At 46.3% G+C, this 128,389-nt stretch overlaps 1 protein-coding gene and 1 long non-coding RNA gene across 2 annotated transcripts; one reads left to right on the top strand and one right to left on the bottom strand.

Annotated features, from left to right (window-relative positions):
• Positions 1–16,299: 16,299 nt before the first annotated feature.
• LOC142250493 (uncharacterized) lies at positions 16,300–19,304 on the top strand. The gene is made up of 2 exons (XR_012725199.1): positions 16,300–16,369; positions 18,835–19,304. It is a non-coding gene; the product is annotated as an uncharacterized LOC142250493 (long non-coding RNA).
• A 37,987-nt stretch (positions 19,305–57,291) lies between these two features.
• LONRF3 (LON peptidase N-terminal domain and ring finger 3) lies at positions 57,292–109,864 on the bottom strand. Its single transcript, XM_075323822.1, has 12 exons — positions 109,187–109,864; positions 85,443–85,561; positions 83,762–83,884; positions 81,597–81,746; positions 77,994–78,240; positions 77,522–77,606; positions 73,567–73,681; positions 70,674–70,795; positions 70,213–70,371; positions 65,236–65,398; positions 60,134–60,283; positions 57,292–57,873 (listed from the first exon to the last, which is right to left on the bottom strand). The coding sequence occupies exons 1-12, from the start codon at positions 109,788–109,790 to the stop codon at positions 57,715–57,717; spliced, it is 2,196 nt and encodes a 731-aa protein (XP_075179937.1). The 5' UTR covers positions 109,791–109,864; the 3' UTR covers positions 57,292–57,714.
• Positions 109,865–128,389: the final 18,525 nt, after the last annotated feature.

Here is a 128,389-nt window from a genome sequence, read left to right as displayed (position 1 = left end):
TCGGTCTGTGACTCACTGGATCTTAATAGGACCTCTGGTCATTACACGGCGACGAGTATTTCACCCCTGGCGCAGTGGGTGCTACAACTGCGCTGCTCATTTGTGTGATAGATGAAGTAGAGTGGAGCAGGAGTACCAGTCACAACAGAAACACTGGCTTTTCTCATTAACCCCTTCACCCCATGGCGATTTTTTTTTCATTGTCATTCATTTTTTCCTCCCCTTCTTCCAAGAGCCATAACTTTTCTTTTATTGTTCTGTCAAGCCATATGGAGCTTGATTTTTGCCGGACGAGTTGTACTTTTGAATGAAACCATTAGTGTTACCATACAGTGTACTGGAAAACTGAAAAGAAATTTCAAGTGCGGTGAAATTGCAAAAAAAAGTGCAATTTCACAATTTATATTTTTTTGTTTTTTCTTATTTACAATGTTCCCTATATGGTAAAACTGACCTGGTATTATGATTCCCCAGGTCGGTACAAGTTCATCGATATCAAACATGTATAGTTTTACTTTTATCTAAGTGATGAAAATTACCTCAGAAGTTTGTCCCCCCCAAAAAAATTGTGCTTTTGTTGCCAATTTCCATGACCCATAGTGTTCTAATTTTTCGGGATCTGGGGCTCAGTGACTGCTTATTTTTTTGTCTTGACATGACATTTTTAATGATACCATTTTTGCATAGATGTGATGTTTTGATCTCCTGTTATTGCATTTTAATGCAATGTTGCGGCGACCAAAAAAACACCGAAATATTGGCGTTTGAAATTTATTACTACGCTGTGTACTGGTCAGATTAATTGATTTTATATTTTGATAGATTGGGCATTTCTAAGCAAAGCGATACCAAATGTGTTTTGTTTTTTTTTATTGTTTTATTTTCAATGGGACAAAATTGGGGTGATTTGAACGTTAAGGTTTTTTTTTTTTTTATTTTTGTTAAATATATTTTTGAAAATATTTTTTTTTCCTCATTTTACTAGATCCCTTAGGTGACTTTATGCCTGTTGTGAACGTTGCTTACCGCAACCCGGGGGTTTTACTCGCTTGCAGCGGTGCAGGGTAGCTTAGGCATACACAGGCAACACAGTCTCTCTCAAAAATGCAGCAGTTTATTAGTAACCAACATAAACTGCCCTTCCAAAACACAATGAAGCCTCTCCTGGCTTAAAGGAAAATATAACATCTACATACCGTGGGCTTCCAGTCCAATTAAGTGTCCATAGTGGATTCTCCACACTCTGGCTCCAGCCAGCGAACACAAGTCACTGTGGTTGCTTCCTGCAGCCTCCAGCCCTCTCCAGCCAGGCTGCAGTATTTTCCCCAGTCATCACCGGGACTGATTTCCAGGAGTCTCTCTTCAGTCTTGACACAGACTGAGATCTCCAGCACACATCCTCCATGTGCAGCACTCTCAGGCTTCCCCCTGTTTCTAAAACTAACAGTCTCTTAAAACCCAACCGGATACACCCACAGGTGGAGGTATGTGATTCTCCAGCTCTGTCCATCACACTGGTCACAGTTTAAAGGGAACCTAACCCTTAATTACAACCCAAGTTCTGTGGAACTACAAGTCCCACAGTCACACCTTCAGTTCAGTATCACAGGGGGATCCTTCTCCACTGCGACCATCCACAACATTGGTGGTCGCTACCTCACATATCCCCCCCCTCTGTTCAAACTTGTAGGGTTGAACATTTGATAACCCACAGGGGCCCTGAGACAGGGCATTAGTGTTACCTTGCCCTACAAGTTGAGAGGGCCCTCTCTGATAAATTTGAGCTTTAGCTCCTGACAGAAAGTCGGTCATTGTCACCAGACTCGTCTCAGTCAACCTCCTTGTCAGGTACGCCCCCCGGTCAGACCTATCTCTCTATGACTGTCTCCAACGGCTAGTGTAGTAGCGAAAGTCTCTTCCAGTCGAAACTTCTGTCTGGTCTGACTCTGAGCTATCTAATCCACTAGAAGGGCTACTGTCTGGGCACCTCAGCACTGAGCGGATAGACGATCTGCTATATCTAGACCGTCTGCATTCTCTTTTTGCAGATATACTATGGCTTGTTCTGCCATGGCGTCTTCGGTTGTCATCGCTCTGTTGGTGTGTTCTTTCAAGACCATCCTTCGCTGTAGATACATCACTCCCTTCATCCATTCCTTTGGCGTTTAGAGTAGAGGACTTGGACCATTCAGAGTCTATGCTATAGCCCAAAGTGTAGTTAGGTCTTCTATGACCTTGGTTCCTTTCATTATAGGACCTACTTTCTGTGCCAACTGAAGCAACACCTTTATCAGGTGGGCAACCCTTCTCCTGGCCCCAGCCTGAAAGCGGTCTCCACCTCATACCCACTTGATGGAGTTGTTCTGCAATATTCTGCCTTTTTAGGTTCAACTGCCTTAGTTCTTCCAGGTAACCCAGGCGGTACTCTAGGAGGACTCGTACATTTTCAACACACTCCTTTGTTCCCACAATGACACATGGAACCATACCGACTTCACAGAGTATCTTGGCTTCATTATGAATATTAATTCTTACTCTCGTCACACCGGACTTGTCAACCATCTCCTGCATGACTCTTCCATTTCTTCCAATCAGCTTCTTAACCAGTTCTCTGGGCACTTGTGTGACCTCCTCCACAAACTCCAACAACTTCCGAGCTGTCTTGACTGCTCCTGCAATTTTCCCATAGATTCGGAATGTTCCACTGGTTTTTTCCAATTCAATAGCTGTAATACCTGGAACCTTCCTGGCCTGCTGAATGTTACTTCTCAGCGCTCTTATTGCAAGCCCAATTAATGGTTTCTTCACAACCACCACTTCCTGAAACGCTGCGGTGAGCCGCTTCATATGCTCCAATCGTCTGGTGTCTTCTTCCATCTTTGTAGAGATGAGCCACTTCGTGCGAAGACACTGTTCGTGCATGCCACTCAGGATAGCCACCCGCTTCTTTGTGACATGACTTACAGAGCACACCAGCAACCGACAAGACTCTGGGGCAAAGTACACTTTATAGGCTCCTACGGCCGTCTTGAATTTTTCATGTACCGCCTCACTGGCACAGGCTTTTCTCAAGTCTGCAGGGACTTCTACCATGCACGTAAAGACTGGCCGAATTTCTTTACCTGTAAGGCCATCGGACCGTTCCTTGGGTCTTCCATATCCATCCTCTTTTCTTATCACAGGCTCCACCTTTGGAGTTGCATTCTCCTCAGGTTTTTCCATAGCCTCAGAGCCTTTGAATTTTTCCTCATCTTTGGCCTCAAGATTCTCAATCTTCTGTACCAAGTCCATCTTTATGGCCTCCATCTTGGTCTTACCAGTAAGTTCAGTTAAGCTCTCAGCTGCTGATGGGACTTCTGGGCTAGATTTCCCTACTTTAAGGGTTCTCTCAATTTCTGCAGCTTCAGCCATCTCTTGGGACTCTGCAGCATCTCCCTCAATTTCCTCTTGATTCTCTGTAACTTCAGAGGCTTTCTTGCACTCCATACCTTCAACCTCAGATTCTCTGGGGTCTACAACAGCTTTTGTGCCGTTTGCACTATTATTCACCCCAGCATTGGGTGGATCACTGGTCTGCTCACCATGACCTTTGTGGATTTTTCCTCCACCAACAGCCTCCAGGATTTCTTCTCCTATAGTGTTTTCACTCAACAGACCATCAGCTTCACACCAGGAAATCATAGGGGACATCACCAATACTGTTTTGGTCGGCTCCTTTTTTGCACTTTCACCCTGCTGATTTCTGTCGTTACAGTGTGTCTGTTCAGTTTCTGACTCTTTCTTTTTCAGGATTTCACTGTCTGACTCTACATTAGCGGTTGCTACTGTCAACGTGCCTTCCTCAACCTTCTCTCCCCACTCAGACGATATACATTGCACTACCCCTCGGCGCTTATTACGTCTTCGGCGTCGAGAGGAGATTTTATTAGTGATGAGCGAGCATGCTTGTAACTACTCGGTACTCGCACGAGTATCGCTGTACTCGGGCTGCTCGGCGGGGACCGAGTAATCTCGCGATACTCGTGCTGTACTCGTGGTCTTCATTTCTGCATGTTGGCGCTCTTTTGAGAGCCAGCCCTCATGCAGGGATTGGCTGGCAGACCACTGCAATGCCACAGCCCTGTTAGTTGTGGAATTGCAGTGATTGGCCGGCCTGCACAGCGTGGCCGAGCCTTTATATCGGCCGGCGCGCTGTGCTCTGCTCACAGCTATCCAGACAGTGAGTGCAGGGAGAGTGTCGCTGATTCAGGGAAAGCTTTGCGGCCCTTTATAGCTTTTTCAGTTGCAGGGCTGCAAACAGTGTGACCAAAAGTCCTTCTCAGGACTATTCTAGTTGTATACAGGCAGGCAGGGTATAGCCAGGTCGGAGTACAGTAGCAGAGTCCTTCTCAGGACTATTGTTGCTATATACAGGCAGGGTATAGCCAGGTCTGAATACAGGCTAGTGACCAAAAGAGTCCTTGTCAGGACTATTGTACCAGTATACAGGCAGGCAGGCAGGCAGGGTAGTGGTGACCGTATACCAGCCTTCATCATATCTGGGGCTGGTGTACACAGTGTAAAACAGTCCAGATAGTGTCTGACTTGTCTGTAATTGTCGCTCCCCAAAAAAACCTGTTAGGTTCTTATTGCGTCCGTGCTTGGTTTTTAAAACCGCACGTGTGTGCCTGTTGGTGGCAGCGTACAGGTGCACTTGTGTGCAATTTCCAGAAACTTTGATATAACGCACAAGTAGTGAATATACACGTCAGCAGTGCACAGCATTGCAAAATGCGCAAGGGCATTGGCAAGGAACAAGGAAGTGGACGTGATGGTGGTGCAGGCAGAGGCCGAGGTCGTGGGCAAGCTCTAATTTCGCCACAACAAAGGGCCACATCTAGTCGCTCGCACGTCCTGTCCCAAATTCTTGGGGACCGCAGCAGTACACCGCTCTTGAACCAAGACCAGTGTCAACAGGTTGTTAGTTGGATAGCAGATAATGCTTCCAGTCAGATTGGCACCACCACAAACACTCTGTCTTCCACACGGTCAAGTGTCAGTAGCCGTGATACTGCACCGCACATTTCTGAACCTGATCCTCCTTCCTACCACCAGGCTGAGTACACGTCCTCCTCGGACATTAATGATCCCACACTTGGACACTCGGAAGAGCTGTTCACGTTTCCATTCACACATTCTGGCCTCTCGCCAGCTCATATTGAAGTGGGTCATGAGGAGATCGTCTGTACAGATGGCCAAATATTTGAGCAGCCACGTTCTCACGAAGTTGGCAACGTGTCTGTGGTGGACGATGATGAGACACAATTGTCAGGAAGTCAGGAGGAGGAGCAGGGTGCGGAAGAGGAAGACGACGTGGTGGATGATCCAGTAACTGACCCAACCTGGCAGGAGGATATGCAGAGCGAGGACAGCAGTGCACAGGGGGAGGGAGGCGTAGCATCACAACAGGCAGTAAGAAGCAGGGTGGTGGCCCCAGGCAGAAGTCAGGCAACCGTTCCCCGGAACAACACGACGACACAAGGTGCCTGTACAAATGTTAGGTCTTCCCGAGTCTGGCAGTTTTTTAAGTTGGATCCAGATGATTCAAAAAAGGCCATTTGCAACACCTGCCGTGCCAGCATCAGCAGGGGTACCAAAACTAGCAGCCTGACCACCACCAGCATGATCAGGCACATGTCAGCCAAGCACCCGACTTTGTGGGAAGTACAACAGAGTCGAGGAGCAGTGCTTGCTGATGTCACTGCTACGTCTTCGCTGGTTGTGCATGCGAGCCAATCCCCTGTCCATGCTGCCTGCGAACAAGCCTCCTCCACTCCTGCACCTGCAGTTGCCTACGCAGAAAGAACACCATCATCAAGCACGTCCTTGTCCCAGCGCAGCGTTCAGTTATCCATTCAGCAAACCTTTGAACGCAGGCGCAAATACACTGCCAACACCCCACATGCCACAGTTCTAAATGCTAACATTTCGTGACTGCTTGCGCTGGAAATGTTGCCTTTTAGGCTGGTGGAGACAGAAGCATTCCGTGACCTGATGGCGGCAGCTGTCCCACGTTACTCGGTCCCCAGCCGCCACTATTTCTCCCGGTGTGCCGTCCCCGCGTTGCATAACCACGTGTCACAAAACATCACACGTGCCCTGAACAACGCTGTTTCACCCAAGGTCCACCTAACCACAGACACGTGGACAAGTGCTTGTGGGCAAGGCCGCTACATCTCGTTGACGGCACACTGGGTTAATATTGTGGAAGCTGGGACCCAGTCTGAGCGAGGGACGGAACACGTCCTTCCCACACCAAGGTTTGCAGGCCCTACCTCAGTCAGTGTTTCACCCACACTCTACAGCTCCAGAATGTCATGCTCTTCAGCCTCCTCCTCCTCCTGCGCATCCTCATCCACTGTACCCTCCACACCAGTCACAAGCTGGAAGCACTGCAGCACTGCCTCGGCGAAGCGGCAACAGGCTGTGCTGAAGCTAATCTGCATAGGTGACAAACCCCACAATGCAGAAGAGCTGTGGACAGCTCTGAAACAGCAGGCAGATCACTGGCTCACACCTCTGAACCTAAAGCCAGGAAAGGTCATGTGTGACAATGGCCGTAACCTGGTGGCGGCTTTGAGGCGAGGCCAGCTGACACATGTTCCATGCGTGGCCCATGTGCTCAACCTCGTGGTTCAGCGGTTTCTAAAGTCATACCCAGAGCTGTCTGATCTGCTGGTAAAAGTTCGCCGCCTGTCTGCACATTTTCGAAAGTCACCTACTGCTTCAGCCGGCCTTGCCGGCTTTCAGCGCCGTTTGCATCTTCCGGCTCACAGACTGGTGTGTGATGTCCCCACGCGTTGGAATTCAACTCTGCACATGTTGGTCAGGATATGTGAGCAGAAGAGGGCAGTTGTTGAGTACCTGCATCACCTAAGCCGTCGGGAAATGGGTCAAACTCCACACATAACACCTGAGGAGTGGAGATGGATGTCAGACCTATGTACCATCCTCCAAAACTTTGAGGACTCCACCAAGATGGTGAGTGGTGATGACGCCATTATTAGCGTCACCATACCGCTACTCTGCCTTCTAAAACGGTCTCTGCTGAAAAACAAACATGATGCATTGCAGGCGGAGCGCGATGAGTTGCAGCAAGAAACAGTAGTGGGTGTGGGTGATAACACACAGCCCAGCCTCGTCTCATCACAACGTGCAGTGGAGGACTATGACGAGGAGGAGGATGAAGACATGGAGCAACTCTCCGGCCAAATTGAGGATATGACATGCACACCAGTCATATCCTCGGTTCAGCGTGGCTGGCCAGAGGATAGGGTAGATGAGGAGGAGGAGGAGGAGGAGGAGGAGGAGGAGGACAGCATGTTCAGTCATCTTGTTGGTCAGGCTACTGAAGTCCTGGCTGTTAAGAGTCTGGCGCACATGGCTGACTTTATGGTAAGCTGCCTGTCTCGTGACCCTCGCGTTAAGAACATCTTGGCCGACAATCATTACTGGTTGGTAACACTGTTAGACCCACGCTACAAGGAGAACTTTTTGTCTCTTATTCCCGTGGAGGAGAGGTCAACCAAAATGCAGCAGTTCCGGAAGGCCATAGTCACGGAAGTAGGCAAAGCATTCCCCTCACAAAACGCTAGCGGCATAGGTCAGGAATCAGTGGACAACCGAGGCGTACAGCCGAGAGAGGCACAAGTCCAATCCGCCAGAGGTAGGGGAACAGTCTTTAAGATGTGGGACAGTTTTCTCAGCCCCTCACGTACCACAGCCCCTGAGGTGCGGGGTAGTGCCACAAGAAATCCTAAGTTTGCCCAGATGCTGAAGGAGTACCTTGCAGATCGAACAACTGTACTCCGACATTCCTCTGTGCCTTACAATTATTGGGTATCCAAGCTGGACACGTGGCATGAATTGGCTCTCTACGCCTTGGAAGTCCTGGCCTGCCCTGCTGCTAGGGTTTTGTCAGAGCGTGTTTTTAGTGCCGCAGGTGGAATCATTACAGATAAACGCACCCGCCTGTCAACTGAAAATGCTGACAGGCTGACTCTGATCAAGATGAACAAGGGTTGGATTGGGCCAGACTTCACCACACCACCAGCAAATGAGAGCGGAATTTAAAGTTTGCCATGTACCTCCAGTCACCCATGGGTACACACTTCTGGACTTTGGATAATCGCTGGACTGCTCCTCCTTCTCCTCATGCGCCACCATGATGATGACCGTTACAAATTGCAATACTTAGGCCTTTGTTTCAGGTATACCCCCAGTGGTAAATTTTTTCGCCCATTCTTTGCAGAATGGACATTACAACGACAGGAGACCCGCTCCTTTGCAATGGGAACAATGTTTTGAGGCCCTCATGCACGTCTCTACCCAGGGACAACGTGGAGCCTCCCAATTTTTGGCTGCCCTGCCTAAGGGCTATACTATAATACACCCACTTCCTGACAATGGACACTTAATGTTTTGAGGCCATCATGCACGTCTCTATCCAGGGACAACGTGGAGCCTCCCAATTTTTGGCTGCCCTGCCTAAGGGCTATACTATAATACACCCACTTCCTGACAATGGACACTTAATGTTTTGAGGCCATCATGCACGTCTCTATCCAGGGACAACGTGGAGCCTCCCAATTTTTGGCTGCCCTGCCTAAGGGCTATACTATAATACACCCACTTCCTTACAATGGGCACTTCAGGTTTACAGGCCCTCATGCACGTCTGTATGCAGGGGCATTGGTGAACCTCACAATTTTGGACTGCCCTGGCAAAGGAAAATACTACAAAGACTCAGTCACTTCCTCAAAATGGGCACATTAGACTCAAGAGGCCTTCATGTACGTCTCTTCTCAGGGACATCGGAGTGCCACACAATGTTTTCACGTAAAATCTTTCATGTATTAATCTCAAAAAGTAACATACACCAGCTCTATCTCACTATTGGGTATGTGCCCTTAACATTTCTGCCATGAAAAATCATTTTGGGGTCATTTTGGAAGGTTTTCTGGTGAGTCCGTAAAAATGGCGTGAAACGCGGACAAAATTGTTCACAGCTGTGACTTTTGAGTGATAAATGCTTCAAGGGGTCTTCCCCATGCTGTTGCCATGTCATTTGAGCACTCTTCTGAGACTTTTGTGACATTTTTAGGGTTTCTACATGCTGCCGGGGGGTCATTTCACAAAAATACTCGGGTCTCCCATAGGATAACATTGGGCTCGTTGCTCGGCCCGAGTACACGAGTATCTTGGGAGGCTCGGCCCGAGCTTCGAGCACCCGAGCTTTTTAGTACTCGCTCATCACTAGATTTTATCTTTCTCAACTGTCTGTACCTCACTGTACTCAGTCGTCAGGTTACTAGAGTCAGTGTCACTCCCCCTGGTGTCCTGGACTAACAAGCCCCCACTTAACCAAGTGTTGAACCCCCTGTCTGGAGCTCTCCCATTTTTAACGGTCTTCCCCTTATTACACAATATCATACTACTAGGAACACTTTCAGCCTCCCGCTGTGATAGGGCTTCCTTTGAGCCTTTCCGGCTTTTACACAAGCAGCTGGCCATTTCTCCATTTCTGCCATCGACCACAAGTCCTCAAAAAAATTAAAGTCCCGGCCTATTATAATGGGATGCGGTAAGTCAGGCACTACCCCAACATTAACGGATCCAAACACCCCATCCGTCTCAACGACCACTCGGGACCGTGGATACTCTCCAATGTTCCCATGTCTGCAGCGGGCTTCCATCCTTCCAAGAATCGGGTAGGTATCGAGCGTGGCCCTCACCAGGGACACCAAGCTCACCGAGTCTACCAGCCCAGTCACACATTTGCCATCAACTTCCACAGAACACAGACGTGACTTCTTGTCAGCCGGGCAGTCTGTACCGCAGACCGGACACGAATAGCATGAACACCATTGTCCTTGGCTACTGTCCATTGGTGCCACTACACCTTCGGATTTGGGATGCTCCGCCCCTTTTCGTGTCACCACCGTTTTCTGGGACCCCGCCCCCTTTTGGGTAACCACCCCTTTCCGGGCCTCTGTCCCCGTTTGGGTAACCGCCCTTTTCCGGGACTCCGCCCCCTTTTGAGCGACTACCCCTTTCTGGGCCTCTGTCCCCTTTTGGCTAACCACCCCTTTCTGGGATTCCGCCTCCTTTTGGGGTTTCTGTGGCTTCCTTGCAGTGTCTTTAGACCCAAATTCACACAGTTCCCCTTTATCTCGCTGGGCACCCTGTGTTCGTATTGGCCCCAGAAGGGAGTTCATCAACTGGTCTACTGCTGCCACATCAGTGCGCACTGACGGCTCCTGCTGTCCACACACAAGGAACTGGTACAGCTCCTCCATAGCATCCATTTGTGCGCCCTCCATGCTGAAACAAGAAAACAAACAGGAGGGGCGCTCCAATGGGTAATACCCGGTGGTCTAAAGAGGGAGGGGGGGGTTAGAGAACCACTAACCTTTCCAGGTTGTACCGCCCGTACAACCAGGATCTCCAGCCTGTGGTGTATCACTGCTCACCAAACAGGGCCCCGCAATTCTGGGTTGGCCTGGAACCTCCAGTCACTGGTCTCTCGCCACTGCAGCACGGAACCCCGCAGACCCGCAGATTCACCGCCAGCAGCTGGAGTACGCTGTCCCTGTTCGTGGACCCACCGATCCACCGCCAGCTGCTTGAGTGCGCCAACACGATTTTCGTGGACCCGCCGATCCACTGCAGACGGCTTCGAAAATTGTTTTCGTGGACCCGCCAATCCACAGGCAACACTTCTGCAGTTGCTAGACGTGCTGCCTGGATTGCTGCCCGCATTCTCCACCATATGTGAACGTTGCTTACCGCAACCCGGGGGTTTTACTCGCTTGCAGCGGTGCAGGGTAGCTTAGGCATACACAGGCAACACAGTCTCTCTCAAAAATGCAGCAGTTTATTAGTAACCAACATAAACTGCCCTTCCAAAACACAATGAAGCCTCTCCTGACTTAAAGGAAAATATAACATCCACATACCGTGGGCTTCCAGTCCAATTAAGTGTCCATAGTGGATTCTCCACACTCTGGCTCCAGCCAGCAAACACAAGTCACTGTGGTTGCTTCCTGCAGCCTCCAGCCCTCTCCAGCCAGGCTGCAGTATTTTTCCCCAGTCATCACCGGGACTGATTTCCAGGAGTCTCTCTTCAGTCTTCACACAGACTGAGATCTCCAGCACACATCCTCCATGTGCAGCACTCTCAGGCTTCCCCCTGTTCCTAAAACTAACAGTCTCTTAAAACCCAACCGGATACACCCACAGGTGGAGGTATGTGATTCTCCAGCTCTGTCCATCACACTGGTCACAGTTTAAAGGGAACCTAACCCTTAATTACAACCCAAGTTCTGTGGAACTACAAGTCCCACAGTCACACCTTCAGTATCACAGGGGGATCCTTCTCCACTGCGACCATCCACAACATTGGTGGTCGCTACCTCACACTGTACAGTCTGATTGCTTGTGCTGATCAGAGTGGTGCTTCAGCATTGCTCTCTGTTCAGCAGAAATGCTGATCTCCTGTGAGTGCCAGCACTCTGTTGACATTCACAGGACGTGAGTCATGATCATCTGACCCCCGCGCTATCATGGCAACACATTGGCACCCTGTTACTATGTCATGAGGCTGTTGATCGCGGCGGGGAACGGGCTGTTTTTAGTCAATGAAACTAATGTTATTGTGGCGCCCTGGACAAGCCAGGATGTCACAGGTACTGCAACAACACACCCCACACCCCGGTTAGGCACATCAGTCACACACACAAATCCTTGTTGCCTCCCTCCAGGGGCTGATGTCCACACCAGGTGGGGTGGAGCCAAGCGGTTGGCTCCACCCACCGAGGAGTTCACAGTCCTGGAGGCGGGAAAGGACAGTGGTTGAGTTAGGGAGAGTGAAGTGGAAGGAGTGAAGTGGTAGTGGAGGAGCAGACTGACCGTGTCCGGGTACGTGGCCCAGGCACATACAGCAAGGTTGGCAGACGGTGGTGACCGTCTGCAGGAGAGGCCGATTGACGCATAACCGTAAGGACCGGGGACGGGCAGTGGCCCGCCGGTACCGAACCGGAGAGCGAAGAGAAGCCAGCACCATTCGGCAGGGCCTACGGACCCCGACCAGGCTAGGAGTCTCTGTTAAACCGGTCAAATCCGTCAGCGACTGGAACCTCCGGGGTTTCCCAGCAGCAAAGACCCGACTGAAGGCAACCGCTCAACCGTGAAGGGAAATACAGCTACGCCACAGCTAGAGTTCCCAGGGCCAGAGCCTGCAGGCAAAAAGGGGCTCCTCTGGCAAATACACCGCTGGGGAGCGGGCTACCGGTGGGAAGCCATCTGAGCCGAAAACACATCACAGGTGCAGGGAGAGACAGTCACCGCCAACCTACCGGGAGTGACAACCGCAGCTGGCTGCGGGACCCGTCCATCCAGCCGTTTATTTTACCAGAGACTCCGTCTACGTCATTGGCTGAGTGAGTACCACCGTGCCGTCGGGCACAGCGCTGCCGCCGCGACCCTGCACCTCACCAAACCCTGCCATCCACCTTCCAGTCCCCATCACCGGGCCCCGGGACCACCAAATTCCCCTACCCACGGAGGGGAGAGAAACATCTCGGCTGCTCCCTGTCATCAGTCCCGGGATTCCCTGTCCAGAGCAGCGGTGGTGTCCCAACCTCACCACAAACCGTGGGTGGCGTCACGGACTAAATTCCCCAATCCAACCACCCCTTTTCACTCATGGGCGAGGAGCGCCGCTCGAGTCCCCGGATCCGGCCCACCGCTCGAGCCACCGAGCAGCAGCATCAGCGTCAGACTCGAGCGTGAGGAGCGCAGCGTCCCCTCCCCGCCCGCGACAACTTGGCATCACGAACAGGATCTTACCGTTCTACCGCCTGGTAGAAGTGCGCCTTGTGTCCCGCCGAAGGTGTCCGGCCGAAAATTTTCAGAAGCCGCCATCTTGGGCACGAAAAGTTCCCCGCTCGAGCGTCTTCCTGAGCAGTGGAGGCGCGAAAGCCGAAGCTCCGCCCCTGAAGAGGAGGTGCCGGAAAGAAACCAAGGGGGTACGGATGGCATCCGGCCGCATGTAGACCGCGGCTATAAAAGCAGGGACGCCAGGACTCTGCGGCCATCTTTGGTTCCTGGAAGAGGCCGCTGCAACGATGCACCGTCCGACCAGCAACACCGTAGCCCCCGCGCCCGGCACCGCGGCGTGGGTGGAGGCATGGCGGATGTGATGGCGGCCATACGGAGACGCGAAGTTTTGAAAAAGCGGTTAAGCGACCCACGCCCCTGTATCCCTATCGGGTCGGTCGTCGCGGCTGAGGGGCCCGGTCCTCGCCCGCTCGTCCTGCTGCCTCCCCCGCTGCCCGTGTTGGCTGCTGCTGCCACGCCACAAGGCCCGCTACCACCGCAACCGGTAGCGGTACCCTGCCAATCCGCCCAAGCGGACTGACCTGCAGCCGAGGCCCGTGACCGTCCTGAACCGCTCCCATGGAAGATACCAAAGGCCGAGCCCGTCGGCGGAGATATACCGGAGGCACATGTGACCGTGCCTAGTCCCGTACCGACTCCGGCCACCCGTCTCGTGCAGGAGGAGGCGGAGGTCAAGCGGGAGAGGACCCCTGTACCCGTCCCCCACGCTTCGGCTGAGGCTGCGCCGGGTTGTTGCTGTGAGGCAGCACCCCAGGCCATGACACCGCGGGACCTTCCACCCAGAATGCCAGTAATGTGCAGCGTAAAGGAAGTCTCGCGGGGCCCGACCCGCGCGCAGGGGCTTGCAGCAGCCCCTTACTGGGACAGGGAGCCGACCCCGCTGGGCCAGGAGATTGCGGAGAGGGAGAAGAGGAAGGCAGAGCTGGTAGCCCGCACTATTAGAGAAAAAGAGAGCCTCCGCAGAGCCACCTTCCGAGTACGGGGCCCGAGATATGAGGGGCAAGTGAGGAGATTCGACGTCCGTAGAGGATACGGCTTCATCTTTGAACCGGGCCTGGAGGCCGAAGTTTTTGTGGCCCGAAGGGACGTGAATGACCACCTGCCGGAGGACCACCCGGGCCGCAACCTGCTCCCCGGTGACCTCGTCACCTATACCCGGCACTGCGGGGAGAGGGGCTGGTTTGCCCTGGACGCTAGGCTGAGAGAAGGCCAGGGGCCCCAAGCACCAGCCCAGCCCCCTCCCCCGGTCGGTGGGGTGGACCTGAAGTGATGGCAGCGGTCCTCCGCCGCAAGTTGTCCCTGTTGGGACCACCAGTATCGTTAACTGTTGAATGTGAATATGTAATCGAATGATAAGATTAAATCAACCGAAGATGTTACCTGATTTACCTCCGTGATTGAACCGGCCGTTGCCGGCAACTAGTCCCCGTAGGGACTTTCTGCAACCGTTGCGTAAGAAACTGCTTACGGACACGCCCGAGAACTTGCAGGGCAACCACAAACTTGTGGCATGTAAATATTTTGTTTTATTCCGTTACCGCCTCCGGAGAGGCAGATTGGAGGAAGGGCCCGCAGCGGAGTAGGCTGGAGCCCGGCCACCACCAGGACCGGTGGCCATCCTCCGGGGGTCAGGGGTCCCCCATGGACGTGGGTCCCCTGAAAGGGACCGTACCCGCTCGGGCAGCCTGGTGATGGACTGGGGCAAGGGGTGCTGCCCACTTCTTAGGGGCAGCATCAGGGCCAGGTTGTTTGGGCGGGGGGGAGAGCGGAAGCAGTTACCGTTAATAAAACTTACTACCGTTTAGTAAAGTTTAAGAAGGTGCCCTCCCGTTAAGGGAAGTTCTATAAAGAAATGTGTATGTTGATGTTTTATGTGTTTTTCTACTTTTTTTACAGTTAAAAATAAAACCGGTGATGGACGGGCAGCCCGCGGACGGTCTGCGTTTAACCAAGGGGGAATGTGGCGCCCTGGACAAGCCAGGACGTCACAGGTACTGCAACAACACACCTCACACCCCGCTTAGGCACATCAGTCACACACACAAATCCTTGTTGCCTCCCTCCAGGGGCTGATGTCCACACCAGGTGGGGTGGAGCCAGGCGGTTGGCTCCACCCACCGAGGAGTTCACAGTCCTGGAGGCGGGAAAGGACAGTGGTTGAGTTAGGGAGAGTGAAGTGGAAGGAGTGAAGTGGTAGTGGAGGAGCAGACTGACCGTGTCCGGGTACGTGTCGCAGGCACATACAGCAAGGTTGGCAGACGGTGGTGACCGTCTGCAGGAGAGGCCGATTGACGCATAACCGTAAGGACCGGGGACGGGCAGTGGCCCGCCGGTACCGAACCGGAGAGCGAAGAGAAGCCAGCACCATTCGGCAGGGCCTACGGACCCCGACCAGGCTAGGAGTCTCTGTTAAACCGGTCAAATCCGTCAGCGACGGGAACCTCCGGGGTTTCCCAGCAGCAAAGACCCGACTGAAGGCAACCGCTCAACCGTGAAGGGAAATACAGCTACCGCCACAGCTAGAGTTCCCAGGGCCAGAGCCTGCGGGCAAAAAGGGGCTCCTCTTGCAAATACACCGCTGGGGAGTGGGCTACCGGTGGGAAGCCATCTGAGCCGAAAACACATCACAGGTGCAGGGAGAGACAGTCACCGCCAACCTACTGGGAGTGACAACCGCGGCCGGCTGCGGGACCCGTCCATCCAGCCGTTTGTTTTACCAGAGACTCCGTCTACGTCATTGGCTGAGTGAGTACCACCGTGCCGTCGGGCACAGCGCTGCGGAAATTCCGCGGGTAAATCCGCATGTATAAAAAAACGCAGTGTGCGCACAGCATTTTTTTATACTCATAGGTTTTGCTGGGGAATGACTGCAGAAATGTTAGAAACATTTTCTGCAGCAAATCCGCAGTAAAATCCGCGGTAAATCCGCAGCATGCGCACATGGACTAAAGCATTTTTATTTGGGATATTTTTGTCCGAAAAATTCACATGAAAACTCAGTGTGTGAAAATAACTTTGCAGTTATTGCAGAGCAATTTATTTTTATTTTCTCTAGCAGGATACGTACACAACATTTTACATACAACCTCCCATACACACAGCAATGTGCAGTATTTCCAAGAATGTGTCCTTGTAATGTATTTCATCTACCACAAGAGGTCCCTGCAACCCCAGAGAATGTATATAACACGTCTGTGACACGCATGCAGCAGATTCGTTATTGTTTGTAGTTCATTGTAAGGGTTAATTAATTATTAATTTACAGAACAAAAAAGAAAAAAAAAACACTAATAATTTTTTTGAGTGATTATTTATTGGAAAATACACCCGAGCCTGCGGGATGATTATGCAGAATCGTTGGTTTGTGTTGTAGAGATAGTCGCTGTGTGGTCGGTGCAGGAAGCGTGTGCTGGACGAGACCGCTCTGCTGGTCAGTGACTGCAAGATTCATGTATAGTGGTGGAGGCTGAACACAAGCAGATGTTTGTTGTGGATAATTATTATTATTATTATTATTATTATTATTATTATTAGTCTTTATGCTTATGGTAAATCTGAAAATAGGTGCAAACACGTCCTACTGCTTGTTATGTCTCTCATGTTATCTACCAGCTTTGATATGACACTGCCAAGTTAGTACAGTCAGCCATAATTAGTGATTGACTGGGCTGAAATGAAAAGTTTGCACACTGTCATGATTCCCCTGTATTCCCCCTGCAGGCGGGCAGTCATGTGACCATATATATGCAAATTCCACACTTGCAGTTATGTCCTGATTAAAGTCACTGGCTGCGGTCAATAAAAGAGAATTAAAAGAAATGCAGGCATCTAGTCAACATATGACCGCAAGTATGAAATTTGTATTTGTATAACCGCCCAATCTAATGGAGCATATAGGAGAATCGTGACAGTGTGCACATCACTCACTGTCATGATTGAGCAGTGTGCAGTCATATAGAGTGACAGCAGACTTTTTATTTCAGCCCAAACAACCCTTTTAAAGTTTTTTTTCCCCTTCTCTGCTCTTCATGGTCAAGACCGAGGTAACTGTTTCAGGGGTTTTTCCTATGAACAAAGGACATTTTAATTAGTAGATCTAAGATTAAAAATAATTTCCACAAACTGGATGTGTTAAAAAAATATGCTCCTAGCCATGGGAGCAAGGAAAGAGTATAAAACAGAGATTGACAGCGGCATTTAACAGGTTAACAGCTGCGCACACAGCACTGTCCCACCCACGGCTCTAAAGCCCGCTTTACACGCTTCAATATATCTCACAATCCGTCGTTGGGGTCAAGTTGTAAGTGACGCACATCCGGCATCGTTTGTGAGGTATCTGCGTGTGACACCTACGTGCGATCAGGATTGAACGCAAAACCGTTGATCGCAAACACATCGTATCTTTGTCTAGAATTGAGCGTTTTGTTGCACGAACCTAGTCAATTGTAACATGTGACATCCCTCATACGATTTTGGTGTCTGAGGCTATGTGCGCAGGTGTGCGCTCTGCACCGCAGCTTAAAAAAGGTCCGCTTCAGAGCGCAGCTGAAAAGCTGCGTTCTGAAGCGCCTCACAATGTCTGTCATTCACTAATCTCTGTCAGTCGATCACTATCTGTCCCTCTCTGTCCATGTCAGACTATCCCTCTTACCCCCTCTCTCATACTCACCGATCCCCGATTCCCGGCGCGGCGCTGCACGGCGTTCACACTGCTCCGGCGGCTTTTACTATATTGAACAAGCCGGCTGCCCATTAAACAATCTCGTATTCCCTGCTTTCCCCGCCCACCGACGCCTATGATTGGTTGCAGTGAGACACGCCCCCCACGCTGAGTGACAGGTGTCTCACTGCACCCAATCACAGCAGCCGGTGGGCGTGTCTATACTGTGCAGTGAAATAAATAATTAATTAAAAAAAACGGCGTTCGGTCCCCCCCAATTTTAAAACCAGCCAGATAAAGCCATACGGCTGAAGGCTGGTATTCTCACGATGGGGAGCTCCACGTTATGGGGAGCCCCCCAGCCTAACAATATCAGTCAGCAGCCGCCCAGAATTGCCGCATACATTATATGCGACAGTTCTGGGACTGTACCCGGCTCTTCCCGATTTGCCCTGGTGCGTTGGCAAATCGGGGTAATAAGGAGTTATTGGCAGCCCATAGCTGCCAATAAGTCCTAGATTAATCATGTCAGGCGTCTCCCCGAGATACCTTCCATGATTAATCTGTAAGTGACAGTAAATAAACACACACACCCGAAAAAATCCTTTATTAGAAATAAAAAACACAAACATATACCCTCATTCACCACTTTAATAAGCCCGAAAAAGCCCTCCATGTCCGGCGTAATCCAGGATGGTCCAGCGTCGCTTCCAGCTCTGCTGCATGAAGGTGACCGGAGCTGCAGAATAACCAGCTGGTTAGAATTGGAGTCATGAGCAGTAGGAGAAAGTAAGTATCGCTTTTTATATATATTTTTTTCCAAACCACTCTTAACCCTTTGCAAAAAGTGTTGAACAAGTCATTAGGCTGAATTCAAACATCTGTGTATCAGGATCTGAGCACAGACCGCAATGTATAGAATTACCATGGGTCTCCTGACCTGAACTTGTGAACTGTAAAGTTGGGGTCAGAAGACCCCTGGCCAGTCCATGTATCGCGATGGGTGCTCAGACCATGATAGACAGCCCATATGAATTCGACCTTAAACATTTCTATGTTTTTCTTCTTATTTTATATTTTGCCAGGAGAGTCTTGTGGTCCAAGTCTCCAAGTACAAAGTAGATATCAAACTCTTATGAATTAATCAGTAAATTATTGTTCTTCAAATACTAATTTAATATTTCCAGTCCTGAATTAATTCTTCTGTCACTGACCATTTCTGTTTAAAACACTAGCTGGATCATAAATTCATCTCTACAATGGAAGGAGCAGATCTTCAGAAGGAACAGTCAGAATGTTACTTTAAAATAAAAGTAAAAAAACAACTTACACGATTGGATGTCGAAGTGCCGAAAAGTGGAAGTGGGGAGGAAACCTTCTTATTCCTGTGCTGCCACCTAAGAATTCCCCCAGAGAAGATAAGACTTGTCTGTAAAGGAAAGGTAGTGACGAAGGACAATATATCTTCATTTATGGCCAATGGAGCAGTGTTTCAGGCATTTGGGGAAGTAGCAGGAGATGAGACTGGTTTGGATGCCAGAGACATTGAGGTGCTGATGGATCAATTATCGGTGGAGAGGAACGTTGCTGTAAAAGCTTTAAGGAAGAATGAAGATCTTATTGATGCCATCCTATATATTTCTGATAATTTGTAGAAACCTTTCTCATGTAACAGCTTGTAAATAAACAATTCTTATATTGGTAACACAGTTCTGGCACTATTGCTGTTGTTAATATTCATAGTCATATGGTTCATTGGTTTAGACGTTTCTACATGCAGTTCTTTAGCATTGGACACTGTAGATATTATTGGGATCAAGCGTGTACACAACCGGTGATGGTCTGCAACCAGTGATATATGAACCTGAACTTCACTGTCCTTGAAGGGAATCTGTCAGTAGGATCAACCTTCCTAGGTAGTGATGGGCAGACCTGGACTGTAAAAAGTCTGGATCCACACGGGTTCAAAGGAACCCGAGCACAGACCCCGAGCCTGCAGTTACCAGGGAACTCCGGGTAAGAATGCAAGACTGGCAACTTGGATAATTGAAAAAAAAAAAGGATAAATACAGAAACATAAGGGAAAGAAGGTGCGTTATACTTAGTTTCTTGTGCAGCTGTACACTGCTCCCGCAGCTGCTCATACTTCTGAGGCAGCTCATTAACCTCATGCATATGCACTGTTTCCCCCTCCCGTCTCCGTGTCTCTGATTGGTCGCAGTCAGATGCGCCCCAGCCTGTGTGACGGCGTGTCTGACTACTTTCTATCAGAGGCGCTGTGTGGTCGTCTATATTGCTGTAAAGATAAATAAGTTAAAAAAAAATTGGGGCATAGGTTCACCCATATTATGATACCTAGCACAGATAAAGCATACAGCTACAGGCTGCAGCCCCCAGCTGTGAGCTTATCTTGGCTGTGTATTAAAACAAGAGGGACCGCATGCCTTTTTTTTTTTTTACAATTATTTTAATAAATAAAAAAAAAAAAACTGCGTGCGGTCCTCCCCAATTTTGATACCCGGCCATGCTAAAGCCAACATCTGGGGGCTGGTATTCTCAAGCTGGGGAGACACATGCTTATTGAGCCCCCCAGCCTGAAAATAGCAGCCTGTAGCCGCCCAGGATTGTTGCATCCATCAGATGCGACAATCCCAGAACTTTATGGGGGTCATTCTGATTGCCCTGACAATCTGAGTAATAAGGGGGTAATGACAGCTCACAGCTGCCACTAAACCTTAATCAATTAGAAGGGGATCAATTTCACTACCTCTAATAGGTAATGCGATTCTCCGACGCATAGTCTGGAACAACTCATTTAGACAAGCTGACGTGGATTTCTTTGTAATAAAATATTATATCGCAGAGGTATCATTTTATTCAGCTTTCTATGACCTGCATGCCCATATAGACAGCATAGGAGGGTTGATCCTACTGACAGATCCCTTTAAGTAGTAGCAGTGGTGAAAGGAACTCTCTGCTACCACATCCCCAGTAATCACAAAAGCCCCCATCAGACTAGTCAAGTTACAAGAGGCCCTGCTTCTTCTAGTGGCCATCCTACTTTTACATGGTTGTCATAGCTGTACCAACCTCTACAGTCCCATAAGTAATAGCACCAAGACCACTTCCAGCACAAACAACATGCCCTGCCTAACACTCTTCCTCATGTACTAAAAGTCATCATGGGTCATTTGTGACTAATCTATCTCAAAGAGGCAGCTGCCTTCTGTGTAGGATGGGAGCCGATATCCCAGTGAGAGCCACTTACAGTTTCTGAATGGCTCTCGTAGGGGGTAAAATGACCTTGTTCAACCTGCCGATTTGACTGCACTGGACTGCAATATGTGTTAAGAATATTTAATAAGGATTCCTTGGGGATCCAGAAGAGCTGGGCAGTCCATCACTAGTCCTTAGAACCCACCCTTTCTGGTGTGACATTATAGAGAGCAGCCTATTTCTGGCTGCCATATGTATACGCGCTCTCCCCGGACAGATGATGATTGACTCAGCTGCCTAATGTATAAAAGGCACACAGCCAGCTCTGGTCACCAGGACTGAATTGATGGCTCTTGAGATGACAGAATTGGCACAGCTATGCCCTTCAGTAATTACATAACTGCCAGCGCTGCAACTTTTCCTCTGGGACAGGGTCATTTCGCTTGTACTTGGCACTAGACTATCAAGAAGAGCCAAACTTTGAATCAATATGGTATCACTGGTACTTGGCATTAGGGAAATTTCCTGCTTTAGTTTTTGGCTGTAGATTGGTAACATTATTATCTATGTACGGGAACTGAGTGAGGAACGTTTAAGAATTTGTTCTTTTTGATAGAAAAAAAGAATCTGATCACGAATGGCTAAATTTTGCTTTTCAATTTATTTGCTACAGTACAAAATATTCAGGTTGTGCATGGAGCAGAATACTGGCCCTGTGCACAGACGCTGCGTAATTTTGCTTCCATGGATGTGCATGATCCGGATACTGTGTATGTGCTGTGCTGCGTATAAAAGGTATTATATCGCTTGACAATGAACATTTATCTGAATGTATACAACTGTGTATGTGTGTGAAGAATCATTGTCAGTTTTATGGAAGAAACCGAACATTTCTTTGTGTAACGTCGGTGTTAAAATTGTTATTCACTGATCCTGTAACCTAATTATGAATCATTTTCTCTAGCTATTTTCTGGAACATCTGTGACCTACTTCCCATTATAGCATAATGTTTATTACAAAGAATTACCAAGTGTCGCCACGTGTTGATATATTTGTTCACCATTGCTAGGTAACAAAACAGAATTTCAGAAGGGTGTCCAGTTCAACCATAGTTGTCTGTATAATGTCTCCACAATAAGGTCCTGTGCCCACGCTACGTATTTTGACGCCTATTTTGACGCATATTTTCAAAAATCTGCAGCAAAATCTGCATATCCATTGTGAAGCCAGTGTCGCGGGCGGAGGAGGGGACGCCGCGCTCTCCCACTGCTGCTCGGGTCTGGCTGCCGCGGCTGCTGCGGCCTGCTGCTGCTCGGTGGCTCGAGCGATGAGCCGGATCCCGGGGACTCTAGCGGCACTCCTCGCCCGTGAGTGAAAGGGGATTGGGATTTGGGATAGTTTATTGTCCGTGACGCCACCCACGGTGGTGGTGATTTGTTGGCACCACCACTGCTCTGTATGGGGATCCCGGGAGTGATGGTATGGAGCAGCCAGTTGTTGTGTTGCCCCTCCGTGGGTAGGGGTTGGTGATCCCGTGGCCCAGTGATGAGGTGGGAGATGCAGGGCTTGGTGGGCGCAGGGACGCGGGGGCAGCGCTGTGCCTTGCGGCACTGTGGTACTCACTCAGCCTGAGACGATGACACAGTTCTCGGTAAAACTCACGGCTGGAAAGACGGTTCCCACGGACGGCTGCACTTGCTTTCCCCAGTAGGTGACGGTGACGGTCCCTCTGTCCTGCACCTATGTTGATGATGGTTGCGATGGGTTCCCACCGGTAACCCGCTCCCCGGCTTGGATATGGGCCGGAGGAGCCCTACTTTGCCCGCAGGCGCTGGCCCTGAGAAACTGGTGCCCTGGCGGTGGCGGTGTCTCTCCGTAACGGTCGGACTGTTGCCTTCAATCGGGACTTGGTTGTTTGGAGACAGACGTCCCCTTCACTGACGGATTTGGCAAATTATGGCGACTCCTAGCCTTGCCGGGATCCGAAAGGCCCCTGCCCTGGTGCTGACTGTTCTTTGTATACTGCTCCAGACCGCCGGGCCACTACCCGTCCGCGGTCCTTCCAGCAACCTCCGAGCAGTCACCCCTGCGGACAATCACCGCCGTCTGCTGACCTTGCTGTCACTGTCCGGGCACACAGCCGGACCAACTTCAGGCTTTTCTACTCTCACTTTTACTCCTTTTCTTCACTTCACTGTTTACTCAACTCACTCAAGCCCTGCCTGGGCTAAACTTCAACTCCTCTCACTTCCTCCTCCAAACTCTATCTTAGCTTCACACTCTAGCTCTTCCCTGAGCTTACTGCCTGGTTCCTCTCGCCTCCAGGGCTGTGAACTCCTCGGTGGGCGGAGCCAACCGCCTGGCCCACCCCCTGGTATGGACACCAGCTCCTGGAGGAAGGCAACAAGGATTTTGGTAGCTTTGATGTTCCTAACTGGGGTGTAGGGTGTGGTGGTGTGATGACCTGTGACCCCTGGCTTGCCCAGGGCGTCACATTCCCCCTTAGCAAAATGCAGACCGTCCGCGGGCTGCCCGTCCAACACCAGTTTTATTTTCTGTAAAATATATAAAAGTGTAAAACGGTAACATATGTACATTTAATAACATCGTCCCATAACGGGAGGCACTTTTATTAAACGTTGCAAAACGGTTTACGGTTACGGTTTCCGCTTTCTCCCACCCAAGCAACCTGGCCCTGATGCTGCCCCTAAAACCCAGGCAGCACCCCTTGACCCAAGTCCAGCACAAGTCACCCGAGCGGGATCTGTCCTTCCCCTCCAGAGGGTAGCCACCGGTCCCTGTGGTGGCTGGGCCCCAGCCGGCTCTACTGCGGGCCCTCCCTCCAACCTGCCTCTCCGGAGGCGGCACTGCGGAAAACGGTAACGGTAAACAACTTATTTACATACCACTTAACGTTTGTGGTTGCCCTGCAAGTTCACGGGCTTGTCCATGAGCAGTTCCTCATGCAAACTTTTTAAACGGTCCCCACGGGGACAACTGTGCCGGCAACGGCCGGTTTTCTCAATCACGGTGAATCAGGTTACTTTTCGGTAATCATCTTTGCTTATCCTTTTTCAAATTTTCAAACAAACAACTCACACAGACTTCCTGACCCCCCTCTTTAAAGGACGGTCTCCCTGTACCTAAGTGGGGGTCTACCTAGGTTGGGACGGGTGGACCTCCGGGGTCCGGTGTCAGTGGGGCTATGCAGTGGGGCAGAGGGAACAACCGGTTCCTCCTCCCGGCTATCGTGTGGGGCAGGCGGAGGCATAGGGGAGCTGGGCACAGGTTCATCCCTGGGCACTGGCACTGGTTCTGGCTCATGGTCGACCGCTTCCACCACTTCTTCATCCACAGGTTGTGGGAACAGTATCACTGGAAGAATCACCGCGCCGTTCTGTGTAGGCCAGTCTGCTGGGAAGTCACCCATCACAGTGTGGATCACCTCTTTTGCCTTCTCTGCTGGTGGAGGAACCGGTACTTCAGCCGTCGCCCTCAATGCGGGTGGGCACCTTTTCAGATGGTCTCGGGAAACCGTGGCCAAAGTGCCCCCTTGGTCACGACTGATCTGGGAGGCCTTTCCATCTTCCCATCCTGTGGGTTGTATGACGTATGGGATTGGTTCCCATTGATCATCCAGCTTGTGGGTCTTCCTCTTCCGCTTTAACACCACATCTCCAGGCTGGAAAGGGCCCGCAGACGCTTTCTGATTGAATCGCTGCTCCTGCTGTTCTCGACTTCGACTTAGGTTCTTCTCTACATACTCCTGAATCTGCCGGTATTGTGCTCTCCGCCGAGTTTCCCATTCAGCTGTCGAAGGGAGTGCTTCTGGGGCCTCCAACCCCATTTCCAGGTCCACCGGCAGGCGGCCGGGCCGAGCCCTCATCAGATATGCTGGGGTGCACTTTGTCGAGCTGGACGGGATATTGTTGTACATATCGACCAAGTCGGGTAGCTTTTCCGGCCACAGGTTCCGCTCTTCCAGCGGTAACGTCTTGAGGAGTCCCAGGACCAAGTGGTTCATCTTTTCACACATGCCGTTGGTCTGGGCATGGTAAGGGGTGGTCCGGATCTTCTTACAGCCGTACAACTGGCAGAACTCGTGGAACACCTCCGCTTCAAAAGCCGGGCCTTGGTCAGTAAGCACCTTTTCTGGATATCCATGTGGTCGGCAGAAATAAGCCTGGAACGCTCGAGCGGCAGTTCGACCAGCTAGGTCCTTGACGGGGACAACCACCATGAATCTTGAATAGTGGTCTACGATGGTCAACGCGTAGGCGTACCCACTTCTGCTGGGGGTGAGCTTGACATGGTCTAGGGCGACCAGTTCCAGCGGCTGATGTGTGATGAATGGGTGTAGGGGCGCGCTCTGGCTGGTCTCGTCCTTCCTCCTCAGCGTGCAACGACCACACTCTCGGCACCAGGCTTCTACCGACTCCCGCATCCCACTCCAGTAGAACCGCTCTCTCAACAGCATCTCCAGCTTCTTCCACCCGAAGTGTCCGGCACCATCATGGTATGCCCGCAAAACAATAGCCACATCAGCTTGGGGAATAACCAACTGGCAGATTTTCTCATGAGTCTTCGGGTTGATCAGCTCACGGTACAGCTTCCCTTGATGTAGATACAGCCGTTTCCGTTCCTTCCACAAGCGCTGGGCTTCAGCTGGGGTGGCAGGGTCCATTCCAACAGCACCTTGTTCCACCAGGGTCTTGACAAGGCAGACAGCCGGCGCCTGGTTTTGAGCCTCCTGCCACTCTTGACTGGGCCGTGGATCCAGGTCCACCCGTTGTTGGTGTACCTGTACCGTCTCTGTTGGTGGCTGGTGAAATGCAGGCAACTCAATCTCCTCGAGGTCGTCATCCTCGCACCCTTCTTCTGACAAATGGGGCATTCGGGAGAGTGCATCAGCATTAATGTTGACACGACCAGCTCGGTACTTGATGGTGAAGTCATAGTTGGCTAGCCGGGCCACCCACCGCTGCTCCAACGCGCCCAACATGGCCGTGTCCAGGTGAGTCAACGGGTTGTTGTCCGTGAAAGCGGTGAATTTTGCTGCAGCCAGGTAGTGGCGGAACCGCTCGGTGATAGCCCATACCAATGCCAGGAGCTCGAGCTTGAAGGAGCTGTAGTTCTCAGGGTTCCTTTCAGTTGGCCGAAGCTTCCGGCTAGCATAAGCAATCACTTTCTCCTTCCCATCCTGGACCTGGGACAGGACTGCTCCTAGTCCCACATTGCTGGCGTCTGTGTAGAGGATGAACGGGCGGTCATAGTCAGGATACGCTAGGACCTCTTCTCCGGTCAAGGCCGCTTTCAGCTGGCAGAAGGATTCCTCATGCTTGTCTTCCCACACCAGTGGGGCTCCGATGGGTCTACCACCTTTAGTCTGTCCCACGAGGAGATCTTGCATGGGGGCAGCCATCTTCGTGTATCCCTTGATAAAGCGCCGGTAGTACCCCACCAGGCCCAGAAACTGCCTTACTTCCCTCACTGTGGTTGGTCTCGGCCAGCCCTGGATGGGAGTGATCTTCTCAGGGTCGGGGGCGACACCTTCTGCACTTACCACGTGCCCCAGGTACTGCACTCTGGGTTTCAGCAGGTGACACTTGGAGGGCTTCAATTTCATCCCATATTTGGCAAGGGACGCAAACACCTCGGCCAGGTGCTCCAGATGGGCTTCATACGTCTGGCAGTAAACAATCACATCATCCAAGTACAATAGGACGGTCTCGAGGTTTAGGTGTCCCAGACAGCACTCCATCAGCCGTTGGAAGGTTCCTGGGGCATTGCACAGCCCGAACGGCATACTATTGAATTCACAGAGCCCCATCGGGGTGGTGAAGGCGGTTTTCTCCCGGTCTTCCGGGGCCACGGCCACTTGCCAGTACCCACTGGTGAGGTCAAGGGTAGAGAAGTAATTTTCAGTTCTCAGTGCGGCCAAAGACTCTTCAATACGGGGCAGTGGGTAGGCATCTTTATGGGTTATCTGATTAATCTTCCGGTAGTCCACACACATCCGCATGGTACCATCCTTATTCTTTACCAGTACCAACGGAGCGGCCCAGGGACTACAGCTGTCCCGAATAACCCCTGCCTCCTTCATATTCCTCAACATATCTTTGGCACACTGGTAATGTGCAGGGGGAATAGGCCTGTACCTCTCTTTGATAGGGGGGTGTTCACCGGTGGGGATATGGTGTTGGACCCCTTTGATCTGCCCAAAGTCTAGTGGATGTTTGCTGAAAACCTGTTTGTACTCCCGCACCACCCTGTATACCCCTGCTTTGTGATGTGTAGGGGTATCATCAGTGCCCACGTGTAGCTGTTGGTGCCACTCATTTACCTCCCCTTGAGGCGGGGAAGTGTTGGTAGTATGTGGGGAGACTGAGGGACTGGCTTCGTGGATGGTGTGGGGGTCCAGGGTGAGCAGCTTGGCAATGGTGGCATACCGGGGAAGCCTGACTTCTTCCTCCCCACAGTTCAGCACCCTTACGGGCACTCTCCCCTTCTTCACGTCTACTACCCCTCGGGCGGCCATTACAGTGGGCCAGTGCTCGGAGGGTATGGGCTCCATCATGGCAGGGTAGTCACGCCCCTGAGGCTCTACTGCTGCCCTACACCAAATCATCATCTCACTCCTAGGGGGCACAATCAACGGAGCAACATCCATCACTCTCACTCCACCAATCTCTCCTCCTGTTGAGTTTACATGCTGGCGGTACATCAAGGCTCGGATCTCACGCTGCACAGCTCTCTGTCGGCTCCCCGCCGCCGTGGCGGCCAGCTGTTGCAGTAGGGCCAACACATCACCCATACAGTGCTCCATCACATTGGTTCCTAGCACTATCTTCGGGTTATGATCACTGGGTTCATTCATGATCACAATCATACCCTGGTGTTGCAGTTCAGCTTGCCCTACTGTCATAGCCACCTGTTTATACCCCACTTGGGTCAATGGGAGTCCATTGGCAGCAATTAGCGTTATACTAGTATCTGGGGGTGCCAGCTCGTCTATCCCCCAATACCGCTGGTACAATGTGTATGGTATGGTGGTTACCTGTGATCCAGTGTCCAAGAGAGCCATCACCGGTATGCCGTCCACAGCCACAGGGATGATGGGCCGGGCCCCGATATACCGGTCCCGCCAGTCCGGGGGGCCACGGGGTTCTACTCCTGAGGATTGGCCCGGGGCCCCAGGGGTTGCTCGTTTAACGGGCACTGTCGGATGTAATGCCTAGGCTTACGGCACTTGTAGCAGGTTGGAGTTCTGCTCCGCGGGTTGCTATTACCTCTCCGCTGCATCCAGGGGACATCCTCAGGGCTGTCGGCAAGCTCTGGTCAAAGGTTGGAGTGCAGCAAGAATCTTGGCGAGGTCTCCGTCCATGCGACGGACCTGGGCTGCCAGTTCCTCCATAGTCCTGCTTGGGGCTGCAGGTGTTGGAGAGGTTGGTAGGACAGGGGCCACCACAACGGGGGCCGTCTCGATGGGCCACGGGGCTGGCTCCAGGACTTCTGAAGCTGGGGGCTGTAGTGCTTTAATGGCCCGTTCCTTTAACACAGCAAAGTCCACATCAGGGTGTTCCAGGGCCCACAGCCGGAGTTGTTTGCGATCCTCAGGGGATCTCATCCCCTGCACAAATTGCTCTACTATCTATCTACTACTATCTTGTTGCTGTCCGCCTCATTGATAGGATTCACCCGCTTTAGCATGCGGAGGGCAGTTTGCAGACGTAAAGCATAGTCCCGAATGCTATCCACAGCCCGTTGCCGGCACTGATAAAACTGCATCCTCAGCTCAGCTTCAGTCCGGGTCTCAAAGGAAGTCTGTAGCTTCTCAAAGATGGTGGCTACAGAGAGCCGGTCCCCCTCGGCCCAGGTCTCCGCCTCCTGCTCAGCCGCATCGGTTAACTGGCCCAGCACTACCGCCGCACGTTGCTTATCGGTCAGTGGGTACAGCTCCAGCAACGGGTTAAGCTTTTTCCGGAAGACCTGTAAAGCATCAGGTTTCCCGTCATACTGCGGTAGCCAGGTAGCTCCGGGCACATAGGGCAAGGAGAGCGGCATCACCTGAGCGAGCGCGGGGGCCGCGGCACCTCCCGCCAGCGCGGCCGGGACCTGGGCAGGCCCATTCCCATCCGCGGGTGCCACTGCGGCTGCGACCACCGCTCCTCCAGCGGCTCCGTCGGGCGCAGACATCTTGTTTCCGTCCCCCTTAGCTTCTTTCCGGCCCCTCCTCTATTGGGGCGGGGTTTTGGCCTTCGCGCCTCTGCTACTCGAGAAACGCTTGAGCGGGAACTTTTCGCGCCAAAGATGGCGACTTCTGAAATCTTTCAGCCGGACACCTCCGGCGGTCACAAGGCGCACCTCTACCCAACGGCAGAGTGGTAAGATCCTGTTCGTGACGCCAAGTTGTCGCGGGCGGAGGAGGGGACGCCGCGCTCTCCCACTGCTGCTCGGGTCCGGCTGCCGCGGCTGCTGCAGCCTGCTGCTGCTCGGTGGCTCGAGCGATGAGCCGGATCCCGGGGACTCTAGCGGCGCTCCTCGCCCGTGAGTGAAAGGGGATTGGGATTTGGGATAGTTTATTGTCCGTGACGCCACCCACGGTGGTGGTGATTTGTTGGCACCACCACTGCTCTGTATGGGGATCCCGGGAGTGATGGTATGGAGCAGCCAGTTGTTGTGTTGCCCCTCCGTGGGTAGGGGTTGGTGATCCCGGGGCCCAGTGATGAGGTGGGAGATGCAGGGCTTGGTGGGCGCAGGGACGCGGGGGCAGCGCTGTGCCTTGCGGCACTGTGGTACTCACTCAGCCTGAGACGATGACATAGTTCTCGGTAATTCCCACGGACGGCTGCACTTGCTTTCCCCAGTAGGTGACGGTGACGGTCCCTCTGGTCCCTCTGTCCTGCACCTATGTTGATGATGGTTGCGATGGGTTCCCACCGGTAACCCGCTCCCCGGCTTGGATATGGGCTGGAGGAGCCCTACTTTGCCCGCAGGCGCTGGCCCTGAGAAACTGGTGCCCTGGCGGTGGCGGTGTCTCTCCGTAACGGTCGGACTGTTGCCTTCAATCGGGACTTGGTTGTTTGGAGACAGACGTCCCCTTCACTGACGGATTTGGCAAATTATGGCGACTCCTAGCCTTGCCGGGATCCGAAAGGCCCCTGCCCTGGTGCTGACTGTTCTTTGTATACTGCTCCAGACCGCCGGGCCACTACCCGTCCGCGGTCCTTCCAGCAACCTCCGAGCAGTCACCCCTGCGGACAATCACCGCCGTCTGCTGACCTTGCTGTCACTGTCCGGGCACACAGCCGGACCAACTTCAGGCTTTTCTACTCTCACTTTTACTCCTTTTCTTCACTTCACTGTTTACTCAACTCACTCAAGCCCTGCCTGGGCTAAACTTCAACTCCTCTCACTTCCTCCTCCAAACTCTATCTTAGCTTCACACTCTAGCTCTTCCCTGAGCTTACTGCCTGGTTCCTCCCGCCTCCAGGGCTGTGAACTCCTCGGTGGGTGGAGCCAACCGCCTGGCCCACCCCCTGGTGTGGACACCAGCTCCTGGAGGAAGGCAACAAGGATTTTGGTAGCTTTGATGTTCCTAACTTGGGTGTAGGGTGTGGTGGTGTGATGACCTGTGACCCCTGGCTTGCCCAGGTCGTCACACCAGCAAAGTCTATGAGAATTCAGAAGTGCTGTGCCTACGTTGAGTATTTTTCCCTTGCGTATTTGGTGCAGATTTCTTTTTTTCTGCACCAAATCTGCACCAAATACGTAAGGGAAAAATAAGCAATGTAAGCACAGCATTTCTGATTTCTCATACACTTTAATGACTTCACAATGGACATGCAAATTTCTGAAAATACGCGTCAACTACACAGTGTGGGCACTGGGCCTAAAGGCCCCATCACACGCAACGACGTATCTAACGATATATCGCCGGGGTCACGGATTCCGTGACGCATATCTGGCATCATTAGCGACGTCATTACATGTGACACCAACGAGCGACTGTTAACGATGGAAAATACTCACCAAATCGCCCATCGTTGACACGTCGTTCATTTTCAAAAAATCGTTGATTGTTGAGGATGCAGGTTGTTCGTCGTTCCCGAGGCAGCACACATCGCTACATGTGACACCCCGGGAACGACGAACAACAGCTTACCTGCGGCCGCCGGCAATGAGGAAGGAAGGAGGTGGGCGGGATGTTACGGCCGCTCATCTCCGCCCCTCCACTTCTATTGGGCGGCCGCTTAGTGACGCTGCTGTGACGCCGCACGAACCGCCCCCTTAGGAGGCGGTTCGCCGGGCCACAGCAACGTCGCTAGGCAGGTAAGTCCTTGTGACGTGTCCAAACGATAGTGTACGCCACAGGCAGCAATTTTCCCATGATGCACAAACGACGAGGGCGGGCACGCTCGCTAGCAATATCGCTAGCGATATCGCTGCGTGTGACAGGGCCTTAAGAGTTTGGTGTTGTATAGAGTGCAGTAATGTCATTAATTTTGCTGTGGCTGGTTTTTAGAAAGAGTTGAACAATATAAATGTGAATACAGACTGGATTTTTAGACTTGGATAAAGTAATCGTCTTAAAATCATAATGTGGTCTCCGTTTTATATACATACAGAGTTAATCATGTACACCAAATACAACAGTTTTTAGAAATTTGGACTAATGTGAAGCTATCATCTTGTAATGATGACCTCTATGGCTTTAACGGCCAATGCCTCTGGATCCATTCTCCGGTAGTTCTATTGCTGTCAGTCAAGCATTCTCAGATGCCCCTAATGACCCTGACTAGTAAAGCATCTGACAGCCAGGTGGTAGAACAGCTCAGCTATGCTGATTCTAAGATACCAATTGCATTTGCACCTAATGACCCTCTGGGGTGATTACATTTTTATTTTTAAAAACTTTTTTCTTTTCACTTTTTTTAGTCCTTATAGGGGACTTTAATTTGCAATTGTTTGTGCACTCAGGCAGTATTAGCAGTGTACCACATACAGTGCCTTGAAAAAGTATTCATACCCTGTGAACATTTAACATTTACACATTTTTTTTACATTACACCCACAAACATAAAGGTATTTTATTGGTATGTTATGTTACATACCAACATTAAGTAGCAAGTATTTGTGAAGTATAAAGGAATTGATACATGGTTTTCTAAATATTTGAAAAATATAAAAATTGTGATGTGCATTTGCATTCTATCCCCCTGAGTCAATACTTTTGTACCACCGTTCGCAGCAACTACTACTGTAAAGCGGGCTTTACACGCAACGACATTGCTAACGAGATGTCATTGGGGTCACGGAATTTGTGACGCACATCCGGCCTCGTTAGCGACGTTGTTGCGTGTGAAACGCACGAACGACCGTTAACGATCAAAATTACTTACCTAATCGTTGATCGTTGTCCGGTCGTTCTAATCCCAATTATCGTTGCTGTTGCAGGACGCAGATTGTTCGTTGTTCCTGCGGCAACACACAACGCTATGTGTGACACCGTAGGAATGAGGAACATCATTGTCCCTGCAGCCGCCCGCAATGAGGAAGGAAGGGGGTGGGCGGGATATTCGGCCCGCTCATCTCCGCCCCTCCGCTTCTATTGGGCGGCCGCTGTGACACCGAACGAACCGCCAACTTAGAAAGGAGGCGGTTCGCTGGCCACAGCGACGTCGCTAGGCAGGTAAGTATGTGTGACGGGTGTAAGCGATGTTGTGCGCCACGGGCAGCGATTTGCCCACAACGCACAACCGACGGGGGCGGGTGCTTTCACCAGCGACATCGCTAGTGATGTCGCTGTGTGTAAAGCCCGCTGAAGTCTCTTGGGGGATGTCTCTTCGAGCTTTGCACATCTAGAGGCCAATATTTGTGCCCATTTTTCCTTGTAGAAAAGCTCTAGTTCAGTAAGATTGGATGGAGGAGTCTGTGAACAGCAATTTTAAAGTGTTGCCCCAAATTCGGAATGGGATTTAGGTCTGGACTTTGACTGGGCCATTCACACACATGACTATGCTTTGATCTCCACCATTCATATCTCTAGCAGTATGTTTAGAGTAGTTGTCCTGCTGGAAGGTGAACGTACGTCATAGTCGTCTTTTGCAGTCTCTGGGTTTTCCTCCAGGATTGTCCTGTATTTAGCTTCATCCATTTTCCCATCAACTATGACCAACTTCCCTGCCCCTGCTGAAGAAAAGCCTCTCCACAGCATGGTGCCGCCACCACCAAGTTTGACAGTGGGGTTGGTGTTTTCAGGGTTATGTGCATTTTTACTTTTCCACCACACATAACCCTTTTTTAATTTAGCCCAAAGAGTTCTATTTTGGTCTAATTTAACCAGAGCACCTTCTTCCACGTGCTCACTATGTCCCCTATGTGGCTTTTGAAAACTGCAAACAGAACTTCTTATGGCTTGACTTTCAAAAATGGCTTTCTTCTTGCCACTCTTTCCAACAGGCTCTATTTGTGGAGTAGACCTGTTCTCCAACATGAACTGTGGATCTCTGCAGCTCCTTCAGTGACCATGGGCTTTTTGACTGCTTCTCTAATTTGGGCTTTCCTTGATGGATGATGGATTGAACAGTGCTCCGTGAGATGTTCAGAGTTGGGACTATTTTTTTTTCATAACTTAACCCTGCTTTACTCTTCTCCACAGCTTTATCCCTGACCTCACTGGTTTCTTCCTTGGTTTTCATGATGCTATTTGATCCCTAATGTTCTCAAACAAACCTCTGAGGCCTTCACAGAACAGCTGTAGTTATACTGGGAAAAAATTACACAGGTGGATTCAACTTACTAATTAGGTGACTTCTGGAAGCAAATTTTCACTCAAGATTTTATTTAGTGGTATAAGACTACAGGGAGCTGAATACAAATGCACGTCACAATTTCAAGATTGATATTTTTAAAATATTTAGAAAACCACGGATCATTTCCTTTACACTGCACAAATACTTCCTACTCTTTGTTGGTGTGTCGTAAAAAATCCCAACAAAATAAATTTGTGGGTGTAACACGAAAAAATTGTGGAAACGTTCAGAGTGTGGTTACTTCTTCATGGCACTGTAAAGAGGGGAATTGGATCTGCATCACCTTCAATCATATATGCGTGTCTTTAGGTGAAAAACCGTGGCAGAGCAGGGAGCCATCAGATCCCTGCTCCATCATTCACTCTGATAAGGCTAGTTTCACACTTGCGTTGAACGGTATCCGTTGCATTGCGTTGTGTGACGGATGCAACGGATGTGTTGCACATAGTGGCCCAACGGATGCTGCAAAACAATGCAATTCGTTTTGTTTTGTTTTTTTTACAGTTTTACTGTCGGCAGACTACTGTGAACGATCAGCTGATCGCTAACAATAGCCGGCCGCCGGGTGATCAGCCGAGCACTCACAGTAGCCGGCCGCCGGGTGATCAGCCGATCACTCACAGTAGCCGGCTGCCGGGTGATCATCCGATCACTCACAGTAGCCGGTCGCTGGGTGATCAGCTGATCGTTAGGTCGCCGACAATGTGTGCGGGGGGCGGGGGCGGAGTGCGAAGTGGGTGGAGCCGAGCGGGGCCATGGCTGAGGACGTCAGTGCCACGGGGACTGCATCGCTGGGGGACAGGTGAGAGTGTGTGTGTGTGTTTTGTGTGTGTTGTGTGTGAGGGAGGGAGGGAGTGGAGCCGAGCGAGGAAGTGTCGGGCTCCCGGCACACGTAACCAGGGTTCCTTGGTTACCCGATGTGTACCCTGGTTACGGGTGGAGGGAGCCAGAGAGAGCATGCACAGTGAAATCCAAAGGATTCCGCTGCTCAAAAAAACATTACATGCTGCGTTCCTTCCGCCCGACGCAGCGTCAAAATAACGACGCTGCGTCGTCCGGCAAATGCAACGCTGACACTTGCGTTACAGTGCGTCAGCCATATAAGTCTATGGAGAATAGCGCAGTGCGTTAACGGACTGCGCTATTCTCCATAGTGACGGACTCCACTGAACGCAAGTGTGAAACTAGCCTAAGCCACAGACTGTGTTTATGAGGTTGGGATCACACATGGGATGTCAGGTGAGGCGTTAACACAATTATATTGTGCCATCTGCACCAGGCCTCAAACTGCTATGAGGAGGAAGAGGGCACCACCATTTTACTTAGGAGCACGGTAAGAAAAGGTGTTTTTTTTTTGCTTTTTTATTATAAGGGAGGAATAAAGAGGGGGGGTCACTGTTGTATGAGGCAATAGAAGGGACATATTTAGTTTGTGGATGCAAAACTGGGGCACTGTTACTACGTGAAACAATAATGGGCTCATTATAATCTGGATGGACACTGGGGGCATTATTGCTATATTGACCTTGAGGCATAATGAGGGCACTGTTACTATACAGAGTCACAAAGGGGCAATATTACTAAGGGTACCTTCACACTTAGCAATGCAGCAGCGATCCGACCAGCGATCTGACCTGGTCAGGATCGCTGCTGCATCGCTACATGGTCGCTGGTGAGCTGTCAAACAGGCAGATCTCACCAGCGACCAGTGAACAGCCCCCAGCCAGCAGCGACGTGCAAGTGACGCTGCGCTTGCACAGAGCCGCCGTCTGGAAGCTGCGGAGACTGGTAACTAAGGTAAACATCGGGTATGGTTACCCGATGTTTACATTAGTTACCAGCGCACACCGCTTAGCTGTGTGTGCAGGGAGCAGGGAGCCGCGCACACTGCTTAGCGCTGGCTCCTTGCTCTCCTAGCTGCTGTACACATCGGGTTAATTAACCCGATGTGTACAGCAGCTACATGTGCAGAGAGCCGGAGCCGGCAGCACAGGCAGCGTGAGAGCTGCAGAGGCTGGTAACTAAGGTAAATATCAGGTAACCACCTTGGTTACCCGATGTTTATCTTGGTTACAAGCTTACCTCAGCTGTCAGACGCCGACTCCTGCTCCCTGCTCGCTTCATTTGTCGCTCTCTCGCTGTCACACACAGTGATCTGTGTGTCACAGTGGGAGAGCGCCTTTGAAGAAAACGAACCAGGGCTGTGTGTAACGAGCAGCGATCTCGCAGCAGGGGCCAGATCGCTGCTCATTGTCACACACAGCGAGATCGCTAATGAGGTCACTGCTGCGTCACAAAAAGCGTGACTCAGCAGCGATCTCGGCAGTGAGCTCGCTGTGTGTGAAGCACCCCTAAATGCAGACACAATGGGGCAATCATCATTATGTTAATAGAAAGTTGAACATTATTGCTATATGGAACTTGAGGCACAGTGGGGGCACTGTTACTAGAAAGAAGCACAAGAGGGCATTATTAATTTGTAATGGCACATTCAAAGCATTATTATGTGGAACCATGATGGCTACACTTTCTATGTAAATGAACAATGGGTGCATTATTATTATTATTAATAATAATATTATTAATAAGCAGTGGCACATTATTACTATGTGAAGGCACAGAAGGAACACTGTTACAATTACAGTACACAATGGGGACATTATTACTATGTGAGCACAAAAAATGGGTACTAAAACTCAGGGCTGCCACTAGGAATTTCAGGGCTCCATACTGTCAAATTTTTTTGAGACCACCTGAGACTCCATCCAGGCCACACCCCAGCTCTGCCTCCAGGCCACACCCCAGCTCTGCCTCCACTCCTCAAACCTTCCACACTCTTACTGCCATTCTTGGAAAAACGCGCGTGTGTGTGTGTGTATATATATAGATAGATAGATATATATCTATCTATCTATGTGTGTGTGTGTGTGTGTGTATATATATATATATATATATATATATATATATATATATCAATATATATAATATCCCCACACAAACCGCTTCTCTGTATAATATCCCCCCACACATACTGTTCCTCTGTATGATATCCCTTCACACACACACTGCTCCTCTGTATAATATCCCTCCCACACACTGCTCTTCTGTATAAAATCCCCACACACATACTGCTCCTCTGTATAATATCCGTCAAGTATGCTGCCCCTTTGTATACTGTCCCACCACACAAGCTGCCCCTCTTTATATGTATATCCTCACACACACTGCCCCTCTGTATACTATCCCCACACACACACACATTGCCGCTCTGTATAATATCCTCCTGGTATATAACTCCCCATCCTGGACTCTTCCCGGTTTGAGTGTCCCCATCCTGGGCACTTCCTTTTTTGTATGTCCTCCTCCTGGTTAATATGTCCCCATCCTGGGACCTTCTTGGTATATATATCCAAACCCTAGTTTATTTGTCAGCATCCTGGTGTGTATATATATCCCCCACCTGGACACATTCTGGTATATATGACCTCATCCTGGAATTTGTCCTCTTCCTGGTTTATATGTCCTCTTTCTTGTATATGTCCCCTTCCAGGGCCCCTCCCAGTATGTGTATATATATCCCAGTCTTGGGCACATTTTGGTATAATGTACCCATCCTGGTTTTTGTCCCCTTCCTGGTATATATGTCGTCCTTCTTGTATATGTCCCCTCTCTGGGCCCCTCCGGGTGTATATATATCCCCCTCCTGGGCACATTCTGGTAGATATGTCTCCATCCTGTTTTTTTTCCCTCTTCCTGGTATATATGTTCCCGTTCTTGTATAGATGTCCCCTTCCAGAGCCCCTCCTGGTGTATATATATCCCCCTACTGGGCACATTCTGGTATAATGCCCCCATCCTGTTTTTTGTCCCCTTCCTTGTATATATGTCCTCCTTATTGTATATGTCCCCTTCCTGGGCCTCTACTCTATTTGCCGAAAAAAGAAAAAAAAATTACTCCCCCTCCTTGGCTCCCACGTTACACGTCGTCCTCTCTGAGCCGCAATGCATTTCAGCTTGATGTGCGCCCTCCAACACGCATCCAGCTGAAGCAAGGCAGGGACTGGGAATTGCAAACCCCCACCACCCCCGTCGATCTTCAGCTCTTTGAGCGCCTACCTTTCCCTGCCAGATGCTGTGCCACCTCTGCGTTGCCTGCAGCAGTGTAATGAGGTCGCAGAGTGATGACCTAATCATGCTGGGCTGCGAGATGACGTGCCGGTGCTTTTCTCTACTCCACTCACCTTGCTTCAGGCCACATGGCTAATTTGCATGTGATGCACTAAAAGGGCTTTCCATGCAATTTAGTTGAGTGTGCAGTTGCTAAAGGGAAAAAGCTCAATAGGGTCTTACCCAGCGGACATATAAGAGTAATAAGGGAATGTGCTCACCTTATGGGGTTGTGTGTCACATAACCAGAATTAAAACATACAAAAAACACCAAAAACCTGAGCTGAAACAATGTTCAGTAAACATGCAACATTAAGCATGTGAATTGCAGCCTTAAGACTAGAAAAAAACCTGGGTTTTTTTCCAAAATTAAAACATGTAGTCAGCTGCTGCAAAATCCACGTACTAAAAAAGCTGAAGCAGATCAGGAACAAAGTAGATGTGGAACTGTAAGGCTATGTGTCCACGCTGCGGAAAATGAGCGGATTTTGCCGCGGATTTCTCGCGGAAAAGCCACGGATTTCCCAAAAATCTGCAGCTCAGGCACTTCCCAGCCATTTCTATGGCATTTTGGAAATGCTGTGCCCATGCTGCGGATTTTTCCGCAGCGGATTTCGTGCGGATTTTGATCCGGAAAAATCTGCAACATGTCAATTATTGTTGCGGATTTTCATCCGGATTTTGGCTTTAAAATTGGGAAAAAAAAAATCCGCACGAAAATCCGCATCAAATCCGCGGCAATTCCGCGGCAAATCCGCACCTTTGAAAAGATGCGGATTTTGCGGGAAAGCCGCGGATTTTGATGCAGAAAAATCCGCAGCTACATTCTCCCGTGGACACAGCCTAAGGGCTCATGCGCACGTACCTGCTGAATATTCTGCAGTGATTTGACAGCACATGTGCGGTTCAAATCGCTGCAGAAACACTGCATAATGGATGCAGTGTTTCAGCAGAATAAATCCCGATTTCATGTGCTCGGGATGCTGCCCCCACCATAGACAGAGTGGGAGCTGCATCCAAAGCGCACAGAATAATTGACATGTTGCTTTTATGAACGTATGGATTTGGGTTACATTTTAGCACCCAAGTCGCTGCGTTCAAAAAAGCAACGTGTGCAGGTATCATGCACAATATACATAATTGTGCAGGGGACGCAGGACACATGCATTTACGCTGCAGTGCAATACGCAGCGTAAATGCATGTAAGTACGCAACGTGCGCATGAGCCCTTACTGCTGAAGATATAACATAAATCCAGGAAAGTTGAATGAAGGTGGTTCTATTCTGCGCGTTTCAAAGTGTCACCCCACTTCTTCATCTGGAAATCAACAGCTTTGCATGCAATTTAGCCGTGTGCAGTGGCTGAGGCGACACTGCCGCCCATCTGCTGCGGCTGTGACTGGGTCTGATGAAGAGGAGGGCCCGGCCCAGGGCTTAATAAAGCTAAGTAATTAACCCGGGCCCCCCTTTTCACCGGGCCCCATACACCAGTGATGGTTGTTATGCCCTGGCATCAGGGGGACATTATTACTGTCCATGGGACTGGATGGTTATAGCACTACAATTTTGCTTTAAGGGAGAGGAGGAAAATTGTGTTCAGTAATGGTTATTTCCATCATACTTATACTGTTTTTCTATTTTCTTAATCTTCTTTCTTGGAGGCATTTCTGTTTTTGTTTTTATTTTTCCCCAGAAAAGAAAGAACAAAAAAACAAACAAAAAAGAGCCTCGTTGGCATTGAATAGCACGTAGCACTTATTCACACAGATGAACTGGCTTGCCCTTCCTTACATTTATACAACCTCAATGTTCTGTACTTGCTGCTGTGTTACTTTGCATAATGCCTCTGTGTTATGTCAGGGCCGCACTCGACTAACCAATGTCAAAGGTTTCCAATTTCTTATTTTTTTCACAAAAGCTTTCTAGTTTTCTTATTTGCCTGACATACCTTGTATCATTTTCTTGTAATTTAGACCCTGCAGTGAATTGACGATTGTGTAAAAGGTACATTCTGTAATCAGGCGCGGCATGTTGTGAAACACTTTTTGGCAGCAGCTCTGGTTTTTATAAAAGATGTCACTATTGTTGACTTCTAAGATGTTTTATTCTTATGTTGCTTATATGGCCTTTGCTTCTCAGACTGCTTTAAAGGGAACCTGTCAGCAGAAATTTTGCAATAAACCTAAAAGATTCCCCTTCTGCAGATCCTGGGCTGCATTCTAGAAAGGTTCCTGTTGCTATTGTGCCCCCTTTGAGACCTAAATAAATAATTTATAAAGTCTTCCCTTTTTGTATGCAAATATTTTTTTATGGTCATGGGGGCGGGCTGTCTTGCGTGCGTTATTCGCCTCCTGACGCTGTACGCCGTCCCCCATTGCTCATTTCCATACATGAGGACGCCGCCCAGTGCTCCCGAGGTCTCGCGCATGCCCAGTGGAACTATCGCGGGACAGCACTGTAAAGCGTGACCGCTGGTGAGGTGATTGCGCAGGCGCGAGATTATGGGCGGCGCTGTGATTGTTATCAGCAGCGTCATCCAAGTACCCGCCCATAATCTCGTGCCCGCGCTTTTCCCACTGCTTCCACCATTATGCGCAAGCGCTGGCCATATGAACCCACGTCACCTATTACCGCAGGCGCGAGATTATGGGCGGGTATTTGGATGACGCTGCTGATAACAATCACAGCGCCGCCCATAATCTCGCGCCTGCGGTAATAGGTGACGTGGGTGCATATGGCCAGCGCTTGCGCATAACGGTGGAGGCAGAGGGAAAAGCGCAGGTACGAGATTATGGGCGGGTACTTGGATGACGCTGCTGATAACAATCACAGCGCCGCCCATAATCTCGCGCCTGCGCAATCACCTCACCAGCGGTCACGCTTTACACAGTGCTGTCCTGCGATAGTGCCACTGGGCATGCGTGAGACCTTGGGAGCACTGAGCGGCGTCCTGATGTATGGAAATGAGCAATGGGGGACGGCGTACAGCGTCAGGAGGCGAATAACGGATGCAAGAGAGCCTGCCCCCGTGACCATAAAAAAACATTTGCATACAAAAAGGGAAGACTTTATAAATTATTTATTTAGGTCTCAAAGGGGGCACAATAGCAACAGGAACCTTTCTAGAATGCAGCCCAGGAGCTGCAGAGGGGGAATCTTTTAGGTTTATTGCGAAATTTATGCTGACAGGTTCCCTTTAAGTATTCCACACACTTTGGGGACCAAGTCATCATTTGTGGGGGGTGTTGTCACTTTTCTTTTTTCATCTTGTGGTATTTGCTTAGATTTTTGTGCCACGTTCTTGACAAAAGTGGGTTTATGCTTCATGGTTTAGCGCAAAAAGTCACATATTCTGCAAAATGTTACAAAAGTTGCACTAAAATTTCAGGCATACATAAATTAACCCCGGGAAAGACTGGAGTACATTTGCACAAACATTTTACAACTTTTTTTGCAATTGATGAATTGGCCAAAAACATCTGGAAACCCGAAGCTCTGCCTAGAATGACCGGTGCACCTAGAAACTAGACGAGAACGGTTCTAGCAGCAAATAAACAGCTAATTCCTAGCTGGCTTTCCGCTGTAATACTGTAAGTCACTCTGTGACTCACACTATTATGAAATTTCAGTGTATAGTGTGCGTGAACAGCACCTTCAGATCACTGCTGTATGGATAATGGCGATCGCCATTTTTTTTTTTTTTCCTGTCTTCCTTCCCTAAGCGCGCGCGTCTTGTGGGGCGGGCCAGCATGTCAGCCAATCCCAGACACACACACAGCTAAGTGGACTTTTAGCCAGAGAAGCAACGGCATGTGTGATAGGATGTCCATGTCACATGTCCCTGCATTATAAAACCGGACATTTTCCTCCAGGACGCCATTATCTCTTCTGCGTCCTTGGTGTCAGACATCACTGGCGCAGCTCCGTCCTGAGTCCTATCGCTGATACAGCTGTATGCGCTCCATACACAGCGCTGGACAGCATAGGGATAGCACTTTCCATCAGTCCTTTTAAGGGCTCGTACCGGCAGGGTCAGAGCCATAGGTGACAGGTCCTGAAAACAGCGACAGCGTCTGTGTAGCAAAGGTCAGGGATTTCGTCGCTGCATTTCCCCATTAGGAGGGAATAGAAAGGCAGGCTTCCTTTCCTCTACCCAGAGCCCCACAATCCTGGCACTGTACCCTCCTGTCCTCTGCACACTCCAACTCATTATAACTAAGCCATTATACTAGCAAACACTCAGTGTACCTAGTGGCATCCTAAACGTGGCTATTGGACTGTTGTCTAGTCACACTAGTGCAAAGACATTTGCAGCACCTCTACCTGCATTGCACACTCCAACTCATTATAACTAAGCCATTATACTAGCAAACACTCAGTGTACCTAGTGGCATCCTAAACGTGGCTATTGGACTTTGCTATAGTCCCACTAGTGCAAAGACATTTGCAGCACCTCTGCCTGCATTGCACACTCCAACTCATTATAACTAAGCCATTATACTAGCAATTTTTGCTGCCAGTTTAAGGGCCGTAGTTGCATTGTCAGGGATATTTATTCTTTATTATTCTGCTGTTAATAAAGCTAGACCACCACTGCAATCTACACCACCTCTCAATTTTTACTACCACATTTTCAGTGCACAATCTTGTCGCAATCAACATGAGTGGCAAAATGACAGATGCTGGTGGAAAGGGGAAGAGGCGTGGTGGAAAAGGCAAAAAAGGTTTTGTCCGTGGGGAAGGTGGCAAAGCTCCATTATCATCTGCTGAAGATAGACCATCTACCAGCAAAAGTAAGATGTCTACTACTTACCGTGGACAATCCGATGTGCTCCCTTTTTTACGGACACGAACAACAGGAACAAAGGTAGATGATGGCCAAAAAAGGAAAATTCTTGAATGGATCTCAAGTGGTCCAACAAGTGCCCTCTCAGCCACTTCAAGTACCGCATCCAAAAAACACCAGACCTCTGAGTTGTCATCCCAATCAAACTTGCTTTCTCCCAGCTCTGAAGTCTCCATCAGCCCTGCACAGTATGGTGGAACTGAGATGGCTGAGTCTGCAGAGCTGTTCAGTCACACTATAGCCTGGAAATCAGAGATCTGCTCCCAAGCTACAGTGAGTACAGAACAGGAAATGGTCTGCAGTGATGCCCAGAACCTTTGTGACTCTGATTCAGGCCGTGAGGACCACGTTTCTGAGCATAATGTTGACCCTTTGTCACAAACTGTAACACCTGTGGTTATAGACAATGAGGAACATACTGATGAAGATGAGACGCAGATACCCGATTGGGATGACAACTTAAATATTCGGTCAGGGCAAGAAGAGGCTCGGTCTGAGGGGGAGGAGAGTGCAAACACAACAATTGATGATGAAGTTCTAGACCCCACCTACTGTCAACCCACAGTCAGGCACTCGAGGAGGTCAACAGAGGTGGTGGAGGAGGATGCAACTGATGACGAAGTTACCTTGCGCCTTCCTGGACACAGTCGGAGTACTGGTAGCACGTCTACAACTGCATCCTCAGCCACCACTCTGCCTCTGAGCATTATTCGGGGTGGATCAACAGGTCGCATGGCCTCTAAGCCTTGCCTAGCCTGGTCCTTTTTTGACATAGAAAAAGATCGCCCAAATTATGTGATCTGTAAAATTTGTCATGGTTCTCTTAGTAGAGGTCAAAACCTCAGCAGTTTGACAACTTCTTCCATGAATCGTCACATGAATAAATATCATATGGCCCGGTGGGAAGCTCACCGTGCTGCAATGCGGCCTAGCGGAGCGAACCATCCACCGCCTGCCCCTTCCAGTGCATCCGCGCGCTCGTCATCTTCTAGGACTGTGGGGACAGCTGTCACACCTGTTTTTCCACCCACAACTTCCACCACTGTAACCGCAACAGGCAGTTTGCTTGGTAGGTCGTCAGTTGGTTTGGAAGGGGAAACAATTGAGTGTGTACAGCTCTCTCAGACATCGATAGCACCAACGTTGGATGAAGGCAACATCATGTCTTCGCCTGCACTTTCCTCACTAACCTGCATTTTTCCAGGGACACCCTACTCAACACCGTCTACACACAGCAGCCAGATCTCTGTCCCTCAGATGTGGTCAAATAAAAGGCCACTTCCTGCGACCCATGACAAAGCTAAGAGGTTGACTCTATCCCTCTGTAAGCTGTTGGCTACCGAAATGCTGCCTTTCCGCCTAGTGGACACACAGGATTTTAGAGACCTTATGTCTGTCACTGTGCCCCAGTACCAGATGCCTAGTCGCCACTACTTCTCTAAGAAAGGTGTGCCCGCGCTACACCAGCATGTCGCACACAACATCACCGCTTCCTTGAGAAACTCTGTGTGTGAACGGGTGCATTTCACCACTGATACTTGGACCAGTAAGCATGGACAGGGACGTTACATGTCGCTGACTGGGCACTGGGTAACTATGGTGATAGATGGTGAAGGGTCTGCTGCACAAGTCTTGCCGTCCCCACGACTTGTGTGTCAATCCTCTGTCTGTCCAAGTTCCGCCACTGCTTCTGCATCCTCCACCTCATCTGGCTCCTCCACCTCCGCCCCAAGCCTGCCTGGTCAGGCCACCAGCGTTCTCACTGCGTAGAAGGAATCACGCACCCCTCATTACTATGCTGGCAGCAGAGCGCAACGGCATCAGGCAGTCTTTAGCTTGACATGTCTTGGGAATAAGAGTCACACAGCTGAGGAGTTGTGGTCAGCTCTGCAATCCGAGTTTAATAAATGGTTGTCTCCACTCAACCTGCAGCCTGGTAAGGCCGTGTGCGACAATGCTGCAAACCTGGGTGCGGCCCTTCGCCTGGGCAAGGTGACACACGTACCTTGTATGGCTCACGTGTTGAACCTTGTCGTCCAGCAATTTTTAGCACACTATCCCGGCCTAGATGGCCTTCTGAACAGGGCACGAAAACTGTCTGCTCACTTCCGCCGTTCAAGCGCCGCAGCTGAGCGACTTGCATCGCTCCAGAAGTCTTTCGGCCTGCCGGTTCATCGCCTGAAATGCGATGTGGCGACACGCTGGAATTCAACTCTCCACATGTTACAGCGACTGTGGCAGCACCGCCGAGCCCTGGTGCAATACGTCATGACGTATAGCCTGGGCCAACGAGATGCAGAGGTGGGGCAGATCACCCTGATGGAGTGGTCTCAGATCAAGGACCTATGCACCCTTCTGCACAGTTTCGACATGGCAACGAATATGTTTAGCGCTGACAATGCCATTATCAGCATGACGATTCCAGTCATTTACATGCTGGAGCACATGCTAAACACTATTCGGAGTCAGGGGGTGGGACAACAGGAAGGGGATGAACTACAGGAGGATTCATATGCGCAAGACACAACAACATCACCAAGGTCCAGACGTTCATCATCACCAAGGCGCCAGGCATGGGACCATGGGGGACAGGGATCAACAAGGGCGCATGGTAGCAGGCGAGATGTTGAGGAAGGTGCAGGAGAACATGAAGAAATGGAGGACGAACTGTCCACGGACATGGAAGACTCAGCAGATGAGGGAGACCTTGGTAAAATTTCAGTTGAAAGAGGTTGGGGGGAGATGTCAGAGGAAGAAAGAACGGTTAGCACCTCTATGCCACAAACACAGCGTGGACTTGGTCCGCATGGCTGCGCAAGACACATGAGTGCCTTCTTGTTGCACTACCTCCAACATGACCCTCGTATTGTCAAAATTAGAAGTGATGATGACTACTGGCTTGCCACACTATTAGATCCCCGGTACAAGTCCAAATTTTGTGACATAATTCCAGCCATAGAAAGGGACGCACGTATGCAGGAGTATCAGCAGAAGCTGTTACTCGATCTTAGCTCGGCTTTTCCACCAAACAACCGTGCAGGTGCAGGGAGTGAATCTCCCAGTTGTAACTTGACAAACATGGGACGGTCTCGTCATCTCCAACAGTCTACCCGTACCAGTAGGACCGTATCTGGTGCTGGTAACAGCAATTTTATGGAATCTTTTCATAATTTTTTTAGACCCTCCTTTGCAAGGCCACCAGAGACAACAAGTCTGACACATAGTCAACGGCTGGAGAGGATGATACAGGAGTATCTCCAAATGAACATCGATGCCATGACTTTGCAAATGGAGCCTTGCTCATTTTGGGCTTCAAATCTAGAAAAATGGCCAGAGCTCTCCAGTTACGCCTTGGAGATTTTGTCGTGTCCAGCTGCCAGCGTTGTCTCTGAACGTGTCTTCAGTGCTGCTGGGTGTGTGCTGACAGATAAGCGCACGCGTCTGTCCAGTGACAATGTGGACAGACTGACGTTCATCAAAATGAACAAGTCATGGATCCAGAAGGAATTTACTACCCCTGTGTCATCCTGGGGAGAGTAAATGCTTGTGGATTTGGAATGTGCTTGATGCAAATCTAGCTGTGAAGTGTACAACTAGGGCACAACTGCTGCCACTGAATGGGTTGGTGTGTGTGGGGCCCAATTTTTGGAAAAAAGGGAGACTCCGCTTGGAGTAACCCTTGCTTACATTGTTTTTAAAAGAAGCCAAGATGAACAGAGCTGGGATCAGGAAAGACTTTGCTACCTACCCCGGTGTCATCCTGGGGACGGTTAATTATGGCGTATTTTTGAATGTGCTTGATGCAAATCTAGCTGTGAAGTGTACAACTGGGGCACAACTGCTGCCACTGAAGGGGTGGGTGTGTGTGTGGCCCAATTTTTGGAAAAAAGGGAGACTCCGCTTGGAGTAACCCTTGCTTGCTGTGTTTTTAAAAGAAGCCAAGATGAACAGAGCTGGGATCAGGAAAGACTTTGCTACCTACCCCGGTGTCATCCTGGGGACGGATAAGAATAGCGTATTTTTGAATGTGCTTGATGCAAATCTAGCTGTGAAGTGTACAACTAGGGCACAAGTGCTGCCACTGAATGGGTGGGTGTGTGTGGGGCCCAATTTTTGGAAAAAAGGAAAAAAGGGAGACTCCGCTTGGAGTAACCCTTGCTTGCTGTGTTTTTTAAAAATGATCCATGATGAACAGAGCTGGGATCAGGAAAGACTTTGCTACCTACCCCGGTGTCATCCTGGGGACGGATAAGAATGGCGTATTTTTGAATGTGCTTGATGCAAATCTAGCTGTGAAGTGTACAACTGGGGCACAACTGCTGCCACTGAAGGGGTGGGTGTGTGTGGGGCCCAATTTTTGGAAAAAAGGGAGACTCCGCTTGGAGTAACCCTTGCTTGCTGTGTTTTTTAAAAATGATCCAAGATGAACAGAGCTGGGATCAGGAAAGACTTTGCTACCTACCCCGGTGTCATCCTGGGGACGGTTAATTAGGCCGTATTTTTGAATGTGCTTGATGCAAATCTAGCTGTGAAGTGCACAACTAGGGCACAAGTGCTGCCACTGAAGGGGTGGGTGTGTGTGGGGCACAATTTTTGGAAAAAAAGGGAGACTCTGCTTGGAGTAACCCTTGCTTGCTGTGTTTTTTAAAAGGAGCCAAGATGAACAAGTCATGGTTCAGCAAAGACTTTGCTACCTACCCCGGGGTCATCCTGGGGACGGTTAATTATGGCGTATTTTTGAATGTGCTTGATGCAAATCTAGCTGTGAAGTGTACAACTAGGGCACAAGTGCTGCCACTGAATGGGTGGGTGTGTGTGGGGCACAATTTTTGGAAAAAAAGGGAGACTACGCTTAGAGTCACCTTGCGGTGTTTTACATGATTTTAGAAGGGCGTGCCATGCCTATATCTGTGTGTCTCCTCTTTTTCCTTGTCCAGCTCTTTTGTTTTCGCATGAGTATATGTCCTTGTCACTTTCCCATGTGTTTGTGTTGTGTTGTGAGTTGTTTGTCACCTTTTGGACACCTTTGAGGGTGTTTTCTAGGTGTTTTTATGTGTTTGTGATTGCCTGCCATTGTTTCCTATGCAGTTCGAGTTCGGTTCGTCGAACGTTCGACGAGCCGAACTCGAACGGGACCTCCGTTCGGCGAACCGATCTCGAGCCGAACCGGGACCGGTTCGCTCATCTCTAGTGCCGACACGGCCGCGTCACTGCTAGCAAACACGGCCTTGTGCATGGCCGTGTCTGCTAAAGGATGTGCGTCTCCCAGCACGCCCTGCCACTTCTGCTTCTCTCATTGTTTCAGTTGAGAAAAGCAGAAAATTGGCAGGTTATTGTAAGTAGGCAAACTGCATAGGGAGCGATGCTGTGGTGAGTGCAGAGAGTGTGAAAACAGATGAATCGTAACAGTATCCTAAAATCAAAGCAAAATATATGTTGTAAGGGTCAAAAAAAGTTTACAAAAGTTTTTTTTGTTTTTTTTTTTTTTAAAGCAAAGGTGGTATGCAAAATGGCCTCACTACTATATAACTTTTGTAGTGTTCAGTTGTTGCTGTTTGATGAAACCACAACTTGCTGTTTGATGAAATAGACAAAACTATGAGAATAATTAGCACATTATAATCCACAGACTTTTTATTCTGACAGGTTTTGTTCTCATTTCTCTTTAGTAACTGATTTTGGTACTGTATCTATGTAGTAAGCTCAGTTCTGGTACTGTATCTATGTAGTAAGCTCAGTCCTGTTCCCACATCTATTTTGCCGCAGGACCGGATCTGTTGCAGATGTGCTCCAGCTCAATTCACCTCCAATGGAATCACGGCAAGACGCGGCCATATGCGGACGCGTGTGACGCATGCAACCGCATGTGCCCGCATCTTGCTGCGATCCCATTGGAAATTAATTGAACTGAAACGCATTTGTGACAGATCCGGTTTTGAGGCAAAATACCGCTGATGTGAAGCCTGCCTAAGCTCAGTTTTGTTCTAGTATCTATGCCGTAAGCTTGGTTCTAGTACTGTATCTATGTAGTAAGCTCAGTTCTGTTCCCGTATCTATGCAGTAAGCTCGATTCTGTTCCCGTATCAATGCAGTAAATTGGTTTCTGTGTCTTTAATGCAGTGGCCAGAGATAAGCAGGCTAAAGCCTACAGGGCTCTTATGGCACATGTGTAATATGAGCCTGGGGGACCCAGCAGAGATATTGCTGGAACAGTGACCATGCGGTAGGTGAATATATGGATTTTATTTTATAAATGACACTTTATTTAAAGGGAATCTGTCACCAGGTTTTTGCCACCTAATCTGAGAGCAGCGTAATGTAGGGGCAGAGATCTTGATTCCAGCAATGTATCACTTACTGGGCTGCTTACTGAATTTTGATAAAAACACTGTATAATCAGCAGTAGATTATCATTAGAGGACTACTTAGTGTTCTGCCAGGTAGTCCAGCATATTCATAAGCTCTATATAACAGCTAGTTTTGCAGCAGAGAAAGCATTCATTTTATCATTTTATCAAAATGGCAGCAAACCGCTCAGTAAGTGACACATCACTGGAATCAGGGTCTCTGTCTCTACATTATGCTGCTCTCAGATGGGAAGAAAACGTAACTTTTACTAGTAGCTAGATAAAATCAATGATAATAATAAAGTGCTTGTGCATAAATTGTGCAAACAACAACAAAGTGCCACATGGCAGCGCATAGGCTTGATCTCACCCAAGCTTCATCCATGGGCTGGACTGCACATCGGTCCCAAGGTGAGAGGTCACAGGCCGGAAGGATAAGGTGGACAGGTAAACTACAAACCCTGTCGTGCCCCGTGAATGAACTTCCGCCCTGACAAGGGCAGCACCCAAATAAGATGTCTGCCCCGCAACCAAAAAACAAATAGTTCCTCCCGACGCGTTTCCCTCTCAGTAATGAGAGTTCCTCCGGGGAGACAGAGGAAAAAAATTGGGAGAGATCGACCTGCAGTGGCAGGGATCAGCACAGGCCAAAAAGGTGATGGACCTATGTGTGCTGGGCAAATGGTGGCCACCAGGTATCCACCCTTACCTGTTAACCCCTTAAATGGCGCTGTCAAAATGTGACAGCGCCATTTTAATGGCGATCGCGTTCGATCTGTACTTATTGGCCTCCACCGGAAGTCATGTGACGTGATCATGTGGATCCGATGGTTGTCACTGCAGCACAGGGTCATATGATGACTCCTTTAGCTCACATGACTCAGGACCTGTAACAAGCAGCCGAGTACTGCAGGTTACAGGAGATGAGCATTTCTCCCGATCTGAGCGGGGCTGCTCTGATTGGGAGAAAAAAATGAACGATCAGACTGCTGATCCTTTTAGCCCCCTAGGGGGACTAGTAAACTTTAAAAAAAAAAAAAAAAGTTTCAAAAAATTAAAAAAAAACCTAAAAGTTCAATTCACCCCACTTGCGTTCAGAAATGCCCAATCTATCAAAATAAAAAAATCAATTAATCTGATCGGTAAACGGCGTAGCAGCAAAAAATTCCAAACTCCAAAAATTACGTTTTTTAGTAGCCGCAAATTTTGCACAAAATGCAATAATAGGCGATCAAAAGGTAGTATCTGTGGAAAAATGGTATTGTTAAAAACGTCAGCTCGAGATGCAAAAAATAAGCCATCACTGAGCCATAGATCCTGAAAAATGAGAACGCTACGGATTACGGAATACGACACAAAACGTTCGCCACTTTTTTGGACAATCATCTGATTTTTTTTTTTAACCGCTTAGATAAAAGTAAACCTATGCATATTTGGTGTCTATGAACTTGTACCGACCTCAGGCATCACATCAACACATCAGTCTTACCATATAGTGAACACTACGAATAAAATATCTAAAAAACAATTATGCAATCGCACTTTTTTTTTGTAATTTTTCCGCACTTGGAATTTTTTTTGCTGTTTTCCAGTACACTATATGGTAAATCTTATGATTTCAATTAAAAGTACAGCTCATCCCACAAAAAAACATGGCAAGATTAATTGAAAAATAAAAACGTTACGGCTCTTTGAAGAAGAGGAGCAAAAAAACCCCCGGAAAATCGGGCGGCGGTGAAGGGGTTAATATTTATTATACATACATTATAGACCAAAAGTTTGGACATACCTTCTCATTCAAAGAGTTTTCTTTATTTTCAGGACTCTGAAAATTGTAGATTCACATTGAAGACATCAAAACTATGAATTAAAACACGTGGAATGAAATACTTAAAGTGTGAAACAACTGATAATATGTCTTATATTCTAGGTTCTTCAAAGTAGCCACCTTTTACTTTGATTACTGCTTTGCACACTCTTGGCATTCTCTTGATGAGCTTCAAGAGGTAGTCACCGGAAATGGTCTTCCAACAGTCTTGAAGGAGTTCCCAGAGATGCTTAGCACTTGTTGGCCCTTTTGCCTTCACTCTGTGGTCCAGCTCACCCCAAACCATCTCGATAGGGTTCAGGTCTGGTGACTGTGGAGGCCAGGTCATCTGGAGTAGCACCCCATCACTCTCCTTCTTAGACAAATAGCCCTTACACAGCCTGGAGGTGTGCTTGGTGTCATTGTCCTGTTGAAAAATAAATGATGGTCCAACTAAACGCAAACCAGATGGAATAGCACGCCGCTGCAAGATGCTGTGGTAGGCATGCTGGTTCTGTATGCCTTCAATTTTGAATAAATCCCCAACAGTGTCACCAGCAAAGCACCGCCACACCATTTCACAGTGGGAACCAGCCATGTAGAGTCCATCCGTTCACCTTTTCTACAAAGATACGGTGGTTGGATCCAAAGGTCTCAAATTTGGACTCATCAGACCAAAGCACAGATTTCCACTGGTCTAATGTCCATTCCTTGCGTTCTTTAGCCCAAACAAGTTTCTTCTGTTTGTTGCCTGTCCTTAGCAGTGGTTTCCTAGCAGCTATGTTACCATGAAGGCCTGCTGCACAAAGTCTCCTCTTAACAGCTGTTCTAGAGATGAGAAGGTGTGTCCAAACTTTTGGTCTGTACTGTACTACAACTCAAACTGAAGCAATCCCTGCTATACTCACTAGTGATTATGGGGGTATGTGCACACTTTTTGGTGCATTTTTTATGCCATTTCTCCATTCATTAGAATGTGTGAAGAACATTGCACAAATGCTGAAAAAATTTATTTGCTGCATAATTTGAAACTTCTTCAAATCCGTACACAAAAAATAAAATAGGCAGCATGTGCACGAGATTTCAGTAATCACATTCACTTTGCTGGGACAAGAAAAAGCTGCATTTTTGCATTAAAATATGCAACAAAAACGCGACATGTACTCACACTTATTTTCCCATTCTAAGAAGTCCTTGGAGATCTTTACAGAACGTTCCTGACTATATCTATTGTATATAATTGTTTTGGAGTTTACACTGTGGAATGTTTTGTGTAACCTGTAGGTTTATCGTTGGTATCTACTTGAGAAAATAAATAGAATGATTCTCATATATTCCATGTAAAAGAGGCAAAACAATTACATGGAAAGGAGGAAGCTGTGATGATTTATGGCTTCCTGTAGTATAATTGTGTCTAATGTTTTAGCGTTGTTTTTCTAGGCTCGTTGCCAGTGTCAGCGTCTTTATGTAATTGGCACATTCCATTCATTCAGGTTCTGCTTTAGATTGTATGGTTACTGGAATCTTGTTAATAATTGTGTCCTATCAAGCAGAAACTAGTTGTCGATAAGGACTGAATATCCAAAGAACGTGTCTCAGCCAAGAAAAGAGACTTTCGAAGCAACAAGAATATATCAAATATGTCATATATTTCCCCCTCAACTAAACTATATCCATCTCATTTTTGTTTTTTGCAGAGGTGGACGGTAACCCAGGTAATGCGCAGTAAACTATAAAATTACGAATTCTACCTATGTTGAGAAAAGAGAAGATTTTCAATTTATTTCTTGTTTTTAAAAGGACTTTTCAATTTTACTCTTTAAAGGGAACCTGTCGCCAGTTTTGGGGCCTATAAGCTACTGCCACCACCAGTCAGCTCTTATATACAGCATTCTAACATGCTGTATATAGGAGCCCAGGCCACTGTGTACAACATAAAAAACACTTTATAATACTCACCTAGAAGGTCGGTGCACATCATTGAATGCTGTATATAAGAGCCCACTAGTGGTGGTGGCTGCAGCTTATAGGCCCCAAAACTGGTGACCAGTTCCCGTTAAGAAGATGAGACATCCCATAGACTGGGGTCAGAAAATCATCCCATGGACCGGGGTCAGCAAATTGTTTAATTTTCACCTAAATGACTTGGATAATTTTCATCCATATTATCATCCATGTGTCTTGATTTTATGTCCATGTGACATCCGTTTTGATACATCACCATTTATGATGCACATGATCATTTTTAGTTTCCTAGTAGTGTTGAGCGGACCCGAATTGTAAAAATTCGGATCCGCGCAGTTTCAGCGTCCGATCCGGGTCTGAACCGGACCCGGGAATCCGGCTGCATGATCCGGATTCGGCCTTTTTTTTATTTATTTATTTTTTTTTCCCCTCTCTCCCTCCCCCCATTGACATATATGGGGCCGAACTCCGGATCGGATCCGGACTTCTTTTCCTATCCGCCGGAGCCGGATTTTTCACTATCCGCTCAACTCCTTTTCCTAGGTCAAGTGCATGCTGCAATTTTTTCACACGCACACTTAGTCTATGTGGAAGCAAATCTGTCGTCTGAACTGTCCAAGTGAATTAGATTAGTCAGGGTAGTGTCCACCTTTAAAGAAGTGGTTCACCCATATTCATGATTGGCCACAATGATATTATGTAGAGAAAGAAGATTTCTCTCAAATACCTTGTGTTTTCAATAATACCTGTGAGCGGCGCTATTGCAGACCGCACTTCCCCATCGCCTGACCCCCAGGTTTCGTTACCTTGGGGATTCGGTGATATCACATCAACTTCCTGTTCACCTGACATCACCGCGGCCGGCGCCAATCTCCATAAGTGACTGGGCTGTGGGCAGCATTTCCCCCCTCATCACAGCCCAGCTTCTCCCTGCTCCTTCACTGCAGAGCGTTGCAAGCAGGAGGGATGCTGTGCTGTGACACTGGGCTGTGCTGAGTGGTGAAATTCTGCCCACAGCCCAGGGACTCACGGAAACTGGGGCCGCCGCAGTGATGTCAGGTGAACAGGAAGTTGATGTGACATCACCGGATCGCCGAGGTCATGGAGCCCGGGAATCAGGTGATGGGGAAGAGCGGTCCGCAATAGCGCTTCTCACAGGCACTATTAACAACACAAGGTATTTGAGAAAAAACAGTGTTTCTTAACATAATAGGGAGGAGAGCAAGTGCATGCCACCATAGAAGACTCTGGCTACATGCACAGCTGGACTGCAAAGCAGAGAATTCTAAAATTTTTTTTCTGGACCGCACTGTGATATCTACAATGCAGTGACACCAAATGTAAAAGACCTTTAGAATCAGAGCAGCAAAAGGATTTTTACAATGAATTTAGCTCAATTCATAACTTACCTCCCATCCACAGCATGGGTAAGAAGTTGCTGATCACTAGTGTCTAAAGGATGCTTTACATGCTGCGACATCGCTAACAATATATCGTCTGGGTCACGGTGTTTGTGACACACATTTGGCGCCGTTAGCGACATTGCAGCGTGTGACACGTACGAGCGACCTTCAACTATACCAAAAGTGGTAAAAATCGTTGTTTTCGGAGAGGTCATTCTGAAACAAAATATTGTTGTTTGGGCACTAGCGATGTTGTTCTTCGTTCCTGCGGCAGCACACATCGCTATGTGTGACACCGCAGGAGCAACGAACATCTCCTTACCTGCATCCACCGGCAATGCAGAAGGAAGGAGGTGGGCGGGATGTTACATCCTGCTCATCTCCGCCCCTCTGCTTCTATTGGCCGGCCGTTTAGTGACGCCGCAGTGACGTCGCTATGACACCGAATGCATCTCCCTTTGAGGGAGGGATTGTTCGGCGGTCACAGCGACATCGCTGACAAGGTATGTGCACGTGACGCTGCCATAGCGATAATGTTCGGTACGGCAGCGATCACCACATATCGCACGTACGACGGGGGCGGGTGCTATCGCGCTAGACATCGCCATCAAACGCTAGCGATGTCGGAGCGTGTAAAGCACCCTTTAGTGCTGGCACTAGGGATGAGCGGAACAGTGGAAGTTTGGGTTTGCCATTCTCAGCTGGACGTTAGATAAAGTTAAGTTCTGGACCCGGACTTGACTTGAACCCCAATGGAAGTCACTGATTGTGCAGTTCGGCTCTCTGCCCACATACATCCTGCCATATACAGAGCACTTTCAAGGGAGGGCTGAGTATTTTTTGGACACACTACATCCGAAAAAGTTGTTTATACCCCCAGTGAGAGACATTTAGAGACTTCAAGAGACTCTCTCTGGGCCGAGCATCGAGTGTACCCGAGAACACCGATGCTCGACTGAGTTGCATACGTACAGCACCCGAAATCCGAACCTGGGTTCTCTCATCTCTAGTTGGGACAATAACTTATCACAATATGGGACCTCCATTAGTAGCAGAATACATGCATAGAGATTTAGAATTAAGTGGCAGAGCGACAATCACTTCATTCAAACATAGCACCTGAGACGTTGTTGTAATGGGTTGAGAATGATCTCAATGATTAGCAACTTATCATGTAGTCTATGGATAATAGTGTATTTAGGTGATAAGTTAGGATTGTGGGACAACCCCTTACAAAACTGAAAACCGAAAGACAGCACAGCAACCCTAGCAGCCCCCATAACCACCTATGTGCCCATAGTGTACCTCCATGCACATCTGATTTTATATGGAACTAGCTGTAGTACCCGGCGTTGCCTGGGATAGTAAATAAGTGTCTGTCTCCCTCTCGGTCCGTCCGTCTCCCTCTCGGTCCGTCCGTCTCCCTCTCGGTCCGTCCGTCTCCCTCTCGGTCCGACTGCCTCTCTGTCTATCTCTGCATGTCTGTCTGCCTGTGTCTGCCTGTCTGTCTCTGTCTTTCTACCAATATCATATTATCTCACACATAAGCTTCTTATACTAAAGGCCCCGTCACACTAAGCAACATCGCTAGCAACATCGCTGCTAACGAACAACTTTTGTGACGTTGCTAGCGATGTTGCTGTGTGTGACATCCAGCAACAACCTGGCCCCTGCTGTGAGGTCGTTGGTTGTTGCTGAATGTCCTGGGCCATTTTTTAGTTGTTGCTGTCCCGCTGTGAAGCACAGATCGCTGTGTGTGACAGCGAGACAGCAACAACTAAATGTGCAGGCAGCAGGAGCCGGCTGCTGCAGAGGCTGGTATCCACAGTAAACATCGGGTAACCAAGAAGCCCTGTCCTTGGTTACCCGATATTTACCTTCGATACCAGCCTCCGCCGCTCTCACTGTCAGTGCCGGCTCCTGCTCTGTGCACATGTAGCTAGCTGCAGGACACATCGGGTTAATTAACCCGATGTGTGCTGTAACTAGGAGAGCAAGGAGCCAGCACTAAGCATTGTGCGCTGCTCCCTGCTCTGTGCACATTTAGCTGCAGTACACATCGGGTAATTAACCCGATGTGTGCTGTAACTAGGAGAGCAAGGAGCCAGCGCTCAGTGTGCGCTGCTCCCTGCTCTCTGCACGTGTACCTCCGTGCGGTGGTAACCAAGGTAAATATCGGGTTGGTTACCGATATTTACCTTAGTTACCAAGCGCAGCATCTTCCACGCGGCGCTGGGGGCTTGTCACTGGTTGCTGGTGAGCTCACCAGCAACTCATGTAGCGACGCTCCAGCGATCCCTGCCAGGTCAGGTTGCTGGTGGGATCGCTGGAGCGTCGCAGTGTGACATCTCACCAGCAACCTCCTAGCAACTTACCAGCGATCCCTATCGTTGTTGGGATCGCTGGTAAGTTGCTTAGTGTGACGGTACCTTAAGAATGTCCTTCGTTGTCTAGAACAACCAATCACAGCTCCTATTAATGACCTGTAGCAGCCAGCTCAATTAACTTTAATGTAAGCAGGTTTTTTGGTGAATAACTGTAAAGCGCGGGGTTAAATCTTCCCCTCAAAACAGTCTATGACGTTCCCTGAGTCACATGAGGTGCCTGTGCAAATTTTTGTGATTGTAAGTGTGACGTTGCAGATTCCTTTAGCAGACATACATACAAACATACATACATACATATGAACATACATACACACACATACACTCAGCTTTATATACTAGATAAACAGATTCTGCCTCAATTAGTGAAAAGAAAAACATGGAATACAATTTGGGATGCTCTGGGGGCATTGAGAATAAGGTTTTTCATTAACCCGTCTGGTACCATGAAAAAAAAAATCAGTAGTGGCATCAATCTGCATGGGGTCATATTGACCCAATGGTACCAGACAGGGGTTGAGAGCCTATAAGGACCATCTTATCAGTACATTGCAGATGCATAGAGAATTCTAATACATAAACCCTTGCATTTTTTCTTTTTTTTTTTTTTTTTTTTTTTTATTTTATCGCATTATAGATAACATTTGTTTTTCTACAGCAGCATAGATTTTTTTTGGCTTCACGTAATGTTCTTCCTTACAAAATAAATATATTTAAGCCGACAAATTGCACTGGAGAAAATCAGTTCTCAGTTTTTTATTCTTTTAATTATCACAAATCTTCAATAACCGCAAATAAATATATCAACATTTTTTTGTCCATTTTTCTTGTTTCACTGTGAATTTAGCACATCAAGCTGGAGGAATGGTAATGAAAAAATAAATTATTAAGCGTAAAGATGATCACAAATCTGTACATCTTGTAAAAACTCAGATTTTGTATAACAAAACTTTTATCAAAATTTGGAATTCCAAAGAAAATATCTGTATACTGCATTTGATATAAAAGGCGTCCAGGCTCTGCACTGGATTCATTCATCAGGAGGAAAAAATGCAAATAAGTTAATTCTGAAGGACTGAATGCCTTGCAAGTTGTAATGTGTCATCCGCTTCTGGCACGTACGTTGTGTATGCACTCGATGGAATGTAGATAACTACAATGACGTTATCGTGATCGTGTACGACACATAAAAAGTAGGACACGCCGAATACTGGTTAAGCGATCCTTCAGTGAGGTCATAGCCAGAAAAGGAAGCTGAGCCCTGCTCTCAAGAGGAAGAACAGCCAGGATCCACCAGCACCAAGCAGGACCATTAGGGTTCACCTGGAAGAGACAAGGGCTAACATGAATACATCTCACACTGCAATCTACATAATATCGAGTATCTGTCCCTCATTGAGTTCTCGGAAACATGTTTTTAGTGTTTAACTGAACATTTTCCCACACTGTTATATTTGTACGTGTCGGCTAACCTAGTTTTATATGGAATTACCTTTTTTTTAGCCTCTCATCTGGTGAAATACAATAACTATTGCTAATTTTCTGGAAAGCAGGGGCATAATCACTACACGTGTAGTGGTTGCAATCGCACCCAGGCCCCAGGAATTCCCAAAAAGGCTCTCTTGTCTATATAAAAAGACCAATGATATTAAAGATTTGCGATAATTGGGGGCCCTGTTGAAGCGTTTGCATTGGGGCCTGTGATCTTCCAGTTACAGCACTGCTAACAAATGTATGTATATAAAAATCTTGTCTGCAGATTTCAGCACCAAATTTGCATCTACTGGCAGAAAACCACATCGAAACAGCGTGAAAACCATTTTTGTGGATTTTTTTTGCCAAGAGATGCAGATTTAGTGCTGAAATTTTTACACCATATTCCTGCACCCAATCTAAACATCTTGGCAACTTTTTACACCACATTCCTACACTCAATCTACTCCTCCTGCAAAAAAAAAAATAAAAATTGCATCAATACCGCTTTTCACTTACAAATTAGTAATGGAGGGGGTCCATAGATGCCTGCCATTACTAATCTAGGGCTTAGTGGCGGCTGTGAGCTGTCATTAAGCCCGTATTACCCCGATTGCTACCGCACCATGGCAATTGAGATGAGCCGGGTAAAATTCCAGAATTGTAGCGTCTAATGCATGTGACAATCCTGGGTGGCCACAAACTGCTACTTTTTTGGTTGGATGACTTAATAAGCAAGGGTCTCCCATGACTGAGAATACCAGCCCCCAGCTGACAGCTTTATTATGGCTGGGTATCAAAATTGGAGTACTGCACGCCGTTCTTTAAAATTATTTATTTAAATAATTTTAAAAAATAAGCCTCAGACGGTTCCTGTTATTTTGATACGCAGCCAAGATAAGCATAGGGCCGGGGGCATTATGCTTCATCTGTGCCACTATCATAATATCGGGGGGGACCGCACACCAATTTTTTAAATTTATTTTTACACCAATAGAGACGCACACACAGCGCCTCTGATTAAAAGCAGTCAGACACTCTGTTACACAGGGTGGGAGCGTGTCTGACCGCAACCAGAGATGCCAGGACTGACGGTGGGCGGCGGAAGCAGTGAATATACATAAAGGATTCTGAGCAGCCCCAAAAGAAGTATAAGCGGCCCAGAAGTAGTGTAGAGCCGCGTGAAAGGCTCATTAAGTATACAGAACTTGTTTTCCCCTTTAATTCTTTATTTTTCCTTTATTTTTTTTTAATTACCAGAGTTGTCGGACCCGCATCATTACCCGGAGTTTTCTGAAAACTCCGGGCCCGGGGTCGGTGCTCGAGTAGTTTTGAACCTGTGCGGATCTGGACTTTTCCAGTCCAGGTCCACCTGTCACTGCTGACAAGTCATGCCCGTTCGTGGCCATAATGAACAGAATAAGTGTAAAGGCCCCGTCACATGCTAGGATATATCTAACGATATGTCATCGGGGTCACGGAATTTGTGACGCACATCCGGCATCGTTAGAGATGTCGTAGCTTGTGACACGTCTGAACGACTGATAACGAGCAAAAATACTCACCTTATCGTTGCTCGTTGACCCGTCGTTCATTATCATAATGTCGATCCTCCTTCTGCGCGCTGGTTGTTCGTCGTTCCTGAGGCAGCACACATCGCTACGTGTGACACCCTGGGAACGACGAACACAGCTTACCTGCGTCCCGCTGGCAATGAGGAAGGAAGGAGGTGGGCGGGATGTTATGTACCTCTCATCTCCACCCCTCCACTTCTATTGGGCGGCCGCTGTGTGACGTCGCTCTGACGCCGAACGTCCCTCCCCCTTCAGGAAGACAATGTTCACCGCCCACAGCGACGTCGTGTGGGAGGTAAGTACGTGTGATGGGGGTTAACGACACTGTGCACCACGGGCAATGAATTGCCCGTGACGCACAAACGACGGGGGCAGGTGCGATCGCTCATGCGATCGCACAATATATCGAAGCGTGTGACAGGGCCCTTTAGTGGTTTGCTAGCTGGCCAGAGATGATATATTCTTCACATCTCATTCCCTTAGAAACATCTTCACATCAACAATGTATCAGTCAGTGTCTTATAATAAACATTTACCTGTAAATCAATTTCCTTCTCAGGTATAGATCCGAAATGACTCAAAATGCGACCTTTTAGTGCTGGTTTCAGGGTCGAAAACCAAGTGTAAGCTTGATCGTATACGGCATCATGCAGCACAAGCAACTCCGCATAATGTTCTCCCTGTACCTGTAAGACAAGCAGCACACTCAGGATAGATTGGATAATGGTGCTGGGTTAATATTTTTCCTACAGTACTGCGTGAGATGAGATGGTTAACAGGTCAGTCTGGGTGACCATTGTGCTCAGCGGTGCCTTCATGGCTTTCTTTTTAGACCTTCCCCTGTAGAAGCCATTCTTTACACGGTGTTCCAATGGACTCCGCTCATTCTCTTCTTTGGCAATGATCAGATTTTCCTATGTATTTTAGTTTTTTTGATAGGAAAATGTAGTTTGTTTTGTTTTCAAATACTTCATGTTTATGATTGGAATCTACTGGCCTTGGTCACTACATTCTGTGGGAGGCAAGAATCCAAGTGTATACCTCCGACCAAGGAAAAAAATGAAAGAGATTAAAGGGTTATTCTCATCTCCAAGATCCTATCCCAATATGAAGATGTGATAATAATAAAACCGTATTTTCCAGCGTATAAGGCTGCTTTCACACTTGCGTTGAACGGCATCTGTTGCTATCAGCCTCCTTGAGGAATTAGGGTAACCGTTGCAGGAAACCGTTTTATTCCTCATAGACTGCTATTAGCTACGGATAGCAACGGATAGCCTTGCGTTGCATCCGTCAGCCGACGCTGTGTTCCATCCATCTGGCGGATGGAACGTTGCATGTAGCGTTTTTCTGCGCTTGGCGGAGTGTCAAAAAAAAACGCAACCTGCAGGATTCCGTCGGCGTCCGTTGTTTTTATAATGGACGCCTATGGTGGCGGATTCCGTTAGAATCCGTCATTTGACGGATTCCGTTAATGCAACCGTCTTTACACAACTGCGCATGCCCAGATGTGTAAAGTCAAGAAAAAAATAATATAACGGATTGCGTTATTTTGTACGATCCGTTGTGCCACTATATGCAACGTATCCGGTTTCATCCGTCATACAACGCAATGCAACGGATGCCATTCAACGCAAGTGTGAAAACAGCCTGACTACTTTTAACCCCTAAAATCTTCTTAAAAGTCGGGGGTCGTCTTATACGCCATCACTTTACACTTTAGTGTTATCACTTTACATACAATAAAAGATATTCTCACCTCTCCTCTGTGCCCGTGCTGCCTCCAGCTGTTTCTTGCAGACCGCAGACACACAGACACTCCTCTGTGATAGCGTCCGTGCACAGAGTGGCCGCTGCAGGGTGTCGTCATGGCTTCACCACAGTTGAATACTTTATGGCGCCACAAAGCATTCAACTGCAGTAAAGCGCTGACAGTAGCGGCGGCCCTGTGTATTGGACGCGCTGTACTGCAGTTGAATACTTTGTGGCGCCGTAAAGCATTCAACTGTAGTAAAGCCATGACGACATCCCGCAGTGGCCGCTCCATTGCAAGAAGCAGCTGGAGGCACCGGGAGGGGGGTGGGGAGGGGGGGCATGGAAGAGAGGTGATAATATTTTTTATTGTGTGTAAACAACTGCATGATAGGGAACAGAAGGGAATCAGCAGGAGGGCATTATTAAACAATGGAGACATTACTGCAGGGGACATTACAGCAGGGGACATTACTATACAATGGGGACATTACAGCAGGAGGGCATTATTAAACAATGAGCTCATTACTGCAGGGGACATTACAGCAGGGGGATTTCACTAAACATTATGGACATTACTCAGATCGGCTTACACTTGAGTATATACGATATATCCCAAACTCTATATTTTAACTGGAAAACTTGGGGGTCGTCTTATACGCCCAGTTGTCTTCTACACCTGAAAATACGGTATTTGCAAATTCCTCCAATTAGAAATGTAGTGTAGTTCTCCTGATATAGCCATGTCTCTTACCTCATGTGCAGGCCATTGCAACTTAGGTATCCTTGGTTACGTCCATTCATATAGTTAGTTAGATCCTTGTGGTCAAAACCATGGATACCTCAGCTACAATGCCCTGCACATGAGGTAAGAGACATAACTAATCAGGAGAACTATACTACATTTCTAATTTGAGGAATTTGCTGATATTATTATTATTACACCTACTACATATTGGGATAGGATCTAGGAGATTGGAATACCCCTTAAAGGTCTTATTCAGACATCCAGCTCTTTGTGCATGATAAAAACAGACCATTGTCTTGATTATAATTTCTAATTTTAAGGTTTAAAGAAGACACAAATCCAATGTTAATATTATAATCCATTTTTGGTTCACCTGTCTTGCCATCACTGCAAAATTTGAAAGAAAAAAAAATATTACACGCTTCTCCAACCCAGTAAACAACCCAGTAAACAACGGACAGCACTGGGACACATGGATGCATCAGTGTTCTTTTTTAAAATATTTTTAATAAACTAATTGATTTAAATGTAATATTTTTATTGGAAAAAAACATGTCGCGGACTGCAGTATAATCGGAATGTGAATGAGGCCTAATAGTGACCTGATTCCAACTGTTGCAAAAATTGTTGGATTAGATTCAGCTCAAGAAGTCCCAAGGATGCAACGGTCATCCGCACATCCGCTACTGGAGATCCATAAGAATGCTGGCAGCCATTAGCATATCTTTTAAGATTCCTTTATAACGGTATGAAAACTTAGAAAGAAAATAACCCTTCAGTGGAAAACTTTTGCAAACTTTAGCAGAAACGTCATTTTATTTTGTACTTTTTTACTAATCTTCACAAATTCTTTGGAGAACATGAACATTTTTCAAAGTTTTTATGCCTCAATAAAAGAATGCTTGAAGATAGGTTCCCTTTAGAGAAGGCAGATCAAAGTACTGTAGTGCGCATGCGCGGGTTGTCTTTGACCTTTCATTGCACCTGTGCACTACAATACTTTAATCTGCTCTCAGCCAGGCAAATCAAAGTGCGCATGCGCAGGAGCGCAATGAACGCCTCTGTATGAATGATGTAGGACACGTCATGCACACGGGGCTGGGAAGGAGGACAGCGACTGGACAAGATGGAGGGGGCACTGGACCGGACTGCCCCAGGTGAGTAAAATAAAGGTGTTTTTTACGTTCTACAGAGTGGCCTGGGCTCTTCCGGAATGCTGTATATAAGAGCTCACTGGTGCTGGACGCAGCTTATAAAGGAACCTATTAGCTGATATATGCTGCCTATCCACAGGCAGTCTGTATCAGGCACTGGCTGTATTATCCCAGCCAGGTAGGTTTTACTCTGAAAAGTTGGTGTTTCAGAGAAATATATACTTTGAAAGCAGCAGGGGACTGAGCCGCATGGGAGACTAATCGGACAACTGGGTCCCTGGTGACTTTTATCCACAAGCTGCCCTTGAGTGACAGGTCTCTCCTTACGCATGTGTACAAAATGGAGGACCTGTCAATCATTGGCAGCGGGTGGAGAGAAACTGTGGGAAACTCACCTATCTGACTAGTCTCCCGTGTGTCTCGGTCTCTGATGAAAGTATATTTTTCTCTGAAATGCGAAAGACAAGTGAGACACCCAGCGTAGTGGGGTCTTATCCGACAGACAAAGCTGAGGGATATGGTAACTGCTCACCTATTGGGGTTGTATAACCAACATCTGAGGATTCATGGCAGTGACAGCTGCTGCAGAACTCTCAGGTCAGGAGAAACCACCTGTGGACAAGTATGGAGGATAGGAGTGGTGATCTGCACTGCGGACATTATATTCACCATTAAAATACAGGAGATGTTATATGGGAAGGCCATGCAGCTTATTTTCCATGTGTTTCAAAGTCGGACCAACTCCAATTCTCCAATACTTGTTTCTCTGGAACACTGCAGTATTTCAGATTCAGACATATATGGCTGAAGTCATACAACCAGTGCCTGATACATGAGGACAGTAGATAGGGCAGAATCAGTTAGGTTCCCTTCAAGGATACTAATAAATTGCTTCACTAGCCTTCACAATGGCTATGCTTGGCTACTAATTTAATCATTACTTGAACAAGTTTTTTAGTTTTGGAAAATCACTTTTTTTTTTTTTCTTTCTAAGAGCTTTTCTCACCCTCCATTGGTCCAGCACGGAGTCTCTGCTATTGCTCCCGATGTCTGTGATTGTCTGCAGCGCTATCATGAATAACCAAGCGCTGAAGTTCTACCCAAGGTAATGGAATGAGATTCTCAGAGCTGCTGGGATCAAGATGTCAGCGCTGCAGACAATAGGTGACACCAGAAGCAGCACTGAGACTCAGGACAGGACCTGGAGACAGTGAGTAAAGCACTGTTGTTGTTTTTTTTTTGTTTTTTAAACAAACTGCAGAACTAGAAAACTCCATTAAGGATATAGGAAGTCTTAACTTGATGTGATGAGTATCTCTGTTGGAGTGTTTATCATTTGTACATCCTAACATACTTTAGCTGTAATGTATGGCTCTAAGCACTAAGGCTATGTGCTACGTGCGCTTCAAATCGCTGCAGAAACAGTCCGTAATGGGAAAAAAAAGCCGATTTCATGCGCTCTGACTGCAGCCCCTCCCATAGACAGAGCGGGGACTGCAGGCAGAGCGCAGGAAAGAAGTGACATGTCAATTCTTAGAATGCACGTTTCGAGCAGCAGCCGAAGCGCTGCGCTCTAATACGCCACGTGCACACGTCTCCTGCATAATCTTCATAGACTGTGCAGGGGATGCAAGACACATGCAGTTACGCTGCGGTGCAGATCGCAGCGTAACTGCATGCAAATACGCAACGTGCGCACATAGCCTGATTCACATGACCACATAATGGCAATATTTACCCTTCCATCTGACAACCATCAATTACCAATCTGACCTTGGTTCTCGTGCCTCAAACTATCAGACTTTTATATGCCTATTTAGTCTAGGCTAGTGATAAATTACAGAGAATTGATGGCAAAATGTGAATTACAGATTGAATAAAGCCACACAGTACAGATATGTGATGTCCGGGCATATAGGACTACAGCATCTAATTAGTGTAATCATAAAGTACATTTATTACTATGTGGAAGCCTAGGACTTACTTTATCATCCTCCACATACTCTATATCAGCAGTGTTATATCCATCTCGCTGACTGTGACGAATGACCTTAAATCTCCTTTTTCCAATACTGTCCACTACCGATCGTCCATCAGCGAAGAACTCCACATTCCTGATCTCCAACATGCATCCGTAATCTGCAAACCTATAAAAGGGAGGAATAACCGCAAATTAAAGACTTTCTCTAGACAGTATTAGGCTACATCTAACAGTTCACACCACAAAAAAGCAGAGGCATTGCTCTTATACTTATGTGGATGATGACCTAGAGGGGTATTCTCAAGTCAAGAGGTTATCCTCTGTCCATGGGAAGAGGTTACCCCCCGCCCATAGGAAGAGGTTACACCCTGTCCATAGCAAGAGGTTACCCCCTGTCCTTAGCAAGAGGTTACCCCGTGTCCTTATCAAGAGGTTACCCCCTGTCCTTAGCAAGAGGTTACCCCCTGTCCATAGCAAGAGGTTACCCCCTGTCCATAGCAAGAGGTTATCCCCTGTCCATAGCAAGAGGTTACCCCCTGTCCATAGCAAGAGGTTACCCCCTATCCATAGCAAGAGGTTACCCCCTATCCATAGCAAGAGGTTACCCCCTATCCATAGCAAGAGGTTACCCCTTATCCATAGCAAGAGGTTATCCCCTGACCATAGGAAGAGGTTATCCCCTGACCATAGGAAGAGGTTATCCCCTGTCCATAGCAAGAGGTTATCCCCTGTCCATAGCAAGAGGTTATCCCCTGACCATAGGAAGAGGTTATCCCCTGACCATAGCAAGAGGTTATCCCCTGACCATAGGAAGAGGTTATCCCCTGACCACAGCAAGAGGTTATCCCCTGACCACAGCAAGAGGTTATCCCCTGACCACAGGAAGAGGTTATCCCCTGACCATAGGAAGAGGTTATCCCCTGACCATAGGAAGAGGTTATCCCCTGACCATAGGAAGAGGTTATCCCCTGACCATAGGAAGAGGTTATCCCCTGACCATAGGAAGAGGTTATCCCCTGACCATAGGAAGAGGTTATCCCCTGACCACAGCAAGAGGTTATCCCCTGACCACAGCAAGAGGTTATCCCCTGACCACAGCAAGAGGTTATCCCCTGACCATATAAAGAGGTTATCCCCTGACCATAGGAAGAGGTTATCCCTCTTTTTAGCATTTGAAAATGTTTTTGATTTCTCTTTTGGCAACAGTTTTGGCCACCAAAAGACGGTTTGAGGTCAACTGAAGAAGAATAGGATGGGAGGAGAGGTGAATATCAACCTTTCATTTTTGGCTTGTGACTACCACTAAATTAACAAAATTATGTCATATAGATCTGACCCTATAGAGCAATTTATGAAGAAACATGGTCCCATTGATATTAATTGTATTTTTGGTGCTCATGCATGTCTAAAATTCCATTTAAAAGATAGACAGACAAAAGGTAGACACATGTCCCCGCTTCTTGTGATTGGTAGAACCCCTGAGATCATAAATGTATCCTCTCTCCTATAGGGAATGTTTTTTTGTAGCTCAGCTCATTCAAGCAAATAATATAATTATAATGAATATAGTACTAAAGTTTAATGTAGGCAGAGGTGCACAACCGTCTTTGGTCATGGTGCCACGCTGTTGAATTGCAGTATGTAAAGGATAGAACTTCCAGTTTGACTGAAAACAAAAGCCTATAGCAGGCTTTACATGCTACGATATATCTAACGATATGTCGTCGGGGTCACGTCGTACGTGACGCACATCCAGCATCGTTTGACATATCATAGCGTGTGACAGCTACGTGAACGAGCAAAAATACTCACCTTATCGTTGCTCGTTGACACGTCGCTCATTTTATAAAAATCGAACGTCCGATTGTTCAATGTTCCCAAGGCAGCACACATCGCTCCGTGTGACACCCCGGGAACAATGAACTGCAGCTTACCTGCGGCCGCCGGCAATGCGGAAGGAAGGTGGGCGGGACGTTTACGTCCCACTCATCTCCACCCCTCCGCTTCTATTGGCCGGCCGCTGTGTGACGTCGCAAGGACGCAGAACGTCCCTCCCCCTTCAGGAAGTGGATGTTCGCCGCCCACAGCAAGGTCGTTTGGAAGGTAAGTACGTGTGATGGGGGTTAAAACATTGTGCGACACGGGCAACAAATTGCCCGTGCCGCACAAATGATGGAGGCGGGTGCGATCGCAAATGCGATCGCACAAGAAATTGTAACATGTAAAGTAGCCTTTAGTGTCACGCAGTGACTACTGGGGTTCCGCCAGGTATACAGCAAACCCCAGCGACTGCCGAAACACACGGTACACGTTACAATGGTGGGCTCTTGCCCTAGGGAAAGAGGAGCAGGGTCACCTCCTAAACTCACCTGAGGCTGATCCCTGCACTCCCTAACGTTGCTATATGGGTAATTTCACCCCATCACTGATCATGTGCCTATCCCTGTGTTTCCCTGGACTCAGCCCTATATAGTGCGTAGGACACAGGGAATGCTAGTCCCACTCTAGGTTAAAGACACAGAGAGGATTAGACAGACTGGTAAAATAAACAACAGCAATCATACAAAGCACTCCATACAACAAGAGGTAATAATGAGGCATGGACCAGAGGGGGAAAACCCAAAGAGGACTAAGGAAAGGAAAAACTCAACACAGCAAATGTTCTCTGAATGACTTCTTGGTCCACAGCTCACAGGTTCCCTCTAGAAGCAAATATAGCAGAAACTATCACTAGCAGTTACCTGGATAGGAGAGAGGTCTTTTATAGCAGCGCTAATTGGCAATAGAGAACAGCTGACTATTGCTCACACACAGAGTTCCAGGAGACCAGACAATCTACTTAATCCTAGCAGCACTGGATAAATGAGAATATGTGCAGCCAGCAGTATTAACCTGAGCAAGTGTGTTTGAAGCCCAGAGCTGTGATCTCCTGACATCAGAAACAGGAGAGGTCACCCTTCATTGTGGAACCCTTGTGACACTCTGCATTAGTGGTATTGGTACTGGTATATTAAACCTTTCCCTTTGCCCTTCTTCTATGGATTGTACTGACCCAGAAAAAATATACTTAAAAGGGGTATTCCCAAGTTCTGGTACACAAAATGACTATTGTCCACACACACTCTGCGATCTCACTGCTACCTGTGTTTTAATGGATGTTCAAGAACATTTCACAGCTTTTACGGATAGCAAGTGCCACTTGTTCCTTTGTTTGGATCAAGTTTAAAAGTTATTTTTTTTGTTTTTTTGTCTTTTGTTTTTGGTGAGGGATGTCTCAATAATAAAGCAGCCAATAGAAGATGTCATTTTTTTGGGGGTGATAAAAACTTCTCACGAGCCTCTGTACGAAACCAGTGACACATCAAAGCACAGTATTGGCCCGAAGATTTCTATAGGTGTTGTATATATATGCATGAGGCATAATAAAAGAGTAGTATAATTTGGATATTAGAATCCTGACATCATGTAACCTATTAAACAATGGTATCAGGTACATAGTGAAGGAAAACTGTCATTGGTCTGCTGGCAGGGTGTTATATCTGCTCAGATTTAAGTACAATTGTGTAGGAACATTTTTTAGAAAACCTTACATTTTATTCTTTGAAATCTCTGACTTTTTTTATGCATGAGTCCATTGGGCAGCCCTTGTGTCATGGGTGTGTCACAGGACACAGACAGTCATGTGGTTTCTGGCAATAGAAGGTCACAGACAATAGAAGGTCACAGCTTTTGGCTGTACAAAATGCTCCCTGACTTTTTACTGTTCCTGCTGTTAGTATTCATTGGTATAGATAGCTTTCCTGCTAGATTTTCATCTGTTCCCCGTTTGGACCCAGCAGGAGCTTGCCTTCCACCCAGCTGCTGTTCATCAGTATTCTCTTGGTGTTTAAATACTCCCTTCTTCCCTGGACTGGTGCTGGTGATATTATTCAGTTCATTCTAGCTGTGGTTGCAAGCAGGTGGCTTTCTCTCACCTCTAGGATTGTTGCTGAAGCTTTGCTGAACTCCTGCCGGTGTCACTGTGGATCAGTAGTTCATGATTTTTCCCCCATGTGTACCCATTATGTCTTCCTTTAGCATTTAGTGGGGTTGACAAAGAGCTCATCCCATCCGTTATTATTATTCCAAGAAGTTAGGATTAATCACAACTTACTCAGCTTCAGACGCACCCTAAAAACGCATCTTTTTAGGGCGGCCTATCACAGTCCCTAGCCAAACTAAATTCACATAGTCCCTCCACAACTTCTCAGAACATAACCCCACGTCATACTCCACGGCACCCAAATGCATCTCAAGGTTCTGGCCCACTGGTCCAGGAAGCCATTATCTAGCCCCCATTTCCTTGAGATGGCTGGATTGTCATTGTAAATAAGCACTTGTACCTTGCCCCCCCCCCCCCCCATCTCATTGTAGATTGTAAGCTCTCACGAGCAGGGTTGTCTTTTTTTTCCCTCTAAATATTGTATTTTCTATAACTGTTACTTGCTTGTATATGATCCTCCTAAATTGTAAAGCGCTGCGGAATATGTTGGTGCTATAGAAATAAAGATTATTATAATTATCCTTTCCCTATTTAGGGCACTAGAGATATCTAGGGTCAGGTATCTGGCTCGGTGCATAGGTGCGGAACCTATCTAGGGTGGTGGGTGACCCCAGGGACCAGCAGTTGGTTTAGTCAGGGGTCACCGTCTAACCCTACCCTAAATGCAATAGTCCTTTTCCCTTTTACCGTTCGCTTGGTACTTCCCCGTACCTAGCGTGATACCTAGTCAATGATTGACAGCGTTTGACTCTACAAGCAGAGATAGCTGTCAATCACTGGAGATTCTTTTCCAACAAATCTATATATTCTTCTGGTCCTCCTTCTCTATAACGAGCTGTCCACGGATCGGACTGCGATCCAATGTGACAGATTCTCCTTAACAAAGAGGCAGTAGAGAAATCCAAACACATGAGAAAGAGAAACAATCTATTACCTACCCTTTAACAGAGTCTCCGATACACATGCCGAACTGCTTTGTACCCGTTTCCATGCATCTTCGGATCATCAGCCGATAACAAGGCTCAAATATGTGCAGTGGACATGGCACTGTAGGATAGGCCATTGTGCACACAAATATGGGCACATTTGTATTCAAGCTTAAAAAGAATAAAACAAGGATCGATTAAGATCAGATGAAAAATACTGGGACCTCCTGTGACTGCATGAAAGTCAATGTAGTATGTTGGCATTTATCTGGACCTGTCATGGAAGCCACAATACAATGAGAACAAGGTGGTGGCTCTTAGAGAGTTTGGCCAATACTTTTCTATTGATAGCCTTTCCTTAGCATAAGAACAATAATGTGAGTACAGTATGTAAGGAAATATGCTCTAAATCAGTTCAATGCAGCCAGGACATCATTTCATGGATACACGGCCTTCTTTTTTGGTGGACTTACTTGGAGAGTTCGGCTATTTCCTCTTCATACACCATCTTCCTCTCTTTGAGTTCCTCAGGAAAGTATTTAGCAATGAGATCTTCCATCAGGTCTGTTTTACAAAAGTTCCTCATGGCCAGGTACTGGAAATGTGAAAAAAATGGTAATCATTTGTAAGATGAAGGAGGGGAGTAGCTGAGGGATGCTGAATTTGAACTTGTCTGAATGGAGCATCAGTACAATAGAAGCTGATGGAGTCTGTCTCCAATCAGTCCAGAAATCCAGCTGGCCCAGAACACGCGAAGGGCTCGATAACTCATGTTCTCTCATACGAGGGAATAGGACCGATCATGCAAATGACACTCTGCTCAAACTCTGCTACGACCGTGAGCAAAATGTCATTCACTCTAAGGATTCTCCAGTCTCGGTGACCAGAGCGGGCAATCAGGTGACGGCAAGTACGTGATGCACAAGCTTCTGGCCACATTCCAACTTCTCCTCACTCAATACACTTGTATTTTATGTCTAGTATGAAAGTGACAGGGATTAAGTATATCATATACTTTCAGTCACATGATTCTCCACTCTCATCACCCACATCAGAGAATCCTGACAGTGTGTGCAGTGTGAGGATATAGAAGTCTGCAGTCACTTTATGTGATCACACACATGCATAACCACTTTATTATCCATGAGAAGGACAGGAAGTAGGAGTCTAATACCGTGTTTTTCCAAAAATAAGACACTGTCTTATACTTTTTTTTGCCTCAAAAAAGTGCTAAGGATAATTTTCCGGGCAGGTCTCCAGGGCTTGGAGAAACATGGTTGGATAAGTTTACCCACTCAAAAAAGCTGATCTCCCTCCTTCCCAGGAGACTCATACTTACCAGACCCCGGACGTCTCCGCAGCTACTAGGTCCTCTATGTGATCTCCGGTGGGCCCTCCCAGCAGGTACATGTTTCTGGCCTACTCTCACATACATCAGATCACACACACAAGCACCAATCAGATCGCGCGCACACACACACACACACACACACACACACACACACACACACACACACACTCATTAGTCACTCACCACATCCGTCGGTACAGAATGCCTCTGGCCGTATGGATAGAGGGGACGCAGTGCAGTGGAATGCATAGAGGACTCGGCGGTGGAACACATTGCAGGTCCTGTAAGCATTCCATCCACAAGTCCTCATGCTCCACCGCACCGTGTCTCAGGATTTTGCCGGCTTGAAGAAATCTCTATCGCTGGATGTGGCGAGTGTGTGTGTGTGTGTGATCTGATGTGTGCAGGTCTGCGATCCACTGCAGGGCCTCCTGCTTGGCGTCTGGTGCCCGCTGTCTATACTGAAGTGTCCTGCAGTATCTGTAACATTTTTAGCTGCATGGACACTTCATTATTGAACCGCGACTAGGGCTTATTTTCGGCGTAGGGCTTATATTTAAGCTTTGCTCTGAAAATGTTGAAAATCCCTGATAGGGCTTATTTTTGGAAAAACACGGCACTAGGCCCATTAGCCAGTACGAAAATTGCAAGGTTTTTTAAATAGTTATATGAATAATAAAACCCATAGCATAAAAAACATAAACCATTTGATTATAAAAAAGGCCATTTTCTTATGACACATTTGCTTTAAATCTTAATAGCACATGGATAGCATCACTTCCTATTTGTGGATATGTGTAGCTTTTCTGTTGGATGTTAAATTGTGTTCGAGTTTAAATTAAAAAAAAACCCAACTTCTGTATTGCTGAAATGACAGACTAAAGGCCGCTTTACACGCTACGACATTGCTCGCGCGATCTCGTTGGGGTCACGGAATTTGTGACGCACATCCGGCCGCGTAAGCAATGTCGTTGGGGTTACGGAATTTGTGATGCACATCCGGCTGCGTTAGTGATGTCATTGCGTCTGACACCTATTAGCGATTTTGAATCCTTGCAAAAACGTTCAAAATGGCTAATCGTTTACATGCCCCCCTATTCTCAATTATCGTTGCTGCTGCGTGTACGATGTAGTTCCTCGTTTCTGCGGCAGCACACATCGCTATGTGTGACACCACAGGAACAGGGAACCACACCTTACCTGCGTCCTGCCCCCAATGAGGAAGGAAGGAGGTGGGCGGGATGTTTGTCCCGCTCATCTCCGCCCCTCTGCTTTGATTGGGCGGCCGCTTAGTGACGTCGCTGTGACGCTGAACAAACCGCCCCCTTAGAAAGGAGGCGGTTCGCCGGTCACAGTGACGTCGCTAGGCAGGTAAGTATGGTGACGGGTCTGCGCGATTTTGTGCGCCACGGGCAGTGATTTGCCCATGTCGGACAACCGACGGGGGCGGGTACGCACGCTAGCGATATCGGTACCAATATCGCAGCGTGTAAAGCGGCCTTTAGGCATACCTGGTTTTTTTTTTTTCATTTGACTTAGTTGTCCTATGTGTTGATTATATTACTTATAGACTACTTGTTTCACAAATCCCCCCCTCCCCTTCGAAGTTCTCCATCTCTAATTCTCAGTTGTCTCTGAGCTAGTGGGGAGACGACGATAACATGTCTCAAATACACAGCATAGCCCACAGTGACATGCAAGATCCCTGCTCCCCTACATCTCTGAAGTGCGTGTTCAGAAGCAGCAGCATGGAGGACTTTACACAGCAGTACTGAGCAGTGTAGGTGTGACTCCAGCTCTGGAGTGAGACAGGACACTTACAGCAGCACTATTTTCCTGCTCCTGTCTCTCCTCCTTTCACCTCCCCTTATAGTTCACTAGTCAGCTGTATATTGACACTTCTTTGAGCATGATGGATTTGAGTTAATGATAACTTCATGATGAAGGGGTATAGTAATGTAGCAATCTCCAATTATTTAGTATTCACAATGCTATAATAAAGCAAAGCAACAAACCTCACACAGGTCTTCTTTGCACAGTGGACACTTGGGGTTGTGGTCCAGGCAGCGCTCCAGACACTTGAGGCAATATGTGTGTCCACAGGGAGTAGTAACTGGCTCATACAGCAACCTGGAGTCAATAGAGTAAAAAGAGAGAACAACAATATCTTGCAACAATTCGAAACGCGTGAGTCATCTATGCAGTACAATGGGGGGGGGGGGTCTACCGGTCAATGGTGTGGCTAGCTATAACCTCGCGTATACACTACATACTGAGCGCTGAATATCTAGCACGTCTATAGCAATGTTGGGTTGTAATAAGAGGGTCCTAGTCACAAAAACAGCACAAACAGCACCAGTCACCATTTTACCTTAAAACGCTTTTCTTGATCTGAATGTGAAAGTTTTTTTTTTTGTTGCCTGAAAAGTAGAACTGGGTTAATGCCGGCTTGGTTTGTAGACTGGACTCTGGGTCATTGGATAATCCAGGGAAAGGAGCACAGTCTGCCCATTTTAATATAAGAAACAGCCTGCGATGAATAAGGTTACATAACGGGTCTGCGAGGGGGGCAGCCCCCCAAAGTCTGGGCGAGCGGTGACCATACTAACATCTCCTAGCTCTATTCTCTAAAGGGACCATGCTTTACAATGGATCATGTTTTCCAAATACATGAAATAAAGACATAAGAAACCTTGAATACTGTATACAGCATGTACATAGAAATGTATCGTCATCATTGATCATTATGACTAGTCAGATTTAAAGTGAACCAACCACCAGGATTTTCCTATATAAACTAAAGCCAGTGCTATACTGGCGCTATCATGCTGATTCTATACATACCTTTAGCTGTGAGATCGGATGTATAGTTTCTGAGATATAGGCAAGTAAAGTTTGTGATGTTCACTGTTATTTGATGAGAGGTGCAATGGAGTATCTAATAGATGGGTTGGGTTTTCTAGTTATTCCGCCCCTGTCTGCTGCCTGTCCTTCCTCCCCCCTGTCTCTGTTATTACAGGGAAGGAAGGACAGAGGCAGCAGACAGGGGCGGGAATAACTAGCAAAACCCAACCCACCCATTAGATATGCTGAGGCTGCTATCAATCAAGTACCAGTGCATCTCACAAACTTTACTTGCCTATATTTCAGAAACTATACATCCGATATCACAACTAAAGATATGTATAGAATCCGCACGATAGCGCCAGTATAGCACTGGCTTTAGTTTATATATTAAAATCCTGATGGATGGTCCTCTTTAAAGGGAATCTATCAGCAAGTTTTTGCTATGTAATCTGAAAGAACCCTGATGTGGGGCAGAGACCCTGATTACAGTGATGTGTCACTTACTGGGCTGTGTTTTGATGTTTCACTTCAATCAGTGTTTTATCAGCAGGAGATTATCACTACAATACAACTGGTGGCCTGCATCCTAGTCCAACCACACTCCGACCAGTGATTAGCAGCTTTGTGTCACTATATAATGTACACAGGGAGCTGTAGTGTGGTCTGTGTTACGCACAGCTCTGCTCAATCTGCAGCAGAGAACTGTCCTATCACAACTGCACCCAGTAAACTGACACATCGCTGGAATCAGGGTTTCTGACCCTGCATCATGCTGCTGTCAGGTTACATGGCCTATTGGCAGATTCCCTTTAATTCACACAAACCATCCCTTTCTTTTACTTACTTGAGCTTGCAATACACATTTTTGTAAGTAAGAGGGGCTACGCATGGGCAAAGGTCTCAGCAGCACTCACCAGTCAGTGAGACGTCTGCCCACTTTCGGCCCCCAGTGTAGCACATGAGTACATTCGACCCTTTTAGAACACTTTACTTCTGATCATAGGAAACATTATAAGTCCCTTCATTAAAATATTGCCATATTATCTCTAACACATCTTATTGTCTTTTAGAAGCACAGTATGCCATATGTATCTATACTTGTTCTGATTTTAACCTTAAAAGTAAATATATATTAATTCCCAAAGTGAGTGTCTACTCGTGATTTTTCAGGGGGCTTATTACTTTCTTTAATATGTCTATATAGTTCCCTATTAGGTTATAGAAAACTTGCTGATTGTCTTGGACACATCTGTGCAGTGAAGGAAGGCGGTGTCCGTGCTGTTATCATGCTCGTACGCCCCTGACATCAGCCCTAGCGGATGGTATACGTGCGGTAGAGTCGTGTTTCGCCTACTAGCCTTCATCTGGGCACTGCACATGTGCTGGATCCCGCAGCTCCAGTGACCGGCGCATGCGCAGGATTTTGGCTCAGCTAGTAATGAGAAGATTGATGTGACAGTTGGATCCCTTATGTTTAAGAGGAGCACAAAGGTGGTATTATTTTTAAAGCAGATGGGGGTCATTTTTACATTTTATAAGGGCATCTTAATACGTTTAAGTCAACCAAGGGTCATTATTACTTTTTAATTAGGTCCCCAGGGTATAATTATCACTTTAGGGTATGACTCAGGAAATTGTTACTTTAAAAGTTCCTATAATTGACATTATTACTTTAAGAGGGCGCTCAGGACATGAAACCTCAAAGACGTACACATGGGGCATTATTACTCTTTAGGCCAGTGCTCCCCAACTGGGGGGTAATGTTACTACTGACACAGATGGTGAAGTATTGGGTTCACTGTACCCCATAGTAGGTGCAGTGATTGGACAAATGGGACCACAATGGGCACAGAACTGGAAGTAATGGCAGGATGGGAAGTTTGGGATGTTACTGGAATTGTAAGGACTTTAAAGGTGTCCGATGACGCTTTGGACTGAAGTCATGGCTGGAAAAGATGAGAAATGTGAATGTCTTCAAGACCCTTAACTGTGAATCAATCCCTGGATGAAACTATTACTGCATTTGTACAGTCTGCAGAACTAGTGTCTACCACTATATGGTCACTGTATGTTTTTAATATTGGTCATTTTTATGGTGTTTTTTTGCGTTTGATGAAAGTTTGGTGGTGCAATTCAGTCAATAGGAGGCGTATAGTGGTATTTTTTTTTCAATATTGATCCTCATGTTTTCCTGAGTAGTAGTATAGTTACATTATTATGTAATGTTAATGGTAATAGTCATGGTCTAGGGGTATTATTTATTTTGGCCTTGTAAAGTGGTATTATTTGGAATAATGGTCTTTGTTTAGTGTGTTGTGCTCCTAGCAATATGTAGGTAATATTTAGTCCTGGTATAGCAGGAACAGTTATATAATGGTATTTAAAAAAAAATAATTATATTGGACAGTGAGGAAGGCAGATTGCACCGCCGAAACGCATCGTCCATTTCTGCATGCGTCTTGCATATACTACATGTCAGACTCCGAATTATTTGTAATGACGCTAAATAAAGTATAAATGAATTTTTTACTGCCACCTGGACTTGGGATTTTTTTGCTGGATCCATTCCACTGTTTACACTATTACTGGTTCGTCTCCCAGTCTGGATCCGTGCACCATCGAAGAGACCAGGAGGATTTCGTTATATCAGAGCATACACACACACACACACACACACACACACACACATTGGTGGTGGTGTTGGGGGAGAAAAAGCAGTGAGCTCCTAAGCTTCCACTAATGATGGGTGCGATGTAGCCGGTGAGGTGACAAAGTGTGAGGTCACTTTAAATCTATGGTGTAGGACTGTTGAATAATATATTTAAAATTATTTGATTGGAGTCAGTTGGAAATTAATTTATTTTTTTGATACTAATACTTTTCCCATTAATTTTGCTGTTAGCCAGAAAGTTGCCAATTTACTGCTAAAAGATGGCAAAAGGAAATAGAAAGTTGCTAATTTGTCAAAGGAAATAGGCAGAAACTTTGAAAAAGTGCCATTGTGGTGTGTACAGGTAATAGGTGGCCACCGGAGAAGGTGTAAGTGTCTGTGGATTAAAGCACACAAAATATTTTCACATTGGAGGTCATGTTGGGAACAGTCCCAGCAGAAAGAAACGCTACCTCATACAGAGAGAACAGTCCAGATCTGATGGGTCAACGTAGACGGATGAGTCCTGGTCTCCATCATTTGCACGTACCAATAAATCTGTAATAAAAAAAATCAAAAACATGCATTTAGTGAAATATATTTCTGCACTATAAAGATATATAATCTCAGTCTTGGACAAAGATGATTTTATTGTTATGGATATACAGTATGTACATGTTCCTTCAGGACATGCTGTGTGTATGACACCTAGGGCCTATTCACACACAGTTTGCATCAGGAGGACGTTCTGTTGTATACCGCTGGTAATAGACCCTGACATATGTCACTGAATATTAATGCAGTGATGTATGATGTCCATAGCATTCCATGTTACAGATATTTTCATGTTTCTGCTGGATGCCTGTGCATGAAATTGTACAGAAGACTACAGTATTCCATAGATGAACCCCTGGAGATGTGAACCGCTATAATCCGTAGTCTCACCTCTCTTCTGGATCTTGCACGGCCCCTCCAGCGTTCTCCCCTCACTTGCTTCCTCTGCAGACAGCTTCCTCTTCAATGTGCTGCCCGGCAGAGGCCATTTCAGAGGCGTCTCTACCGGTGGTGAGGTCCTTTTTATCTCCATGTCTGATTTATCTTCTGTTGTCTGCTTTAATTTCCATGAACCTTGACATTCACATGGGCCAATTTCTTCAAGAAACATTCGTGATTTTTTATATTCCATATGACCCTGGTCACAAAGAGGTAAACTGTGTTTTAGTTTTCTTGCAATCTCACATAATGGATTTTTTGTACCACCACCGATCAATAGAAGAGGAGAACCAATCCTTACTGGGTCATGCGATAAATGTTGGTGACTAGTACCCCTATAATTATGATGATGATTATTGGCTATACATAAAGGGGTTGTCCACTACCTTTACACTGATGGCTATCCTTAGGATAGGTCATCAATGTCTAATCGGCCTTGATCCGGCACAACCAAATAGCTGTTCTCGGTGCTGGCGGCAGCAGCAGGTAGCCAGAAATGCTCAGTTCTGGAGCTGCCCAGTCTTCCGATAGTGGCTGTGGCCAGGTACTACAGATCCGCACCCTATTGATTTGAATGGAAGGTGGATGTTCAGTACCTGGCAACTATCAGTTGACGGAGCAGCTCTAGAACTAAGCATCTTCAGCCACGTGCTTGCCACCACCTACACCGAGAGCAGCTGATTGGTTGGGGGTAACGTGTGTCGATCATACATTGATGACCTATCCTAACAATAGACCACCAATTTAAAGGTAGTGTACAATCCCTTTAAAGAGCCTTGCTGAGTTTGAAGTCTTACAGGCAGTGCTCCATGAGAGAAAAGTATGCAAATTAGCTCTCTTATAGAGTAAAAGCATCTATCTTGTAGTTACCACCTAGGAGATGTGGCTATTCTGTAAGTCAATGTCCAACCCTTTGAAGGGCCTTGTAACAAGACCAGAGATAAATGCCAAGAAACTTATCACAGATGATGTGCTTGCCCCCCCACTAAAGACGAGCAGAATTAATTGCCATAGTTTTCTCCCATCAAAGCCCCTCTATTTCAACACACAAACAAAAGAGGCTGCCGTAGATTGTCAGCGGTATATTTCTTCTTCTTTGTCATCTTTGTTGTTGTTTTTGTGGTGGCTTTTTTATTTTAAATTCTAAATATAAAATAATGGCGACTCCCAAGTGGAAAGCACCTGAAGAATGGCCAGGTTACTTTTTTTAACCGCTTCTTGGTTTTCAAAGCCAGAAGGAGTAATAGAGGCGTGAACAAGTAAACAGTAATTCATATGGACATTGCTGTGCATATGTTTATTCTTTTTAATGTTTATTGAGTTCTCTTTTAGGTGGTTTCAGGACAGAAGCAGACGCCATACAGAGCTGCTTTTTTTTTTTTTTTTTTTTTTTTTAAAGCGCACCAATCACCAGGATTTTCCTATATAACCTAAAGCCAGTGCTATACTGGCACTATCAGGCTGATTCTATACATACCTTTAGTTGTCAGCTAGGATGTATAGGTTTTGAAACACAAGCAAGTAAAGTTTGTAAAATGAGCAGCTTTTTGAGTGGCAGCAGCTGCCGATAAGCTGATAGCTGGGGTGGGTATTCATAGTGATTTCCACCCCTCTATCTGTTATTTATGCGAATTCCATTATAGAATTCTTTTCCTAAGTGACTAAAAGGACCTGTGCTGATGTCGTACTCATGTGACAGAAGGGGCGGGGCCTCAGCCAACAGAAAAAAATGTTGCTTCCTGGTATCAGCAATGTTGGCTGAGGCCCCGCCCCTTGTGGTCACATGAGTACGACATCAGCACAGGTGCTTCTAGTCATTTATTAAAAGAATTCTATAATAGAATTTGCACAGATAACAGTGGGAGGAACAACTGTCAGGGAAGGCAAGAATCACTTTCAACACTCACCCCAGCTATCAGCTTATTGGCAGCTGCTGTCAATCAAAAAGCTGCTCATTTTACAAATTTACTTGTTTGTGTTTCACAACCTATACATCCTAGCTGACAGCTAAAGGTATGTATAGAATCAGCAGGATAGTGCCAGTATAGCACTGGCTTTAGGTTGTATAGGAAAATCCTGGTGATTGGTGCACTTTAAGGTGAATCAATGCTTCACCCCAGAAAACAGTGACAATGTTGGTTGTCTTGGCTCGTATAATTATTGCATCCTTACTATATTTTTGCAGAATATGGGAGCTGATCGCAAAATGCAAGACTTTTTAATTCTGAGATTGACAGATTAATGTATAGTGTTCATGAAAGGTCCGTGTTTCGCACTTTTCCCCCCAGTTCAGTGATCCTTTTCTAGCGACTATGAATATTCCGATGACATCAAACCCCTGGAATATACCAGTGATCTCACTGACTATAAATAAGAAACAAAGAAGATAAAACGGATGAGTGAGTGAGAAGAAACCTTGCCAGAGTGGTCTTAAGGCCCCGTCACACTAAGCAACATCGCTAGCAACATCGCTGCTAACGAACAACTTTTGTGACGTTGCTAGCGATGTTGCGGTGTGTGACATCCAGCAACAACCTGGCCCCTGCTGTGAGGTCGTTGGTTGTTGCTGAATGTCCTGGGCCATTTTTTAGTTGTTGCTGTCCCGCTGTGAAGCACAGATCGCTGTGTGTGACAGCGAGACAGCAACAACTAAATGTGCAGGCAGCAGGAGCCGGCTTCTGCGGAGGCTGGTAACCACGGTAAACATCGGGTAACCAAGAAGCCCTGTCCTTAGTTACCCGATATTTACCTTTGTTACCAGCCTCCGCCGCTCTCACTGTCAGTGCCGGCTCCTGCTCTGTGCACATTTAGCTGCAGCACACATCGGGTTAATTAACCCGATGTGTGCTGTAGCTAGGAGAGCAGGGAGCCAGCGCTAAGCATTGTGCGCTGCTCCCTGCTCTGTGCACATTTAGCTGCAGTACACATCGGGTAATTAACCCCATGTGTACTGTAGCTAGGAGAGCAGGGAGCCAGCGCTAAGCATTGTGCGCTGCTCCCTGCTCTGTGCACATGTAGCTGCAGCACACATTGGGTAATTAACCCGATGTGTGCTGTAACTAGGAGAGCAGGGAGCCAGCGCTCAGTGTGCGCTGCTCCCTGCTCTCTGCACGTGTAGCTCCGTGCGCTGGTAACCAAGGTAAATATCGGGTTGGTTACCCGATATTTACCTTAGTTACCAAGCGCAGCATCTTCCACGCGGCGCTGGGGGCTGGTCACTGGTTGCTGGTGAGCTCACCAGCAACTCGTGTAGCGACGCTCCAGTGATCCCTGCCAGGTCAGGTTGCTGGTGGGATCGCTGGAGCGTCGCAGTGTGACATCTCACCAGCAACCTCCTAGCAACTTACCAGCGATCCCTATCGTTGTTGGGATCGCTGGTAAGTTGCTTAGTGTGACTGGACCTTTACAGCCAAAGATGGCAGGAGACGATAATGTAAAGTTCCATAATGTAAAGTTCTATACACAATGGTGGTACAAAAAAATTGGAACAAAAGAATGAAAATCTACTCATTACGTTATCTCTTAAGACACAGACCCAGCAGATCGTGTACTCACCCTGTATAATCTCTGTGGGTTACTGCTGTAGTCTGACGTGCTTAGTGAGCTCATGAGACTTCCCTTTATCCTCGAGGGATGGGGCATTATTTGCAGGATTTCAGGCAAGTCTCCCAGACTGTGTCCAGGACTTAACATGTTCAGCAAAAGCTGTTGATAAAATAATAATTGCATTTATTAACACTTGCAAAACCTCTTATGCACCAGGATCAATGAGAAGATGAGAGGATGGTGGATATGTAGCAACAACCGTCTTTGGAACTTTGACCAAACTCCATGACTTAACCGGTTGGGTTTACATGTAGTCATTATTTCTACAATATGACTGGGAATGTTGGGTTACAGCAAAACCCGTTGTTATGGTGTCATAAGAATTGTTTTATTTATCAGGGAGTCAATAACAATTATTATATATATGAAAAAAAAAAAACCATTGTTTCCTAAATATAAAGTTTGCATACTTGTTTCAAATTCCCATGATGAAAGTTGTCCATAACTGCCAACTTAATGCACCACTCCAGCGTTTCTTTTTTATTTTGTCAGCACTGGAGTGGCACTTTAAACTTAAGCCCCCTGCCCACTGTCTTATACTCACCCTTTAATGTTGTCATCCTTTTTTAGCGCCGCTCTGTTCCCGCAGCGACATCTTGTTCCTGTATCTTCTTACTGGTTGGAAGTGAGAAGTTACATCACAAGCTCTCAATGCAAGTCTAGGCTCTCATAGACGTGTATTGAGTTGTGACCTCAGGCTCATGAAACACTGGAGCTGCCGGCAGGTCACAAATCGCTAGAGACTGATCGGAGTAACGATGACATCAGATGAAGACATTGGAAAGGGAGTATAAGAAATTGGGCTGGGGACTTAAGGCCCCGTTACACGCTACGATTTGTCTGACGATCTCATTAGCGATGTGACACGCCCAGATCGTAGTTACGATTTGCCGAGATCGCACATTTATTAGCGGTCACACGTAACGATCGCACAAGCGACACAAAATTGTTCAACGATATATTGCTTGACCAAGGCTGTCGTGTGGATGTTGTTCGTCGTTTGCAGGGTGTCAAACGTACCAATATCTCTGCTGCGCTCCAAACGATGAACAATATTTTGAAAATGAATGACGTGTTAGCGATCAGCGATTTTCAACCTATTTGCGATCGTTCGGAGTCGCACGTAGGTGTCACACGCAACGACGTCGCTAACAATGACGGAAGTGCGTCACGGAAACCGTGACCCCGCCGACATATCGTCAGATAAATCGTAGCGTGTAATGCCGCCTTTAGTTTATAAGCACCACTCCAGTGGTAAAAGAAAAAAACGCTGCAGTAATGGTTTACGTGATGCCGGCTGTCCATTTGGGGTGTATGGGGGCCTCTGAACTCTCCCCATAAGAATGTTGGAGTAGGCAAGGATCAGGAAGTCGGATGCGCACAGCCCATTTTTGGGGGTTTTCAGGGGAGACAGAAGTGTGAAGCAGTGATATTCTCCTCTCTCTGTGTTCAAAACACAACTCTCCCAAGTGCGCATAGTACCAGAACTCACTTTGAATTCACTTCTTGGAGTTTTCTTTAATATCTAATAATTAATTTAAACAATATGAATAGTCTAATTTGGAGTAAGGGATGCACACTCAAGCCTCAGTAATCTATGATGTGCTAATGAATTTATCACTTTGCTGTACATATTTTTTTTTACATAGAAGCCTAATAGGACATTATAGTTCCAAGACAGCGGTGTATCCAGGGGGGGCAGGCGGCGTATTTGAATGTGCAGAGCATGCATTGTGAGAATTCAGAAGCCTGAGGTCACCTAGAGTCACTGCAGACTTTCATCTCAAACCTGGACAAGCCCTTTAATTATAAAAATAAGCAATCCATTAAATTATGCATATGTAAAAATGTGGTAAAAAGACATTGTAAAACCCACATCTGGGTTCCGCAGAGCGCAGCCCGAGTCTGAGGAGCGGTGATGTCACTCAGAAGAGGAGCTCGAACCAGGAGAAGGCGGCAGTCTGTGAGTATATTAACACACTCACTCTACACTACGTGCCCATATATACAGATTTGAAAGAAAAAAAAAAAAAACTTATTTCAATGCTGAAACTGACATTTCAAAAAAGGTCTTCCTTATGCAATGTGCATTACAAACATAGTTATTACTCTACCTTCTGAGCTTCCGATTTTGCCGTAATATTCCCAGAATCAAGTACAAGACAGTAAAGGTATTCTTTTAAAGCATCATCAGTTTTCCCCAAGTTTACCAGTGCTTGTGCTTTTTTCAGATGCCCCTATGTATAAAAAAGAGAAATATATCTAATTAGTGTCATTTCATTATACTTTTGAGGCATAGTGATATCATTCCTCACACCACCACCATAAACTCCTTTTCCATGTGAATCCATACATAGATAATTATTATTTACCATTATATAATATTGGGTGTCAATCTTATACCATAAGACTAAAGGCCCCGTTACACACAACGACGTATCTAACGATATATCGCCGGGGTCACGGATTCCGTGACGCACATCCGGCATCGTTAGCGACTTCGTTGCGTGAGACACCAACGAACGGCATTTAACGATCAAAAATACTCACCTTATCGTCGATCGCTGACACATCGTTCATTTTCAAATAATCGTTGATTTTTGCAGGATGGAGGTTGTTCGTCGTTCCCGAGGCAGCACACATTGCTACGTGTGACACCTCAGGAACGACGAACTGCAGCTTACCTGCGGCCACTGGCAATAGAAAGGAGGTGGGCGGGATGTTACGGCCGCTCATCTCCGCCCCTCCGTTTCTATTGGGCGGCCGCTTAATGACGCCGCACGAACCGCCCCCTTAGAAAGGAGGCGGTTCGCCGGCAACAGCGGCGTCGCTAGGCAGGTAAGTACGTGTGACGGCTCCTAATGATTTGCCCCCTTTAGGCTTACAGGATGGAAAGGAGGTGAATTTTCTCATCTCTCAAGGTACCAATGTGAGAATACAAAATATTTTTCTATATGCTCTTTACTGTGAGAATATATATATATATATATATATATATATATATATATATATATATATATATATTTATTTTTTCTATATGCGTTTCTATAACCAAACTTGATTTTTTTATAAGAGTAAGAAGGAAGAGTCTGTTTTCTGATTACTGCTGGTATCAGAAAAGCAAGTATGTGTCTACCAAGGTCAGCAGCTGAAGACTGATACAAAGGAGATGAATGCAGATGTTGATAAAGATTGGCTATCTCTGCAAGTCCAAATTTATGGCTTGAGATGCTACATGCCAAAAACTCTGCAAGATTTGGAGTTGGAGACACAGGAGGGGCTGGAGGGAAAGTCCCAAAAATGCATAAACCTCACAGGTTTTCTGCGTATGCTTTAATATAACCAATGACATACTTAGGAATTTTACTAAAAGATTAACCCATTACTGTTCTATAAAAAAGGCTTGTAAAAATAAAGCATTTTTTCATGTGCACATTCACTGAGAAGGAATTCGTACCAGCTAATCTGTGTGGTCTGGATTTCTCCGCTGGCACTCAGTGACTATTAATTTGAGATTTCAGCAGACATTCCCTGTTAAGAAGGAGATATCTTTTCCGAAACTATGGAATTTCTCCTTGACACCAATACATTTGGAAATCGTATGTGAGCCTCAAATTCTATTTAGCTACTGATATTGATCCATTGTGTGGCAAAGTAGATACAAAGCACACACAACGATGCTCCAAATAAATAAATACATAGCATAGGCTGATTGGATAGGCCCCTTAGTCTTTTTCTGCCATCTATACTTATAGTGTAATATGCATCTTATTATGAGGTTTCTTGAAAACTTACTTTTAACCAATATGGCTGCAGCTTGCAAGCAATTTCAGCATCATTCAGTGCCTGGTCATAGGACTTGAGATTGAGGTGAATCATAGAACGGTTGCTATACAGTAAATGGTCAATTGAAGCTGTAACAAAAAAGCAACATCACGATCAGGTATTAATAGATACGTGGCAATTATTAGACATCCTGCATTATCAGACATAGAATGGGAGATCAAATACTGTAAATATAAAGCAGATACAAAAGTACAGAGTGTTCACTTCTTTTCAGTATTTAATGAGAGGAGTCAGGTTGTTTAATGAGAAGGAACTAGTTTGTATTGTTTTTTTTTTCATTTAATGTTTTTCTTCTTCAGGCTCATTCCTTTTATCCTGAAATATTTCTTCCACAACAGTCAGGCAAGAAACAAGATCAACAAAGCAAAGTTTGGATTATGAAATCTCTAAGATTTGCTTTGTCCCCCCCGAAAAAAAAAATAAAGAAAATATATAATATATATATATATATTTTTTTTTTTTTTGCAAAGCCTATTAGAAAAATGTGAGGGGAAGTATTATTCCCATCTTCAAAGGAAATTGTCAGGTCCCCTATGGCCTTCAACTCAGCAGTATTCACACCTGTATGCCCAAGTTCCCTCCCTAACTAGCCCTGCATAATACTGTTCACTAATAAAAATCTTTAAAAACAAAACTCATAAACCTCACTGTTTCTATGCAAATTAGAGCCTTGACAAGTTGATGGGGCGTTGTTTCTGTAGACTAGTCGCCCTTTTTCCATGTGATCACTCCCCTGAGTGTGTGATAACATCATTTCCATGAACCGGCGTCACCACCAAATAATGAAAATCTCGCACATGTGCGTGGTTAATTTCGGCTGCGTCAGTGCGCCTTAGAAGCAGGGTGGACGCTTCTCAGCTTCATTAGAAGCACTGTACATGATCTGAGGTTCAGAAGACGGCTCACATGTGTCTTTTGAACTCACGATCACGTGAAGTGCTCCTAATGAAGCTGGGAAGCGAACACCTGGCTTCAAAGGCGCACTGGCGCAGCCAAAATGAGCGGCACATGCTCAAGATTTACAGAAACTGGAAGTGATGTTGGGTCAAGAAAATCATGTTATCACGCCAACAGGGGTGTGATAACATGGAAAGAGGGCCGACTAGTCAGGGGAAGACGGCCGAAAGAGGAGGCGCCGGCACTGGAGAACGGAGACGCCCATATGGCTAACCGCACGACCATTAGGTAAGTATTATAAAGTGTTTTTTATGTTCTCACAGCAGCCTGTTCTCTTATATACAGCATGTTAGAATACTGTATATAAGATCCCGGTGGTGGTGGCTGCAGCTTATACGTCAAAAAAGTGGTGACAGGTTCCCTTTAAACACTTTCTTCTAGTTTCCCTTTGACAGAACAGTTTATAGCTGGGGGTTTCCTTAATAAACTTATTGGTGGACACATACAAATAAAATTATTCATCCTTTTTAATCTGTTAATTACCCACTGATCAACAAGTTTTGTTTCATCCATTACTACAAGCTTTTGTTACTTTTACATTAAAGGGGGCTTTTGACGCTGCGACATCGCTAGCGTTCGCACCCGCCCCCGTCGTTTGTGCGTCACGGGCAAATCGCTGCCCGTGGCGTACAAAATCGCTAGTACCTGTCACACATACTTACCTGCCTAGCAACGTCACTGTGGCCGGCGAACAACCTCTTTACTAAGGGGGCGGTTCTTGCGGCGTCACACAGGCCACCAATAGAAGCGGAGGGGCGGAGAGCAGCCGCATGAAAGTCACGCCCACCTCGTTGCAGGAGGACGCAGGTACATTGCTGTTCGTTGTTCCCAGGGTGTCACACGTAGCGATGTGTGCTGCCTCAGGAACGACGAACAACGTGCGTCCTGAACTAGCAACGATTTTTTGGAAATGAACGACGTGTCAACGATCAACGATAAGGTGAGTATATTTGATCGTTAGCGGTCGCTCGTACGTGTCACACGCAATGACGTCGCTAACGAGGCCAGATGTGCATCACGAATTCCGTGACCCCAACGACATTTCGTTAGTGATGTCGTTGCGTGTAACGGGTCCTTAAGAGTTGCCAGCTGGATTGCTCACCTAGTCTTTTAAAGCCATAGTTAGTCACAATCTCCTGGGCTACACTAAAGCGGGCTTTACACACTACGACATCGCTAATGCGGAGTCGTTGGGGTCACGGAATTTGTGACGCACATCCGGCCGCATTAGCGATGCCGTTGCGTGTGACACCGATAAGCGATTTTGCATCATTGCAAAAACGTGCAAAATCGCTAATCGGCGACATGGGGGTCCATTCTTAAAAATCGTTACTGCAGCAGTAACGAAGTTGTTCCTCGTTCCTGCGGCAGCACACATCGCTGCGTGTGACACCGCAGGAACAAGGAAGCTCCCCTTACCTGCCTTCCGGCCGCTATGTGGAAGGAAGGAGGTGGGCGGGATGTTAAGTCCCGCTCATCTCCGCCCCTCCGCTGCTATTGGGCGGCGGTTCAGTGACGTTTCAGTGACGTCGCTGTGACGCCGCACGGACCGCCCCCTTAGAAAGGAGGCGGTTCGCCGGTCACAGCGACGTCGCCGGACAGGTAAGTATGTGTGAAGGCTCTGGGCGATGTTGTGCGGCACGGGCAGCGATATGCCCGTGTCGCGCAACAGATGGGGGCGGGTACCCACACTAGCGATATCGGGACCGATATCGCAGTGTGTAAAGTAGCCTTAAGGGGTACTTTGCACACTACGACATCGCAGGTGCGATGTCGGTGGGGTCATGTCGAAAGTGATGCACTTCCTGCACCGCTCTCGATATCGTAGTGTGTAAAGCCTAGATGATACGATTAACGAGCGCAAAAGCGTCGTAATCGCATCATCGGTGTAGCGTCGGCGAAAACCATAATTACCTTGCTGCGACGGTCCGATGTTGTTCCTCGTTCCTGCGGCAGCACACATCGCTGTGTATGAAGTCGCACCAGCGAGGAACATCTCCTACCTCCTTCACCGAGGCTCACGCCGGCTATGCGGAAGGAAGGAGGTGGGCGGGATGTTTACATCCCGCTCATCTCCGCCCCTCCGCTTCTATTGGCCGCCTACCGTGTGACGTCGCTATGACGCCGCACGGCCCGCCCCCTTAATAAGGAGGCGGGTCGCCGGCCAGAGCGATGTTGCAGGGCAAGGTGAGTGCATGTGAAGCTGCCGTAGCGATATTGTTCGCTACGGCAGCTATCACCATGATATCGCAGATGCGACGGGGGCGGAGACTATCGCGCTCGGCATCGCAGCATCAGCTTGCGATGTCGTAGTGTGCAAAGCACCCCTAAGGATTTCTGGGTGATTTCATCTTACAGGACATTTAGAACTTTAGGTAAATGACGACAACTTTGGCCACTTATGGTTTGTTTTTTTCTTCTCTAAGGATCAACAAAACCCAAACCTGTTCAGCAAACTTGTAGCTATTTTCGAATGCACAATGGAGGATTTACCTCTCGGACAGGATATAAATGAAAGGCCATCGTAGTTTAATTGCTGAGAATTCTCCAGCTCATTTTAATAATCTGCTAACCAGAATAAGTGCCCTCAGGTGGTGGGAAGATTTCATATACATACCCGAGCACATCAAGTTGTTAGGTCAGTAATGATGTTAATGGGAAGGAAGCTCATTAAGTTCTAATTATCATTTTTCCATTACAGTATATGTTCTGGCAGAGTAGCCACTTGGGAAGGGAAGTCCATCGCAATTTATAAAATGAAATAGGTCTTCATAGAATCTGTTTCATGAGAAATGTGTCTCCGAACTAGCGGAGTATCCTAGTAACTATAGTCAGAGGAGCAGATCAGGTCAACAATGACGTTCCTCAAATTTTTTTTATTGCTTTTTACCCTCAAGGAAGTTTTGTTCTCAGAAATATTTTAAGCATCCATTGCTGAGAACTTTTTTACGTAAATCAGTGACCTCCCACTGGAAAATTCTTACCTAGTTGACACTACAGTTACAGGTTTTGTTTTGTAGTCTGGTGTACACTGGTCAAATTATTGGACAGGACTCCAAAAATAGCCATTTATAAGCAATGTCCTCCCAAAAAATCTTGTTCCTGAAGCAGCCAGATCCTTCAAGGTGGAACAAGACATCTCAGAATATGATAATTAAATCATTACATTAGTGTTTCATTATGTTGTCACGGTCATCTTCCTGTTTTTAGAGACTCGTGGCAGCTTTAGGACAGGCAGCTTCACCCCTCATCTCCATTTGGGACTCTACGTGTAAATGTTGTTTTGTTTTTTTGGGTTCTGAAACCATTAATGTTAGTTTTGCTGCTAGCAGTTTCCCATCCAGCAGTGCAGCTGCTCTGTAGCCACATCCCCTTGTGTTTAAGTAGCAGGGTTTCCCGGCAATCTTTGCTGATTATAGAAAACAATTTGTATTGTGGCCGCCTGGGTGGAAGGATCTGCTGTGGATTCATCCTGATATTGTATCTTCTCCATTTTGGTCATTTATCAACTGTTTGTCTTCCCTACCCTCTAGTCTTATTAGTGCAGTGGGGCGGGGGGGGGGGGGGTATAGTGAAACTCACCTGCCTCTCACTAGCCAGGGCATTTATAGGTTTTCCCAGGGACTCAGGGTGCTGCTCAGCAACAGTTGCATAGACTGTATAGGGACTGGCTAGGAGAGTAGGGACAGTTATAGGTGAGGATAGGAGGTGTCCCATCTACCCTCTCACTAGTGCCAGGGCTCACCATTGTAGTTGTATTCCTGGTGTCCCCCCCTTGTTTGTGGTGTTGTCTTGTGTTTTTTCATTGTGCGTCAGACATCAGTTGGTCTGAACATGCTCGCAACACTTGTAGCGCGACATATGTCTTCATATAAATATATGGGTTGTGGTTGCTTCTCCCAGCATGCTAGTAATGCTGAATCTCCAATGGAACAACGATTATAAAATACAAGTTCTATGTGTCTTACCCTATATACAGGTTTGAAGCACCGGATGCAGCTATCCTTCCTACGGTCATGTACTTATAATATTAGTACCATTGAATTCTTGGCAGTACTGCTCCACTGAGAACCTATAGACGCACAGGACCAAATCTGCTCTAGGACAATAAAGGGTTTTTTAAACAATAAACATATTCCAATGTGACACCATTCATTGGGATCCTGTGCCATGTGTGGTTTGCACTATAATGACATGAAGTGATGTTCTCAACCACAGCAGCTAATGATCGTCCCCTTAAAGGAACATCACTATACTTAAAATGTGATCATAACATAGGAAGTAGCAGGGAGTTTTGGTGATCACTCATTTACAGTATATCACAAAAAAGAGAGGACACCCATCTCATTTTTGGAAATATTTTATTATATCTTGTCATGGGAATACACTGAGGATCTGAGACTTTGCTATAATGTAACGTAGTCAGTGTGCAGGTTGTATAACCGTGTAAATTTGGTGTGCCCTTTAAATAACTCCACACACAGCCATTAATGTCAAAACTGCTAACAACAAAAGTGAGTACACCCAATAAGTGCCCAAAGTGTTAATATTTTGTCTTCATTATTCTTAGACACTGCCTTAACTCTTTTGGGCATGGAGGTCACTGGAGCTTCACAGGAGCTGCTGGATCCTCTTCCATCCTCCATGACAACATCATGGAGCTGGTGGATATTAGAGACCTTGCTCTCCTCCACCTTCCGGTTGAGGAGGTCCCACAGATGCTTAATAGGGTTTAGGTTTGGAGACGCTCGGCCAGTCCAGCACCTTTACCCTCAGTTTCTTAACAAGGCAGTGGTTGTCTTGGAGGTGTGTTAGGAGCCATTATCATGTTTGAATATGAAGGGACAGAATTATGCTCTGCTTCAGTATGGCACAGTACATGTTGGTATTCATGGTTCCCTCAATGATCTGTAGCCCCCACAGCTGGCAGGACTTGTGCAGCCCCAACCCATAACACTTCCACCACCATGCTTGACTGTAGGCAAGACACACTTGTCTCTGTACTAATCACCTGGTTGCCACCACACTTGCCACACACTTAACATCATCTGAACCAAATAAGTTTATCTTGGCCTCATACAAACAAAAGGGCATGGTTCCTTAATAGCTAATTGGGCACAATTTGGCTATTTTCACTTAGAGGTGTACTCATTTTTGTTACCAGCAGTTTAGACCATTAATAGCTGTGTGTTCAGTTATTTATAGGGCATCAAATTTACACTGTTATACAAGCTGTACACAGACAACTTTACATTGTATCACAGGGTCATATCTTCAGTGTTGTCCCATGAAAAGATATATTAAAATATTTGCAAAAATGTGCGGGGTGTACTCACTTTTGTGAAATACTGAAATAAAAAGGCTGCATTCACAAGTCCTACTGCTTTCTGGTTTTTATCAGACAGCATACTGACTCAGAGTTTCATTGAACCATATACACATTACTGTCTTAAGTCCCTGAGACTCAGAGTAGGTCCTATTTTCATCCTTTGTGTGTATCAGACTTGGTCCTTAAAGTCTGGGGGGGATCCATGAAACATGGATGACACTAGAAAGACAGGCTTTGTACTGTAGTTTTTCATCCGAGTTTCATCCGTTCTGACTGATAGCGGCAGCAGCCGGGTACTGCACATCCTCTTCCCATTGATTTATATAGGAGGATGTGCAGTACCTGGCCTGTATCAGATGATGGTGCAGCTCTGGAACTGAGCATTTCCAGATGCCTGCTGCCACCGACCGCACCGAGAACAGCTGATCGGTGGGGTTGCCGAGTGTTCAACCCCGGCCGGTCAGACATTGATGATCTATCCTAATAGATTTTCTTCTATTGTATCTATAGAGCATTTATGGGCAACAGATAGCATAAGTCTCTGCCTCAACACGTCAGACTATCTACTACACTTGCAAACTTCAAACGGAACCTAAAGACTCATCTGTTCAGAAATGCCTATAACCTTCAATGACCTCACTGCTTCACCACCGTGCGGAGCTGCCGCCCCATCTACACCCCACCTACTGTCTCCTCCCCATAATCCTATAGAATGTAAGCCCGCAAGGGCAGGGCCCTCTTCCCTCTGTACTAGTCTGTCTACTGTAACTTGTATATGTATTTTGTATGTAACCCCCTTCTCATGTACAGCACCATGGAACTAATGGTGCTCTATAAATAAATAATAATAATAATAATAAGTCAATGGGCAAAGGATCCGTTAATGGATGGGCTAACGGATGCACTCCTAACGGATCTGTTGGTTGCCCATTGGCTCCCATTATACACTAACAGTTCTGCTAGACATCCGTATTTGGATCTGTTGGAAAAAAAGTCCTGCATGCTAAAGTTTTGGTCTGTTTTTAACAACGGAACACTTATGGATTGGACCTAATGGATGACAAATTTTGGACCGTCTTTTAATGGATCCGTCACCATTAAAGTAAATGGGGAGTATATGGATCTGTTAACAGATCTGTTATTGCATTTTCCAAACGGATCCCAAAATGGATTGCATTACAGGACATGGGAGCATAGCCTAAAGGGTACTTTACACTCTGCGATATCGTTACCGATATCGTTAGCGAGCGTATCCGCCCCCATCGGTTGTGCGACATGGGCAAATCGCTGCCTGTAGCACACAACATCGTTAACACCCGTCACACGCACTTACCTTCCCTGCGACGTCGCTCTGGCCAGCGATCCGCCTCCTGTCTAAGGGGGCGGTTCGTGCGGTGTCACAGCGACGTCACAGGGCAGCCGCCCAATAGCAGAGGAGGGGTGGAGATGAGCGGCCGGAACATGCCGCCCACCTCCTTCCTTCCTCATTGCCAGTGCACGCAGGTAAGGAGATGTTTGTCGTTCCTGCGGTGTCACACACAGCGATTTGTGATGCCGCAGGAACGACGAACATCGTACCTGCAGCAGTAACGACATTAAGGAAATGAACGACCGAACAACGAGCAACGATTTTTCACGTTTTTGCAATCGTTGATCGTCTCTCCTTGGTGTCACACGCTGCAATGTCGCTAACGGCGCCAGATGTGCGTCACTAACGACGTGACCTTGACGATATATTGTTAGTGATGTCGCAGCGTGTAAAGCACCCTTTCGACTGATCACACATCTGTGTGTCACTGTCCTATGAGGCTGTCAAATTTGGGTCAGTCCGCACTCGGGATGTATCCATGAAAAGTAAGACTCAATTTAAAAAATAACTATATTAATATTTATCAGTGTGCCTGATATTTCACCTGATATGAAAGCATGGTTCTGCTGTCTTAGGCTATGTTCACACAGGGTTTTTGTGACGCTTTTTTTCCTGACTAAAACCTGATCTTGTGGCAGGAATTCTCCTTTGAGTCATCTGCGTTTTTGGGGCGTTTTTTAGTGGCATTTTTGGTGCGGATTTGGTGTGGATTTGCTTCCTTTTTTTCTATAAAATGGGTTGTATCAATGAAAAAAAATGCTGCAAAGAATTGACATGCTCATTCTTTAAAATCTGCAGCAAAAAGGCAGGTATTTGACAAAATAGTAAGGAAAACAATCTGCAGGTGTTTGTGTGTGCATGAGATTTCAGACTGTAAAAAAAAGTGTTTTATTAGCATGGATTTGCATAAAACCAAGGCAGATCTGCAGCTCTAAAACGGACCAAAAAAGCCCTGTGTGAACATACCCTTAATCCTCAACAAGGTAAAGAGATAACGGCGCACATACTAGTCTAAGGCTATGTGCGCACGTGTGCGTAATTCATGCAGTAGTTCATGCAGTTACGCTGCGCTTTGTAGCGCAGCGTAACTGCATGCGTCCTCTGCTCAATCTATGGAGATTGTGCAGGCGCCGTGTGCACGTGGCATATTAGAACGCAGCGCTTCGGCTGCTGCCCGAATCGCTGCGTTCTAAGAAGTGACATGTCACTTCTTCCGTGCGCTTTGCCGGCAGCCCCTGCTCTGTCTATGGCAGGAGCTGCAGGCAGAGCGCACGTTCTCGCCGGCACCATGCGCTTCAGAACGCAGCTTTTCAGCTGCGCTCTGAAGCGCAACTTTTGGCTATGTGCGCACAGTGCATTTTTCACGGCGTTTCTGCGCGTTTTTCAGGTGCGTTTTTGGCCTCAAAACTGCATGACTTTGCTTCTCCAGCAAAGTCTATGAGTTTTCATTTTTGCTGTCCGCACACAACTGTTTTTTTAAGCTGCGTTTTTGAGCTTGAAAAAAAAATGGACATGTCAATTCTTTCCTGCGTTTTTCTGCATTTTCCCCCCATGCAATGCATTGGAATAACGCAGCAAAACGCAGAGATCAAAAACGCAGCAAAATGCAGCCAAAAACGCACCAAATCGCGGTAAAAACGCACGTGGTTTTTTATGCGTTTTTTCGACGCAGGTGTATTTTTGTGCGTTTTTAGCGGCCAAAAAATACACAAAAACGCAGCGTCAAAAAAACGCAGCGTGCGCACATAGCCTTTCGATGCGGTGCAGAGCGCACACGTGCGCACATAGCCTAATATTGCCAGGAGATCTCCAAATTCCTGTGCCCTTTGAAGTGGATGGTTCCTTTTCATCCAGATTTTATCAGCTGGAGCTTCCTAACGGGATGGCAAGCCATTGCTCAATTACTTACCTATGCTAAAGTGGAAGCTTGCCTCTCTTTTATTGCCTGTATGTGGTTTGTCATATGGGAGATCAGTACTTGACCCAGAGAGCCTCACTTTACTGAAACAGCAGAGACAATTTAACATTTTGAGCTCCTGAAATTGTTTTTAGGGGGTGTGAAACCCCTTGAATGAAAGCTTTTGGTGGAGGGGAGCAGTGTACCCTAGGAGAGAGTCTGGGTGTCAATGTCACAATCTACCGCTGTACAGCTGAAAAGCAACCTGCGTATTATTGTAATATTGACCTATATTCCTAATAGACATGGGAGCAGCTACAAAGCCGCATTATATAAGGCAGGGAAGGCCGCGCTATTTATTCTCCCGATGACATTCTCATACTGTTGCCAATTGTTTTGCCATTATTTTCTGTTACATTCTAACACAGAAAGCTACAATGTATCACTTCAATACAAAATTAGCTGCAGCTCCAAAATAGCTGATTGTAAAGTGCCATTTCGCACTAAGAAATGTCAACAAAGTGTGTTGCTATGGCATCTGGAGCTTAATGGATGGAGCGGAATAGTAACGTGCTCATCCGATCGCTCCTCGCGTCATTCTGACACTAGTTTTATTTATAGCAAAGTAAACACAAGCAAATAAACACACAAAGCAATTACAGAGAAGGTCGCTTCATGCTGGATATTAGGAGATAACATTTTGATTAATTTCCAAGCTCAATATTAAGGATTTCAGTTTTGAATATTATGATAATACCATAATATAGGAACAATTAATAGTCCACAGGACGCCAATCTGCCCTGCAATGTCCATCACATCTGTAATTGAGCCTTTGTGATACCAATGGTCCACTATCCCAAAATATAACAAATTGTAGAAAGGAAAATGTATCCAGCAAATACAGTAGATTCTCATCTAAATCACTTTTATTAAAAAGAATAATAAAACACAGCAGCCATCAGCAATACAAAAAAGCACAAATTCGTTAGATTGAGTCCTTAACCAGTGGACATCTAATGTATAAAGGTGTGTGTGTGTGTGTGTGTGTGTGTGTGTGTGTGTGTGTGTGTGTGTGTGTGTGTGTGTGTCTACACTACAGACCAAAAGTTTGGACACACCTTCTCATCTCTAGAACAACTGTAAGGCTGGACTCACACGAACGTATTAAAAAACGGTCCCATTCTTGTTTGCGAGAGTCGGACGAATTTTTCTCACTTGTCATCAGTGTGCTCTCAGTGTGCTCTCAGTATGCTGTCCGTGTGCAATCCGTTTTTTTCTCAGCAGCTATTAGTCATTTACAGTCAATAACATGAACATTTACAGTGTTCTATGCTACATGATAGAATTGTATTCATAACAACGGATGTCACTAGGATGGTCCGTGTGCCGTCCGCATGCCGTCCATTTTATTCTCACACCCATAGACTTGTATTGGCGAGTCAGAGACGTTTTACGTATGAATACGCAGCATGCTGCCGCTTTTCTCGCATCCAGAATCTGGATGCGAGAAAAGCTGACCAACAGCTCGCACTCATAGAATAACATTGGTCCGAGTGTAATGCGAGAATTTCTCGCATTGCTCTCGTCCGATTTTCACGCTCGTGTGAGCGTACCCTTAAGAGGAGACTTTGTGCAGCAGGCCTTCATGGTAAAATAGCTGCTAGGAAACCACTGCTAAGGACAGGCAACAAGCAGAAGAGACTTGTTTGGGCTAAAGAACACAAGGAATGGACATTAGACCAGTGGAAATCTGTGCTTTGGTCTGATGAGTCCAAATTTGAGATCTTTGGATCCAACCACCGTGTCTTTGTAGAAAAGGTGAACGGATGGACTCTACATGCCTGGTTCCCACCGTGAAGCATGGAGGAGGAGGTGTGATGGTGTGGGGGTGCTTTGCTGGTGACACTGTTGGGGATTTATTCAAAATTGAAGACATACAGAACCAGCATGGCTACCACAGCATCTTGCAGCGGCATGCTAGTCCATCTGGTTTGCGTTTAGTTGGACCATCATTTATTTTTCAACAGGATAATGACCCCAAACACACCTCCAGGCTGTGTAAGGGCTATTTGACTAAGAAGGAGAGTGATGGGGTGCTACGCCAGATGACCTGGTCTCCACAGTCACCAGACCTGAACCCAATCGAGATGGTTTGGGGTGAGCTGGACCGCAGAGTGAAGGCAAAAGGGCCAACAAGTGCTAAGCATCTCTGGGAACTACTTCAAGACTGTTGGAAAACCATTTCCGGTGACTACCTCTTGAAGCTCATCAAGAGAATGCCAAGAGTGTGCAAAGCAGTAATCAAAGCAAAAGGTGGCTACTTTGAAGAAACTAGAAGATAAGACATATTATCAGTTGTTTCACACTTAAGTATTTCATTCCACATGTTTTAATCCATAGTTTTGATGCCTTCAATGTGAATCTACAATTTTCAGAGTCCTGAAAATAAAGAAAACTCTTTGAATGAGGTGTGTCCAAACTTTTGGTCTGTGTGTATGTGTGTATGTATGTATGTATGTATGTATGTATGTATGTATGTATGTATGTATGTATGTGTGTGTGTGTGTGTGTGTGTGTCTGCTAAAAGAATCACGAAATTTGTACAGCTGCCTCATTTGACTTGGGAAACATCATAGATTATGTTTTGAGGGAAAATTTAACCCCGCGCTTTATGGGTAGTCTCTAAAAAACCTGCTGATATTAAAATCAATGGAGCTGGGAGCTACAGGTCATTAATATGAGCTGTAATTAGTTGCTATAGGCAACAAAGGACATTATTAGTATAAGAAGCTTATGTGTGAGATAATATGATGTCGGTAAAGACAGACAGGCACAGAGACACAGAGAAAGAGAAACACACGCGCGCACACACACACACACACAGACACCCACAGATACAAAGACAGAGACACAGAGACAGGGACACACAGAGACACACACACAGACTGATACAGAGACAGACACACACATAGACACACAGAGACAGAGACACACACACACGCAGAGACTGATAAAGAGACAGAGACACACACAGACACAGAGACAGACACACACAGAGACACAGAGGGAAACAGGCAGTCCGAGAGGGAGGATGAGAGAGAGGGAGAGTGAGAGAAAGAGACTCAGTTACTATCCTGAGCAACACCGAGTACTACAGCTAGTATATAATAAAAGTTTTAGAACAAGATACGTTTCTGGATACATTTTCCTTTCTACAATTTACCCTAGGATTCACGGCTCAGTGAATTTTTCATGCATTGGGTGTGCTGACATTTTCTCATGTTTTTGCAAAATATAAGAACATTTTAATTTTGTTTTAACTGGACAGTATCCATTACAATAAAAGGGACTGTAAGGGCGGCTTTGCACATTGCAACATCGCACGTGCGATGTCGGTGGGGTCAAATCAAAAGTGACGCACATCCGGCGTCACTTTCAACATCGTTGTGTGTAAATCCTAGATGATACGATTAACGAGCGCAAAAGCGTCGTTATCGTATCATCGGTGCAGGCTTCGACTTTTTCATAATTACGCTGCCGCGACAGGTACAATGTAGTTCCTCGTTCCTGCGGCAGCGCACATCGCTGTGTGTTACGCCGCAGGAGCGAGGAACATCTCCTTACCTGCCGCTGGCGGCTATGCGGAAGGAAGGAGGTGGGCGGGATGTTTACATCCTGCTCATCTCCGCCCCTCCGCCGCTATTGGCCGCCTGCCGTGTGACGTCGCTATGACGCCGCACGACCCGCCCCCTTAGGAAGGAGGCGGGTCGCCAGCCAAAGCGACGGTCGCAGGGCAGGTGAGTGCATGTGAAGCTGGCGTAGCGATAATTTTCACTACGCCAGCTATCACAAGATGTTGTACTTGCGACGGGGGCGGGGACTGTCGTGTGCGACATCGCAGCATCGGCTTGCGATGTTGCAACGTGCAAAGCCCGCCTAAGACCAAGTTTTCACAAGCGTATTGCAAGATGTTTATATGGCCACAATGCCGCGTGTATCCCAATCTGAGGTTACTGCCTCATAGACACATATATAAAGCTGTAAGTTCAGGTCAGGAGACCAGCCGACAAACCGGGCACTGTGAGCCATAGGCTCAGGGAGCTGGCACTGACAGCTGAGAGCGGCGGACGCTGGTAACAAAGGTAAATATCGGGTAACCAAGGAAAGGGCTTCTTGGTTACCCAATATTTACATTGGTTACCAGCCTCCGCAGAAGCCGGCTCCTGCTGCCTGCACATTTAGTTGTTGCTGTCTCGTTGTCACACACAGCGATCTGTGCTTCACAGCGGGACAGCAACAACTAAAAAATGGCCCAGGACATTCAGCAACAACCAACGACCTCACAGCAGGGGCCAGGTTGTTGCTGGATGTCACACACAGCAACATCGCTAGCAAGTTGTGCCTCAGCAGCGGTATTGCTAGCGATGTTGCTTAGTGTGACGGTACCTTAACCCATGCAAGCACAGGGAGAACAAACAAACTCCTTGCAGATGTTGTCCTTGTAGGGATTTGAACTCAGGATCTCAGTGCTACAAGATTGTGACAGGAGAATTTCTTATTTATCAATCAGAGAGGCCGAACACATCTGCTCCCGAACACATCTGCTCCCGAACACATTTGCTCCCGTTGAAGTCTTTATTCTCATATATGAGGAGACAACTCTGAATCACCTTTCGGAATCAACACATAAGAGTGTCTGACTTGCTATAATTACATCTGTCTTTTTATAGTAGCACTTCAAAATAACAGCTGCAAACAATGACATATCACCCTAGCCTTAAGGGTACCTTCACACTTTAGCGATGCAGCAGCGATCCGACCAGCGATCTGACCTGGTCAGGATCGCTGCTGCATCGCTACATGGTCGCTGGTGAGCTGTCAAACAGGCAGAGCTCACCAGTGACCAGCCCCCAGCCAGCAGCGACGTGCAAGCGACGCTGCGCTTGCACGGAGCCGGCGTCTGGAAGCTGCGGACACTGGTAACTAAGGTAAACATTGGGTATGGTTACCCGATGTTTACATTAGTTACCAGCGCACACCGCTTAGCTGTGTGTGCAGGGAGCAGCGCACACTGAGCGCTGGCTCCTTGCTCTCCTAGCTACAGTACACATCGGGTTAATTAACCCGATGTGTAATGCAGCTACCTGTGCAGAGAGCAGGGAGCCGCGCACACTGCTTAGCGCTGGCTCCTTGCTCTCCTAGCTACAGTACACATCGGGTTAATTAACCCGATGCATACAGCAGCTACATGTGCAGAGAGCCGGAGCCGGCAGCACAGGCAGCGTGAGAGCAGCGGAGGCTGGTAACTAAGGTAAATATCGGGTAACCACCTTGGTTACCCGATGTTTATCTTGGTTATAGCTTACCGCAGCTGCCAGACGCCGGCTCCTGCTCCCTGCTCACTTCATTTGTCGCTCTCTCGCTGTCACACACAGCGATCTGTGTGTCACAGTGGGAGAGCGCCTTTGAAGAAAACGAACCAGGGCTGTGTGTAACGAGCAGCGATCTCGTAGCAGGGGCCAGATCGCTGCTCAGTGTCACACACAGCGAGATCGCTAATGAGGTCACTGCTGCGTCACAAAAAGCGTGACTCAGCAGCGATCTCGGCAGCGAGATCGCTGTGTGTGAAGCACCCCTAAAACATAAATCCCTTAATTCCTAGCTCACCAGATAAGGAATTTGTAACTATTATCTATTCCAAATAAGACTTTGCTTGACTTCAATGAATCTTTATCTTTTGCCCTATTGGCCAGACAGGAGAAGCCTAGCTCAAACAAAAGTCTGGACAACAGCTAACACTTCCTCTCTTTATACATCAGATACAGAATCATGAGTACAGAGAACTACAATTACTCATAATAGCCAGCTATTAATATGAGACTAAAATTCCTATAACCCTATTTATAATGAATACAGACTATCCCATATAAATTCAAGAATAAAATTCTTATAACAGACCAGTGCTGATCACTGAACCACAGTGCCATGTGGCTCTTTAATAGCATTGGACTTTCCAGATGTGTAAAAGGGACCTTTGGGCCTCTAAGGTACCTTCACACTTTAGCGATGCAGCAGCGATCCGACCAGCGATCTGACCTGGTCAGGATCGCTGCTGCATCGCTACATGGTCGCTGGTGAGCTGTCAAACAGGCAGATCTCACCAGCGACCAGTGACCAGCCCCAAGCCAGCAGAGCCGGCGTCTGGAAGCTGCGGACACTGGTAACTAAGGTAAACATCGGGTATGGTTACCCGATGTTTACCTTAGTTACCAGCTCACACCGCTTAACTTAGCGTGTGCAGGGAGCAGGAGCTGGCACTGGCAGCGTGAGAGCTGCGGAGGCTGATAACGAAGGTAAATATTGGGTAAACACCTTGGTTACTCGATGTTTACCTTGGTTACAGCTTACCGCAGGCTGTCAGACGCCGGCTCCTGCTCCCTTCACATTCAGGATTGTTGCTCTCTCGCTGTCACACACAGCGATGTGTGCTTATCAGCGGGAGAGCAACAATAAAAAAACGAACCAGCACTGTGTGTAACGAGCAGCGATCTCACAGCAGGGGCCAGATCGCTGCTCAGTGTCACACACAGCGAGATCGCTAATGAGGTCACAAAAACCGTGACTCAGCAGCGATCTCAGTAGCGATCTCGCTGTGTGTGAAGTACCTCTTAGGCTCCTCAGCCTGGATGCAACTACAACCAATGCACCTAATTAGCATCCACCCATCCATCAAGTGGACCACTGTCACAATTCCTATGTGCGGAACATTCTGTATTGTTCTGCTATGCTCTAATGCAGAGCCGGTATATGTTGCCTATGGTGCACAGCATGCAGGATAAATGCTCTGCTGGTTGTTTCATAGTACTGGATTTCCTGGGAAGTGCTCTCGCAGATGCTTTTTGTTCCTGGTGATTGCTCTGCTTCATTAGGGAGCATATTAGCTCAGGACACTGCCAGTTGTACTTCCTATTCACAGTTGTGCTGTTTGCTCCCGTGGTGCTGAGTGTTCAGATCTTGGTCTCTCAACTCCGGACTGTTGTTTACCTGTCTCTGCCTGTCCTCCTCTGTTTCTGTTGTGATTTCCCAGCTTCTGACCTAAGTCTTCCTCCTGACCACGTCCCTGCCTGTTCCCTGTCTTCTGCTAACCTTCGGCTTGTATCTTGACCTCGTCTCTGTCTGCTTCCCCCCATGCACGGTCGTATCGTCATAGTTTATGATTTTGGCCTGTCTGACTACCTCTCCATTTACTGCGTACAAGTAGTGTCTAGCGCCACCTTGTGACAGTAATCACAGCCACACAGGTTTTTGTGCCCATTGCCAATTTTGACCCTGTGCCCAGAACTCAGCACCTAGACTCATGGGCGGGCACATCTGCCGCCTCCAAAGCAGGTGGAAATGTGCATTATGCTCAGTTATTGGACTGCAATGAGCCTATATATTGCTCTTGCCCAGGGCCCTTGTCTGTCTATCTGCCACTACCTAGACCCCCATTGATATCCCCTAAAAACAAACTGTAATTAAGATATAATGATAGTCATATTTTCTATAGTTGCTGACTGTACTTCAAATGAAATTATATTTATCGCTAGTTAAGCCCATAATTTTCTACTCATGAAGTGCCAACCACTTTAGTATAGCGACAATGAAGATGGCAGAGCAGTAAGAGCACGGCGGCTTCATTCTCCGGATCGGCCGGGCTTTCTAGTGATATTTCTTCACTTTATGTTATGAAAGTACTACTTTAAAAGAAACGCAGCAGTTCCATAGATTATTGAAAGAAAGGACTTGCTGAGAAGATGAAAGCCGATCCCAGTATTATTATGTGAGATGATTAGCTTTCGATTGTAGCAATCCATCTATTAAGAGATCATTATATGGTGCATTGTTCAGCCGCAGACAATGGCTATGGATGTGGCTGCCTACGAGCTGCATTGTCTGCTCCGGCTCCACGTACGCTCAGTAATGTCACCAGCTCTGATTTACAAAAATCTAAGTCCATTGTGATCATTTCATTGTAGAAGAGATCCTCGATAATTCAGCGATCCAGTTAAATTACAGTTATTGTTGGAAAAAAGGTTGCAAATGTTTGACCCAGTTCTTTGTTACCTCACTGGTTATGCAAGCATGGAAGAGGGGGAGGGGCGGGAGCTGGCAGACAGGATATTCTTCATGGTTATGCAACTCTGCTCTCCTGACCCACTTTCTCAACATAGCTACACTTCCAAGGAACAAACCGGTCAGGCTTCTTATAAAAAGCATGTGGAGCGCCAGCGAGACTACGCAATGTCCCGGAACGGCAAAACACACTAATGCTCCACGGAACACAAGGCATCCGATGATCTGTAACATTGGGAGGATATTAAGAATAGTGATATATGTGGATTCTTTTACCAATTACATATAGTTTATATATACAGTAATAAATATATATATATATATGTATATGTATATATATATATAGGATTGTCTGTGTGATCTAACATACAGGGTCCCCCGATTAGGGTTTGCTATCTAAATGGCGACATTGTTCATTGAAAACCATGGACTCATTGTAATGAGAAAATTAAGAATTATACAGAAGCTCCTGTTCCTGTAACACCTGATTCCAAGGAATCCCAGCAGCTAGATGCCTACAATAATGTTGTTTATTAGCGGAGACTGCAATCGGAGCTGGGGGTTGTTCACACCAGATAACCCCTCTAAGAGTGCACAGTGCGCGCCTTGTGTAATGTTATGTAACCATAACTTGTCCGATTACAAACCAAGGAAAAAAGTCTACTTTACCTCTCGCGTCCACTCTGTCAATTATGTGCATTTATGGAGAATATTAGGAACTTTTACAGAGTGTAGCATTAATTATTTATACAGTATATATATATATATATATATATATATATATATATATATATATATATATATATATATATATATATATATATATATATATATTGCTCAAAACAATAAAGGGAGCACCAAAATACAAAATCCTTGTTTAAGTGCTCTCTTTATTTTTTTGAGCAGTGTATATATATATATATATATATATATATATATATACACACACACACACACACACACATACGATGGGAGGTATATATTATTGTTTTATTATTAATTATTATTAGCAGGAGATTATCACTACTAGACTACATGTATTGTACAGAGCAGTCAGGATAATCTTTGTAGCCCTGCCCCAACCTCTGATTAGTAGTTTGTACACAATGTACAGTACACACAGGAAGCTGACAATCAGTGGTGTGGGTGTAGTGATACGCAGCTCAGCAAGTTGAGCCGTGACACATCTAGAGCAGAGAAACCAGGGATTCTAGAAAAACTGTACCAAGCAGTGCAGTAAGTGACAAATCGCTGGAATCAGGCTCTCCGCCCCTACATCATGGTGCTTTCAGATTCGATAGCAAAACCCTGGTGGTCGATTCCCCTTGAAGGAGTGAGAGGTGGCCCTTGCCTTGTCCCGATTACAGGAGGGTTTGTTACAATATGGCTGGGGCTACATGGAGACGTGTCACACGACAGCAATTCTCAGAGAAGTCATGCAACCAAAAATATATGTGTGACGGTCGTGCAATGATTTTAGAGCTGTGATTTTGCTGCAAAAATATGGTCACATCGCAAATAAGTTGCAGAAACGTGACTTGCACTGAAGTCTATGGCAAGTGAGCCACGTTGTAAACATACGGATTTGGTGGTAAGAGATCATAAGTCACAGTGCGATACTATAGAAAATCATTAGTGTGATGCAGCCGTGTAGCCCAAGCTGATATGAATATATAAGGATGGCGGAATCTGAGCCTAAACTAAGAACCGCAGCACAAAGCTCAACCCTATAATGGGCGCCAACTATTACCGAATAATAAGATATCTGTCACCTGTGTGAGCAAGATGAGATCAAGACTCTGAGAAACACTGCTTGGCTTGAAAATGACGAAGAATTAAAACACACTGGCTCTCATGGATGAAAATATTTAAACAAGTATCGGTATAGCTAAAGCAAACAATCAATTTCACCTACATTTTTAACTTACGCCGCTAAATCTACCCCAAGTCTAATTTGGACTTGCGGAGTATGCTATACATTACATGACAGCGATATCTTTGTATTCTAAGGATATATTGACATAAAAATTGCAAAACAATTCTACCAATATACAGTATCCATATTGTATGTAGTTTGGCATGTGGATTCACATCCAGGGTTCTTTGCCGATTTCTACCTTTAGGCTGGATTCACACGATCGTTGGCAGCCGATGCAAGTGTTTTGGATGTGATATGCTAATGACCCTCCGCTTCCGCTCTGCTGCCATTGTGAGCCAAGTGTCATGCCACTGTGATCAGATCTTGTGATCAGATCACAGCTGCGGAGGAGAAGGAGGGAATCTCCCCATCTCCTGCATTGTCAGCCTGTGTGTATATCGCACTGCACTTGGATGTCATGAGTGCAGTCTGATGTTTCACTCGCATTCATAGACTTGTATGGGTGCGAATGACACGGATTGCGCTGACAATCTCAGCATGCTGTGACTTTTTTCTCATCCAGAATCTGGATGAGAAAACAGGGGACCATCTGATCTCAATCATTGAATAACATTGGTCCGAGTGCAATGAGAGATTTTCTTGCATTGCACTCATCCGAGTCATACGCTCATGTGACGTACCCTTAAAATCAGTAATAATATTGTTCAGAGTAAAATCTTACTGTCTGCTCCAGATTTTCAGTATGATCATGGCCTTACTCGTACCTAGATTGAATGTTGAACAAATAAAAGGCTCAGACTATGTAGTGACCTTACCTCACCGGTAGAAAGTTTCTGATATAACTATCAGGCTAAAGGCCGCGTCACACTAAGCAACATCGCTAGCAACATCGCTAATAACGAACAACTTTTGTGACGTTGCTAGCGATGTTGCTGTGTGTGACATCCAGCAACAACCTGGCCCCTGCTGTGAGGTCGTTGGTTGTTGCTGAATGTCCTGGGCCATTTTTTAGTTGTTGCTCTCCCGCTGTGAAGCACAGATCGCTGTGTGTGACAGCGACAGAGCAACAACTAAATGTGCAGGCAGCAGGAGCCGGCTTCTGCGGAGGCTGGTAACCACAGTAAACATCGGGTAACCAAGAAGCCCTGTCCTTGGTTACCCAATATTTACCTTTGTTACCAGCCTCCGCCGCTCTCACTGTCAGTGCCGGCTCCTGCTCTGTGCACATGTAGCTGCAGGACACATCGGGTTAATTAACCCGATGTGTGCTGTAACTAGGAGAGCAGGGAGCCAGCGCTCAGTGTGCGCTGCTCCCTGTTCTCTGCACGTGTAGCTCCGTGCGCTGGTAACCAAGGTAAACATCGGGTTGGTTACCCGATATTTACCTTAGTTACCAAGCGCAGCATCTTCCACGCGGCGCTGGGGGCTGGTCACTGGTTGCTGGTGAGCTCACCAGCAACTCGTGTAGCGACGCTCCAGCGATCCCTGCTAGGTCAGGTTGCTGGTGGGATCGCTGGAGCGTCGCAGTGTGACATCTCACCAGCAACCTCCTAGCAACTTACCAGCGATCCCCATCATTGTTGGGATCGCTGGTAAGTTGCTTAGTGTGACTGGACCTTTAGTGCAGACGGCCGTATTTGCTGTCTTTGTTCTGACAAACCTTGTATCACACTGATAGGCCTAAGGCGAGAAAAACGGTGCGAATGGAGTGCTATAAAACATCGCATTCCACTTGGACTAATTCTAGCCTATGTGCCAGAACCAATGAGCGATTATTTTCCCAGCCCTAATCGAACCGAGAAAACAATCGCAGCATGCTGTGACTGCTGTAATGCGAAACTCTGTCTCTCGCACCGATTCAAGTCTATGGGCGAGAGAAAAATCGCACTGCACTTGCAGTACACCAGTGTAGTGTGAGTGCAGGGCGAGAATGGCAATAGCCGGCAACAGGGGAGAGGGGGAGAGAAATCCCTCCCTCCCCTCCGCAACGCTGTCCTGCCCCCTGCAGCTGAGGTCCGCTCGCACAGTCGGACCTCAGTCGCAGGGACATTCGCATGACACTCGGCTCTGCTGTACTGCCAGCGTGAGCCAAGTGTCATGTGAGGGGATCGCAGTAATCCCCGTGTGGTCCAAGCCATACTAATGTTATTGTATCGGGTTGTGCACAATCCGATTTTTTCCTTGGACCGAGTCTGTCCAAGTAAAAAAAAATCCAATTGCACTCGGCCATGCAAGTCAATGGGTCAGTGGAAAAAATTGGACCACAGTCGGGTGACATCTGAGTGCAGTCCAATTTTAACAAAATGAAAAAGTCAGAAAAAAAAAATATTCTCAATCTTCACCATATCCGAGAAAATCAGATCCCGCTCTGATCAGCATAATTGGACCGATTTTCACAGATAAGAAAAAAAAGTCGTCAGCACCTACCCTGATGTCAACTCTAAACAACCTTTATCAGTCTTGAATGTTGTAGTAATAAGTGGATATGAGACTTTACCTGTTACCTGGGTTTACTATACTAGAAGATTGCTTATCTGGAAATGACTGCTTCTTCATTGATAAAAGTCACTTACAGAAAGTGCAATAGCTGCCAGAGTATAAAGCTGAAGGTGTCAGCTTCCAGGCATCATTGCAATACACGACCATTCCAATCAGCCTCCAATTCTATATACTTTGGACCTAGGTAAACCATTGCTCAGACTTTTTTGCATCTGGCTAATAGAATACAGGTGCACTGGTTATAGGCAACAGCCAGAAATGTAGCACTTTGGCAAATCGGAGTTATTGGCCCCAGCAATGTGTATATGGGTATTTATGGAATGCCTGCTTTTATGGTCACTAGAAAGGGATGTAATTAAATTAGTCAGTATGAAGCCAAATTCACACAAAAGGTATTTTTGTTCCGAGTGTTGTCCGTGAATAAAGCACCCAGCACCCAGCACCCAGCACCCAGCACCCAGCACCCAGCACCCAGCACCCAGCACCCAGCACCCAGCACCCAGCACCCAGCACCCAGCACCCAGCACCCAGCACCCAGCACCCAGCACCCAGCACCCAACTATTCAATGCGGCAGTACAGATGAGCAAATTGTTTCAAGGTTCAATTCTTCTCTAAATAAATAAATAAAAACAATCACCTCATGCTCTAGTTTTTTTTCTGTATGTCAGATGAGACTCGCCCGTTCAAGTCTATGGTTGTGTCCCCCTCACCCACCAAATAAATCGGATTCCATATGACCTCTTCCCGAATAGCATTTGATTTTTACAGAAACATTCCAATTCTTTAACAAAGGAAACTCTATTTAGTAAATATTTGAAAACTGCTGGTGTATAAAAAAACAATGGCTCATGGATAAATTGGCATGGTGGATCAGTGGTTAGCACTGTTGCTTTGTAGCGCTGGGGTCCTGGGTTCAAATCCCACCAAGGACAACATCTGCAAGGAGTTTGTATGTTCTCCCCGTGTTTGCGTGGGTTTCCTCCCACACTCCAAAGACTTAATGATAGAGAACTTAGATTGTGAGCCCCAATGGGGACAGTGTTGCCAATGTATGTAAAGCACTGTGGAATTAACAGCGCTATATAAATGAATAAATTCTAAAAAAAAAAATAATCATACGTTTGATCCAGAAAACTCCTTTTTTTCTCATTTTTCCTCCATGTGCAAAAAAAAATAAATATATATATAAATAAATATATGTGTATGTATATATATATATATATATATATATATATATATATATATATATATAAAAATATATATTAATATATGTAATATATATATATATACATATATATATATATATATGAGGAAAAATGAGAAAGAAAGAAGTTTTCTGGAACAAACGTGTATGATTTTTTTTATACGCTGGTGTGAAGTTAGTCTTAAAGTGATATACGCCTATAAATGGGGCAGCCCAGACCAGATACAGTCACTTCATACGTGGACAGGTTCTCTCCCCCCATCAGGTTTCAGCACATATTTTTGGATTATGGTGCACAGACACAAAGGGAACAGGATCAGTAAATTCTATACAAGTGTTAATATAGATAAATCTAGAGTATGACAAGTGGGGGCATTCCCAGAGTGCAGGGTAAGGCTGGCAGAGGAATGCCCCCACACAGATAACACAATACTGCCCTTACCTATAGCGATGGCTTCATTGTATCTGTCCAGGGCATCCTGCAGCTTGCTCTCGCTGAGCAGGGCATTGCCCTCATGCCTGAGCCTGGCAGCCTGGACCTCACAGGAGAACCACTTGGCAATGATGTTGCTGAGGAGCACATTGACCCTGTAGTGATGCTCGGTGCCCTCCTGGACCACCCTGCACAGCTTACACTGACTTCTCCTTCTCTGGCTCTCCAGGCACTTCTTGCAGAAGGTGTGCCCACATGGCAGGGTGACAGGCTCGTACAGGAAGCCCTGGCACTCCTTGCAGGTCAGGATGCCCCCCTGGGGGCGGAGGGGCAGCGATTCCCGGGCTCTCAGGTGCTGTGCCAGGCAGGACACCAGGGTCTCCAGCTGCTCCGCACACAGCTTCTTATGGGCAGCGGCTTCCTGATACAGCTGGAAAGCATCGTGCAGTTTGCCAGTGTATGCCAGGCAGTCTGCCCTCCGCAGCAGCAGCCCCCCGTCCGCCAGCCCAGCCCGCTCCTGCAGCTGCCTCCCGTAGATCTCACATGCCAGCTGGAAGTTTTGGGCTTGGAAGGCCAGCATCAGGCCGGCGCCGCCTGCCTCCGGGGTGCCCATGCTGCCGCCGTCACTGCACCCCCGGGCTCCGGAGCCGCTCCATTCCTGCAATACGGTTAAAGAATTCTTCCAGCCAAGTGTTATATAAAAAGCCCGTCACGTGACGCCCAGCAGCGACTCCCATTGGTCGAGCGCCTTCAAATTGTTACAAAACCTCACTGGGTTTTGTAACAAGGTTGCGGTTGTCATTGTCTGATCGAATGTCAAAGTAAGTAATGATCGAGCCAAGAACCCGGCCACACAGAAGAGTATATATATAATACCCTGTATACCCCAGCCTGACAGTATATAGCTGCCTCACAGGAAGACATATATAATACACTGTATACCCCAGCCTGACAGTATATAGCTGCCTCACAGGAAGACATATATAATACCCTGTATACCCCAGCCTGACAGTATATAGCTGCCTCACAGGAAGACATATATAATACCCTGTATACCCCAGCCTGACAGTATACAGCTGCCTCACAGGAAGACATATATAATACACTGTATACCCCAGCCTGACAGTATATAGCTGCCTCACAGGAAGACATATATAATACACTGTATACCCCAGCCTGACAGTATATAGCTGCCTCACAGGAAGACATATATAATACACTGTATACCCCAGCCTGACAGTATACAGCTGCCTCACAGGAAGACATATATAATACACTGTATACCCCAGCCTGACAGTATATAGCTGCCTCACAGGAAGACATATATAATACACTGTATACCCCAGCCTGACAGTATATAGCTGCCTCACAGGAAGACATATATAATACCCTGTATACCCCAGCCTGACAGTATATAGCTGCCTCACAGAAAGACATATATAATACCTTGTATACCCCAGCCTGACAGTATATAGCTGCCTCACAGGAAGACATATATAATACACTGTATACCCCAGCCTGACAGTATACAGCTGCCTCACAGAAAGACATATATAATACCCTGTATACCCCAGCCTGACAGTATATAGCTGCCTCACAGGAAGACATATATAATACCCTGTATACCCCAGCCTGACAGTATATAGCTGCCTCACAGGAAGACATATATAATACACTGTATACCCCAGCCTGACAGTATACAGCTGCCTCACAGAAAGACATATATAATACCCTGTATACCCCAGCCTGACAGTATATAGCTGCCTCACAGAAAGACATATATAATACCTTGTATACCCCAGCCTGACAGTATATAGCTGCCTCACAGGAAGACATATATAATACACTGTATACCCCAGCCTGACAGTATACAGCTGCCTCACAGAAAGACATATATAATACCCTGTATACCCCAGCCTGACAGTATATAGCTGCCTCACAGGAAGACATATATAATACACTGTATACCCCAGCCTGACAGTATACAGCTGCCTCACAGAAAGACATATATAATACCCTGTATACCCCAGCCTGACAGTATACAGCTGCCTCACAGAAGAGTATATATATAATACCCTGTATACCCCAGCCTGACAGTATATAGCTGCCTCACAGAAAGACATATATAATACACTGTATACCCCAGCCTGACAGTATACAGCTGCCTCACAGAAGAGTGTATATATATAATACCCTGTATACCCCAGCCTGACAGTATACAGCTGCCTCACAGAAAGACATATATAATACACTGTATACCACCCAGCCTGACAGTATACAGCTGCCTCACAGGAAGACATATATAATACACTGTATACCCCAGCCTGACAGTATACAGCTGCCACACAGAAGAGTATATATAATACCCTGTATACCCCAGCCTGACAGTATACAGCTGCCTCACAGGAAGACATATATAATACCCTGTATACCCCAGCCTGACAGTATACAGCTGCCTCACAGGAAGACATATATAATACACTGTATACCACCCAGCCTGACAGTATACAGCTGCCTCACAGAAAGACATATATAATACACTGTATACCCCAGCCTGACAGTATACAGCTGCCTCACAGAAGAGTATATATATAATACCCTGTATACCCCAGCCTGACAGTATACAGCTGCCTCACAGAAGAGTATATATATAATACCCTGTATACCCCAGCCTGACAGTATACAGCTGCCTCACAGAAGAGTATATATATAATACCCTGTATACCCCAGCCTGACAGTATACAGCTGCCTCACAGAAAGACATATATAATACACTGTATACCCCAGCCTGACAGTATACAGCTGCCTCACAGAAGAGTATATATATAATACCCTGTATACCCCAGCCTGACAGTATACAGCTGCCTCACAGAAAGGTATATATAATACCCTGTATACCCCAGCCTGACAGTATATAGCTGCCTCACAGAAGAGTATATATATAATACCCTGTATACCCCAGCCTGACAGTATACAGCTGCCTCACAGAAGAGTATATATATAATACCCTGTATACCCCAGCCTGACAGTATACAGCTGCCTCACAGAAGAGTATATATATAATACCCTGTATACCCCAGCCTGACAGTATACAGCTGCCTCACAGAAAGACATATATAATACCCTGTATACCCCAGCCTGACAGTATATAGCTGCCTCACAGGAAGACATATATAATACCCTGTATACCCCAGCCTGACAGTATACAGCTGCCTCACAGGAAGACATATATAATACACTGTATACCCCAGCCTGACAGTATATAGCTGCCTCACAGGAAGACATATATAATACACTGTATACCCCAGCCTGACAGTATATAGCTGCCTCACAGGAAGACATATATAATACACTGTATACCCCAGCCTGACAGTATACAGCTGCCTCACAGGAAGACATATATAATACACTGTATACCCCAGCCTGACAGTATATAGCTGCCTCACAGGAAGACATATATAATACACTGTATACCCCAGCCTGACAGTATATAGCTGCCTCACAGGAAGACATATATAATACCCTGTATACCCCAGCCTGACAGTATATAGCTGCCTCACAGAAAGACATATATAATACCTTGTATACCCCAGCCTGACAGTATATAGCTGCCTCACAGGAAGACATATATAATACACTGTATACCCCAGCCTGACAGTATACAGCTGCCTCACAGAAAGACATATATAATACCCTGTATACCCCAGCCTGACAGTATATAGCTGCCTCACAGGAAGACATATATAATACCCTGTATACCCCAGCCTGACAGTATATAGCTGCCTCACAGGAAGACATATATAATACACTGTATACCCCAGCCTGACAGTATACAGCTGCCTCACAGAAAGACATATATAATACCCTGTATACCCCAGCCTGACAGTATATAGCTGCCTCACAGAAAGACATATATAATACCTTGTATACCCCAGCCTGACAGTATATAGCTGCCTCACAGGAAGACATATATAATACACTGTATACCCCAGCCTGACAGTATACAGCTGCCTCACAGAAAGACATATATAATACCCTGTATACCCCAGCCTGACAGTATATAGCTGCCTCACAGGAAGACATATATAATACACTGTATACCCCAGCCTGACAGTATACAGCTGCCTCACAGAAAGACATATATAATACCCTGTATACCCCAGCCTGACAGTATACAGCTGCCTCACAGAAGAGTATATATATAATACCCTGTATACCCCAGCCTGACAGTATATAGCTGCCTCACAGAAAGACATATATAATACACTGTATACCCCAGCCTGACAGTATACAGCTGCCTCACAGAAGAGTGTATATATATAATACCCTGTATACCCCAGCCTGACAGTATACAGCTGCCTCACAGAAAGACATATATAATACACTGTATACCACCCAGCCTGACAGTATACAGCTGCCTCACAGGAAGACATATATAATACACTGTATACCCCAGCCTGACAGTATACAGCTGCCACACAGAAGAGTATATATAATACCCTGTATACCCCAGCCTGACAGTATACAGCTGCCTCACAGGAAGACATATATAATACCCTGTATACCCCAGCCTGACAGTATACAGCTGCCTCACAGGAAGACATATATAATACACTGTATACCACCCAGCCTGACAGTATACAGCTGCCTCACAGAAAGACATATATAATACACTGTATACCCCAGCCTGACAGTATACAGCTGCCTCACAGAAGAGTATATATATAATACCCTGTATACCCCAGCCTGACAGTATACAGCTGCCTCACAGAAGAGTATATATATAATACCCTGTATACCCCAGCCTGACAGTATACAGCTGCCTCACAGAAGAGTATATATATAATACCCTGTATACCCCAGCCTGACAGTATACAGCTGCCTCACAGAAAGACATATATAATACACTGTATACCCCAGCCTGACAGTATACAGCTGCCTCACAGAAGAGTATATATATAATACCCTGTATACCCCAGCCTGACAGTATACAGCTGCCTCACAGAAAGGTATATATAATACCCTGTATACCCCAGCCTGACAGTATATAGCTGCCTCACAGAAGAGTATATATATAATACCCTGTATACCCCAGCCTGACAGTATACAGCTGCCTCACAGAAGAGTATATATATAATACCCTGTATACTCCAGCCTGACAGTATATAGCTGCCACATAGAAGAGTATATATATAAAATACCCTGTATACCCCAGCCTGACAGTATACAGCTGCCACACAGAAGAGTATATAAAATACACTGTATACCCCAGCCTGACAGTATACAGCTGCCTCACAGAAGAGTATATATATAATACACTGTATACCCCAGCCTGACAGTATATAGCTGCCTCACAGAAGAGTATATATATAATACCCTGTATACCCCAGCCTGACAGTATACAGCTGCCTCACAGAAAGACATATATAATACACTGTATACCCCAGCCTGACAGTATACAGCTGCCTCACAGAAGAGTATATATATAATACCCTGTATACCCCAGCCTGACAGTATACAGCTGCCTCACAGAAAGGTATATATAATACCCTGTATACCCCAGCCTGACAGTATATAGCTGCCTCACAGAAGAGTATATATATAATACCCTGTATACCCCAGCCTGACAGTATACAGCTGCCTCACAGAAGAGTATATATATAATACCCTGTATACTCCAGCCTGACAGTATATAGCTGCCACATAGAAGAGTATATATATAAAATACCCTGTATACCCCAGCCTGACAGTATACAGCTGCCACACAGAAGAGTATATAAAATACACTGTATACCCCAGCCTGACAGTATACAGCTGCCTCACAGAAGAGTATATATATAATACACTGTATACCCCAGCCTGACAGTATACAGCTGCCTCACAGAAGAGTATATATATAATACACTGTATACCCCAGCCTGACAGTATACAGCTGCCTCACAGAAGAGTATATATATAAAATACCCTGTATACCCCAGCCTGACAGTATACAGCTGCCTCACAGAAAGACATATATAATACACTGTATACCACCCAGCCTGACAGTATACAGCTGCCTCACAAAAGAGTATATATAATACACTGTATACCCCAGCCTGACAGTATACAGCTGCCTCACAGAAAGACATATATAATACACTGTATACCCCAGCCTGACAGTATATAGCTGCCTCACAGAAAGGTATATATAATACACTGTATACTGTATACCCAAGCCTGACAGTATATAGCTGCCTCACAGAAGAGTATATATAATACACTGTATACCACTCAGCCTGACAGTATACAGCTGCCTCACAGAAAGGTATATATAATACACTGTATACCACCCAGCCTGACAGTATATAGCTGCCTCACAGAAGAGTATATATAATGCCCTGTATACCCCAGCCTGACAGTATACAGCTACCTCACAGAAGAGTATATATAATACACTGTATACCCCAGCCTGACAGTATACAGCTGCCTCACAGAAGAGTATATATATAATACACTGTATACCACTCAGCCTGGCAGTATATAGCTGCCTCACAGAAGAGTATATATATAATACCCTGTATACTGTATACCACCCAGTCTGACAGTGCACAGCTGCCACACACAAGAGTATATACAGTTAGGTCCAGAAATATTTAGACAGTGACAATTTTCGCGAGTTGGGCTCTGCATGCCACCACATTGGATTTGAAATGAAACCTCTACAATAGAATTCAAGTGCAGATTGTAACGTTTAATTTGAAGGTTTGAACAAAAACATCTGATAGAAATTGTAGGAATTGTACACATTTCTTTACAAACACTCCACATTTTAGGAGGTCAAAAGTAATTGGACAAATAAACCAAACCCAAACAAAATATTTTTATTTTCAATATTTTGTTGCGAATCCTTTGGAGGCAATCACTGCCTTAAGTCTGGAACCCATGGACATCACCAAACGCTGGGTTTCCTCCTTCTTAATGCTTTGCCAGGCCTTTACAGCCGCAGCCTTCAGGTCTTGCTTGTTTGTGGGTCTTTTCGTCTTAAGTCTGGATTTGAGCAAGTGAAATGCATGCTCAATTGGGTTAAGATCTGGTGATTGACTTGGCCATTGCAGAATGTTCCACTTTTTTGCACTCATGAACTCCTGGGTAGCTTTGGCTGTATGCTTGGGGTCATTGTCCATCTGTACTATGAAGCGCCGTCCGATCAACTTTGCGGCATTTTGCTGAATCTGGGCTGAAAGTATATCCCGGTACACTTCAGAATTCATCCGGCTACTCTTGTCTGCTGTTATGTCATCAATAAACACAAGTGACCCAGTGCCATTGAAAGCCATGCATGCCCATGCCATCACGTTGCCTCCACCATGTTTTACAGAGGATGTGGTGTGCCTTGGATCATGTGCCGTTCCCTTTCTTCTCCAAACTTTTTTCTTCCCATCATTCTGGTGCAGGTTGATCTTTGTCTCATCTGTCCATAGAATACTTTTCCAGAACTGAGCTGGCTTCATGAGGTGTTTTTCAGCAAATTTAACTCTGGCCTGTCTATTTTTGGAATTGATGAATGGTTTGCATCTAGATGTGAACCCTTTGTATTTACTTTCATGGAGTCTTCTCTTTACTGTTGACTTAGAGACAGATACACCTACTTCACTGAGAGTGTTCTGGACTTCAGTTGATGTTGTGAACGGGTTCTTCTTCACCAAAGATAGTATGCGGCGATCATCCACCACTGTTGTCATCCGTGGACGCCCAGGCCTTTTTGAGTTCCCAAGCTCACCAGTCAATTCCTTTTTTCTCAGAATGTAACCGACTGTTGATTTTGCTACTCCAAGCATGTCTGCTATCTCTCTGATGGATTTTTTCTTTTTTTTCAGCCTCAGGATGTTCTGCTTCACCTCAATTGAGAGTTCCTTAGACCGCATGTTGTCTGGTCAGAGCAACAGCTTCCAAATGCAAAACCACACACCTGTAATCAACCCCAGACCTTTTAACTATTTCATTGATTACAGGTTAACGAGGGAGACGCCTTCAGAGTGAATTGCAGCCCTTAGAGTCCCTTGTTCAATTACTTTTGGTCCCTTTAATAAGAGGAGGCTATGCATTACAGAGCTATGATTCCTAAACCCTTTCTCCGATTTGGATGTGAAAACTCTCATATTGCAGCTGGGAGTGTGCACTTTCAGCCCATATTATATATATAATTGTATTTCTGAACATGTTTTTGTAAACCGCTAAAATAACAAAACTTGTCTCACTGTCCAAATATTTCTGGACCTAACTGTATATAATACACTGTATACCACCCAGCCTGACAGTATATAGCTGCCTCACAGAAGAGTATATATATATAGTACCCTGTATACCCCAGCCTGACAGTATACAGCTGCCTCACAGAAGAGTATATATATAATACCCTGTATACCCCAGCCTGACAGTATATAGCTGCCTCACAGAAGAGTATATATAATACCCTGTATACCCCAGCCTGACAGTATATAGCTGCCTCACAGAAGAGTATATATATATAATACACTGTATACCCCAGCCTGACAGTATACAGCTGCCTCACAGAAGAGCATATATAATACCCTGTATACCCCAGCCTGACAGTATATAGCTGCCTCACAGAAGAGTATATATATATATAATACCCTGTATACCCCAGCCTGACAGTATACAGCTGCCTCACAGAAGAGTATATATATAATACCCTGTATACCCCAGCCTGACAGTATACAGCTGCCTCACAGAAGAGTATATATATATATATATATATATATATATATATATATATAATACACTGTATACCCCAGCCTGACAGTATATAGCTGCCTCACAGAAGAGTATATATAATACCCTGTATACCCCAGCCTGACAGTATATAGCTGCCTCACAGAAGAGTATATATAATACCCTGTATACTCCAGCCTGACAGTATATAGTTGCCTTACAGAAGAGTATATATAATACACTGTATACCCCAGCCTGACAGTATATAGCTGCCTCACAGAAGAGTATATATAATACACTGTATACCCCAGCCTGACAGTATACAGCTGCCTCACAGAAGAGTATATATAATACCCTGTATACCCCAGCCTGACAGTATATAGCTGCCTCACAGAAGAGTATACAGTTAGGTCCAGAAATATTTGGACAGTGACACAAGTTTTGTTATTTTAGCTGTTTACAAAAACATGTTCAGAAATACAATTATATATATAATATGGGCTGAAAGTGCACACTCCCAGCTGCAATATGAGAGTTTTCACATCCAAATCGGAGAAAGGGTTTAGGAATCATAGCTCTGTAATGCATAGCCTCCTCTTTTTCAAGGGACCAAAAGTAATTGGACAAGGGACTCTAAGGGCTGCAATTAACTCTGAAGGCGTCTCCCTCGTTAACCTGTAATCAATGAAGTAGTTAAAAGGTCTGGGGTTGATTACAGGTGTGTGGTTTTGCATTTGGAAGCTGTTGCTGTGACCAGACAACATGCGGTCTAAGGAACTCTCAATTGAGGTGAAGCAGAACATCCTGAGGCTGAAAAAAAAGAAAAAATCCATCAGAGAGATAGCAGACATGCTTTGAGTAGCAAAATCAACAGTCGGGTACATTCTGAGAAAAAAGGAATTGACTGGTGAGCTTGGGAACTCAAAAAGGCCTGGGCGTCCACGGATGACAACAGTGGTGGATGATCACCGCATACTTTCTTTGGTGAAGAAGAACCCGTTCACAACATCAACTGAAGTCCAGAACACTCTCAGTGAAGTAGGTGTATCTGTCTCTAAGTCAACAGTAAAGAGAAGACTCCATGAAAGTAAATACAAAGGGTTCACATCTAGATGCAAACCATTCATCAATTCCAAAAATAGACAGGCCAGAGTTACATTTGCTGAAAAACACCTCATGAAGCCAGCTCAGTTCTGGAAAAGTATTCTATGGACAGATGAGACAAAGATCAACCTGTACCAGAATGATGGGAAGAAAAAAGTTTGGAGAAGAAAGGGAACGGCACATGATCCAAGGCACACCACATCCTCTGTAAAACATGGTGGAGGCAACGTGATGGCATGGGCATGCATGGCTTTCAATGGCCCTGGGTCACTTGTGTTTATTGATGACATAACAGCAGACAAGAGTAGCCGGATGAATTCTGAAGTGTACCGGGATATACTTTCAGCCCAGATTCAGCCTAATGCTGCAAAGTTGATCGGACGGCGCTTCATAGTACAGATGGACAATGACCCCAAGCATACAGCCAAAGCTACCCAGGAGTTCATGAGTGCAAAAAAGTGGAACATTCTGCAATGGCCAAGTCAATCACCAGATCTTAACCCAATTGAGCATGCATTTCACTTGCTCAAATCCAGACTTAAGACGGAAAGACCCACAAACAAGCAAGACCTGAAGGCTGTGGCTGTAAAGGCCTGGCAAAGCATTAAGAAGGAGGAAACCCAGCGTTTGGTGATGTCCATGGGTTCCAGACTTAAGGCAGTGATTGCCTCCAAAGGATTCGCAACAAAATATTGAAAATAAAAATATTTTTTTTGGGTTTGGTTTATTTGTCCAATTACTTTTGACCTCCTAAAATGTGGAGTGTTTGTAAAGAAATGTGTACAATTCCTACAATTTCTATCAGATATTTGTGTTCAAACCTTCAAATTAAACGTTACAATCTGCACTTGAATTCTGTTGTAGAGGTTTCATTTCAAATCCAATGTGGTGGCATGCAGAGCCCAACTCGCGAAAATTGTGTCACTGTCCAAATATTTCTGGACCTAACTGTATATAATACCCTGTATACCCCAGCCTGACAGTATATAGCTGCCTCACAGAAGAGTATATATAATACCCTGTATACCCCAGCCTGACAGTATATAGCTGCCTCACAGAAGAGTATATATAATACCCTGTATACCCCAGCCTGACAGTATATAGCTGCCTCACAGAAGAGTATATATAATACCCTGTATACCCCAGCCTGACAGTATATAGCTGCCTCACAGAAGAGTATATATAATACACTGTATACCCCAGCCTGACAGTATATAGCTGCCTCACAGAAGAGTATATATAATACACTGTATACCCCAGCCTGACAGTATATAGCTGCCTCACAGAAGAGTATATATAATACACTGTATACCCCAGCCTGACAGTATATAGCTGCCTCACAGAAGAGTATATATAATACCCTGTATACCCCAGCCTGACAGTATATAGTTGCCTTACAGAAGAGTATATACAATACACTGTATACCCCAGCCTGACAGTATATAGTTGCCTTACAGAAGAGTATATACAATACCCTGTATACCCCAGCCTGACAGTATACAGCTGCCTCACAGAAGAGTATAAAGAATACCCTGTATACCCCAGCCTGACAGTATATAGCTGCCTCACAGAAGAGTATATATAATACACTGTATACCCCAGCCTGACAGTATACAGCTGCCTCACAGAAGAGTATATATAATACCCTGTATACCCCAGCCTGACAGTATATAGTTGCCTCACAGAAAAGTATATATAATACACTGTATACCCCAGCCTGACAGTATACAGCTGCCTCACAGAAGAGTATATATAATACCCTGTATACCCCAGCCTGACAGTATATAGCTGCCTCACAGAAGAGTATATATAATACACTGTATACCCCAGCCTGACAGTATATAGCTGCCTCACAGAAGAGTATATATAATACACTGTATACCCCAGCCTGACAGTATATAGCTGCCTCACAGAAGAGTATATATAATACACTGTATACCCCAGCCTGACAGTATATAGCTGCCTCACAGAAGAGTATATATAATACCCTGTATACCCCAGCCTGACAGTATATAGTTGCCTTACAGAAGAGTATATACAATACACTGTATACCCCAGCCTGACAGTATACAGCTGCCTCACAGAAGAGTATACAGAATACCCTGTATACCCCAGCCTGACAGTATATAGCTGCCTCACAGAAGAGTATATATAATACCCTGTATACCCCAGCCTGACAGTATACAGCTGCCTCACAGAAGAGTATATATAATACCCTGTATACCCCAGCCTGACAGTATACAGCTGCCTCACAGAAGAGTATATATAATACCCTGTATACCCCAGCCTGACAGTATATAGCTGCCTCACAGAAGAGTATATATAATACACTGTATACCCCAGCCTGACAGTATACAGCTGCCTCACAGAAGAGTATATATAATACCCTGTATACCCCAGCCTGACAGTATATAGTTGCCTTACAGAAGAGTATATATAATACACTGTATACCCCAGCCTGACAGTATATAGCTGCCTCACAGAAGAGTATATATAATACCCTGTATACCCCAGCCTGACAGTATATAGCTGCCTCACAGAAGAGTATATATAATACACTGTATACCACCCAGCCTGACAGTATATAGCTGCCTCACAGAAGAGTATATATAATACCCTGTATACCCCAGCCTGACAGTATATAGCTGCCTTACAGAAGAGTATATATAATACACTGTATACCCCAGCCTGACAGTATACAGCTGCCTCACAGAAGAGTATATATAATACACTGTATACCCCAGCCTGACAGTATATAGCTGCCTCATAGAAGAGTATATATAATACCCTGTATACCCCAGCCTGACAGCATACAGCTGCCTCACAGAAGAGTATATATAATGCCCTGTATACCCCAGCCTGACAGTATACAGCTGCCTCACAGAAGAGTATATATAATACCCTGTATACTGTATACCACCCAGCCTGACAGTACACAGCTGCCTCACAGAAAGGCATATATAATATAATACTGTATAATATAGCTCTCAGCCTGACAGTACACAGCTGCCTCACAGAAAGGCATATATAATATAATACTGTATAATATAGTTCCCAGCCTGACAGTACACAGCTGCCTCACAGAAAGGCATATATAATATAATACTGTATAATATAGTTCCCAGCCTGACAGTACACAGCTGCCTCACAGAAAGGCATATATAATATAATACTGTATAATATACCACCCAGCCTGACAGTACACAGCTGCCTCACAGAAAGGCATATATCATTCTACAGTCACTCATGCTGTGAGGTTTCTCCTGTGGCTGCGGGAGACTTTGTGGTTGTGTCACTGCAGTATGCCATATGCCTATTTTTGTCCACATTCCAACTAGACTTGTATGACCGCTCTCAATTCACTTCTATTGATTAAGGACACACGTTTAGTTGGAATGTGGCCGGAAGTTTGCATATCTATTGCTTGAGGTGACATGACTGCTCGGCCTCGCCGCCGGCACCACAGCATCCTCACAGCGTGGTAAGTACAATCTACAGTACAAGTATCATTTTTTTTTTTTATAGGGCTTTAGTTCCCTATATGAATGTCTAAAATGGTTTAGTTTGTGTTCTGGGTATGACAGACTCCCTTTGCCTAAATAAAGGTGCAAATTAAATAATAATAAAAGTGCAAACATATTAGTCACCATTAGAGCCATTTAGGACATCGTGGTCGGAAGAATAGAAGGTACAAGCTGAAGAGGAAGACCAGCAACCCGATGGCTTGATACCATCAAGATAATGGTGGAGAAGACCCTGGTGGACCTTGCTAGGCTGCACAAGATTGATGTTCCTACAGAGCGTTCATCCATCAAGGTGCCATGGCTCGAGATCACGCTGAAGGCCGTTAAATAATAATCATCATAATTGCTCCAGAAAAAAAAGACACAAAGAGAATGGTGAATCGAGGTCCGAGTGTTTATGTGTATGGGTAAATCGAGAAAATACTGGTCTGTTAGTTGCATGGGCGCTTTTATGTTTGCTGGCCCTGCGTCTGCTCGGAGCTTGCACTGGTGGCTTACATAGACTCTGCACAATTATTAGGCGAGGATTTTGACCATATGATACTTTTACCTAATATACCATGAGAACTATAAATGAAGCGTAAGTGCTGCACTGACTGCATTTTGTGGTATCCCAGCGTCCCGCACTATGCTGTGTGATGCCATTGTTCAGATCAGCACATGTAATTTCAAGCACCACATGAAGTGTGAAATAATCAATACACTGGGTCTGGAAAAACTCGAGAAAGGTTATTTCTTTACAATTTTGCAAAATCAACAGAAAACAGCAGTAAAATTTTTTATAACAGACACCATTAAGGGAGATAACAGAATAAAGGATTGCGATGGTAGCCAAAAGTGCATTATAAAGGTCTACGCAGGGCCGCTGTGAGCACCCGGCACATCTGGGCAAGTGCCGGGGCCCTGGATAGACAGGGAGCCCACTTGGGTTGGTGATGTATTCAGTAACCAGGCCGATTTCCAGGAACCACAGTGCTTGGGCCAGCAGCCGGCTCGTTAAACCAGGACCGGGGTCCTGGACAGACTGGGGGCGCACTTGGGACAGTCATGTATTCTGCGGTCCCCAGGCCGCTTTCTGGGGATTGCAGTGCTCGGGGCAGCTCTTTCCTGGCTGACAGCCCTTTAAACCTGCACACAGCATTTACAGCTGAATGCTGTGTGCATTGAAGTTCATCAGTGGGCAGAGTTAGTGCACGATGTGCTCCCATTCCACAGATGAGGACAGGAGCGGCTGCGCTGCCAAGTGCTGTATGCCGCCCCACACTCTCCATCTGAGCTGTATGCTCTCCATCCCCACCAAAGCTGTATGCCTTACACTCCCACCAAAGCTGTATGGGCCCCTCACCAGAACAGTATACCCCCCACCTTCACCAGAGCTAAATGGGCCCTCACAGAGCTGTATGCCCCCCACCTTCTTCACCAGAGATGTATTGGTCCCCCACCAGAGCTGTATGCCACCTACCCCAGTAATATGTATGCCACCCAGTAGCATGTATGACCCTCAGTAATGTGTATGCCCCCAGCTTCCCCAGTGATATATATACACAACAGTCTCAGTGTACACTGTGCATGGTCATCACGCCTCGCGCCCTGCACAGACACATGCCCAGGAGGAGCTGGACAGGAGACAAGCGGGGAAGGTGAGCAAGGGTTGTTGCCGGCTTCCCCATATTAAAAATATCTCTAATTTGTCTGTGTGTTCATGCATGATGTGCATCTATGTATGTCAGTGTATATGACTGTGTACATATTTTTCTCTGTTTATATCTATTTTTGTGAATTTTCAAATATGTACAGTGCCTTGCAAAAGTATTCATCCCCCTTGAATTTTTCAACCTTTTCCCACATTTCAGGCTTCAAACGTAAAGATAAAAATTTCAATGTTATGGTGAAGAATCAACAACAAGTGGGACACAGTTGTGAAGTTGAACAAAATTTATTGCTTATTTTAAACTTTTATAAAAAATAATAAACTGAAAATTGGGGCGTGCAATATTATTCATCCCCTTTAAGTTAATACTTTGTAGCGCCACCTTTTGCTGCGATTACAGCTGCAGTCGCTTGGGGTATGTCTCTATCAGTTTTGCACATCGAGAGACTGAAATTCTTGCCCATTCTTCCTTTGTAAACAGCTGGAGCTGAGTGAGGTTGGATGGAGGCGTTTGTGAACAGCAGTTTTCAGCTCTTTCCACAGATTCTCGATTGGATTCAGGTCTGGACTGTGACTTGGCCATTCTAACACCTGGATACGTTTATTTGTGAACCATTCCATTGTAGATTTTACTTTAGGTTTTGGATCATTGTCTTGTTCAAAGACAAATCTCCGTCCCAGTCTCAGGTCTTTTGCAGACTCCAACAGGTTTTCTTCAAGAATGGTCCTGTATTTGGCTCCATCCATCTTCCCATCAATTTTAACCATCTTCCCTGTCCCTGCTGAAGAAAGCAGGCCCAAACCATGATGCTGCCACCACCATGTTTGACTGTGGGGATGGTATGTTCAGGATGATGAGCTGTATTGCTTTTACGCCAAACATATCGTTTGGCATTGTGCCCAAATAGTTCAATTTTGGTTTCGTCTGACCAGAGCACCTTCTTCCACATGTTTGGTGTCTCCCAGGTGGCTTGTGGCAAACTTTAAACAACACTTTTTATGGATATCTTTGAGAAATGGCTTTCTCGTTGCCACTCTTCCATAAAGGCCAGATTTGTGCAGTATACGACTGATTGTTGTCCTATGGACAGACTCTCCCACCTCAGCTGTAGATCTCTGCAGTTCATCCACAGTGATCATGGGCCTCTTGGCTGCATCTCTGATCAGTCTTCTCCTTGTTTGAGATGAAATTTTTGAGGGATGGTTGAGTCTTCGTAGATTTGCAGTGGTATGATACTCTTTCCATTTCAATATGATCGCTTGCACAGTGCTCCTTGGGATTTTAAAGTTGTGATAATCTTTTTGTAACCAAATCCGGCTTTAAACTTCTCCACAACAGTATCACGGACCTGCCTGTTGTGTTCCTTGGTCTTCATGATGCTGCCCTTTAAACAGAACACAGACTATCACAGAGCAGGTGCATTTATACGGAGACTAGATTACACACAGGTGGCTTATTTTTATCATTATCAGTCATTTAGGACAACATTGGATCATTCAGAGATCCTGAATGACCTTCTGGAGTGAGTTTGCTGCACTGAAAGTAAAGGGGACGAATAATATTGCACGCCCCAATTTTCATTTATTTTTTTTACAAAAGTTTAAAATAAGCAATACATTTCGCTCAACTTCACAATTGTGTCCCACTTGTTATTGATTCTTCACCATAACATTAACATTTTTATCTTTAGGTTTAAAGCCTGAAGTGTGGGAAAAGGTTGAAAAATTCAAGGGGGCCGAGTACTTTCGCAAGGCACTGTACATGGCTTCTAATGGCCCTGGGGCACTAGTGTTTATTGATGATGTGACTAAAGACAGAAGCAGCCGGATGAATTCTAAAGTGTACAGGGCGATTCTTTCTGCTCAGATTCAACCTAAGGCTATCTGCCCACGTGGCGTATTTTCATGCAGTTACGCTGCGATCTGCACCGCATCGTAACTGCATGCATCCTGCGTCCCCAGCACAATCTATGAAGATTGTGCCTAATCCATGTCCACGTGGCGTATTAGAACGCAGCGCTCCGGCTGCTGCCAAATCGCTGCGTTCTAAGAAGTGACATGTTACTTCTTTCGTGCGCTTTGCATGCAGCCCCCGCTCTGTCTATGGCAGAGGTTGCATCCAGAGCGCACGAAATCTGCAGTTCACCGAAGCTTCAGAACGGAGCTTTTCAGCTGCGCTCTGAAGCACACATGCAGTGACGTTACGCTGCTGTGCAGAGCGCACACACGTGGGCACATAGCCTAATGCAGCAAGGTTGATTCGATGGACAATAACCTAAAATAAACTGCAAAAGCAAACCAGGAAGTGGAATGTTCTGCAATGGCCGAGTCAATCACCAGATCTCCCCCCAAAAAAATAAAAAACCCTGATTCCAGTCGTCTGTCACTTACTGGGCTGCTTAGTGTAGTTTTGATAATCTACTGCTGATTAGACAGTGATTTTATCATTAGAGGACTACTTTTCCTGCTGCAGGTAGTCCAGCATATTCATGAGCTCTGTATAACTGCTAGATCTGTAGCAGAGAAAACATTACTTTATCAAAATTACAGAAATCAGCTCAATAAGTGACATTGCTGGAATCAGGGTCTCTGTCTCTACATTATGCTGCTCTCAGATGGGTGAGCAAAAACCTGGTGACAGATTCCATTTAAGTCTGGATGGTGACTGGGCCATTCACACACATGAATATGCTTTGACCTAAACCATTCCACGCCTTCCATAAAGGCCAGATTTGTGGAGCATATCACTGATTGTTATCCTATGGACAGATTCTCCCACCTCAGCTGTAGATCTCTGCAGCTCTTCCAGAGTGACCATGGGCCTCTTGGCTGCTTCTCGAATTAGTGGGGTCACAGAAGGCAGGGGTGGTGGTGGAGTAGGGCGATGCTGCGGATGTCCCGGCTATGCTCACTGCGGATGCAGCGAGGCAGGAGTCTTCCAGAACATGTCGGTGATATGGGCTTTAAATAAACTGCGCCCAGAGTCGGCGCCTGCGCAGATTATGCTCTTAGCTCAATGAGGAGCAGAGATCTCATCTGTACATGCGCCACCTCTGAACGCCATTTTCCTTATCTCCACTGCCGGGAAATCAAAGGGGCCAAAGGTGGCGTGTGTGCAGATGACATCTCGGCTGTCATTGAGCAAAGAGCTCAATATACGCACGTGCTGTCTATGGGTGTCATTTCTTTGAAGCCCGACATTTTCTGGATGGCTCCTGCCTCATCACATTGCCCTATGTCCCTCTCCACCACCCCCAATAACTCCGGTTTCACACATCCGGCTTTTCTGTGAAAACGGGGTAAACTACGACTGGATTATAAGATGAACCCCCCATTTTTCTACCAAATGTTTGGGAGGCAAAGTGCATCATATAATGTGAAAAATATGGTATTAAAAAACGTATAAATGTGTTGTCATCGTAGTGACCTGGAGAATCATATCAGGTGAACCTTTCAGCAGGTTTTTCCCACCTAATCTAAGAATAGCTTAACATAGGGGCAGAGACCCCGATTCCAGCGATGTGTCACTTAGGCTGCTTTCACACATCCGGTTTTTGCAGTGCGGCTCAATTTGGCTCAAAAACCTATGCCATGGATGCGGCGAAAAAAACTGATCCGTTGCATACGTTTTTCCATGCGGCCCGTCCGTTTTTTGACGGATGCGGCTTGGAACTGCGCATGCACAGTGCAGAAAACCGCATCCGGCGGCCGGATGCAGTTTTCGCCGCAGGACGCTGCATCCGGCATCCATAGGCTTGGATTGTGAAATCGCGCCGGATCCGGCGCAATGCGATTTTCTCACCGCACAAAAAAACGTGCCAGGCAACGTTCCATCCGGCCGCCGCACGGGCTAAATATGCCGCATCCGGCAAAAACCGGACGCAACGCAAGGCCATGTGGCACAATACGGCGCTAATGCAAGTCTATGCGGGAAAAAACAACCGGCAGCAAAAAAAAAACGGTTGCGTTTTTTCTGCAGAGCGCCGTATTGTGCCGCACTGCAAAAAACGGATGTGGGAAAGCAGCCTTACTGAGCTGCTTGCTGTAGTTTTGATGAAGCCAGTTTTGTCAGCAGATTATCAATAGAAGACAAGTAACCCTGCTGCCATGTAGCCTTCCATATTCATGAGCTCTATAGCCCCCACCACTAATTGGCAGCTGTGTATACTGTGCATGGGCTGAGAGCTGCTAATCAGTGATGTGGGTGGTGTCATACAGAGC

The sequence above is a fragment of the Anomaloglossus baeobatrachus genome, chromosome 9, assembly GCF_048569485.1.
Source record: "Anomaloglossus baeobatrachus isolate aAnoBae1 chromosome 9, aAnoBae1.hap1, whole genome shotgun sequence".
NCBI classification, from domain to species: Eukaryota; Metazoa; Chordata; class Amphibia; order Anura; family Aromobatidae; genus Anomaloglossus; species Anomaloglossus baeobatrachus.
This window is presented reverse-complemented; position numbering and strand designations above follow the sequence as displayed.

What these genes read in the sequence shown, in the direction of transcription:
- LONRF3 (XM_075323822.1), bottom strand. Translation starts at nt 109,790, where the DNA reads ATGGGCACCCCGGAGGCAGGCGGCGCCGGCCTGATGCTGGCCTTCCAA. An exon ending in GACTGTTCTCTCTGTATGAG is followed by an intron (nt 73,682 to 77,521) that starts GTAGCGTTTCTT and finishes TATTGACTCCAG; the next exon opens with GTTGCTGTATGAGCCAGTTA. An exon ending in GCAAAGAAGACCTGTGTGAG is followed by an intron (nt 70,796 to 73,566) that starts GTTTGTTGCTTT and finishes TCACATTTCCAG; the next exon opens with TACCTGGCCATGAGGAACTT.